Source organism: Zea mays, chromosome 9, assembly GCF_902167145.1.
Source record: "Zea mays cultivar B73 chromosome 9, Zm-B73-REFERENCE-NAM-5.0, whole genome shotgun sequence".
NCBI lineage: Eukaryota > Viridiplantae > Streptophyta > Magnoliopsida > Poales > Poaceae > Zea > Zea mays.
The window spans coordinates 74,114,503-74,258,681 of record NC_050104.1 but is presented as its reverse complement, the minus strand read 5'-3'; the positions used below and the strand labels follow the sequence as shown (position 1 = coordinate 74,258,681).

The 144,179-nt window shown below is 47.9% G+C and overlaps 1 protein-coding gene across 2 annotated transcripts; it reads right to left on the bottom strand.

Annotated features, from left to right (window-relative positions):
• Positions 1-130,590: 130,590 nt before the first annotated feature.
• On the bottom strand, positions 130,591-133,423 carry LOC100501315 (uncharacterized). 2 transcript variants are annotated; one of them, XM_020543800.2, is made up of 11 exons: positions 133,142-133,423; positions 132,983-133,046; positions 132,820-132,878; positions 132,650-132,725; positions 132,456-132,527; positions 132,275-132,362; positions 131,926-132,187; positions 131,513-131,852; positions 131,396-131,430; positions 131,202-131,310; positions 130,591-131,090 (listed from the first exon to the last, which is right to left on the bottom strand). In XM_020543800.2, the coding sequence occupies exons 1-11, from the start codon at positions 133,304-133,306 to the stop codon at positions 130,744-130,746; spliced, it is 1,617 nt and encodes a 538-aa protein (XP_020399389.1). In that variant the 5' UTR covers positions 133,307-133,423; the 3' UTR covers positions 130,591-130,743.
• Between the last annotated feature and the right edge of the window lie 10,756 nt (positions 133,424-144,179).

Genomic DNA, 144,179 nt, shown 5'->3' with positions numbered 1-144,179 from the left:
CCCGAGCTGATAAGGTCGCCAGCAAACCGCCGCCGGTGGCTTTCCACCGTGATTCACGTCGCCGGCGTCACGATTCGCGCTCGGGTGTGTGGATAACTTCGCGGCGTCAAAAGATCTTCACCGCCCATGCGCTGGACGTCACTCCGGTGACTCACCGTCGTCTTCCTCTACTGCTTTGCGGCTTGCACGGATTACCTCGCCGGTGACCGCCGCCTCCCGGCCATGTGCCGCGTGGCTTAGCCTTTCCACCGCACCACCGTGACACCTTAATGCTGTCCCATCGTCGCCGGGGAGGATGCCACGCCGTTTGCCACGAATTTACTTGCGCCAGTGTTCTTCCTTCCCTCCGGCCGCCGCGCGTCCTCCGCAAAATTCACGGCCACCGTCTAAGCCGCCTATAAATTGAGCCCTCCCCTAGCTGTGTAACCTAATCACCCACCCAGCCACCGAATATCGTCCTCAATCGTTCACCTGAGAACGCGAATTTGGGACTTCCCCCAAATCGGGTCGAACACCCCGCAAGAACACCTCACCGCGGCCAGCCCCTCTCCGGTCAGCCCCCGTCCCCTGCTTTCTTGTTTAAGCACTTGCATAGCTTCATGATGCTTATCAAGTCATCAATTTGAACTGTGTGACCACCCATCACCGGGAACGCGTAGTTCTTGAATTCATCCGCACGGTTACCGTGGCCAGACCCAATTAGCTCGTCAATCTTGAAATTAACTTGGGGGAAATGATCAGTGGAGGTTCAATCTGGTGTATGTAGCTCGAAGGCACTGATCATAATGTAAATCCGCCAGTATAACCTCGCCGGAGTTCGTTCCCCGCGCGGTCGCCGTCGCGGACTTGAAACATAGAATAAAGAAAAGTACAGGGGTTTATCTGCAATCTGTCAGTGACTTAGCACAATAGTAAACGGACCTATTCCTGTTTAGCCGTTAAGCCGAGGGCCTCTGCGCAAAGTCGCCTCGCGGGCGCGGGCGCGTGCGCGAATCCGCTCGGGTTTGGGCCGGCTGGACCTGAATCGGCCCAGTACTGCTCCTCTTTTTCCTTTTTCTTTTTCAGCAGAACTTTAAAAATGTGTAGAAAAATGTAGAAAAATGCTAAAATTGTGAAACTAATTTTCCTAGGTTTGTTATTTTCCATAGTATTTAATAAAAATAAGTTGGTGATTTTTAGTGAAAGTAAGAAATGTTAGAGTAATTAAAATAGTTAAAAGTCTTGGTTATAGATTTTTAGAAAATAATTGATAAGTCCTAAAATGCCCAAAATTTTTATATGAGTGTTATATAATATTTAGAAGCCTTGGGTAGAGTTTGAATTGATTTGGACCTTGTTTGATCACCAAACCCCAAAACACCCCCCTGCCCTATGAACTCCTTTACCGACTCCGGAAACCCTAAGTTCCCGGAACTCCGTGAAGGCAAGTTGTATTCAAGACATAAATAATAAGTTTATGTTGTCTTTGCATCCTCATGAGCATCCCATGGCATCCATTCTTATACATACGTATGGTTATGATTAGAACGAGAAGAAGAGGTAGAAGTAACTGAAGAGCAAGTGCAACCACCTTTGGACACTCAGGCCAGGAATAGTTTCTACTTCGACATTTGTGGATCCGAGCCTGAATCACCTGCAAACGAAGGCAAGCCCCGGTGCATTTGCCACCTCCCTTGATGTTTTTAAAATCTTTCTCACTTGCTTGCTGCATTAAGTTATAGGAGTTGATTGTTAAACAATTCCTGTATTACCTTCCTTGATCTTGATTACCCCCCCTTGAAATCCTGTTTTTACAAAAGGTTTTACTTTGCTTAGCTTTGCTTTAGAAAAACAAAAGGTTTTGTTTTTACCAAATATGATATGGCAAAAGTGGGTGGGATGTTTTCAAAAATAAAACTTGATGGTGGATTCATCATGGCCGTGGTGGATTCAACATCGGAAAAGATGTACCTCTGCCAGGTACCAAGTTTTGGGTTAAATGATTAAACTGAGACCGGGCGGGTGACTTGCACGAGAAGAGAGTCTCGGTGTAGTGTCTCCGTCTGAGTCGATTAAGGACCGTCTCGATGTAGGCTTGATGATCGAGGACCCTTTAACTGGTCACATGCCTCGTCATGGGTAAGCCTTGCCTCGGGCAGACTAAGGCCGGAATAAGACAACACGAGATGGGCGTGGAGCGGTGGCGAGAGTAGCGTGTACCCTCCGTGGCAAGAGGCTGGACGGTGGTGTATCTGTGCTCTCGGTCTGCGTGAACCTGATCCGGTCTTAAGAACCCCGGTGGCGGGTTGACATATGCAAGGGCTAAGTGCTACATATGTCGTGTGATTGGAGATCCTCAGCTGAGTATAATCGATTCGGATCGCCGTACCTTCGCGGTTATGAAGACTTGGTCACTGCCCTACACGTAGCATTCCACTAAAGATGATGGATTTTTGTTAAGAAATTGGCTAGTGCAGGACCAGTGATTGAACTAGGGTAGAAAGAACTCTAGTGCAGGTAATTTTACTTAACTTGACAAATTAAAACTGGATTTTTAAGGATCCACTTTAGTAAGCATTTCTGCAAAACAGAGTCTTTAATTATTGAAAAGCCTTACCTTGACTCCCACATAACCAGCATACCCTTGAGAGTCTTTTCTTTAGTCGGGTAAGACTTGCTGAGTATTCCATACTCAGGGTTTATCCCTTCGTTGTTTTTAGGTGAGGAAGTAGCAGACTTTTGCTGCTTCTGTGCCAAGGTGGTTCCAAAAGAAGAAAATCAAGACTGAAGTGCGGGAGGACTCGGTCCTCCACTTAAGAATCTTTTGCTTTTAGCTTCTCGGGAGGAGTTTGTGCCTCCCTGGTTTGTATTATATTACCTCTATGCACTCACTTTTAGACTGGTCTGTAATAACCTAACTCAAGCTGGCTTTTGAAATAAATGTAAGATTATGTAATTCGCTTCCGCATTTCTTCATCTCCGATGTTCTGTAATGTCTACAAGATGGGTGAGACGTTCCTGGTGAGGTAAGGAAAGATACCGAACTTGTCAAGTAGTTCAGGGGCACCTACAGGGTTGTCTGATGTCCGTTGGACAAGGACAACTGTAGGTGGGCCTAATTACTTGGGAGGTTCCGTCACAGCTGGTATCGGAGCGTAGCCCTTCTTGGCAGATATTATGAAGCATCTTCAAAAGAATTTTCAAAAGTCTTACCTAGAAATTCTTTTCTCTTCTTACCTAAGTATTCTGAAGAAGTCTATCTTAAAGACCAGATAGGAAGAGTGCAACGTATAGAAGGTTGAATCGACTAAGGTTGATTCTGTAATTATACATGCATCATGCTAAGCACTATACTAATAGCATTTTCCCCCTTAGAAAAGATGCCGCCACGTACCAGGCTAACGGCACGCAAGTCTACGGGACCAATTGGGGTGCCTCGGCATCAATTGGCTCCCCGACATGAAAGCAGCAGTAGTGGGAGTAACGACCCTATCGGAGACCTTGAAGCTCGTGTGAGTCGACTTCAAGCAGCACTTCAACAAAGGACTGAGGCTTGGGTCGCTGACGGTGATAGAATCAACGAACTGAGAAGGGACATCCGACACTTGCAGGATCAACTCGCTGATCGAGACTTAGCTCTTGACTGGGCCGTGCAGTCTCGTTTGCTAATGTGTGCTAAGGAAGCAAGGGCTCAGGCCCGAATTAAAGAACTTAGCTCGACTGTCGATGACCTGCAAGTTTACTGCAACACGTTGCACGAGGAAGTCCATGTATTATACTCACAACTACACCCAAGTGAGCCTGCACCACCTGCTGAGGCAGAAGCTGGACCATCTCACGTTGCGGGACGTGCGCTGGGTGGGGAGTTAGACCTTTTTGAGCCTCCTCCTTCTTTGAGGTTGGTTGACGTCTGGACTCCCACACCTGACGATGAAGCCGCCAAGATTGATGGCAAGCAGGAATAAGGGTGTAATAGAAGTAGAGTAGTGTATGGTAGGGTGTACTGTTGTATAATGGGTATTGTATCCTGTTAATAGGTTCAACTTTTGTAAAATGGGTAATGTATCCTGCTGTGTAATATTGAGTCTGTATCATTACTCTTCATAGTAATGTAAAACGGAAGGTTTCCTTGGGCATATTATGTTTATTCAAATGTTTTTGCCTCAGATGCCGTCCAGGACTCGTGCACAGGATGCAGCCGGAACGTCCGGGGGTCGGGACGTTACCTCGAATCCGCCTCCCGTTCCACCCACGCTTGCCGAGGCAATTGCTGCCTTGGTAAACGCCACAGCCGACAACACCCGCTTCCTGAGGGAGATGGCGGGTCAGCAACAGCTTCAACAACAAGCAGGAAGAGGATTCCAACAAGGTCCCCGTGAGACCACTTATCTGGATTTCTCTGAGACTCGTCCGCCTCTCTTCATCAAAGCAGAAGACCCGCTCGAGGCCGACGAATGGATACGGGTCATAGAGCAGAAGTTTGGCCTTCTACGCTGTTCGGAAGTACAGAAGCCACTATTTGCAGCACAGCAACTCCGAGGACTTGCCAGTACTTGGTGGGGGAACTTTGTGGCCATCCAGCCGGACAACCATCAAATTACATGGAACGAGTTCAAAGCAGCTTTCCGTGAACATTACATCCCCGAGGGAGTGCTGCACATGAAACAAGAGGAGTTTATGAAGTTACAACAAGGCGGAGATACCGTCACTCAATACCTCAACAAGTTCAATCACCTCTCACAGTACGCAATTGATCAGGTGAATACGGATTTGAAAAAGAAGAATTGTTTTATGAGAGGACTGAACGACCGGATGCAGCGAAAAATGGCTGCATGTATTGATCTTACTTATGGAAAGGCTGTCAGCACAACCTTATCTGTGGAGGCCAAATATGCAAATTCTGGAAAGACTAAGGGATTCGGTGGTGAGCGGCCTAATCAGGGCCAGGCGAAGAAACCACGGTTTGTGATTCGACCCTCAACCCAAAATCGCCCTTTTTCTCGTCCACCTTCATTTCCCTTCAAGCAGCCTATTATTATCCGCCCCAACAATGCCCCCACTACCCCAAAACAGCCGGGTGCCCCAGGCACTCGATTCCCTGCCTTGCCAAGTTCTTCAACTGGATGTTTTAACTGTGGCAAATCTGGGCATTTTATTAAAGATTGTCCCTATCCAAGGCAAAATCAGGCTAATAATCAGCAAGGATCGGGAAATTCAGCTCCAGGCAAGGGAAGTACTTCGGGCAAGAATACCAAGAAAACGGGGCGAGTATATTATACGCAAGTGGCTACCACACCGGAGGGAGAGCCGGTGATGATGGGTACGTTCCCTGTGGCCAGTCACCCTGCAATAATTCTTTTTGATTCTGGTGCTTCACATACATTTATTAGCAAGAAGTTTGTGGAACAACATCATATTGCATACCATGAATCAAAGGAGGGATTTAAAATTTATTCACCTGGGGGACATATTTTTACTAAAGAAGTGGCCTATGGAGTGCCAGTAACTATGGCCGGACGGAACTTTCCTGCTAATATGATCGTTCTGAAAGGCCAGGATATAGATGTAATCTTGGGTATGAACTGGTTAACCCAATACAAGGCAATCCTCAACACTGAATTCAGAACCGTCAGGTTGAGTTATAACCAAGAAGAGATTCTCTTGACTCTCCCCGCAACCAATCCGGCCAAAACTTCTGGTAAAGTCTATGAAGCCATTGTACCGGAGATCAAGAATATTCCGGTAGTATGTGAGTTTCCAGATGTATTTCCGGAAGATTTGCCTGGACTGCCCCCTGAAAGAGATGTAGAATTCGTAATTGAGCTAAAGCCCGGTACGGCTCCCATCTCCCGAAGATCGTACCGTATGCCCCCTAATGAATTGGCGGAACTAAAGATTCAATTGCAAGATTTATTGAATAAGGGATTCATCCGGCCAAGCTCGTCCCCTTGGGGTTGCCCCGCCATTTTTGTTAAGAAGAAGGATCAAACCTTGAGAATGTGCGTGGATTATCGACCCCTAAATGAGGTCACCATCAAGAATAAGTACCCCCTTCCCAGGATCGACATCTTATTTGATCAACTGACTGGGGCGAGGGTATTTTCCAAGATTGATCTCAGGTCGGGCTATCATCAAATCCGTATTCGGCCCGAGGATATACCGAAGACTGCGTTTACTACGCGATATGGATTGTTTGAATACTTGGTAATGTCTTTCGGGCTCACAAATGCTCCTGCCCATTTCACTTATCTAATGAACTCGGTATTCATGCCTGAATTGGACAAGTTCGTGGTAGTCTTCATTGATGATATCTTGATATATTCCAAGAATGAAGAAGACCATGCTCAGCATTTACGGATTGTATTGACGCGCCTAAGGGAACACCAGCTATATGCCAAGTTCAGCAAGTGCGCGTTCTGGCTGGAAGAAATTCAGTTTTTGGGGCACGTATTATCAGCTAAAGGAATTGCGGTAGATCCTAGCAAGGTCAAAGATATTCTGGAATGGAAACCCCCAACAACTGTTCACCAAGTCCGGAGTTTTCTTGGACTAGCTGGGTATTATCGCAGATTCATACCAGATTTCTCTAAGCTTGTGAAGCCTGTTGGGGACTTGTTCTTAAATGCTATGAGTTAAGAACAAGGCAACACAAAAAATGTTAAACATTAAGATCCTTCGTCCTTCGAAGCATTATTTCCCTTAGGATATAACGGTTCCCGGACGAAGGTCATGAAGGATTAACCTTCATCATTATAATATACATTAGTAAAAGACGAAGCGTATGAAACATAAAAGATAGCGTGAGTAATCGTATAACATTATTTATTTAACTTTATTAACTCATCATAAAGGAATAGAAACAATATTGAATTATAAATGTACCTTCGGCTTGAAGGGAAATGAAAATACAAGTGTGACGCAAAAGCAAATGCCAAGTCCGCGTGAACAGTACGGGGGTACTGTTCACCTATTTATAGGCACGGGGTACAACCCATACAAAATTACATACATGCCCTTTACATTTGGTGATAATTCTATAGCATTCTATCGAGGTCTAAATGGCCTTTTCATCTTTAAGTCGGTTCCCCTTTCTGCCAACATGCCGAAGCTTTCCTGCTTCACAGCTTCGGCACTGTGTCAACCTTCGTATCTTTTGAGCTTCTCCCTTTCTGATTCAAGTCCGAAGATACCTGTTCACACATTATACTCCAGAAACATTGTTAAATCATGTTTTTGAGGACCTTCGGAAGCCGAAGGCCCCCAACAGTAGCCCCTCGCAATATTAATTTGTTTGAAATAATAAATTCAGATTGCGATATGAACGAAGGCTTTATGCCGAAGGTCCGAAAAAACACCTTCCCTTTGCTAGAATAGCAACATTCAATGACAAGTGGGGTCTTTCAACTTTCAACGCATCAAGCGTATAAATACGGCCATACCGCAAACTTTTTTTGCACGCTTTCTGGCCAACCACTCCTGCTCACTCATTTTTTAGCTCTTGTGCACTGTGGTCTGCTAAGTTTTTAGCTTTGCAGCTTCGGCTTTTAGAAACAGTTTTTTAGCGCTTCCGAAGATGTCTGAAGCTGCTGAGAAGGCTGCTGCTGAGATGAAGCTGAGTCTTGATGAAGAGAAGAACCTAGGGTTTCTTATAGCGATGTCGAAGTCCAACACAAAAAAGATTACCAAGGAAATTCTGGAGGGGCTGTCTGAAGATACTGGTGACAGTGAAAGTTATGATATGGACAGCGGTGGCGAAGACTCCGAAGATCGCCCCTGGCGACCAAGCCATTCAGTTTATGGTAAATCGACTATCAAAGAGAATCATCTTGTTAATATGAGAGGAAGGTATTTCCGGGATCTGTCTATTGTGAGGGCGGACGAAGGGGAAAAAACTTGTCCACACCCTGAAGAAAATGAAGTTGTGGTGTACCGAAGCTTTTTGAAAGCTGGATTGCGATTCCCCTTGAGCAGCTTCGTCGTGGAGGTGTTGAAAATCTTCGAAGTCTATCTTCATCAACTTACTCCCGAGGCAATTATAAGGCTAAATATCTTCGTGTGGGCCGCGAGGAGTCAAGGTCTGGAGCCTGACGCAAGAAGCTTTTGTAATGTTCATGAATTATTATATGAAACAAAGCCTTGGGGCAAAGAACAGTACCATAACAACTTTGGCTGCTACAGCTTCGTTTCTCGGTCCGGGGCAAGCTGTCCCGTACCAACCTTTCGGAAGAGATGGCCCGGGGATTGGATGACAGAATGGTTTTATGTGAAGAATGACTTATCAGCACGAGAAGACATCAAAGGTATAATTATGCGTCCTATTTGGCAAAGCTTCGGCCTTCGGAGGCCGAAGGTTGAAATGAACGAAGCCGCCGAAGAGTGCCAAAGAGCCTTCGGCGTTGTCTGCTCTTTTATAGGAACAAGGGACTTAGTACAAGAACATATCGCCTTCAGGGTGTGGCCGCTTGCTGAGAAATGGGAAATGCCACAAGAAACCATAAAAGAGGCCGACGAAGGTGAGCTTGTGAGACTGAAGTACACGTTCAAATTTGGAGATAAATTTATTGAGCCAGATGATGAGTGGTTGAAAAGCATTGACAATTTAAGTGATGAGCTACTCGGGACCTACTCGAAGGCTGAAGATAATGCAATGTCAGCAGCCTTCGGAGGCCGAAAAAAGAAGAGACTGAATCGGGTATTTGATGCCATTGGGTTTGTCTACCCTGATTACTGCTATCCCATTCGAAGGCAGAAGAGAAAAAACACAATCTCTGCAAAAGAAGAAGCTGCAGCTGCTCCCAGCGAGCCAGAACCCAAAAGGAAAAAGATAAAGGTTCTTACGCAACGGCCTCGTTATATTGAACCAGCTTCGGTGCCGGAGTTTACCGGGAAGACTTCTTCAGCCACCGAAGCTGAAAAACTAATCGAGCCAGCCTTGTTGCCAGAGACCGCAGAAACGGCCGAAGTGCCACCAAAGATAGAATCAGAACAATCAAACATTTTGTTGTCAGAAACAAAAGAGAAAACCGAAGCGCCGCTCACAGAAAAAATTGAGGAGGTAAGAGAAGCAACTGAGGGCTCCAAAACATTAGAAGTTTTGAGTCCTACAGCAATTATTGGGACAGCAAAAAACCAAAAGGGGCCATCAGTGACCCCAAAAAGGAAAAGAATGGTAAATGTACTAGACGTCTTGGAGACAATTAAGTCTTCAAGCACAATTCCAAAAAAGAGTGTTGAAGTTGCTGAAGCTTCTACTGAAGCTTCGGCTCAACAAGCTGAAGCTGAAGCTGGGCCTTCAGAGCCCTTCAAAGAACATCCTTTTGAAACCGAAGCAGTAAAAATTCCGGAACCAATATTAGTTGAAGAAACGGACACCGTCATCCCCGAAGCACCTGCCGGCATGCATGATTACATCATACGACATGCTTCGGGGAAAAAGCTATCTGAGGAAGAAACTCATGAGGCCAACCATTATGCAAAGGAGCTGAAATATCCGAAGGGGGCAGTAATATTCAATGGAACAAATGAAGATGACTTCTTATACTGCCTGCCTGATAACAAAGAGCTATCCGTCTGCCGAGAGATGGCGAGAAGCATAGGCTTTCCGAAGCTTGAAGCTGGGTTAAGTGCCATGACGAAAGAGGATCTCGCAGACAGCCTTGCGTACAACAGCCTGAAGGTACGGGAATTAAACACTTGAGAAAAAACCCCCTATCTTTTTTTTACGCAACTCATTCCTTTTTTCTTATATAAATTCTTTTTTCATATAGGGCCTGATCCTAAGCAACGCGTTACGAGCGCAAAAGAGCGCCGAAGATGAAAGTTATGAAATTGCGTTTAATAATTTACGCTCCGAAGTTATCAGACTGAGAAACGAAGCTTTGGAAAAAGATAAAATTTTACTTACACTGGTAGATAAAGTGAAAAAAGACGAAGCTGCTTCAAAGGCCCAGGCCGAAGCTCAAAAATGCGAGATTAAAGATCTTCAGAAACAGCTGGCTAGAGCTAAAGAGGAGCGCGCGCTTGAGGAAACGAAACGAGAACTTAGTGATTTTATGGTCAACAAATTGGAATCAAAAGTTAAGGAGCTTCGCACATCTCAGGGGAAATGCTATGTCAAATCTGTAGAATGTGTGAATAAAATTAAATCCAGCTTCGCCAGCGTAGGCGCCTTTTCCAGCGAAGAGAACTTCTCTCGAGGCAATCCCGAAGGTCCGCTGGAATGGATTAGCCACGAAGCAGAGGCCTTCGAAGAGATTCTGAACAGTCGTGGCGACATATGTGCTTTTTCGGGCGCCAGAGGGATTGCTTCCGTCTTAGAGAAGAAAGGTTGCGAACATGTAAAATTTTTAGCTCAATCCGAAGCTACCTTATCTACCGAAGACATCAAGGACCCCTCGGCCGAAGCGAGCGTGGTTGGTGGCAAATTTTTTACTGATATCTGGAACGACGGCGGCCGAGGAATGGCGCGAGAGATCATTGAAAGAAGCGAAAAAGGCATTCATGATGCTAGAAGAGTAGCAGACGCTGCCGAAAGGAGTAGGGAGCCCGAAGGACAGTTAGGTACCAACTAGTCGTTCTTGTTGCGTTGTAATTTTCATTTTAAACTTTGCTCACGATTTGTAAAAATACTGAAGAAGTGTTCTCTACGCTCAGAAACTGTTGGACGATCTGCCGACCCCCACACAAAAGGGGATGAAGAAATTAATCAAATGGCCAAAACTATCATGGACAAGGTTGTTGACCAACTTCTGAATGAAGCCGCCGAAGCAGTGTTGAGGGAAGATTAGGTGCTATTTGGAAAAAACATTTAAAGTGTAATCTATGCAACACTTTGTACATTTGAATGTAATATACAAGTCTCTTTTCATTATTGAATTCTTTACGATGCATGAAACTTTAAATACATACCACTTTTGAGCCTTCGGCGAAAAAACACCTTCCCTTCTTTTCATGCGTCGTGAAGAAGATAGCCTTCGTCAAAATTATTCTGATGAATGACATCGATGCCTCGTGAAAACATTTTCCGAAGCTATGGAACTTTGATATTGATCTGATAAAGTTCGCCCATGTTTCGTAAAAATATTCCCCGAAACTGTATTCCGAAGCTATACAATTTCAATGTCACTTTTTCAAAGCATCCCTTCGAAGGTTGAGAGTGTCCCCTTCTCTTGCCAAATGCGATATGATGTATGATGCTTATGCTATGCAAAATGATGTGATGATGTTATGTTATGCATGTGACATGTGTTCCGAAGATACACATAAAATATATTCGTAAGCTCTGCATTCCCTTAGGAACGTCTTTGGAGCTTCTTCGTCTTTTACTTAGACGGCATCAGCGTTGACTTTTCGCTGTAAGCCTCCCTTAGGAGCTTCTTCGTCTTTTACTTAGACGGTATCAGCGTTGACTTTTCGCTGTAGGCTCTGCATTCCTTTAGGAACGACTTCTGAGCAGAAAACTTACGCTGCGCTCCCTTTGGAACGACTTTTTGTGACTTTATAAACTTACTCTGCGTTCCTTAGAACGACTTTTTGTTACCCCGAAGGATTTTTAGTCCGAAGGTCCTTCTTGGTAACGGAAGAAATTTTAGGCTTCGGCAACTTAGGCCTGTGAATCAAATAAATTTTTCTCGTGGAAACAACGAAATTATTACATGGAAACTATCAATGTTTTTTGCTTCACAGAAAACAAAACTGAATAGAAAAGACTGCTATCAAAGGTAGGATATGTCAATAAATGTGCTTCGACTCTGGCACAGTGCTGTTGACTGTGCGAGCTTCGGACTGTTCTCTGAAGTCCCTCTGCTGTGGAGCGTATTGACTCCCTTCTGGCTGTTGACCTTGCTGCAATGGAGGTGGAGGCGGAAGCTGCTGCCAGGAAGCTTGAGGTTGACTTGCCGAAGCTACAGAAGCCGCAGGGTGGTTGTCTATGTATTGTGGGACATAAGGCGGATGAAACGAAGCAGTATGCATAACCTGCTTCGACTGAGCTTGTTGAGATGCAGCTTCGGCTAGTTCCTTTTGCTTCTGGATTGTAACATGGCACGTCCTAGTGGTGTGGCCCTTGCCCTCTCCACAGAATAGGCAAAACAGTCTCCTTGGCTGATCTCCGAATCTTCCGCCGAAGCCCCTGGCGCCTCTGCCTCTTGGAGCTGGTGGCCGAAAGGAAGTTTGTTGTTGCCCCGAAGCCTGTGAGGAGCACTGCGGCCTGTTTTGCTGACTCCCCTTATCATCATTCTGAGTGCTGTGAATGGAACGGACATGCCTCGGGTAGTATCTCCCTCCGAAGCCCCTGGTCATCTCAGAAAATCTGAAGGCCTCCTCCCTTCTCTGGCGAAAGTCATTGTCGGCACGAATGTACTCATCCATCTTTTGGAGCAATTTCTCCAAGGTCTGAGGAGGCTTCCGAGCAAAGTATTGAGCTGCAGGTCCAGGACGAAGCCCCTTGATCATGGCTTCGATAACGATTTCATTGGGCACCGTTGGTGCCTGCGCCCTCAATCGTAAGAACCTTCGGACATACGCCTGAAGGTATTCTTCGTGATCCTGAATACACTGGAAGAGGGCTTGAGCTGTAACCGGCTTCGTTTGAAATCCTTGAAAGCTGGTCAGTAACATATCCTTCAGCTTCTGCCATGAAGTGATTGTTCCTGGCCGAAGGGAGGAATACCAGGTCTGAGCAACATTCCTGACGGCCATGACGAAAGACTTCGCCATGACTGCAGCGTTGCCCCCGTACGAAGACACTGTTGCTTCGTAGCTCATCAAGAATTGCTTCGGGTCGGAGTGGCCGTCAAACATGGGGAGCTGGGGTGGCTTATAGGATGGAGGCCAAGGAGTAGCCTGCAGCTCAGCAGACAGAGGAGAAGCATCATCAAAAACAAAATTTCCCTGATGGAAATTATCATACCAGTCGTCTTCGTTGACGAAGCCCTCCTGATGAAGGTCTTTCTGATGAGGCCTTCTGTTCTGCTCATCGTGAGTGAGATGGCGAACTTCCTCAGAAGCTTCGTCAATTTGCCTTTGCAACTCAGCTAGGCGGGCCATCTTCTCCTTCTTCCTCTGCACTTGTTGATGTAGCATCTCCATCTCTCTGATTTCTTGGTCTAGCTCTTCTTCCTCAAGCGTCGGGCTAACAGCTTTTCTCTTCTGGCTTCTGGCCTCCCGAAGAGAGACGGTCTCCTGGTTGTGGTCCAGCGGTTGTAATGCTGCAGCCCCAGCCGCTGAAGCTTTCTTCGGCGCCATAGCGAAGGTCTATAGCTTCCGAAGGTGTTCACGAAGACTCGAAGTGGAAGTGAGTTCACCGGAGGTGGGCGCCAATGTTGGGGACTTGTTCTTAAATGCTATGAGTTAAGAACAAGGCAACACAAAAAATGTTAAACATTAAGATCCTTCGTCCTTCGAAGCATTATTTCCCTTAGGATATAACGGTTCCCGGACGAAGGTCATGAAGGATTAACCTTCATCATTATAATATACATTAGTAAAAGACGAAGCGTATGAAACATAAAAGATAGCGTGAGTAATCGTATAACATTATTTATTTAACTTTATTAACTCATCATAAAGGAATAGAAACAATATTGAATTATAAATGTACCTTCGGCTTGAAGGGAAATGAAAATACAAGTGTGACGCAAAAGCAAATGCCAAGTCCGCGTGAACAGTACGGGGGTACTGTTCACCTATTTATAGGCACGGGGTACAACCCATACAAAATTACATACATGCCCTTTACATTTGGTGATAATTCTATAGCATTCTATCGAGGTCTAAATGGCCTTTTCATCTTTAAGTCGGTTCCCCTTTCTGCCAACATGCCGAAGCTTTCCTGCTTCACAGCTTCGGCACTGTGTCAACCTTCGTATCTTTTGAGCTTCTCCCTTTCTGATTCAAGTCCGAAGATACCTGTTCACACATTATACTCCAGAAACATTGTTAAATCATGTTTTTGAGGACCTTCGGAAGCCGAAGGCCCCCAACAAAGCCAATCACAAGTTTGTTGAAAAATGACATCAAGTTCAATTGGTCTTCTAAGTGCAATAAAGCCTTTGAGCAATTGAAGACACTATTGACCACTGCTCCGGTATTAGCTCAACCGGACATCACTAAACCTTTTGACGTATATTGTGATGCATCGGGTAGTGGGCTCGGCTGTGTACTGATGCAAGAGGGCCGAGTGATCGCGTATGCTTCAAGGCAGTTGCGCCGGCATGAGGAGCACTATCCAACTCATGATCTGGAGCTAGCTGCTGTGGTTCATGCCCTAAAGATTTGGCGTCACTATCTGCTGGGAAATATCTGTCATATATATACAGATCATAAAAGTTTGAAGTACATCTTCACCCAGTCAGAGTTAAATATGAGGCAAAGACGATGGCTCGAGCTCATTAAAGACTACGAACTGGAGATCCATTATCACCCGGGCAAGGCCAATGTGGTAGCAGATGCACTGAGCCGTAAGGTTGCCTGCCACTGTCTTATGGCGAAGACTTCCGAGAACACTTTGTGTCAGGAAATGGAAAAGCTAAACCGGGGGATCATTCAACAAGGGACTCTAAATCAGTTAAGGCTTGAGTCAATCATTTTGCAAAGAATAATTGATGCTCAAAAAGATAATCTGGGTATGAAGCACATACGAGAAAAGATAAGGGCTGAAACAGCCAAGTGTTTCAAAGAAGACGATCAAGGTGTGATATGGTTTAAAAACCGCATAGTTGTGCCAAAGAACGAAGAGCTCCGCCAGCAAATTCTGGATGAAGCACATCTTAGTCGCTATTCTATTCATCCCGGAAGCACTAAGATGTACCAAGATTTGAAGCAACATTACTGGTGGACAAAAATGAAGATTGAGATTGCACGCTATGTGGCGAAGTGTGACACTTGCAGACGTGTCAAGGCCATACACATGAAAACTGCTGGTCCATTGCAATCTTTGCCAATCCCAACATGGAAATGGGAAGACATTAGTATGGACTTTGTTGTGGGATTGCCCAGAACCGCAAAAGGGTATGATTCTATATGGGTTATTATTGATCGACTCACAAAGATCACCCATTTCCTCCCTGTCAAAGTTAAATATCCCGTCATTACCCTTGCGGAATTATACATTGCCCGTATTCTCAGTTTGCATGGTGTTCCAAAGACCATAGTGTCGGATCGTGGACCTCAATTCGTATCCAAGTTTTGGGAAGAACTTCATAAATCCCTGGGTACTAAACTGCTCCACAGTTCGGCCTATCATCCTCAAACCAGTGGACAAACTGAGAGAGTGAACCAAGTACTTGAAGATATGCTGCGGGCATGTGTCTTGGATTTCTCACTGAAATGGGATGAATGTCTGCCTTTAGCGGAGTTTTCATACAATAACAGCTACCAAGAAAGTATCAAGATGGCACCCTTTGAAGCTTTATATGGACGTCGGTGTCGAACTCCGTTAAATTGGTCTGAACCTGGAGAAAGATACTTCTTTAGACCTGATATGGTGAAAGAGGTGGAAGAAAAGGTTCAGAGAATTATCCATAATATGAAGAAGGCTCAAGCACGGCAAAAGAGTTATGCAGACAAACGGCGAATGCCCTTATATTTTCTTGAAGGGGACTATGTCTACTTGAAGGTCTCACCAATGAAGGGCGTATCACGTTTCGGAGTTAAAGGAAAACTTGCACCACGATATATTGGTCCTTTTCTTATTCTGGAAAGATATGGGCCAGTGGCGTATCGACTTCAGCTCCCCGAAACATTGTCTGCTGTGCACAATGTGTTCCACGTGTCACAACTGAAGAAGTGTCTTCGGGTTCCTGATCGAACCGTTGAAATAACTGATGTTGTCCTAGAACCAGATTTAACATACTCGGAACATCCTCTTCGAGTTCTGGATCAAAAGGACAGGGTCACCCGAAGAAAGACTCTCAAGTTCTACAAGATACAGTGGAACCAACATTCGGAAGATGAGGCTACATGGGAAACCCAAGACTTCTTAGATAAGAATTTTCCAGGCTTTTTAGCCTCATGTAAATTGTAAAGCCTGTATAGCTGTTGTAATACAGAAGTAACCCCCACATCACCCCTGTCTTGTACCAAAAATAAGGAAATAAAAATGTGATGCGTTTCCTTTACCATTACTTACCCTAGGATTTTTAATCTCGGGACGAGATTCTTTTATGGGGGGAAGGATGTAACACCCCTGGTGTTACTGTAACTAAAACTTGTGCATGGCATCATAGCATTGGCATTGCATATGTTTGACACACCTAGAGTGCATTCACTAGGCAAAAATTTCAAACAAGTTGTATTGTTTTAAGTGTTTGGCAACTAGAACCTTGGTTAAGGAACTTAACACTAAATGGGGATTATAGGGGTAAAACTTTACCCAAGTTAAGAAAGCCTAAATACTTTAGGGTAAAAGTCATAAAATGACCCTAAGGATAAGCTTGAATCACTTTTATACCCCTGAGATACCAGAAACCCTAATTGGAACCCTGGAAAACCCTAAATCAAACCCTAGGGGCTTATATGCAAAATTAGTCCACTTTTGGGCTAAAGTGCAAAAACCAAGCCAAATAGGTTTCTTAAGTCCTTTGGTTCACAAAAATGTGGACTTGAAAGCAAAACCCAAAGTTTTGGACTTAAATGCAAAATGGACCTCATTTGAGTTTTGTTCTAAGTCTGAAAATCAGTGAATGGGCTCAACTTTGGGGCTTTGTAACTTACAAAGCATAGGGTTTTTGCCCTAGGTTACCACATCAAAGTTGAAGACCAATTATAGGAGAACAACTTTGCTAAAGAGTGTGAGCTTAGTTGTTATGAGAAATTTGGAGAAAACCAAGCCTAAAGTTGGGCTGTCAGGCTGTTATGTCTGAATTTTCAGACTAGCAGTGAACTGACCTCGACTTCAAGCCGGGTTTTGAGCATGATCCTGTGTAAATATACCTATGATTGCCATAGCAAGTTTGTAGTGGGTACCATACTCTACAAGTTTGCTGCAGAGCTTAACCTGTGTCACTATGGAAAATTGAGAGAAAAATGGCTCTCAAATCGCTCGGTCAGAAGCCCTGATGAAGCAATGCCATGGTACAGTACCCCGAGCTGATAAGGTCGCCAGCAAACCGCCGCCGGTGGCTTTCCACCGTGATTCACGTCGCCGGCGTCACGATTCGCGCTCGGGTGTGTGGATAACTTCGCGGCGTCAAAAGATCTTCACCGCCCATGCGCTGGACGTCACTCCGGTGACTCACCGTCGTCTTCCTCTACTGCTTTGCGGCTTGCACGGATTACCTCGCCGGTGACCGCCGCCTCCCGGCCATGTGCCGCGTGGCTTAGCCTTTCCACCGCACCACCGTGACACCTTAATGCTGTCCCATCGTCGCCGGGGAGGATGCCACGCCGTTTGCCACGAATTTACTTGCGCCAGTGTTCTTCCTTCCCTCCGGCCGCCGCGCGTCCTCCGCAAAATTCACGGCCACCGTCTAAGCCGCCTATAAATTGAGCCCTCCCCTAGCTGTGTAACCTAATCACCCACCCAGCCACCGAATATCGTCCTCAATCGTTCACCTGAGAACGCGAATTTGGGACTTCCCCCAAATCGGGTCGAACACCCCGCAAGAACACCTCACCGCGGCCAGCCCCTCTCCGGTCAGCCCCCGTCCCCTGCTTTCTTGTTTAAGCACTTGCATAGCTTCGTGATGCTTATCAAGTCATCAATTTGAACTGTGTGACCACCCATCACCGGGAACGCGTAGTTCTTGAATTCATCCGCACGGTTACCGTGGCCAGACCCAATTAGCTCGTCAATCTTGAAATTAACTTGGGGGAAATGATCAGTGGAGGTTCAATCTGGTGTATGTAGCTCGAAGGCACTGATCATAATGTAAATCCGCCAGTATAACCTCACCGGAGTTCGTTCCCCGCGCGGTCGCCGTCGCGGACTTGAAACATAGAATAAAGAAAAGTACAGGGGTTTATCTGCAATCTGTCAGTGACTTAGCACAATAGTAAACGGACCTATTCCTGTTTAGCCGTTAAGCCGAGGGCCTCTGCGCAAAGTCGCCTCGCGGGCGCGGGCGCGTGCGCGAATCCGCTCGGGTTTGGGCCGGCTGGACCTGAATCGGCCCAGTACTGCTCCTCTTTTTCCTTTTTCTTTTTCAGCAGAACTTTAAAAATGTGTAGAAAAATGTAGAAAAATGCTAAAATTGTGAAACTAATTTTCCTAGGTTTGTTATTTTCCATAGTATTTAATAAAAATAAGTTGGTGATTTTTAGTGAAAGTAAGAAATGTTAGAGTAATTAAAATAGTTAAAAGTCTTGGTTATAGATTTTTAGAAAATAATTGATAAGTCCTAAAATGCCCAAAATTTTTATATGAGTGTTATATAATATTTAGAAGCCTTGGGTAGAGTTTGAATTGATTTGGACCTTGTTTGATCACCAAACCCCAAAACACCCCCCCTGCCCTATGAACTCCTTTACCGACTCCGGAAACCCTAAGTTCCCGGAACTCCGTGAAGGCAAGTTGTATTCAAGACATAAATAATAAGTTTATGTTGTCTTTGCATCCTCATGAGCATCCCATGGCATCCATTCTTATACATACGTATGGTTATGATTAGAACGAGAAGAAGAGGTAGAAGTAACTGAAGAGCAAGTGCAACCACCTTTGGACACTCAGGCCAGGAATAGTTTCTACTTCGACATTTGTGGATCCGAGCCTGAATCACCTGCAAACGAAGGCAAGCCCCGGTGCATTTGCCACCTCCCTTGATGTTTTTAAAATCTTTCTCACTTGCTTGCTGCATTAAGTTATAGGAGTTGATTGTTAAACAATTCCTGTATTACCTTCCTTGATCTTGATTACCCCCCCTTGAAATCCTGTTTTTACAAAAGGTTTTACTTTGCTTAGCTTTGCTTTAGAAAAACAAAAGGTTTTGTTTTTACCAAATATGATATGGCAAAAGTGGGTGGGATGTTTTCAAAAATAAAACTTGATGGTGGATTCATCATGGCCGTGGTGGATTCAACATCGGAAAAGATGTACCTCTGCCAGGTACCAAGTTTTGGGTTAAATGATTAAGCTGAGACCGGGCGGGTGACTTGCACGAGAAGAGAGTCTCGGTGTAGTGTCTCCGTCTGAGTCGATTAAGGACCGTCTCGATGTAGGCTTGATGATCGAGGACCCTTTAACTGGTCACATGCCTCGTCATGGGTAAGCCTTGCCTCGGGCAGACTAAGGCCGGAATAAGACAACACGAGATGGGCGTGGAGCGGTGGCGAGAGTAGCGTGTACCCTCCGTGGCAAGAGGCTGGACGGTGGTGTATCTGTGCTCTCGGTCTGCGTGAACCTGATCCGGTCTTAAGAACCCCGGTGGCGGGTTGACATATGCAAGGGTTAAGTGCTACATATGTCGTGTGATTGGAGATCCTCAGCTGAGTATAATCGATTCGGATCGCCGTACCTTCGCGGTTATGAAGACTTGGTCACTGCCCTACACGTAGCATTCCACTAAAGATGATGGATTTTTGTTAAGAAATTGGCTAGTGCAGGACCAGTGATTGAACTAGGGTAGAAAGAACTCTAGTGCAGGTAATTTTACTTAACTTGACAAATTAAAACTGGATTTTTAAGGATCCACTTTAGTAAGCATTTCTGCAAAACAGAGTCTTTGATTATTGAAAAGCCTTACCTTGACTCCCACATAACCAGCATACCCTTGAGAGTCTTTTCTTTAGTCGGGTAAGACTTGCTGAGTATTCCATACTCAGGGTTTATCCCTTCGTTGTTTTTAGGTGAGGAAGTAGCAGACTTTTGCTGCTTCTGTGCCAAGGTGGTTCCAAAAGAAGAAAATCAAGACTGAAGTGCGGGAGGACTCAGTCCTCCACTTAAGAATCTTTTGCTTTTAGCTTCTCGGGAGGAGTTTGTGCCTCCCTGGTTTGTATTATATTACCTCTATGCACTCACTTTTAGACTGGTCTGTAATAACCTAACTCAAGCTGGCTTTTGAAATAAATGTAAAATTATGTAATTCGCTTCCGCATTTCTTCATCTCCGATGTTCTGTAATGTCTATGTGACGGAACCTCCCAAGTAATTAGGCCCACCTACAGTTGTCCTTGTCCAACGGACATCAGACAACCCTGTAGGTGCCCCTGAACTACTTGACAAGTTCGGTATCTTTCCTTACCTGACCAGGAACGTCTCACCCATCTTGTAGACATTACAGAACATCGGAGATGAAGAAATGCGGAAGCGAATTACATAATCTTACATTTATTTCAAAAGCCAGCTTGAGTTAGGTTATTACAGACCAGTCTAAAAGTGAGTGCATAGAGGTAATATAATACAAACCAGGGAGGCACAAACTCCTCCCGAGAAGCTAAAAGCAAAAGATTCTTAAGTGGAGGACCGAGTCCTCCCGCACTTCAGTCTTGATTTTCTTCTTTTGGAACCACCTTGGCACAGAAGCAGCAAAAGTCTGCTACTTCCTCACCTAAAAACAACGAAGGGATAAACCCTGAGTATGGAATACTCAGCAAGTCTTACCCGACTAAAGAAAAGACTCTCAAGGGTATGCTGGTTATGTGGGAGTCAAGGTAAGGCTTTTCAATAATCAAAGACTCTGTTTTGCAGAAATGCTTACTAAAGTGGATCCTTAAAAATCCAGTTTTAATTTGTCAAGTTAAGTAAAATTACCTGCACTAGAGTTCTTTCTACCCTAGTTCAATCACTGGTCCTGCACTAGCCAATTTCTTAACAAAAATCCATCATCTTTAGTGGAATGCTACGTGTAGGGCAGTGACCAAGTCTTCATAACCGCGAAGGTACGGCGATCCGAATCGATTATACTCAGCTGAGGATCTCCAATCACACGACATATGTAGCACTTAACCCTTGCATATGTCAACCCGCCACCGGGGTTCTTAAGACCGGATCAGGTTCACGCAGACCGAGAGCACAGATACACCACCGTCCAGCCTCTTGCCACGGAGGGTACACGCTACTCTCGCCACCGCTCCACGCCCATCTCGTGTTGTCTTATTCCGGCCTTAGTCTGCCCGAGGCAAGGCTTACCCATGACGAGGCATGTGACCAGTTAAAGGGTCCTCGATCATCAAGCCTACATCGAGACGGTCCTTAATCGACTCGGACGGAGACACTACACAGAGACTCTCTTCTCGTGCAAGTCACCCGCCCGGTCTCAGCTTAATCTTTTAACCCAAAACTTGGTACCTGGCAGAGGTACATCTTTTTCGATGTTGAATCCATCACGGCCATGATGAATCCACCATCAAGTTTTATTTTTTGAAAACATCCCACCCACTTTTGCCATATCATATTTGGTAAAAACAAAACCTTTTGTTTTTCTAAAGCAAAGCTAAGCAAAGTAAAACCTTTTGTAAAAACAGGATTTCAAGGGGGGGGTAATCAAAATCAAGGAAGGTAATGCAGGAATTGTTTAACAATCAACTCCTATAACTTAATGCAGCAAGCAAGTGAGAAAGATTTTAAAAACATCAAGGGAGGTGGCAAATGCACCGGGGCTTGCCTTCGTTTACAGGTGATTCAGGCTCGGATCCACAAATGTCGAAGTAGAAACTATTCCCGGCCTGAGTGTCCAAAGGTGGTTGTACTTGCTCTTCAGTTACTTCTACCTCTTCTTCTCGTTCTAATCATAACCATACGTATGTATAAGAATGGATGCCATGGGATGCTCATGAGGATGCAAAGACAACATAAACTTATTATTTATGTCTTGAATACAACTTGCCTTCACGGAGTTCCGGGAACTTAGGGTTTCCGGAGTCGGTAAAGGAGTTCATAGGGCAGGGGGGGTGTTTTGGGGTTTGGTGATCAAACAAGGTCCAAATCAATTCAAACTCTACCCAAGGCTTCTAAATATTATATAACACTCATATAAAAATTTTGGGCATTTTAGGACTTATCAATTATTTTCTAAAAATCTATAACCAAGACTTTTAACTATTTTAATTACTCTAACATTTCTTACTTTCACTAAAAATCACCAACTTATTTTTATTAAATACTATGGAAAATAACAAACCTAGGAAAATTAGTTTCACAATTTTAGCATTTTTCTACATTTTTCTACACATTTTTAAAGTTCTGCTGAAAAAGAAAAAGGAAAAAGAGGAGCAGTACTGGGCCGATTCAGGTCCAGCCGGCCCAAACCCGAGCGGATTCGCGCACGCGCCCGCGCCCGCGAGGCGACTTTGCGCAGAGGCCCTCGGCTTAACGGCTAAACAGGAATAGGTCCGTTTACTATTGTGCTAAGTCACTGACAGATTGCAGATAAACCCCTGTACTTTTCTTTATTCTATGTTTCAAGTCCGCGACGGCGACCGCGCGGGGAACGAACTCCGGCGAGGTTATACTGGCGGATTTACATTATGATCAGTGCCTTCGAGCTACATACACCAGATTGAACCTCCACTGATCATTTCCCCCAAGTTAATTTCAAGATTGACGAGCTAATTGGGTCTGGCCACGGTAACCGTGCGGATGAATTCAAGAACTACGCGTTCCCGGTGATGGGTGGTCACACAATTCAAATTGATGACTTGATAAGCATCACGAAGCTATGCAAGTGCTTAAACAAGAAAGCAGGGGACGGGGGCTGACCGGAGAGGGGCTGGCCGCGGTGAGGTGTTCTTGCGGGGTGTTCGACCCGATTTGGGGGAAGTCCCAAATTCGCGTTCTCAGGTGAACGATTGAGGACGATATTCGGTGGCTGGGTGGGTGATTAGGTTACACAGCTAGGGGATGGCTCAATTTATAGGCGGCTTAGACGGTGGCCGTGAATTTTGCGGAGGACGCGCGGCGGCCGGAGGGAAGGAAGAACACTGGCGCAAGTAAATTCGTGGCAAACGGCGTGGCATCCTCCCCGGCGACGATGGGACAACATTAAGGTGTCACGGTGGTGCGGTGGAAAGGCTAAGCCACGCGGCACATGGCCGGGAGGCGTCGGTCACCGGCGAGGTAATCCGTGCAAGCCGCAAAGCAGTAGAGGAAGACGACGGTGAGTCACCGGAGTGACGTCCAGCGCATGGGCGGTGAAGATCTTTTGACGCCGCGAAGTTATCCACACACCCGAGCGCGAATCGTGACGCCGGCGACGTGAATCACGGTGGAAAGCCACCGGCGGCGGTTTGCTGGCGACCTTATCAGCTCGGGGTACTGTACCATGGCATTGCTTCATCAGGGCTTCTGACCGAGCGATTTGAGAGCCATTTTTCTCTCAATTTTCCATAGTGACACAGGTTAAGCTCTGCAGCAAACTTGTAGAGTATGGTACCCACTACAAACTTGCTATGGCAATCATAGGTATATTTACACAGGATCATGCTCAAAACCCGGCTTGAAGTCGAGGTCAGTTCACTGCTAGTCTGAAAATTCAGACATAACATCCTGACAGCCCAACTTTAGGCTTGGTTTTCTCCAAATTTCTCATAACAACTAAGCTCACACTCTTTAGCAAAGTTGTTCTCCTATAATTGGTCTTCAACTTTGATGTGGTAACCTAGGGCAAAAACCCTATGCTTTGTAAGTTACAAAGCCCCAAAGTTGAGCCCATTCACTGATTTTCAGACTTAGAACAAAACTCAAATGAGGTCCATTTTGCATTTAAGTCCAAAACTTTGGGTTTTGCTTTCAAGTCCACATTTTTGTGAACCAAAGGACTTAAGAAACCTATTTGGCTTGGTTTTTGCACTTTAGCCCAAAAGTGGACTAATTTTGCATATAAGCCCCTAGGGTTTGATTTAGGGTTTTCCAGGGTTCCAATTAGGGTTTCTGGTATCTCAGGGGTATAAAAGTGATTCAAGCTTATCCTTAGGGTCATTTTATGACTTTTACCCTAAAGTATTTAGGCTTTCTTAACTTGGGTAAAGTTTTACCCCTATAATCCCCATTTAGGGTTAAGTTCCTTAACCAAGGTTCTAGTTGCCAAACACTTAAAACAATACAACTTGTTTGAAATTTTTGCCTAGTGAATGCACTCTAGGTGTGTCAAACATATGCAATGCCAATGCTATGATGCCATGCTCAAGTTTTAGTTACAGTAACACCAGGGGTGTAACATCCTTCCCCCCATAAAAGAATCTCGTCCCGAGATTAAAAATCCTAGGGTAAGTAATGGTAAAGGAAACGCATCACATTTTTATTTCCTTATTTTTGGTACAAGACAGGGGTGATGTGGGGGTTACTTCTTTATTACAACAGCTATACAGGCTTTACAATTTACATGAGGCTAAAAAGCCTGGAAAATTCTTATCTAAGAAGTCTTGGGTTTCCCATGTAGCCTCATCTTCCGAATGTTGGTTCCACTGTATCTTGTAGAACTTGAGAGTCTTTCTTCGGGTGACCCTGTCCTTTTGATCCAGAACTCGAAGAGGATGTTCCGACTATGTTAAATCTGGTTCTAGGACAACATCAGTTATTTCAACGGTTCGATCAGGAACCCGAAGACACTTCTTCAGTTGTGACACGTGGAACACATTGTGCACAGCAGACAATGTTTCGGGGAGCTGAAGTCGATACGCCACTGGCCCATATCTTTCCAGAATAAGAAAAGGACCAATATATCGTGGTGCAAGTTTTCCTTTAACTCCGAAACGCGATACGCCCTTCATTGGTGAGACCTTCAAGTAGACATAGTCTCCTTCCAGGAAATATAAGGGCATTCGCCGTTTGTCTGCATAACTCTTTTGCCGTGCTTGAGCTTTCTTCATATTATGGATAATTCTCTGAACCTTTTCTTCAACCCCTTTCACCATATCAGGTCTAAAGAAATATCTTTCTCCAGGTTCAGACCAATTTAGCGGAGTTCGACACCGTCGCCCATACAAAGCTTCAAAAGGTGCCATCTTGATACTTTCTTGGTAGCTGTTATTGTATGAAAACTCCGCTAGGGGTAAACATTCATCCCATTTTGGTGAAAAGTCCAGGACACATGCCCGTAGCATATCTTCAAGTATTTGGTTCACTCTCTCAGTTTGTCCACTGGTTTGAGGATGATAGGCCGAACTGTGGAGCAGTTTAGTACCCAGGGATTTATGAAGTTCTTCCCAAAACTTGGATACGAATTGAGGTCCACGATCCGACACTATGGTCTTTGGAACACCATGCAAACTGAGAATACGGGCAATGTATAACTCCGCAAGGGTAATGACGGGATATTTAACTTTGACAGGGAGGAAATGGGCGATCTTTGTGAGTCGATCAATAATAACCCATATAGAATCATACCCTTTTGCGGTTCTGGGCAATCCCACAACAAAGTCCATACTAATGTCTTCCCATTTCCATGTTGGGATTGGCAAAGATTGCAATGGACCAGCAGTTTTCATGTGTATGGCCTTGACACATCTGCAAGTGTCACACTTCGCCACATAGCGTGCAATCTCAATCTTCATTTTTGTCCACCAGTAATGTTGCTTCAAATCTTGGTACATCTTAGTGCTTCCGGGATGAATAGAATAACGACTAAGATGTGCTTCATCCAGAATTTGCTGGCGGAGCTCTTCGTTCTTTGGCACAACTATGCGGTTTTTAAACCATACCACACCTTGATCGTCTTCTTTGAAACACTTGGCTGTTCCAGCCCTTATCTTTTCTCGTATGTGCTTCATACCCAGATTATCTTTTTGAGCATCAATTATTCTTTGCAAAATGATTGACTCAAGCCTTAACTGATTTAGAGTCCCTTGTTGAATGATCCCCAGGTTTAGCTTTTCCATTTCCTGACACAAAGTGTTCTCGGAGGTCTTCGCCATAAGACAGTGGCAGGAAACCTTACGGCTCAGTGCATCTGCCACCACATTGGCCTTGCCTGGGTGATAATGGATCTCCAGTTCGTAGTCTTTAATAAGCTCAAGCCATCGTCTTTGTCTCATATTCAATTCTGACTGGGTGAAGATGTACTTCAAACTTTTATGATCTGTATATATGTGACAGATATTACCCAGCAGATAGTGACGCCAAATCTTTAGGGCATGAACCACAGCAGCTAGCTCCAGATCATGAGTTGGATAGTGCTCCTCATGCCGGCGCAACTGCCTTGAAGCATACGCAATCACTCGGCCCTCTTGCATCAGTACACAGCCGAGCCCACTGCCCGATGCATCACAATATACGTCAAAAGGTTTAGTGATGTCCGGTTGAGCTAATACCGGAGCAGTGGTCAATAGTGTCTTCAATTGCTCAAAGGCTTCATTGCACTTAGAAGACCAATTGAACTTGATGTCATTTTTCAACAAACTTGTGATTGGCTTCACAAGCTTAGAGAAATCTGGTATGAATCTGCGATAATACCCAGCTAGTCCAAGAAAACTCCGGACTTGGTGAACAGTTGTTGGGGGTTTCCACTCCAGAATATCTTTGACCTTGCTAGGATCTACCGCAATTCCTTTAGCTGATAATACGTGCCCCAAAAATTGAATTTCTTCCAGCCAGAACGCGCACTTGCTGAACTTGGCATATAGCTGATGTTCCCTTAGGCGCGTCAATACAATCCGTAAATGCTGAGCATGGTCCTCTTCATTCTTAGAATATATCAAGATATCATCGATGAAGACCACCACGAACTTGTCCAACTCGGGCATGAACACCGAGTTCATCAAATAGGTGAAATGGGCAGGAGCATTTGTGAGCCCGAACGACATTACCAAGTATTCGAACAACCCATACCGCGTAGTAAACGCGGTCTTCGGTATATCCTCGGGCCGAATACGGATTTGATGATAGCCCGATCTGAGATCAATTTTAGAAAATACCCTCGCCCCAGTTAGTTGATCAAATAAGATGTCGATCCTTGGGAGGGGGTACTTATTCTTGATAGTGACCTCATTTAGGGGTCGATAATCCACGCACATGCGCAAGGTTTGATCCTTCTTCTTAACAAAAATGGCGGGGCAACCCCATGGGGACGAGCTTGGCCGGATGAATCCCTTATTTAGTAGATCTTGCAATTGAGTCTTCAGTTCCGCCAATTCATTAGGGGGCATGCGGTACGATCTTCGGGAGATGGGAGCCGTACCGGGCTTTAGCTCAATTACGAATTCTACATCTCTTTCAGGGGGCAGTCCAGGCAAATCTTCCGGAAATACATCTGGAAACTCACATACTACCGGAATGTTCTTGATCTCCGGTACAATGGCTTTATAGATTCTACCAGAAGCTTTGGCTGGATTGGTTGCGGGGAGAGTCAAGAGAATCTCTTCTTGGTTATAACTCAACCTGACGGTTCTGAATTCAGTGTTGAGGATTGCCTTGTATTGGGTTAACCAGTTCATACCCAAGATTACATCTATATCCTGGCCTTTCAGAACGATCATATTAGCAGGAAAGTTCCGTTCGGCCATTGTTACTGGCACTCCATAGGCCACTTCTTTAGTAAAAATATGTCCCCCAGGTGAATGAATTTTAAATCCCTCTTTTGATTCATGACATGCAATATGATGTTGCTCCACAAATGTCTTGCTAATGAAGGTATGCGAAGCACCAGAATCAAAAAGAATTATTGCAGGGTGACTGGCCACAGGGAACGTACCCATCATCACCGGCTCTCCCTCCAGTGTGGTAGCCACTTGAGTGTAGTATACACGCCCCGTTTTCTTGGTATTCTTGCCCGAAGTACTTCCCTTGCCTGGAGCTGAATTTCCCGATCCTTGCGAAGCATTAGATCGATTTTGCCTAGGATATGGGCAGTCCTTGATGAAGTGTCCCGACTTGCCGCAATTAAAGCACCCAGTTGAAGAACTAGGCAAGGCAGGGAATCGAGTGCCTGGGGCACCCGGCTGCTTTGGGGTAGTGGGGGCATTGTTGGGGCGGATAATGATAGGTTGTTTGAAGGGAAATGAAGGTGGACAAGAAAAAGGGCGATTTTGGTTTGAGGGTCGAATCACAAACCGTGGTTTCTTCGCCTGGCCCTGATTAGGCCGATCACCACTGAATCCCTTATTTTTCCCAGAATTTGCATATTTGGCTTCCACAGATAAGGCTGTGCTGACAGCCTTTCCATAAGTAAGATCAATACATGCAGCCATTTTTCGCTACATCCGGTCGTTCAGTCCTCTCATAAAACAATTCTTCTTTTTCAAATCCGTATTCACCTGATCAATTGCGTACTGTGACAGGTGATTGAACTTGTTGAGATACTGATTAACAGTATCTCCCCCTTGCTTTAGTTTCATGAACTCTTCTTGTTTCATGTGCAGCACTCCCTCAGGAATGTAATGCTCGCGGAATGCTGCTTTGAACTCGTTCCATGTAATTTGATGGTTGTCCGGCTGGATGGCCACAAAGTTCCCCCACCAAGTACTGGCAGGTCCTCGGAGTTGCTGTGCTGCAAACAGTGGCTTCTGTACTTCCGAACAGCGTAGAAGGCCAAACTTCTGCTCTATGACCCGTATCCATTCGTCGGCCTCGAGCGGGTCTTCTGCTTTGATGAAGAGAGGCGGACGAGTCTCAGAGAAATCCAGATAAGTGGTCTCACGGGGACCTTGTTGGAATCCTCTTCCTGCTTGTTGTTGAAGCTGTTGCTGACCCGCCATCTCCCTCAGGAAGCGGGTGTTGTCGGCTGTGGCGTTTACCAAGGCAGCAATTGCCTCGGCAAGCGTGGGTGGAACGGGAGGCGGATTCGGGGTAACGTCCCGACCCCCGGACGTTCCGGCTGCATCCTGTGCACGAGTCCTGGTCGGCATCTGAGGCAAAAACATTTGAATAAACATAATATGCCCAAGGAAACCTTCCGTTTTACATTACTATGAAGAGTAATGATACAGACTCAATATTATACAGCAGGATACATTACCCATTTTACAAAAGTTGAACCTATTATACAACAGTACACCCTACAATACACTACTCTACTTTTATCACAATATGAGTGTTATATAATATTTTGAAGTGTGACACTTGCAGATGTGTCAAGGCCATACACATGAAAACTGCTGGTCCATTGCAATCTTTGCCAATCCCAACATGGAAATGGGAAGACATTAGTATGGACTTTGTTGTGGGATTGCCCAGAATCGCAAAAGGGTATGATTCTATATGGGTTATTATTGATCGACTCACAAAGATCGCCCATTTCCTCCCTGTCAAAGTTAAATATCCCGTCATTACCCTTGCGGAGTTATACATTGCCCGTATTCTCAGTTTGCATGGTGTTCCAAAGACCATAGTGTCGGATCGTGGACCTCAATTCGTATCCAAGTTTTGGGAAGAATTTCATAAATCCCTGGGTACTAAACTGCTCCACAGTTCGGCCTATCATCCTCAAACCAGTGGACAAACTGAGAGAGTGAACCAAATACTTGAAGATATGCTGCGGGCATGTGTCCTGGACTTTTCACCAAAATGGGATGAATGTTTACCCCTAGCGGAGTTTTCATACAATAACAGCTACCAAGAAAGTATCAAGATGGCACCTTTTGAAGCTTTGTATGGGCGACGGTGTCGAACTCCGCTAAATTGGTCTGAACCTGGAGAAAGATATTTCTTTAGACCTGATATGGTGAAAGGGGTTGAAGAAAAGGTTCAGAGAATTATCCATAATATGAAGAAAGCTCAAGCACGGCAAAAGAGTTATGCAGACAAACGGCGAATGCCCTTATATTTCCTGGAAGGAGACTATGTCTACTTGAAGGTCTCACCAATGAAGGGCGTATCGCGTTTCGGAGTTAAAGGAAAACTTGCACCACGATATATTGGTCCTTTTCTTATTCTGGAAAGATATGGGCCAGTGGCGTATCGACTTCAGCTCCCCGAAACATTGTCTGCTGTGCATAATGTGTTCCACGTGTCACAATTGAAGAAGTGTCTTCGGGTTCCTGATCGAACCGTTGAAGTGACTGATGTTGTCCTGGAACCAGATTTAACATACTCGGAACATCCTATTCGAGTTCTGGATCAAAAGGACAGGGTCACCCGAAGAAAGACTCTCAAGTTCTACAAGATACAGTGGAACCAACATTCGGAAGATGAGGCTACATGGGAAACCCAAGACTTCTTAGATAAGAATTTCCCAGGCTTTTTAGCCTCATGTAAATTGTAAAGCTTGTATAGCTGTTGTAATAAAGAAGTAACCCCCACATCACCCCTGTCTTGTACCAAAAATAAGGAAATAAAAATGTGATGCGTTTCCTTTACCATTACTTACCCTAGGATTTTTAATCTCGGGACGAGATTCTTTTATGGGGGGAAGGATGTAACACCCCTGGTGTTACTATAACTAAAACTTGAGCATGGCATCATAGCATTGGCATTGCATATGTTTGACACACCTAGAGTGCATTCACTAGGCAAAAATTTCAAACAAGTTGTATTGTTTTAAGTGTTTTGCAACTAGAACCCTGGTTAAGGAACTTAACCCTAAATGGGGATTATAGGGGTAAAACTTTACCCAAGTTAAGAAAACCTAAATACTTTAGGGTAAAAGTCATAAAATGACTCCAAGAATAAAGTTGAATCCCACTTATACCCCTGGAATACCAGAAACCCTAATCAGAACCCTGGAAAACCCTAAAACCAAACCCTAGGGGCCTATGTGCAAAATTAACCCACTTTTGGGTTAAAGTGCAAAAACCAAGCCAAATAGGTTTCTTAAGTCCCTTGGTTCACAAAAATGTGTACTTGAAAGCAAAACCCAAGGTTTTGGACCTAAATGCAAAATGGACCTCATTTGAGTTATGCTCTAAGTCTGAAAATCAGTGAATGGGCTCAACTTTGGGGCTTTGTAACTTACAAAGTATAGGGTTTTTACCCTAGGTCACCACATCAAAGTTGAAGACCCATTATAGGAGAATAACTTTGCTTAAGGTTGTGAGCTTAGTTGTTAAGAAGAATTTAGAGAAAACCAAGCCTAAAGTTGGGTTGTCAGGCTGTTATGTCTGAATTTTCAGACTAGCAGTGAACTGACCTCGACTTCAAGCTAGGTTTTGAGCATAATCCAGTGCTCAAATATGTTCAAGTCCTATAGTCGAATTGTAGATGGTATATTGCTCTACAATTTTGTTTAAGAAAGGCAATCGAGTTGCTGCACAAAATTGGAAGTTATGGGCTCTGGAAACTGGACTCTCAGTCACTCTGAACCGGTATTCCCATGGTACAGTGACCGCTTAACTGAAGAAGATCGGGTTCGTCCTCACCGCCGGTAGCCGCCGCCGTTGATCGCGACTCGTCACGATTCGTGCTCGGTGGTCTTTGGATAAGCACTGCCGATACGTGTCCTCAACGGCGGTGAGCTGGAAGTCACCCCGCTCGGCCACGACACGTTCTTCCCCCCCTGGCTCACCGCCCGCGGTAAGTACTCGCCGTCGACCGCCGCCTCTCGGCCGGGTGCCGCGTGGCTCTACACTTTCACCGTGTCGCCATGACCTTCTCTGAACCCTCCGTAGCTCACCGGAGTTACTGCCACGCTATGGGACACGTACTCCGTGCGCCAAGCTTCTTCCTCCCATCCGGCCGCCAGCGCAATTTGCTCAAATTGATCGCCGCCGCCCATGAACTCTATAAATTGAAGCCACCACACGCTCCGTATGGTAGTCAAGTACCTCGACGTCCAGTATTGCTCCCAGTGGTTCACCGACGAGCTCTAATTCCAAGTTTCCCCCAATTCCATCCGCCGCACCGTGAAAACTAGCCCTCCCGTGGCCAGCTCGTTCTGGTGAGTCGCCATCCAATTCGTATACTGTTTTCGTGCCTCTGCATGCTTGTGATGCTCTCGGTGGCGTCCGTTTGCTCAGTCCGGCCATGGTTGTACGGGAACGTGAGCTCGACGCCCCAGTTTCCGCCCTGAGCGTGGGCAGAGCAATTTCTTGGAGCCTTGTTCGAAATTGAGGGTCGTTCTTAGGTCGCCTTAGGTCCGTAGAGACTCTCCGACCGTTAGCTTGAGTAGTCCTCGCCGGCCATGTCCAGTACGGGTCACGCCGGGAAGAATCCAGGGCGCGGCGTGGTCAGGGGCTATCGCGGGGAAGAAACAGAAGCTTGAGGGCGTTTCTGCAAATCGTCAGTGACTGCGTACAATAGTAAAAGGACCTTTTTCGGATTAGCTAGAAGCGCGAGGCCCTTTCTGCAAAATCGCCTGGGCGCGGGCGCGCGCGCGCGGGCGCGAGCGCGCTGTTCTCCCTGGACCTGGGCTTGTTGGACCAGAATCGGCCCAGTACTGTTTTATCGTTTTCCTTTTTCTTTTCAGTAGAACTTTAAAAATGTGTAGAAAAATGTAGAAAAATGCTAAAATTGTGAAACTAATTTTCCTAGGTTTGTTATTTTCCATAGTATTTAATAAAAATAAGTTGGTGATTTTTAGTGAAAGTAAGAAATTTTAGGGTATTTAAAGTAGTTAAAAGTCTTGGTTATAGATTTTTAGAAAATAATTGGTAAGTCCTAAAATGCCCAAAATTTTTATATGAGTGTTATTCAATATTGAGAAGCCTTGGGTAAAGTTTGAATTGATTTGGACCTTATTTGATCACCAAACCCCAAAACACCCCCCCTGCCCTATGAACTCCTTTACCGACTCCGGAAACCCTAAGTTCCCGGAACTCCGTGAAGGCAAGTTGTATTCAAGACATAAATAATAAGTTTATGTTGTCTTTGCATCCTCATGAGCATCCCATGGCATCCATTCTTATACATACGTATGGTTATGATTAGAACGAGAAGAAGAGGTAGAAGTAACTGAAGAGCAAGTACAACCACCTTTGGACACTCAGGCCGGGAATAGTTTCTACTTCGACATTTGTGGATCCGAGCCTGAATCACCTGTAAACGAAGGCAAGCCCCGGTGCATTTGCCACCTCCCTTGATGTTTTTAAAATCTTTCTCACTTGCTTGCTGCATTAAGTTATAGGAGTTGATTGTTAAACAATTCCTGCATTACCTTCCTTGATCTTGATTACCCCCCCTTGAAATCCTGTTTTTACAAAAGGTTTTACTTTGCTTAGCTTTGCTTTAGAAAAACAAAAGGTTTTGTTTTTACCAAATATGATATGGCAAAAGTGGGTGGGATGTTTTCAAAAATAAAACTTGATGGTGGATTCATCATGGCCGTGGTGGATTCAACATCGGAAAAGATGTACCTCTGCCAGGTACCAAGTTTTGGGTTAAATGATTAAGCTGAGACCGGGCGGGTGACTTGCACGAGAAGAGAGTCTCGGTGTAGTGTCTCCGTCTGAGTCGATTAAGGACCGTCTCGATGTAGGCTTGATGATCGAGGACCCTTTAACTGGTCACATGCCTCGTCATGGGTAAGCCTTGCCTCGGGCAGACTAAGGCCGGAATAAGACAACACGAGATGGGCGTGGAGCGGTGGCGAGAGTAGCGTGTACCCTCCGTGGCAAGAGGCTGGACGGTGGTGTATCTGTGCTCTCGGTCTGCGTGAACCTGATCCGGTCTTAAGAACCCCGGTGGCGGGTTGACATATGCAAGGGTTAAGTGCTACATATGTCGTGTGATTGGAGATCCTCAGCTGAGTATAATCGATTCGGATCGTCGTACCTTCGCGGTTATGAAGACTTGGTCACTGCCCTACACGTAGCATTCCACTAAAGATGATGGATTTTTGTTAAGAAATTGGCTAGTGCAGGACCAGTGATTGAACTAGGGTAGAAAGAACTCTAGTGCAGGTAATTTTACTTAACTTGACAAATTAAAACTGGATTTTTAAGGATCCACTTTAGTAAGCATTTCTGCAAAACAGAGTCTTTGATTATTGAAAAGCCTTACCTTGACTCCCACATAACCAGCATACCCTTGAGAGTCTTTTCTTTAGTCGGGTAAGACTTGCTGAGTATTCCATACTCAGGGTTTATCCCTTCGTTGTTTTTAGGTGAGGAAGTAGCAGACTTTTGCTGCTTCTGTGCCAAGGTGGTTCCAAAAGAAGAAAATCAAGACTGAAGTGCGGGAGGACACGGTCCTCCACTTAAGAATCTTTTGCTTTTAGCTTCTCGGGAGGAGTTTGTGCCTCCCTGGTTTGTATTATATTACCTCTATGCACTCACTTTTAGACTGGTCTGTAATAACCTAACTCAAGCTGGCTTTTGAAATAAATGTAAGATTATGTAATTCGCTTCCGCATTTCTTCATCTCCGATGTTCTGTAATGTCTACAAGATGGGTGAGACGTTCCTGGTGAGGTAAGGAAAGATACCGAACTTGTCAAGTAGTTCAGGGGCACCTACAGGGTTGTCTGATGTCCGTTGGACAAGGACAACTGTAGGTGGGCCTAATTACTTGGGAGGTTCCGTCACACAGGGCTCGGACTCGGGCTCAGCCCCTGAAGACGGCGAACTCCGCTCCGCCCGACCCAGGGCTCGGACTCGGGCTCAGCCCCTGAAGACGACGAACTCCGCTTAGCCCGATCCTAGGGCTCGGACTCAGCCCTGGCCTCAGTTGACGGTCTCCGCCTCGCCCGACCCAGGGGCTCAGACTCGACCTCGGCCACGGAAGACAGACTCGACCTCGACCTCGGAGGAGCCTCCACATCGCCCAACCTAGGGCGTGGACCGGCCACGTCAACAGGAGGCGCCATCATTACCCTACCCCAAGCTGACTCAGGCTACGTGAAACAAGACCGGCGTCACATCTGGCTCGCTCCGCCAGACAAAGTAATGATGGCGCCCCGCACGCTCTATGACGATGGCGGCACTCAGCCCTCTAACGGAAGCAAGAGGACGTCAGCAAGGACTCGACAGCCCCGACAGCTGTCCTTCCGCCAGGCTCCAGCGCTCCTCCGACGGCCACGACACCACACGAACCGGGTGCCAAAACCTCTCCGGCTGCCACGATGGCATGTACTTAGGGCGCTAGCTCTCCTCCGCTAGACACGTTAGCACTCTGCTACACCCCCATTGTACACCTGGATCCTCTCCTTACGCCTATAAAAGGAAGGACCAGGGCCCTCTTACAGAGGGTTGGCCGCGCGGGGACGAGGACGAGACAGGCGCTCGCGTGAGGCCGCTCGCTCCCTCCCCCGCGTGGACGCTTGTAACCCCCTACTGCAAGCGCACCCGACCTGGGCGCGGGACGAACACAAAGGCCGCGAGATTTCCACCTCTCTCACGCCCGTCTCCGGCCGCCTTTTCCCCCCTTCGCGCTCGGCCTCGCGCCGACCCATCTGGGCTGGGGCACGCGGCGACATTTCACTCGTCGGCCCAGGGACCCCCCGGTCTCGAAACGCCGGCAGTTGGCGCGCCAGGTAGGGGCCTGCTGCGTGTTGACGAACAGCTTCCCGTCAAGCTCCAGATGGGCAGTCTCCAGCAACCTCTCCAGCCCAGGACGGTGCTCCGTTTCGGGAGTCTTGAGTTCATGTCCCTTGACGGCAGCTACGACATGATACTCCTTCCCCCGCCGTGCGACAGCGACAGTGGCGGCCAACAGCCCGCCCGCCGGCGGCGGAATCGACGACATCTTCCCCGCGTGGTGGAAGAACAACATTCGAGCTCACCCCGCCCTCTCCCCCGCCGACGGAGGAGGAGGCGGGGCAACCAAGGCCAAGCAGGAGGCGGCCCCTCGTCGGCTATCGAGCAAGTCGGCGACGCCGACGCCCCAACGGGGGGCGCGTCGGGCATCGACCTCGCGTTTGAGACGAAGACAAGCGCCGTCTCCCCGCAACACGCCAATTCCAAGCAAACAGACGACGCCAGCACGCTCGCGAAAGGCTTGCTGGGTGTCACCCTCGTACCTGAGACAACGGTGCAGTCAGTCCCTGACGTGACTTCATCACCGCCCGTCTACCAAGAGGTACCGATCGATTCCCATCTCACGCCCCTTGGACTCAGCCTCGACCCACCAAGCGGCTTTGCTTTGGCGGGCGCCCTCATAGAGGCGAGTCCAAACCCTCTGGGGTTTCGTATGCGGTCACCCTGGGACCGGCTGACGGATGTCTCGACCTACGGGCCCTTTGGGTCCGAGGAAGACGACGCGCCCGACTTCTGTTGGGATTTCTCCGGACTTGGTAACCCCAGTGCCATGCGGGACTTCATGACCGCATGCGACTACTGCCTCTCCGACTGTTCCGACGGTAGCCGCAGCCTCGGCGACGAGGACTGCGGCCCGAGTCGCGAATGTTTCCACGTCGATCTAGGGGGTCCCTCCGAAGGCAACCATCTTGGTATGCCAAAGAACGGTGATCTCCCTAGGCCTATGCCTCGCGTTGACATCCTACGGGAGCTAGCAGTGGTCCCCGTTCAGGCGGGGGGTCATGACCCACAGCTCGAGCAAATCCGCGGGGTGCCGACCAGGCTCGACGAGGGAGCAGGAGCACTTGAGCCGATCCGCTAGGACGTCGGGCAGGAATGGGCGGGCCAACCTCCGGCCAGAGAAATGCGTCATCTACCCCAGGGCTTCCAGCACCGCATCGCCGACGATGTCAGGATGAGGCCGCCACCCGCTTCTAGTGGAGTCGGCCAGAACCTGGCTGCAGCGGCAATGCTTCTCCGCGCGATGCCGGAGCCATCAACCACCGAGGGGCGGCGAATCCAGGGAGAGCTCAAGAATCTCCTGGAGGGCGCCGCGGTCCGACGGCCCGAGAGCTCCGCCTCCCGAAGGCAGGGGTACCCCTCAGAACATCACGCCGCGACTTCCCGATTCATGCGGGAAGCCTCAGTCCACACCGGGCGCACGCGCAACACAGCGCCTGCGGCCCCGGGTCGCCTCGGCAACGAGCACCATCACCGCGACCGTCGGGCCCACCTCGACGAGAGGGTGCGCCGAGGCTACCACCCCAGGCGTGGGGGACGCTACGACAGTGGGGAGGATCGGAGTCCCTCGCCCGAACCACCCGGTCCGCAGGCTTTTAGCCGCGCCATACGACGAGCGCCGTTCCCGACCCGGTTCCGACCCCCAACTACTATCACGAAGTACTCGGGGGAGACGAGACCAGAAATGCGGCTCGCGGACTACCGGCTGGCTTGCCAACTGAGTGGAACGGACGATGACAACCTCATCATCCGCAACCTCCCCCTGTTCCTCTCCGACACCGCTCGCGCCTGGCTGGAGCACCTGCCCCCGGGGTAGATCTCCAACTGGGATGACCTGGTCCAAGCCTTCGCCGACAATTTCCAGGGCACGTATGTACGCCCTGGAAACTCCTGGGACCTCCGAAGCTGCCGGCAGCGGCCGGGAGAGTCTCTCCGGGACTACATCCGGCGATTCTCGAAGCAGCGCACCGAGCTGCCAAACATCACCGATTTGGATGTCATCGGCGCGTTCCTCGCCGGCACCACCTGCCGCGACCTGGTGAGCAAGCTGGGTCGCAAGACCCCCACCAGGGCGAGCGAGCTGATCGACATCGCCACCAAGTTCGCCTCTGGCCAGGAGGCGGTTGAGGCTATCTTCCGGAAGGACAAGCAGCCCCAGGGCCACCCACTGGAAGATGCCCCCAAGGCGTCAACTCAGCGCGGCACCAAGAAGAAGGGCAAGAAGAAGTCGCAAGCGAAACGCGACGCCACCGACGCGGACCTTGTCGCCGCCGGTGAGTACAAGAACCCTCGGAAACCCCCCGAAGGTGCCAACCTCTTCAACAAGATGCTCAAGGAGCTGTGCCCCTACCATCAGGGGCCCGTCAAGCACACCCTTGAGGAGTGCGCTATGCTTCGGCGTCACTTCCATAGGGCCGGGCCACCCGCGGAGGGTGGCAGGGCTCGCGACGACGACAAGAAGGAAGATCACCAGGCAGGAGACTTCCTCGAGGTCCGCGACTGCTTCATGATCTACGATGGGCAAGCAGCGAACGCCTCGGCTCGGCACCGCAAGCAAGAGCGTCGGGAGGTCTGTTCGGTGAAGGTGGCGGCGCCAGTCTACCTAGACTGGTCCGACAAGCCCATCACCTTCGACCAAGCCGACCACCCCGACCACGTGCCGAGCCCGGGGAAATACCCGCTCGTCGTCGACCCCGTCATCGGCGACGTCAGGCTCACCAAGGTCCTCATGGACGGAGGCAGCAGCCTCAACATCATCTACGCCGAGACCCTCGGGCTCCTGCGTGTCGATCTGTCCTCGGTCCGGGCAGGCGCTGCCCCTTTCCACGGGATCATCCCCGGGAAGCGCGTTCAGCCCCTCGGACAACTCGACCTTCCCGTCAGCTTCGGAACGCCCTCCAACTTCCGAAGGGAGACCCTCACGTTCGAGGTGGTCGGGTTCCGAGGAACCTACCACGCGGTACTGGGGAGGCCATGCTACGCGAAGTTCATGGCCGTCCCCAACTACACCTACCTCAAGCTCAAGATGCCAGGCCCCAACGGGGTCATCACCGTCGGCCCCACGTACAAACACGCGTTCGAGTGCGACGTGGAGTGCGTGGAGTACGGTGAGGCCCTCGCCGAATCCGAGGCCCTCATCGCCGACCTGGAGAGCCTCTCTAAGGAGGTGCCAGACGTGAAGCGTCACGCCGGCAACTTCGAGCCAGCGGAGACGGTTAAGTCTGTCCCCCTCGACCCCAGCAGCGACGCCTCCAAGCAGATCCGGATCGGCTCCGAGCTTGATCCCAAATAGGAAGCAGTGCTCGTCGACTTTCTCCGCGCGAATGCCGACGTCTTCGCGTGGAGTCCCTCGGACATGCCCGGCATACCGAGGGATGTTGCCGAGCACTCGCTGGACATCCGAGCCGGAGCCCGACCCGTCAAGCAGCCTCTGCGCCGATTCGACGAAGAAAAGCGCAGAGCCATAGGCGAGGAGATCCACAAGCTAATGGCGGCAGGGTTCATCAAAGAGGTATTCCATCCCGAATGGCTTGCCAACCCTGTGCTTGTGAGAAAGAAAGGAGGGAAATGGCGGATGTGTGTAGACTACACTGGTCTAAACAAAGCATGTCCGAAGGTTCCCTACCCTCTGCCTCGCATCGATCAAATCGTGGATTCCACTGCTAGGTGCGAAACCCTGTCTTTCCTCGATGCCTACTTAGGGTATCACCAAATCAGGATGAAGGAGTCCGACCAGCTCGCGACTTCTTTCATCACGCCCTTCGGCATGTACTGCTATGTCACCATGCCGTTCGGCTTGAGGAATGCGGGCGCGACGTACCAGTGGTGCATGAACCATGTGTTCGGCCAACACATTGGCCGGACGGTCGAGGCCTACCTCGATGACATCGTACTCAAGACGAGGAAAGCCTTCGACCTCCTTTCCGACCTTGAAGTGACATTCCGATGTCTCAAGGCGAAAGGCGTGAAGCTCAATCCCGAAAAGTGTGTCTTCGGGGTGCCCCGAGGCATGCTCTTGGGGTTCATCGTCTCCGAGCGGGGCATCGAAGCCAACTTGGAGAAGATCGCAGCCATCACCAGCATGGGGCCCATAAAAGACTTAAAAGGCGTACAGGGAGTCATGGGATGTCTTGCGGCTCTGAGCTGCTTCATCACACGCCTCGGCGAAAGAGGCCTGCCTCTGTACCGCCTCTTAAGGAAGGCCGAGTGCTTCACTTGGACCCCTGAGGCTGAGGAAGCCCTCGGAAACCTGAAGGCGCTCCTCACGAATGCGCCCATCTTGGTGCCCCCCGCTGCCGGAGAAGCCCTCTTGATCTACGTCGCCGCGACCACCCTAGTGGTTAGCGCCGCGATTGTGGTTGATAGACGAGAAGAGGGGCATACATTGCCTGTCCAGAGGCCAGTATACTTCGTCAGCGAGGTACTGTCCGAGACCAAGATCCGCTACCCACAAGTTCAGAAGCTGCTGTACGCGGTGATCCTGATGCGGCGGAAGTTGCGACACTACTTCGAGTCTCATCTGGTAACTGTGGTGCCATCCTTCCCCCTGGGGGAGATCATCCAGTGCCGAGAGGCCTCGAGTAGAATCGCAAAGTGGGCGGTGGAAATCATGGGCGAAACAATCTCGTTCGCCCCTCGGAAGGCCATCAAGTCCCAGGTCTTGGCGGACTTCATGGCTGAATGGGTCGACACCCAGCTCCCAACAGCTCCGATCCAACCGGAGCTCTGGACCATGTTCTTCGACGGGTCGCTGATGAAGACAGGAGCCGGCACAGGCCTATTCTTCATCTCGCCCCTCGGGAAGCACCTACGCTACGTGCTACTCCTCCATTTCCCGGCGTCCAACAATGTGGCTGAGTACGAGGCTCTGGTCAACGGGTTGCGGATCGCCATCGAGCTAGGGGTCCGACGCCTCGACGCTCGCGGTGACTCGCAGCTCGTCATCGACCAAGTCATGAAGAACTCCCACTGCCGCGACCCGAAGATGGAGGCCTACTGCGATGAGGTTCAGCGCCTGGAAGACAAGTTCTACGGGCTCGAGCTCAACCACATCGCCCGGCGCTACAACGAGACTGCGGACGAGCTGGCTAAAATAGCCTCGGGGCGAACAACGGTTCCCCCGGACATCTTCTCCCGAGACCTGCATCAACCCTCCGTCAAAATCGACGACACGCCTGAGCCCGAGGCACCCTCGGCCCAGCCCGAGGTACCCTCGGCTCAGTCCGTGGCACCCTCAGCTCGGCCTGAGGCACCCTCGGTTCAGCCCGAGGCACCCTCGGCCCCCGAGGGTGAGGCACTGCGCGTCGAGGAGGAGCGAAGCGGGGTCACGCCTAATCAAAACTGGCAGTCCCCGTACCTGCAATATCTCCACCGAGGAGAGCTACCCCTCGACCGAGCCGAAGCTCGGCGGTTGGCGCGGCACGCCAAGTCATTCGTCTTGCTGGGAGATGGGAAGGAGCTCTACCACCGCAGCCCCTCAGGCATCCTCCAGCGATGCATCTCCATCGCCGAAGGCCAGGAGCTCCTATAAGAGATACACTCGGGGGCTTGCGGCCATCACGCAGCACCTCGAGCTCTTGTTGGAAACGCCTTCCGACAAGGTTTCTACTGGCCGACGGCGGTGGCCGACGCCACTAGAATTGTCCGCACCTGCGAAGGGTGTCAGTTCTACGCAAGGCAGACCCACCTGCCTGCTCGGGCTCTGCGGACGAAACCCATCACCTGGCCTTTTGCTGTGTGGGGTCTGGACCTCGTCGGCCCCTTGCAGAAGGCACCCGGGGGCTACACACACCCCTGGAAAGGGCTGTTCGCCATCGCCAAAGTTCTGAAGCCCGGAACGAACAAGCTGGCCAACAGTCAGGGCGAGGTCTACACCAACACTTGGAACATCCAACAGCTACGTTGCTTCTACCCTTAAGACGTTTTCAAGTTGTTCGTATACCTCGTTCCCACGCAAAATTTAGTCATCAAGGAAGGGTGAGCCTTGCCTCGGCAAAGCCCGACCCTCCCTCGGGGGCTAAAAAGGGGGGAACCCCCTCCACGTCAAAATTTTCAATCAAAAAAAGGCTTCCGCGTTCCCCCCGGCTATGTCGGTAGTAGGACCCCAAGAAGCGAACGCGGGTGCATGTAAGTGGCAAGGTTGACTGAGCCGAGGGACTCCTACGCCTCTGGGTTACAGATACCTCACTCGTCACCTACCACGAAAAATGACTCCTACTTGGGCAAGCCACCCTGCTACCGACGAGCGGAGCCGGACACGCAAAATGAAAAGGAAAAGGGGCACGACTTTATACTACGATAATAAAGTGTTCTAGCCTCAGCGGCTGCAGAAGACACACGTGCATTCAAAGGAAACTGCCCCGACAGAGTTAGGCGCCGCCCGGAGAAGGAGCCGCGCCTTCGGCTTCGTCCCCACCCTCGGCAAAGTCCACCCCGGCTTCGGACGACGACGCAGGCGGGAGGATCTCTGCCTCGAAGGTGGTCGCCAGCACCGCGCTCGGGCCCGCGGCGGCCGCGTCGAGCCTCTGGACTTCAGTCAGGGCAGCTTCATCTTCGTCAGGAAGACAATATCCCTCGCTGACCCGCTCCAGATCCACGACGTAGTGGGAAGCAAGCACGGCGAAGGCCCGCCTGACGCCGTGGTGTAGCGCCTCGCGGAGTCTGCCGCGCACGTGATCGCCCAAGGCCTGCAGGCGACTTTGAGGGGAGCTCCCTGAGGGGACGTCACCGAAGCCAAAGACCCGGCAGAAATCCGAGACGGCCTCGGACATGGCCGCATGGTCGGCCTCCCTCTGCTCGGCCGCCCCGGCAAGCGCCCTGGTGGACTCATCAAGGGCGGACTCGAGCTCTGCGAACACCCAGAACGCGAGGCCTCAAACACAAGCGGAGGAAACAAGCTGAAACGAAAACCGAAAATGGTCGGGACATACCTCCGGCTCGGGCACGCTGCTCCGAGGCTGCGGCCTGGGCTACGGCTAGGTCTGCTACAAGGGCTCCAGCCCGGCTTTCGGCCTCGGCAACCCGGCCCCGAGATTGGTCTCGCTCATTGGCGACCTGGTCAAACTCCAACTGCTGTCGTTGCACCTCTGCGCGTGCCGCTGCAGCCTCTGCGCGTGCCGCTGCCGCCTCGACTCTCAGATCGGCGCAGAGCAACCGAAGGTCCGCCACCTCGGCGCCCTGCTGAGAGAGACGCGCAGTAGCCCCGGCGAGCGAGGTCCTCAGGGATCGCAGCGAGCCCCAGATGTCGACCTCGTGGCGGATGAACGACGACTTGGCGGCGCTCAGATCCGTCAGATCCTGAGGGAAGGAAGCGGGGCGTCACAAAAGATGCCTTGGTCACAAAAAAAGGTATGCCTGAAACCATTACCTGGAGGATTTTGGGGACGTCCCTGCAGAAAACCTCGAGCGACGACCGGAGCGACCCAACCGTTGCTTCGGCACACTTGCGGAGCTCGTCCCAAGACTGCTCCTCCCGCTCATCGTCAAGAACGAAGAAGGGATCCGAGGCCTCACGGGTCCGGAACCGGAGCAACTGGCGCCGACCCTCGGAGCTCCGCCGTGCAGGGACAAGGCTGCCGCTCGGCGGGACGGATCGCGTTTCCGTGCCCCCCTCCTCCGAGGCACCGAGCGCCGATGCCTCGGCCATCTCAGCGTCGGCAGCAACAGGTCGCTCCCCGACTGGGACGGCAGCGGCTTCAGTAGCAACAGGTGCCAGCACCGGCGGCATGTCCGGTGGGGTCGAGGTCGCGTCCGCGCCAGCCGCCTCCTCCAGCACGATGGCCGCCTCGGCAGAAGAGCCGGCCTCGGGAACTCGCTCCACGGCGACTGGTGCCGCCTGAGCCCCCTGCTGTGGAGCACCTTGCGAGAAGGTCAGCTAAACAGCGAGGCTCGGAGCGGCACCGGCTGCGGAAGCCGACGTCGTCTTAAGGGCCTTTCGGGGAGCCAGATCGGTCAGGCCATGGCTTCGCTTGCTGAGAAGGAAAGAAAAGTCGCGGTCGGGACATACGAATGAGAAGCCAGGACGAATACGTTCCAAGATACTTACCCGCTCCGGGCCATGATCAACCGTGCCTGAGGGGAGGTCTCTCGGATCTCGACCCCCGAAGGCGTCGCCGAGGTCCGCCTCGCCGCCAGCTTCGTCACCACCCTCGCCTTGGGCACCTTGGACGCCCGGGAGACGGACTGCCCAGGCGCTGCCACGGCGACCCGAGGGTCGCTCTCCTGCGCTGCCGGCGTGGGCGACGGCTCTCGGGGAACAGACGCCTCGGCCTGACTCCCCGGGGTCACCTCAACTTCCCCGGCCGAGGGGTCAAGTACCCTCTCGGTCTGCCCCCGCTCTTTGGGCCGGGACCTCGGCGTCCCGACTCCGGGGACTGACGACGCCAACCCACTCGGGGGCTGGCTTGACGGCTCCTGGCCTAGCCTCAAGCCCGGGCTGAAGCCGAGGCGGGCAGCCATGTCGTCATCCTCGTCATTATCTTCATCATCGTCATCGTCGTCTGGCGTTTCCGGCGACGGCTCCCTCGGGAGCCCCTCCCTCTCCTGCCGACGACAGAGCTTTTCCAATGCGTCTCGGGCCCGCATCCGCTCGCGGGCCCGGGCCTTCTCCGCGTCCTTCTTTTTCTTCTTCTCCTCCGCGGCAACCCGCCGCGCTGCTCGGTCCACCGCATCCTCCGAGACCCATGGCCGGGAAGGCTTGTGCCACCCTACCTCCTGGAGACGAATGGGAATCCCGACCGTAAGAACCAGGGGCAACCCGACACAAGGAGAAGGAAGGAGCGGACACTCACCAGGGTCACGCACCCTTGGTCGGGGCGCATCAAGGGCTGGGAAAAGGTGCTAGCGTCCGGTTTTCCCAACGCGACGGCCACCCGCCCGTGGAGAACGTCGATGGGAAGAGGATCCGAGGACATCCGCGAGCCCTCCAAGTCAGCCTCCGGTGTCATCTCCCAAAGCGGCAACCGCCGCTCCGCCAAGGGAAGCACCCTCTGGCGGTGGATGGCGGCAATCACTCCCGCGGCGGTGAGTCCCCCTTTCCGCAGCGCCTCCAGGGCCTTGAGAAGGGGCTCGAGGTTCTTCTGTCTGTCGTGCGGGGTCCCGTGGCGCCAAGCATCGGCGGCGACGGTGACCACTCGCTGGGAAAACGGCGGGAGCATCTCGCTGTCGTCCCGGAGGTAGAACCACCGGCGCTGCCACCCTTTATTCGAGGATGCAAGGATGGCAGGATTGTACAGCGACGCCCGTGACTGCCTCAGCTGGAGGATGCAGCCGCCGGCCCACACTGCCGCTCGGACCCTTCTCTCCCCCGTCGGCGAAGCAAAAAGCTCCGCGGAAAAGAGATGAGTCCACAAGTCCCAGTGGGGGGCGATCCCCAAATACCCTTCGCACACCACTACGAAGATGGCGGCTTGCGAGTTGGAGTTGGGGCTGAGGTTGTGCAACTCCACCCCATAGTTGTGCAGGATCGCCCGCATAAAGTGGCTCGCCGGCACACCGAATCCCCGCTCGTGGAAGGAGACGAAGCTCACGACGTACCCCGGCGGCAGGGACGGAGCGGCTCCGCTCGCAGGGGGAATCCACTCCGGCCGCCTCTCATCAGAGAGAGGGCGAAGTAAACCCTCAGCAACAAGATCCTCCAGATCACCCGCCGTGACCGTGGAGAAAGGCCATGGATCGCGCGGCGAGATGATGGTCACCCGGTCGGCCATCACCGAGCAAAAGGGGTGGCGGCGGAAAGGACTGGGTAAGCGGTTTCCTTTTCTCTGGCTAAACCTCTCGGGTTGCGAAAACCTAAGGGGGAGGCGAGAAGCGGAGCAAAGAACCATCGCCAGACCCTCCTCCGAGTATATAAAGACCAAGACGAGACCCGTTCAACGTTTTGTCCGGACCCGCCGCGGGATTCAAAAACCCAAAGCGAAACGGCCGTTCCTCGAACGGCTCGCGCACGCGCAACGGCTGCCCCGCGAACCGCACGCCCCGTCGCATTAACTCCGCGGCGGGAAAGGCGGCGCCTCTGGCAGGGGAAGCGAGCGACGCTTCGCCTTCGCCATAATGACCGCGTCAAAAAAGGTACGCCACGTCATTCGATTTCGTATCCTTTTCCTTTTTCCTCTTTCTCTCTCTTACAACAGGGACCGGGAAAGGGGGATACCCCGAAAAGGATCCTTCTCCGTGAAGGAAACAGGCTCCGAGCCTCCCTACTGATCAGAGGTTCGAAGGCTGGCCCCTCGGAGGGGTTTAACAGCCACCTCAGAGCGCGTGGGCTCCACACCCACTACTGGTCAGAGGTTCGAAGGCCGGCCCCTCGGAAGGGTTCAACGGCCGCCTCAGGCCACTCGGGCTCCGTGCCCACTACTAATCAGGGGTTCGAAGGCTGGCCCTCGAAGGGTTCACAGCCGCCTCAGACACAGAGCGAGGGATGACCATGGGTACGTTTGATACATAACCAAGGCTCGGGCTGCGCTCCTGAGGTACCCTAGGACATTTCCGAGACCAGCGGGAACGATCTTGTAACGGAATCCCATCAGAGGGAGGCATCGAGCCCTTGGACCCCATCGACAGGGGACCGGGTCCGGCAGATCACCCACAGGTACTTTTGGGCGCGCCTCTGGGCCTCTAGCCGACCCCTAGCAAATGGGGCACGGACGTCCGCTCGGATTACCCGCCAGCAGCTCACCGGAGACACCATGTTCGGCGCCCTCCGAGGGCAACATGGCGCTTTCCCCCTCTCCTCCTTGCGAAAAGGCGACGCAGGGGCGTATGTAAAAAAGTCGAGTCTGTCCCTGACCGTCCTCTCGCCCTGTGCGGAGGCTCGGGGGCTGCTCTCGCAAACCCGGCTCCGGCCAAACCGTTGACAGCGTCAACATACCAGCCCGAGAACTTGGGACCCGACCTTGCACCCGGGCTACGACCAACTCGCATGAGGGAATAACCAGGCCAGCCGAAGCATTGCGCGAGGCATTAAGACCTCGGAGGAGTCAAACCACTCCTTCGAGGCCTCGGGGGCTACACCCGGCGGGTGCGCTCGCGCGCACCCACCGGAACAAAACGCAACCGAGAAAGGCTGGTCCCCTTGCAAAAAAGTGCGACAAAAGCCTCCAAGCGAGTGTTAACACTCCCTTCGAGGCTCGGGGGCTATAGTTGGGGACCATAATTAGGGGTACCCTCAAGACTCCTAATTCTCAGCTGGTAACCCCCATCAGCACAAAGCTGCAAAGGCCTGATGGGTGCGATTAAGTCAGGGATCGGTCCATTCGAGGGACTCGATTACGCCTCACCCGAGCCTAGCCTCGAGCAAGGGCAGCCAACCCCGGAGGATCTCCGTCTCGCCCGAGGCCCCCCTCCAGCGACGAACATACTTCCGGCTCGCCCGAGGCCCTGTCTTCGCCAAGAAGCAACCCTGACCAAATCGCCGCGCCAACCGACCAAATCGCCGGAGCATTTAATGCAAAGGTGGCCTGACACCTTTATCCTGACGCGCGCCCTTCAGTCAGCAGAGCCGAAGTGACCGCAGTCACTTCGCCGCTCCACTGACCGGCCTGGCAGAAGGACAGCGCCGCCTGCGCCGCTCCGACTGTTGTGCCACTCGACAGAGCGAGGCTGACAGGCAGCTAGGCCCGGCCTCAGGCACCATAGGAAACTCCGCTTCGCCCGACCTAGGGCTCGGACTCGGGTTAAACCCCGGAAGACGGCAAACTCCGCTTCGCCCGACCTGGGGCTCGGACTCGGGCTAAGCCCCGGAAGACGGCGAACTCCGCACCGCCCGACCTAGGGCTCGGACTCGGGCTAAGCCCCGGAAGACGGCGAACTCCGCTCCGCCCGACCTAGGGCTCAGACTCGGGCTCAGCCCCTGAAGACAGCGAACTCCACTCCGCCCGACCCAGGGATCGGACTCGGGCTCAGCCCCTGAAGACGACGAACTCCGCTTCGCCCGATCCCAGGGCTCGGACTCAGCCCTGGCCTCAGCCGACGGTCTCCGCCTCGCCCGACCCAGGGGCTCGGACTCGACCTCGGCCACGGAAGACAGACTCGACCTCGACCTCGGAGGAGCCTCCACATCGCCCAACCTAGGGCGTGGACCGGCCACGTCAACAGGAGGCGCCATCATTACCCTACCCCAAGATGACTCAGGCTACGGGAAACAAGACCGACGTCCCATCTGGCTCGCTCCGCCAGACAAAGTAATGATGGCGCCCCGCACACTCTATGACGATGGCGGCACTCAGCCCTCTTACGGAAGCAAGAGGACGTCAGCAAGGACTCGACAGCCCCGACAGCTGTCCTTCCGCCAGGCTCCAGCGCTCCTCCGACGGCCACGGCACCACACGAACCGGGTGCCAAAACCTCTCCGGCTGCCACGATGACATGTACTTAGGGCGCTAGCTCTCCTCCGCTAGACACGTTAGCACTCTGCTACACCCCCATTGTACACCTGGATCCTCTCCTTACGCCTATAAAAGGAAGGACCAGGGCCCTCTTACAGAGGGTTGGCCGCGCGGGGACGAGGACGAGACAGGCGCTCGCGTGAGGCCGCTCGCTCCCTCCCCCGCGTGGACGCTTGTAACCCCCTACTGCAAGCGCACCCGACCTGGGCGCGGGACGAACACGAAGGCCGCGGGACGAACACGAAGGCCGCGGGATTTCCCCCTTCGCGCTCGGCCTCGCGCCGACCCATCTGGGCTGGGCACGCGGCGACATTTCACTCGTCGGCCTAGGGACCCCCCGGTCTCGAAACGCCGACAAGATTGTAACATTAAATTAAGCAAACAATTCAATCTCTGAAATCTGTACAGAAATGGGACAGATTCAGTTACTGAATTTGTAAAAAGCATAACTTCTAAACGATCAGATTTATGGCTGTCAGATTTTAACACAAGTAAGACAATAAAGTTATCTACAACTTTCTTGTGACCACCAATAACTGATTTCAAACGTAACTTAAGCAACCATTGCAATATCTCAAATCTGTTCAGATTTCGACAGATTCAGGTGCTGGACTTGTGAAAACCATAACTCCTAAACGATCAGATTTATGGTTGTCAAATTTTCGTACAAGCAAGCTAATAAGGTCATCTACAACTCTTCTATATGACTTTTCTACAGAAAACATACTTTAGTTCATCAAACAAACAGCACAACGAAAACAGTACGTGCAGCCCAAAACAGCAATTTTTAAATTTCAGCTCTCATTTACTTCAAGAATTGCCACGTTCTAGAGACTTGAATTATTTTAACACTTTACCATTTGTTGGAGTTGAAACAATCAAATTGGGACCAATAAGTAGACTTACTAACTTTTTATCCAAGTTATTTCGTGCGCTAGAATTACCACACAATTAACAAACGCATTCACCAAAATAAAACACTTCGGCACACATGTCCGACATCACTCATGATGAAACACTATTAATATTTATCTTTAGAACACCGTGACATAACCATTAAATCTCTAATTATTTTTAAGGTGTAACTCAAGCATTCCATAAAACATGCATGATTTTGTTTACTCCTATTTTTTCACTAACTATTGTAATTATAAAATGGGTGTTATTTTAGCACCATATGAAACTATCTAATTTGGGGCTAGAAATTTTATGCGGCATAGTTAATAATAAATTATGACTAATGTATAAATTTCACATGCTCAAGTTTTATATTTTATTTACTACAAAAATAACAAATTGTTGATGCAATAAAGCATGTGAGAGCAAGTTAAATCTAAAACTAATTATTTTATGTAAAAGCATGACCATATTAAGTTTCCTCAGGCTACTATAATATCATGCAAGGACAGTGAAACACCATTTTCCATTTTTGCATCTATACATTAATTTTAAACCATTTAAAACTACTTAATGTGCATTAAACAAGTTAAATTACTAACTTAATCATACATGCACCATAATTCATGAAATTGTTACCAGTCACCAAGCATCAGACCAAGAGTCTATTGTAAAAATGTCAACCCATTTGGAGCACTAGAGCTACAGATCCAAAAATAACAAGCAAATAAATCTTCTTTTTCCTATTTAACTTGATTTAATTTTCACACCAAGAAAACAATGAACAACATATAAGTTTTATATTTTTCTTAGCTAGAGTATGAAAACATCTAACTAACAAAACATGTTTCATCATTTTTGGATTTTTATAAATAACATTATGGAGAGAAGCAAGTTCGTTTATTTTCTAAACCAGTTTTAAATACGAATTTCTACAGAAACACTTTTCCACTAAAACATACCTACATATAGATCCAATAGTTAGAGCATTTCATAAGGAAGCCAACAAAACAAATTTCACGATTTTAGAAGCTCTAAAACTCGAGATATGAATATTTGAAGGAAGAGCAAAAATCTGCAACTTTGTGCACCTTTCATTTGGCCTTGGGCCCACTTGTCATACTCACACATTGCTTCTTCTTCCTTGCCTCCAGCACGCACACAGATCTTTGACGTAAACAGCAAGGAAGAGGTGGAGAGCTGGAGATGGATGAGCTCCAAAGAAGGTGTGGCAATGGGAGAGGCTAAGGGAGGGCTTGTCCGAGCATCACTGCGAGGCCGGCACCAAGCAAAGGAAGAGCGCCTGCCATAGGGAACCAGCAGGGGAAGCAAGCAGTCGGTGGCCGGCCATTGGCGGCTAGCTAGAGCAGGGCGCGACATTTGCGATGGGAGCAGAGGGTTTGGCTTGGGGCTGGCGCAAGGAGGCCTGGCTGGAGAATGAAATGGATTGGGGTGAAGGGAGAGGGCAGGCTGCTTGATTTAAAGAGGCGTCGCTGGCAGCCATTGGTGGGCGAGGCCGGCATGCTGCAGAGCTCAGTCTGCACAGAGATAGAAAGGAGCACGCATTGGACAGATATTTTTGGTATTTTCTGTTCGGATTTGGATCTCGGTCAGTGCACGAAATATCTTCCTTGGTTTATACTCTACAATTGTTGTACAGAACTTGAGGTGATTCGGGCACTGATTAGAGAGTTATAGACCCACGAAAATTGGTTAGTCAGTGGGTTAGAAATTAGTGGAAACTTGTGAAAACTGAATGTCAAAGCATGTCAAACGGAATCGGATGAATGCCATCTTTTAATATGATGTGCCTCCATTAATTATTAACAACTTTTATATTTGGGAAAACTTGAGTTGTTTAACAAAAATTTGGGAACGCGAGACGTCGACCCGAACGATGCAGATTTTAGATAGAAGAATTCAAATCCTAAAATCAGATTTTTATTATGTATTGATGGCACTGTTTGAGATACTTAGAGATTGAATCAAGGCTTGGTTTAAATATAAAATTTGTTGTATGACACAGGTTCTACAACTTTTATTAAAGGTCAAACCTTATATCTTGAATATAAATTAAAGTTTCACTTTGGTCAAGATAACATCATTATAAAGCTTCAAATTATATTTTTAAGGCAATCAGGGTATTTCTCGACATTTTCATGGCATTTTCTCTACATGAACCCTTAATAATTTTTTTGTGGTAGAGTTGATATAGAGTTGTTTGAGCAAGATGACAAGGTTTTGATGAATTTCGAAATTCGCATTTGTACGGACGAGCAGTTTCAAGCATGTATAGGATTTATCTTTTCATGTGTGTATTTGGTTCGAACTTCTAGAAATCTTTAGATACACTTGATAGATAGAGATGAATGACGATATAGAGAAAACAAGTCAATTTGCATAAGAATTAATTAGAGGTTCACACAAAGAGATCCTGCGGGAGAATGAGGATTTAGATTAAGTATTTGGACGTAGACCGACTATCGAGACAACAGATTCAGACATAGATCGGATAATATCACAATTATTAAGAGTCCGAATAAATTAGTCTAGAAAGGAGTTGCGAGACGATATTGACTTTTGAATTTGCATTTGCTCCGAGGAATAAAAGTTTTAATAGGCTCCAAATTTGGCTGTTCTTGAGATCGAATAATTCCAAATTTGGTGAAACATTCATGAGTAACTTGATAAATGGAGATATATGCGATCGAGAAATAGAAATTTTTCACTGAGCATCCGAGATTAGGATAAATCTCCCGATATAATGCGAAATAGACATCTGGGGTGTCCCAGGACGTGGAACCAAATGCCATACCTCATTCCTCGTGAAGTTGTTGAGCTCCTCTTGCATAGCCACCACCCAATCCGGATCTCTTAATGTATCCTCTATCCTGTATGGCTCAATAGAAGACACAAAAGAGTAATGTTCACAGAAATGTGCAACTCGAGATATAGTGGTTACCCCCTTATGAATGTCACCAATAATGGAGTTGACGGGGTGATCTCGTTGAATTGCTTGGTGGACTCTTGGATGTGGCGGTCTTTGGTCCCTAATTTCTTGATCATCTTCCTTGTCTTGATCATCTTCATCTCCCCCTTGATCCATGTCCTCCTCTTGAGGTGGCTCATCCTCTTGATCTTCATCCTCATTATCTTGAGCCTGATCCTCGTCTTGAGTTGGTGGAGATGCTTGCATGGAAGATGACAGTTGATCTTGTGTTTGTGGAGACTCTTCGGATTCTTTAGGACACACATCCCCTATTGACATGTTCCTTAGCGGGACGCATGGAGCCTCTTCATCATCTAATTCATCAACATCAACTTGCTCCACTTGGGAGCCATTAGTCTTATCAAACACAATGTCACAAGAAACTTCAACCAATCCAGTGGATTTGTTAAAGACTCTATATGCCCTTGTGTTTGAGTCATATCCTAGTAAAAAGCCTTCTACAGCCATAGGAGTAAATTTAGAACTTCTACCTCTTTTAATAAGAATAAATCATTTACTCCCAAAGACTCTAAAATATGAAACATTGGGCTTTTTACCAGTGAGGAGTTCATAAGATGTCTTCTTGAGAATTTGGTGAAGGTAGAGCCGGTTGATGGAGTAGCAAGCGGTGTTGATTGCTTCCACCCAAAACCGGTCCGGAGTCTTGTATTCATCAAGCATGGTCCTTGCCATGTCCAGTAGAGTTCTATTCTTCCTCTCCACTACACCATTTTGTTGGGATATGTAGGGAGAAGAGAACTCATGCTTGATGCCTCCTCCTCAAGATATCCTTCAATTTGAGAGTTCTTAAACTCCGTCCCATTGTCTCTTCTTATCTTTTTGATCCTTAATCCGAACTCATTTTGAGCCCGTCTTAAGAATCTCTTTAAGGTTTCTTGGGTTTGAGATTTTTCCTATAAAAAGAATACCCAAGTGAAGAGAGAATAATCATCCACAATAACTAGATAGTACTTACTCCCACCGATGCTTATGTAAGCGATCAGGGCGAATAGGTCCATGTGGAGTAGTTCAAGTGGCATGGCCGTTGTCATGTTGTTTTTGTGTGGATGATGGACTCCAACTTGCTTTCCTGCTTGGCATGCGCTACAAATCCTGTCTTTCTCAAAATGAACATTGGTTAGTCCTAAAATGTGTTCTCCCTTTAGAAGTTTGTGGAGATTCTTCATCCCAACATGGGCAAGTCGGCGATGCCAGAGCCAACCCATGTTATTCTTAGCAATTAAGCAAGTGTCTAGTTCAGCTTGATTATCATTAAAATCAACTAAGTATAGCTGACCATCTAGCACTCCCTTGAATGCTACTGAATCATCACTTCTTCTAAAGACAGTAACACCTACATCAATAAATAGACAATTGTAGCCCATTTTGCATAATTGAGAAATAGAAAGCAAGATGTAATCTAAAGAATCAACGAGAAAAACATTGGAAATAGAATGGTCAGGAGATATAGCTATTTTACCCAAACCTTTGACCAAACCTTGATTTTCATCCCCGAATGTGATGGCTCGTTGGGGATCTTCATTTTTCTCATAGGAGGAGAACATCCTTTTCTCCCCTGTCATGTGGTTTGTGCACCCGCTATCGATTATCCAACTTGAACCACCGGATGCATAAACCTACAAAACAATTTAGGCCTTGTTCTTAGGTACCCAAACAGTCTTGGGTCCTTTGACGTTAGAAACAAGCACCTTGGGTACCCAAACACAAGTCTTGGGACTCTTGTGTTTGCCCCCAACATATTTGGCAACTATTTTGCCTGATTTGTTAGTTAAAACATATGAAGCATCAAAAGTCTTAAATGAAATATTATGTTCATTTGATGCATTAGGAATTTTCTTTTTAGGCATTTTAACATGAGTGGAATGCCTAGAACTAGAAGCCTTATTTTTGTACATAAAAGCATGGCGAGAAATAGTATGAGGTTTTCTAGCATGAATTTTCCTAATTTTGTGCTCATGATAGTTTACAGGATATAAAATATAGCCCTCACTATCCTGAACCATGGGATCATTACCCTTGACAAAATTAGACAATCTTTTGGGGGCATTAATGTAAGGAAAATGGACCCCGGTCCATTTGGCTAATTGAGTTTTGGTGTTTGATGATCAACACAATCCGTGAACTAATAAGTTTTCTAGTGTTTATATTTGTAGTTCACAGGATGCAAGATTTACTTGGACTAAGGAATTGGGGAAAGCAACACCTCAAAAGAAGACATTAAAAAGATCCAAGAAAAGTCCAAGTGTGCTGCCTGTGGACTGTCCGGTGCCCACACGTCGGACTGTCCGGTGCACCAGGGAACCGCAGCCCAACGGCTAGTTCCAGGTGGCACCCGGAGAGAAGACCACCGGACTGTCCGGTGTGAGGACCAGACTGTCCGGAGTGGAAAGCCTGTGGCGCCAACGGTCACCTCCTCTGACAGGGCAACGGCTAGGCGCACCGGACAGGCTACAGTGCGCTGTACGGTGCACAACCGGACTGTCCGGTGTGCCGCAGAGAAGCAGCAGCTTTTCTCCAACGGCTCTATTTGTGTTGGAGGCTATAAATACACCCCCAACCGGCCATTTCCAAGTGTGGGAGCCCAAGAGACATACCAAGGCATATAGTAGACATTCCCAAGTGCTCTTACACCCAAGTGCTTAATAGAATCACTCGGTGATTAGCGTAGATGCTTTGCGAAGTGCTTAGGTTAGTTAGACCGCTTTAGCGCTTGCTCTAGGTGAACCCTAGATTGTTGAGTGAGTTTAGATAAACCTCACAACCCCTCGGCTCTTCCGTGAGCCGTTGTAATTGTACCGAGTGGGGCGAGTGTCTTGCGAGACCGTGACAACCGCGTTTGTGTCACGGCCGCCACCGTGTACCGGAGGGAACGAGGCCCTTGGCGTTTCGGCCGGAAGCTCGATAGTGGAGACGGCGGGGAGCGTCCGAGAGCAGCCGGAAGCGGAGCACCACTTGCACGTGGAGAAGGCCCGCAGCTCTCTACGGAGTTACTCGACTGAGGTGCTTGGCCCTCGTGTGGGCTTCCCTTTGCGTAGGGGCACCAACGAGGATTAGTCGGGACCTTGCGCGGTTCCGGATACCTCGGTAAAAATACCGACGTCATCCACGAGAGTTTGCTTCTCTACTTTACTCTTTAAGTTTCCGCATTTATATTAGACATTTAAGTTTCAATCTTGTATACATACTTATTTAGTGTAGATTGAAACTTAGCCATTGCAGTAGAGATAGCAACACTTAGACAAAACCTAGTTTGCACATTCTAGTTTGACTATTTGCATAGATTTTGCTCTAGGGATTTAGAAGTCCTAATTCACCCCCCCCCCTCTTAGGCATCACCCGTTTCCTACAAGTGGTATCAGAGTCTGGTTTAGCTCATTTGAAATGCTTTAGCTTCACCGCTAAAAGAGCCGACGCTTTTTAGAGGAATGGATGGATACTCATAGGCCACCACACTTCGACGGCACTAACTTCGTCGGCCGGCCCACGAAAATAGAAGGTTATTTTCGTCGGCCTTTGGGACCGACGAAAATGCGGCCTATTTTCGTGGGTCAGGCTGTATTTTCGTCAGCTTGCCGACGAAAATACGAAAGTTATTTTCGTCGGCCTCTAAACCGACGAAAATAATCTGTATTTTCGTCGGTCTCCGCTCGGCCGACGCATATACGGTGTTTATTTTCGTCGGTCTCGCTCGGCCGACGAAAATACGGTGTTTATTTTCGTCGGTCTCCGCTCGGCCGACGAAAATAAACTTTGAACGGACCACTATTTTCGTCGGCCCCAATGAGGCCGACGAAAATAAAGGCCGTTATCTTCCATCCCGGCCTTCTCTCTCGTCTCTCACGCGACCTCACTCTCTCATGAATCCGCCGCCGCCGCCGCCGCCGCAACCGCGCCGCGCGCCCGCAGCGTTGCCGTCGCGCGCCCGCCCGCCCGCGCGCATGCAGCCGCGCGCCCGCCCGCCCGCCCGCCCGCAGCCGCGCCGCCGCGCAACCGTCGCCGCGCACCCGCCCGCCGTGCAACCGCCGCCGCGCGCCCGTCCGCCCGCCCGCTGCGCCGCGCGCCCGCCGCCGCGCCGCGTGCCGCACCCTCACCGCGCCGAGCCGCCTACCCACGCCGAGCAACCGCACCATCGCCGTGCCGAGCAGCCGAGCAGCCGCACCCTCGCCACGCCGCCTACCCACGCTGAGCAGCCGCACCCTCGCCGCGCCGCGCGCCCTCGACGATTGCCCTCGCCGCGTTGCGTGCTCTCGCTGCACGCACTCGCCGCGCCGCGCCACGCCAAGCCGCCTCCCCACGCCGCGCCCACTCCGAACAGCCGTCCCACGCCGCGGCCCCCTCCACCTTGCCACGGTAATGGTTTTACTTAATTTATAGTAATTAGTTAGCTAATTTACTTTATATAATGTATAGATTGATATCTATTTACTTGTTAGTATAAATAGTTAGCTAGGTATTGATAGCTGTTCATTATGTAGCTATCGTGCAGTATTCTGTGTTGGCAACCATCGTGTTGTTGTTTTTTGCAGGTTTTAGAAACATCACTTTATAGTGGAGGTGCTGCCGATTTTTTTATTGACAATTACATTGTTTTCGTAATTTCGGTTAATGTGTCATTTATTATTTACTATATAGTTATTAGTCACCCGTTCGGAGGGTGATGTCTTTTGTTTAATCTCCGAGATATTTTTTAATGTTTAGAGTTTAGTTTTAATCGTTAACCGTAGCGAACCTTATGCGTCACCCGTTCGGGAACGGCGAACGTCACATTGGCTTGTGAGGTTCGCCGTTCCGGAATTGTCCACGTATTTTGGACAGCCTGAGAGTGTAAGCCGATGCTTGTGATTTGTGACATGTGCCTTACGATTGACACGGAATTTCGGTTGTGTAACCCAGTTGTTCTCCAACACACCATGTTCAGGCGTGTGCTTGGAGAGCAGCGGGGTTATGCTGCCGAAATTTCGCGGCAATCGTAGGCTACACGTCATAAATCACAAGCATCGGCCTACACTCTTGGGTGGGTTTAGGGCCTTTACCTAATAGGGAGTTCACCTAATTAAGCCACGGACGATCGTTGATGTTTTTTACTTTTGTTTAGCCTTTGAAATGGACGGTGATCGGAGGGTGATGTATGACGGGTGGAGAAAGGATGGGGCACATTCGAATGCATGGATGGGTGTAACAAAGGCTTTTCTTGAGCACGCTTTCAAAGATGCAACTGGTCGTCTAGTGAAGTGTCCTTGCAATCGCTGCGAGAACAAGTGGCCTCAGAAGAAGGAAGAAATGGAGAAACACCTTTGCAAAAGTGGGTTTATGCCGAACTACCTTGTATGGTACCAGTATGGAGAGTCTATTAGACACGTTGACGCGGAGGTGGAGCTTGATGACGATCATGATAGGATGGACGATATGTTGCATGATCTTGGTAGGGAGGTTGAAATGAACGCTGAGGAGCCGGGGCAGCTTCCACGCGATGCTCAAGAATTCTTCCGGCTACTCGCCGCAGGAGAAGAGAGACTGCACGAGCACACTCCGATGTCAGTTCTTGGGACTCTCACAAGACTAATGGTGATAAAGTCGAAGCACAACATTTCAAACAGTGCTTACAACGACATCGTCCAACTTATGGGCGAGGTTCTCCCGGAGAATCATAAGTTGCCAAAGAATATGTACTTCGCAAAGAAGATGTTGGCTGGTCTTGGGATGACATATGAGAAGATCGACGTGTGTCCCAACAGTTGCATGCTATTCTTTGAGGAGGATGACAAGCTGGACCGTTGTAAGCATTGTGAAGCTTCTAGATATGTCGAGGTGACAAATGATGAGGGTGAATTGGTAGTTACGAAGGTCGCAGCTAAGCAACTTCGTCGGTTGCCCATCATTCCTCGGCTTTCAAGGTTGTTCCTCAAAAAGGAAATAGCTCTGCATATGACGTGGCCAAAGAATGGTGTACGTCTCGTCACTGATCCAGACATAATGGTCCATCCGTCGGACGGTGATGCGTGGAAGGCATTTGACGAGTTTGATCCCGAATTTGCAAACGACCCTAGGAGTGTACGGCTTGGTCTATCAACGGACGAATTCACACCTTTCAATACCAGTGCAAGCCCTTACTCGTGTTGGCATGTCTTCATTGTGCCATATAATCTTCCTCCTGAGTTGGTCAATAAAGAAGAGTTCATGTTCTTTGCACTAGTGATCCCAGGCCCCGAGCATCTAGGGCCAAAGCTGAATATGTTTGTTCGCCCTTTAATTGAAGAGCTGAAACAATTGTGGAGAGGTGTGAAGGCTTATGACAGCCATACTGAAAATGAGTTTACCATGCGCGCTGCTTATTTGTGGTTAGTGCATGATCTGCTGGCGTATGGAGATTGGTCTGGATGGTGTGTCCATGGTCGGTTGTGCTGTCCCATATGTATGAATGATACGGATGCATTCAGATTGAAGCATGGTGGGAAAGTGTCATTCTTTGATGCTCATCGACGTTGGACTCCATTCAAGCATGATTTCAGGAATTCGCTTACTGCATTCAGAGGTGGAGCCAAAATCAGAAATGGGCCACCAAAGAGGCAAACTACACCGCAGATAATGGCATGGCATGCTTGTCTGAAGCAAGGAGAAAATGATAGGTTCCAAGGCTACGGGGAGGACCATAACTGGACCCATATTTCATCAATATGGGAGCTTCCGTATGCAAAAGCCTTGATCATGCCGCACAACATAGACTTGATGCACCAAGAGCGTAACGTTGCTGAAAGCATCATAAGCACATGTTTCGATGTGACTGATAAAACGAAAGATAATATGAAGGCAAGAAAAGACATGGCTGAAATTTGTAAGAGGCCGATGCTCGAGTTGAAAGTAAACGATAAAGGGCATGAAAGTAGGCCGCGAGCTGATTACTGCCTCAAGCCGGATGAAAGGAAAGAAATATTTAAGTGGTTGAAGAATCTGAAATTTCCAGATCGGTATGCGGCAAATCTGAAATGGGCAGTCAATCTGAAGACCGGTAAATTGATCGGTTTGAAAAGCCATGACTACCATATTATTATGGAGAGGCTGATGCCCGTGATGTTTCGAGGCTATTTTAAGGATGAGCTTTGGAGCATATTTGCAGAGTTGAGTTACTTCTATAGGGAAGTATGCGCAAAGACGGTATCGAAGAGGTTGATGCAGAAATTTGAGAAAGAAATTCCAATTCTTATTTGTAAATTTGAAATGGTTTTCCCGCCAGGATTCTTCAATGTGATGCAACATCTAATTGTGCATTTGTCTTGGGAAGCTTTGGTAGGCGGACCAGTGCAATTCAGGTGGATGAATCCTATAGAAAGGGCGTTGAAAAAGCTCAGGGCGTCTGTTCGAAACAAGGCTAGAGTCGAAGGGTGTATTGCGGAGGCTTTTGCCCTTAAGGAGATATCTCAATTCTCAACCAGGTATTTCGCTCGAGCCAACAATGTGTTTGCGCCTTCAGTGCGACTTCATGTCGAAAATGAATCACCCCAAAGCACCCTTCAAATTTTTGCGAATCCGGGTAAAGCAGTTGGAAAAGGGAGTGTACGTCACATTGAAGCATCAGATTTGAACACGCTAATGCTATATATGTATAGCAATATTGACAGCACACAGGAGGCGTTCGAGTAAGTTTTCCTCATAGTTACGTCCATTTTCTCATCTCATAATTTCTATAGTGTGTAATCTCCATGTTTGTAATATGTCCAGCATGTTTGATGAAGAATGTTGGAAATCTACTAGTAAACCTACGGCCATCCAATTAGAAAATCTTCGACGTGATGGGTTGAAAGGTGGACCAAACTTCGTGCAGTGGTTTCGTAATTATGTTAGTAATTGTCGTTCTCTCATTGTCCATACTTAATCTTTGAAATTTGGACTTGGAAGATATAATGCATATACTAATTACTTGTATAGGTTTCCAAAAACTCTGTGCACCCGGACTTGCAGCAAATGGCACATACCTCTGTGTCCATCCGAAACTATACTCGCTATGATGTAAATGGATATCGCTTCCGAACCGCGAATTTGGAGAAGAGTCGACCATTGGCAGCCACCACCAATAGTGGTGTGTTGGCAAGTTCATATGTTGACGATGACAAAGTAGTGGACTATTACGGTGTTCTTCAAAACATTGTAGAGTTGATTTTCGATGGCCCCAAAGAACTTAAAGTCGTGTTTTTCGAGTGCGACTGGTTTGATGCTCATAGTGGGACTCGTGTCGACAAGTATGGTAATGTCGAGGTGAAGCATAGCTCTAGGATTCCGAGCAGTATGAGCGATGTTGTCCTTGCAAATCAGGCAAAACAGGTGTACTACCTGCCATATCCTCACCCAAGCCTTAGGGCTTGGTGGGTTGCAATCAAAGTCAACCCACAAGTCGTCGCTCCAGAGAGTGCTGACTACGTGAGTACGAGCAGGGACAACGATGATGCTGTTTTTCAACCAGAAGCGGCGTCGAATCAAGACATAGCTCACCGATTCCATGTGACCAATGGAGAAGGACTTGAAAATCTCTGTTGCAATTCAAGCGACTTAATTGAAGAACCTAGGTCAAAGCGCAAACGACCTGTCGTCGTTAGAAGATCAGTAAGGATCCAACGAAATCAAGAGCGTAGGAATAAACAACGAGCCGACGAAGCATCATCGGATGCGGATGACTTTTGATTAGTATGTTTCTTTTAGTTAATCAATTAAGCTATGTATTCCAATTTCCACATTATTAATTTTCATATTATTTGTTTTATATACTGTGGTTTGACATTAATTTATCTACAGTTGAACATGTTCAAGCATAGGAGATCGAGGAGGAGTGGGGGCAGCGCGGCCAGCGAGGACAGCTCGGGCAGTGGGCTTTTTCAGGGCACCTCACAGAGCCGACAAAGGCAGCAGCAACTTCTCGACTGTCTAGACGAAGTGAAGGGTGAGGAGGGTGAGCAGGAGACTCCTCAGCAGGATGCTCATGTGCAGGGTGAGGAGGGTGAGCAGGATGAGGAGGGTGAGCAGGATGAGGAGGTTGACCCAATGGGGGCAAGCAGTGCGGGCGACGCGTCAGATGGTTCTACGTCCTTCAGGTATTATTATGCATATTAGTTTAATTGATATTAGTTTCTAATCATTTCATCATATTGAATTTACTTGTATACTTAGGTATAAGAAGAGCAATGCGCTTGGTCCGAGACCTGCCGAGAGGAGGCTCATCCGGCCGCATGGAGAATGGTGGGGCTTATTTCTGTTGTGTTAATTTTTTAATGTGAACGTGATTGCACTAGTTTACTTGTTTTATTAAATTTTGTAGGTCATGGGAAGACTTGACTTGGGACGGTACAGGCAGACGTCCCAAGGTGAACACGGTGTTGGGTAGCCTCTGTCGCTTCTACTACCCTGGCATGGTGGAGCTGAATGGCGAGAGGTTCGCGGCTATGCAGTGGGCTGACTGGGGTCTAAAGGACTATGTCAAGCCAGGGGAGTCAGGGGAAAGCAGTAGCGGAGGGGGAAGTTTGGAAAAAAACGAAGGACTTGTCAGGTGGCTGTGTGGGACGAGTTCTTGGGTGAGTTTACTTTCGTATATAAGCAATTCATTGAATTATTGCTTCTCCTAATCTTACTTTAACTTAACTTCTACATTGATATGTAGGGGAGGTTCCAATTGCCGGATGACATCGAGGAGGATCAGGCTCAGTGGACACGTGTGAAGAGGCACTTTCGGAAGTGCGCTGATAAGATAATCAAGGATGCCATGTACAATGCTCGCATCGCGGCCGTCAACTACTACTACAAGAAGATAAAGGGGCAGAAAATGAGCAAAGCATTAGGGGCCAATGAGATCTACCTCACAGAGGAGCAGTACCTGGAGAGCGTTGTGGATTGGCTGGCGAAGGACATGGAAGCCTGGAGGTGGTTGGCTAAGAGATGGGCGTCGCCTGAGTGGATTGCAGAGTCCAACAAGCACCGTGCCAACCGTGGCACTGAAGGACCGGGGCACAGGTACGGCGCCGATGGACACCTTGGTACCGCACGCCGCATGGTAAGTATATAAATCAAACTTGTATGTTACATCTATGAAAATTATATGGTTTAACTCTTCTTTTTCATGCAGGAAGCTGAAAGTGGAGTTGCTCCAAGTTTTATGGAGGTTTACGTCCGTGGTCACCGTGGCCCTGATCCGGCGAACCCTGATGTGCTATGCAGCGAGGCGGCAAGGGAGAAAATGGTAAACAAGTTTGTATTTACGAATTAAATTGCATGTTTTGTGTCTAACTCCAACTTTCTTTGCAGAATGCATATGGGGAGGAAATGACTCAACGCCATGGGCCGGACTTCGACTGGATGCATTCAGACTTAGATGCCTCGGCGTTGTACCATAGTGGTGGGGGTAGAAAGCATGGCAGGTGAGGTGTTTGTGTTTGATTCGACGATTTCATTAACAAGAATGTGTCCACTTAATGGCTCAACTATGTGTATCATGCAGGTTTGCCTTTGGCACCGGCGTTGTGGAGTACAACAGGACATTAGGTCAAGGGAAGGCATCATCTTCGGGAGGGAGTTCTCGCTCCTCCAGGTCTGCTCGAGAGGCTCAGCTGGAGGAGGAGACTCGGGCAGCACAGGAGCAGGCTCGAGCAGCACAGGAGCAGGCTCGAGCAGCGCAGGAGCAGGTTGGGCAGCTGACGCAATATATGGCTTCTTATTTTCAGGTAATTCGTCTATCTCATCACGTGTCGTCATTGAATTCAAAGTATAATGTTGCGATTCTAACGTTGCATCCATTTGCAGGAAATGACTACTAGACTCGGCCCTGATATGAACTTGCCCGCTTTTCGCCCTCCCCAGGTAACACTATCTGAACACTTCAATTCCATAGCAACTCTTTCTTTATTATCAAAAATGGCTCGGAGGCACAAGGATGGGGACAGTGGCCAGGACAAGCTCCAGCGTCGCAGCCACAGTGGACCGGTGTTGGGTGGACGCAGGCACCTCCAGGCACTTGGACGCCTCCACCCCAAGGATCGCGGCCAGTCCCGGGATGGGTGCCACCGATCTCCCAGCCACAGGCGGGCTCTCAGCCATTTCAAGCGTGGATGGCACCGCCACCGACGGGGTGGGTGCCACCACCTCTGGGGTGGCCACCACAACAGTACCCGTGGATGCATGCACAACCTCCTCCTCACCATGGATCACAGGTGACGTTCCATGTTTAGTTTTATGCAAATATTGACCAAACACAACAATGTATATGTATAGTGATAGCAAAATACAGCCTTATTTGAATGATTGATGAATTGCAGGGTTCAGCGTCACATGCTCATAGATCGGAGGGTGGTGTCAACGTCCAAGACTTCCTCGTCCATGGTGCTGGAGGGAGTGGCCACCTTCCTGGTGGCGGAGGAGGGAGTGGCCAAAACTCCCACAGCCCGCCGGAGTGATCAGTGAGGAGTGAGTAGTGAGTAGTGAGTAGCTTATGGACTTATGGACTCTAGACTTATGGACTAGAGTTTTGTGAATTGTGTATTTGAATGGACAATGGACTTATAGACTCTAGACTTATTTGAATGGACTATGGACTATTTATGTATATGTGAATGTGTTTTGTGGATTATGTATTAGGCTTGTGAATCTATATATGTGAATTGTGATATATTGTGTATATTGCTGTGAATTATTAATAGGTGCAGAAAAATCTGTTTTGGGGGGGGGGGACCATCAATTTTCGTCGGCCTCGGTGGTGGCCGACGAAAATATGTTCCCAGGCTATTTTCGTCGGCCTCCACCTAGGCCGACGAAAATAGCCTGCACGTATTTTCGTCGGCCACCACCGGCCGACGAAAATAAATGGTCGACTTCCTATTTTCGTCGGCCTTGGGAAAGCCAACGAAAATAAGTTATTTTCGTCGGTACCAACGAAACTAGCCGCCTATTTTCGTCGAACTTATTTTTGGCGGCTATTTTCGTCGGTTTAGGCTTATTTTCGTGGGTTTTTGGCCCACGAAAATTTAGGCGTTTCCTGTAGTGTTCCCATATTATATGCTAGAATGGCTTGTTACCTAGAGGTCATTGATCTAGGTGTTTGGCGAGTCACTCGTGACGGGATGAAACCCCCCAAGAATCTCGAGAAACCCACCGTGAGTGAGGAAAAAGAAATTCATTTAAATGCTAGAGCCAAACATTGCTTGTATGAATCTCTTAGCATGGATATTATTAATCAAGTATTTACCTTGAAAACTGCTAATGAGATTTGGCTTAAGTTTCATGAGCTCCATGACGGCACATCAAATGTCCGTGAGCAAAAACATTGAATAGTCTTAAATGAGTATAATTCTTTTGCTATGAAAGACGATGAGCTTGTTAGAGACATGTATTCTCGTTTGAATCTAATTATCAATGAGCTCAATTCTATTGGCATTAATAAGCTAGGTGATGCAGACATTGTGAGGAAGATTATCTCCCTGCTACCACAACGAAGATATGGGAGAATCATCACCATCCTTCACAACATGGAGGACTTGAGTAATATGACCCCGACCATTGTGATTGGAAAAATTGCGGCTTTTGAGATGTCGCGAAAAATGTGTCGGGGAGAGGAGCCAACTTCCTCAAGGCCATATGCTTTTGCATGTGATGAAAGGAAGGGGAAAAAGAAGGCTCCTGTCGGGGACCATAATTAGGGGTACCCCCAAGACTCCTAATCTCAGCTGGTAACCCCCATCAGCACAAAGCTGCAAAGGCCTGATGGGTGCGATTAAGGTCAAGGCTTAGTCCACTCAAGGGACACGATCTCGCCTCGCCCGAGCCCAGCCTCGGGCAAAGGCAGCCGACCCCGGAGGATTCACGTCTCGCCCGAGGGCCCCCTCAAGCAACGGACACACCTTCGGCTCGCCCGAGGCCCAGTCTTCGCAGATAAGCAACCTTGGCCAGATCGCCACGCCAACCGACCGTATCGCAGGAGCATTTAATGCAAGGATTGCCTGACACCTTATCCTGACGCGCGCTCTTCATTTGACAGAGCCGAAGTGACCGCAGTCACTTCGCCGCTCCACTGGCCGACCCGACAAGAAAGCAGCGCCGCCTGCGTCGCTCCGACTGCTGTGCCACTCGACAGAGTGAGGCTGACAGCAGCTAAGTCCAGCCTCGAGTGCCATAGGAAGCTCCGCCTCGCCCGACCCCAGGGCTCGGCCCCCGTCTCGGCCTCGGAAGATGGACTTCGCCTCGCCCGACCCCAGGGCTCGGACTCAACCACGACTCAGAAGACGACAGACTCCGCCTCGCCCGACCCCAGGGCTCGGACATAGCCTCGGTTCGGAAGACGGTCTCCGCCTCGCCCGACCCCAGGGCTCGGGCTCAACCTCGACACTGGACGACGAACTCCGCCTCGCCCGACCCCAGGGCTCGGACACAGCCTCGGCCTCAGAAGACGGTCTCCGCCTCGCCCGACCCGGGGCTCGGACTCGACCTCAACCTCGGAAGACAGACTCGACCTCGACCTCGGAGGAGCCTCTGCCTCGCCCGACCTAGGGCTCGGACCGACCACGTCATAGGGGGGGCCCATCATTACCCTACCCCTAGCTGGCTCAGGCTACGGGGAACAAGACCGGCGTCCCATCTGGCTCGCCCCGGTAAACAAATAATGATGGCGCCCCGCGTGCTCCATGACGACGGTGGCTCTCAGCCCCTTACGGAAGCAAGGAGACGTCAGCAAGGATTCGACAGCCCCGACAGCTGTCCTTCTGTAGGGCTCCAGCTCTCCTCCGACGGCCACGACATCACATGAACAGGTGCCAAAACCTCTCCGACTGCCACGACGGCATGTACTTAGGGCTCTAGCTCCTCTCTGCTAGACACATTAGCACACTGCTACACCCCCCATTGTACACCTGGACCCTCTCCTTACGCCTATAAAAGGAAGGTCCAGGGGTCTCGTACGGGAAGGTTGGCCGCGCGGGAGAACGGGCCGGCGCGTAAGCCTCTCTCTCCCACATGAACGCTTGTAACCCCCTACTGCAAGCGCACCCGACCTGGGCGCAGGGCAACACGAAGGCCGCGGGTTTCCCCTTTTGCCTGTTCCTTTCCCCCCTTCGTGCTCCGCCTCGCGCCGACCCATCTGGGCTGGGGCACGCGGCGACAATTCACTCGTCGGTCCAGGGACCCCCCGGGGTCGAAATGCTGACAGTTGGAGCGCCAGGTAGGGGCCTGCTGCGTGTTGACGAACAGCTTCCCGTCAAGCTCCAGATGGGTAGTCTCCAGCAACCTTTCCAACCTGGGATGATGCTCCGTTTCAGGAGTCTTGAGTTCATGTCCCTCGACGGCAGCTACGACATGATACTCCTTCCTCCGCCGCGCGACAGCGACAATGGCGGCCGTCAGCCCGTCCGCCGGCGGCGGAATCGACGACGTCTTCCCCACGTGGCGGAAGAACAACATCCGGGTTTGTCCCGTCACCTCCCCCGCTGACGGAGGAGGAGGCGGGGCAACCATGGCCAAGCAGGAGGCGGCACCTCATCGGCTGTCGAGCAAGTCGACGACGCCGGCGCCCCAGCGGGGGACACCTCGGGCTTCGACCTTGCATCTGAGACGAAGACGAGCGTCGTTTCCCTGCAACACGCCAACTCCAAGCAGACGGACGATGCCAGCACGCTCGCAAAGGACTTGCTGGGCGTTGCCCTCGTACCTGAGACAACGGTACAGTCCGCCCCTGACGCGACTTCGTCACCGCCCGTCGACCAAGAGGTACCAACCGATTCCCATCTCGTGCCTTTTGGATTTAGCTTCGACCCACCAAGCGACCTCGCTTCGGTGGAAGCCTTCATAGAGGCATGTACCAACCCTCCGGGGTACCATATGCGGTCGCCCTGGGATAGACTGATGGCCGTCTCGACCTACGGGCCCTCGGGTTCCGAGGAAGATGACGAGCCCGACTTTTGTTGTGATTTCTCCGGGCTCGGTAACCCCAGTGCCATGCGGGACTTCATGACCACATGCGACTACTGCCTCTCCGATTGTTCCGATGGTAGCCGCAGCTTCGGCGACGAGGACTGCGGCCCAAGTCGTGAATGTTTCCACGTCGATCTAGGGAGTCCCGGCGAAGGCAACCATCTTGGTATGCCGGAAAACGGCGATCCCCCTAGGCCTGCGCCTCGCGTTGACATCCTTCGGGAGCTAGTTGTGGTCCCATTCCCTGCGGGGGGTCAGGACGCACAGCTTGAGCAAATCCGCGAGATGCAGGCCAGGCTCGACGAGGGAGCAGGAACACTTGAGCCGTTCCGGCGGAACATTGGGCAGGAATGGGCAGACCAAGCTCCGGCCGGAGAAGTGCGCCATCTACCCCAGGGCATCCAGTACCGCATTGCCGACGACGTCAGGGCAAGGCCGCCACCGGCTTCCAGTGGGGTCGGCCAGAACCTAGCTGTAGCAGCAATACTACTCCGCGCAATGCCGGAACCATCGACCACCGAAGGGCGGCGTATCCAGGGAGAGCTCAAGAATCTCCTGGAGGATGCCGCGGTCCGACGGGCTGAAAGCTCTGCCTCCCGAAGGCAGGGGTACCCCTCGGAGCATCGTGCCGTGACTTCCCGATTTATGTGGGAAGCCTCGGTCCACACCGGGCGCACGCGCAACACGGCGCCTGCGGCCCCGGGTCACCTCGGCAACGAGCACCACCACCGCAACCGTCGAGCCCACCTCGACGAGAGGGTGCGCCGAGGCTACCACCCCAGGAGTGGGGGACGCTACGACCGCGGGGAGGATCGGAGCCCCTCGCCCGAACCACCCGGTCCGCAGGCTTTCAGCGGGGCCATACGACGGGCGTCGTTCCCGACCTGGTTCCGAACCCCGACTACCATCACAAAGTACTCGGGGGAGACGAGGCCGGAACTGTGGCTCGCGGACTACCGACTGGCCTGCCAGCTGGGTGGAACGGACGATGATAACCTCATCATCCGCAACCTCCCCCTGTTCCTCTCCGACACCGCTCGAGCCTGGCTGGAGCACCTGCCTCCGGGGCAGATCTCCAACTGGGACGACCTAGTCCAAGCCTTCGCCGGCAACTTCCAGGGCACGTACGTGCGCCCTGGGAACTCCTGGGATCTCCGAAGCTGCCGCCAGCAGCCGGGAGAGTCTCTCCGGGACTACATCCGGCGATTCTCGAAGCATCGCACCGAGCTGCCCAACATCACTGACTCGAACGTCATCGGCGCGTTCCGCGCCGGCACCACCTGCCGCGACCTGGTGAGCAAGCTGGGTCGTAAGACCCCCACTAGGGCGGGCGAGCTGATGGACATCGCCACCAAGTTTGCCTCTGGCTAGGAGGCGGTTGAGGCCATCTTCCGGAAGAACAAGCAGCCCCAGGGCCGCCAGCCGGAAGACGTCCCCGAGGCGTCCACTCCGCTCGTTGTCGACCCCGTCATCGGCAACGTCAGGCTCACCAAGGTCCTCATGAACGAAGGCAACAGCCTCAACATCATCTACGCCGAGACCCTCGGGCTCCTGCAGATCGATCTGTCCTCGATCCGGGCCGGCGCGGTGCCTTTTCATGGGATCATCCCCGGGAAACGCGTTCAACCCCTCGGACAACTCGATCTGCCCGTCTGCTTCGGGACTCCCTCCAACTTCCGAAGGGAAACCCTCACGTTCGAGGTGGTCGGGTTCCGAGGAACCTACCACGCAGTACTGGGGAGGCCATGCTACGCCAAGTTCATGGCCGTCCCCAACTACACCTACCTCAAGCTCAAGATGTCGGGCCCCAACGGGGTCATCACCGTCGGCCCCACGTACCGACACGCGTACGAATGCGACGTGGAGTGCGTGGAGTACGCCGAGGCCCTCGCTGAATCCGAGGCCCTCATCGCCGACCTGGAGAGCCTCTCCAAGGAGGCACCAGACGTGAAGCGCCACGCCGGCAACTTCGAGCCAGCAGAGACGGTTAAGTCCGTCCCTCTCGACCCCAGCAACGACACCTCCAAGCAGATCCGGATCGGCTCCGAGCTTGACCCCAAATAGGAAGCAGTGCTCGTCGACTTTCTCCGCGCGAACGCCGAAGTCTTTGCGTGGAGTCCCTCGGACATGCCTGGCATACCGAGGGATGTCGCCGAGCACTCGCTGGATATCCGAGCTGGATCCCGACCCGTGAAGCAGCCTCTGCGCCGATTCGACGAAGAAAAGCATAGAGCCATAGGCGAGGAGATCCACAAGCTGATGGCCGCAGGGTTCATCAAGGAGGTATTCCATCCCGAATGGCTTGCCAACCCTGTGCTTGTGAAAAAGAAAGGAGGGAAATGGCGGATGTGTGTAGACTACACTGGTCTAAACAAAGCATGTCCGAAGGTTCCCTACCCTCTGCCTCGCATCGATCAAATCGTGGATTCCACTGCTGGGTGCGAAACCCAGTCTTTCCTCGATGCCTACTCAGGGTATCACCAAATCAGGATGAAAGAGTCCGACCAGCTCGCGACTTCTTTCATCACACCTTTTGGCATGTACTGCTACGTTACTATGCCATTTGGTTTGAGGAATGCGGGTGCGACGTACCAAAGGTGCATGAACCACGTGTTCGGAGAGCACATTGGTCGAACGGTCGAGGCTTACATTGATGACATCGTAGTCAAGACGAGGAAAGCTTCCGACCTTGAAACGACATTCCGGTGTCTCAAGGCGAAAGGCGTAAAACTCAATCCCGAGAAGTGCGTCTTCGGAGTCCCCCGAGGCATGCTCTTGGGGTTCATCGTCTCCGAGCGGGGCATCGAGGCCAACCCGGAGAAAATCGCGGCCATCACCAATATGGGGCCCATCAAGGACTTGAAAAGCGTATAGAGGGTCATGGGATGCCTTGCGGCTCTGAGCCGCTTCATCTCGCGCCTCGGCGAAAGAGGCCTACCTCTGTACCGCCTCTTAAGAAAGATCGAGTGCTTCACTTGGACCGCCGAGGCCGAGGAAGCCCTCGGGAACATGAAGGCGCTCCTTACGAACGCACCCATCCTGGTGCCCCCCGCTGCCGGAGAAGCCCTCTTGATCTACGTTGCCGCTACAACTCAGGTGGTCAGCGCCGCGATCGTGGTTGAGAGACGAGAAGAGGGGCATGCATTGCCCGTCCAGAGGTCGGTCTACTTCATTAGTGAGGTACTGTCTGAGACCAAGATCCGCTACCCACAAATTCAGAAGCTGCTGTATGCAGTGATTCTGATGCGGCGGAAGTTGCGACACTACTTCGAGTCTCATCCGGTGACTGTGGTGTCATCCTTCCCCCTGGGGGAGATCATCCAGTGCCGAGAGGCCTCGGGTAGGATTGCAAAGTGGGCGGTGGAAATCATGGGCGAGACAATCTCGTTCGCCCCTCGGAAGGCCATCAAGTCCCAAGTCTTGGCGGACTTTGTGGCTGAATGGGTCGACACCCAGCTTCCAGCAGCTCCGATCCAACCGGAACTCTAGACCATGTTTTTCGACGGGTCGCTGATGAAAACAGGGGCAGGCGCGGGCCTGCTCTTCATCTCGCCCCTCGGGAAGCACCTCCGCTACGTGCTGCGCCTCCATTTCCCGGCGTCCAACAACGTGGCTGAGTACGAGGCTCTGGTCAACGGGTTGCGCATCGCCATCGAGCTAGGGGTCCGACGCCTCGACGCTTGCGGTGACTCGCAGCTTGTCATCGACCAAGTCATGAAGAACTCCCACTGCCGCGACCCGAAGATGGAAGCCTACTGCGACGAGGTTCGGCGCCTGGAAGACAACTTCTACGGGCTCGAGGTCAACCACGTCGCCTGACGATACAACGAGACTACGAACGAGCTGGCTAAGATAGCCTCGGGGCGGACAACGGTTCCCTCGGACGTCTTCTACCGAGACCTACATCACCCCTCAGTCAAGACAAACGACACGCCCGAGCCCGAGAAGGTCTCGGCCCTGCCCGAGGTGCCCTCGGCTTAGCCCGAGGCACCCTCGGCTCAGCCAGAGGCACCCTCGGCCCCCGATGGTGAGGCACTGCGCATCGAGGAAGAGCGGAATGGGGTCACGCCTAATCGAAACTGGCAGACCCCGTACCTGCAATATCTCCACCGAGGAGAGCTACCCCTCGACAGAGATGAGGCTCGGCGACTGGCGCGGCGCGCCAAGTCATTCGTCTTGCTGGGTGACGGGAAGGAGCTCTACCACCGCAGCCCCTCCGGCATCCTCCAGCGATGCATATCCATCGCCGAATGTCAGGAGCTCTTACAAGAAATACACTTGGGGGCTTGCGGTCATCACGCAGCGCCTCAAGCCCTTGTTGGAAACGCTTTCCGACAAGGTTTCTACTGGCCGACCGCGGTGGCCGACGCCACTAGAATTGTCCGCACCTGCCGAGGGTGTCAATTCTACGCAAGGCAGACGCACTTATCGGCTCAGGCTCTGCAGACAATACCCATCACCTGGTCGTTTGCTGTGTGGGGTGTGGACCTCATCGGTCCCTTGCAGAAGGGACCCGAGGGCTACACGCACCTGCTGGTCGCCATCGACAAATTCTCCAAGTGGATCGAGGTCTGACCCCTAAACAGCATCAGGTCCGAACAGGCGGTGGCATTCTTCACCAACATCATCCATCGCTTCGGGGTCCTGAACTCCATCATCACCGACAACGGCACCCAGTTCACCGGCAGAAAGTTCCTGGATTTCTGCGAGGATCACCACATCCGGGTGGACTGGGCCACCGTGGCTCACCCCATGACGAATGGGCAAGTAGAGCGTGCCAACGGCATGATTCTGCAAGGACTCAAGCCGAGGATCTACAACGACCTCCACAAGTTCGGCAGGCGATGGATGAAGGAACTCCCCTCGGCTGTCTGGAGTCTGAGGACAACGCCGAGCCGGGCCACGGGCTTCACACCGTTCTTTCTAGTCTATGGGGCCGAGGCCATCTTGCCCACAGACTTAGAATACGGTTCCCCGAGGACGAGGGCGTACGACGACCAAAGCAATCGAACCAACCGAGAAGACTCACTGGACCAGCTAGAAGAGGCTCGGGACATGGCCTTACTACACTCGGCGCGGTACCAGCGTCCCTGCGATGCTACCACGCCCGAGGGGTTCGGTCCCGAGACCTCCAGGTGGGCGACTTGGTGCTTCGACTACGACAAGACGCCAGAGGGCGACACAAGCTCACGCCTCCCTGGGAAGGGCCATTTGTCATCGCCAAGGTTTTGAAGCCCGGGACGTACAAGCTGGCCAACAGTCAAGGCGAGGTCTACAGCAACGCTTGGAACATCCGACAGCTACGTCGCTTCTACCCTTAAGATGTTTTCAAGTCGTTCATATACCTCGTTTACATATGAAGTCTAACCATCAAGGAAGGGTCAGCCTTGCCTCGGCAAAGCCCGACCCTCCCTCGGGGGCTAGAAGGGGGCAACTCCCTCTGCGTCAAAATTTTCCTCGGAAAAGGTCTTTCTGCCAGAACGTCTTTCGTGCTTTTCGACTACTTCGAAAGTGGGATCCTAAAAACGACGGAGTACACGTAAGCAGCCAAGGCCGACCGAGCCGAGGGACTCCTACGCCTCCGGGATACGGATACCTCACTCATCACCTTATGCGATAAGTAACTCACGCTCGGATAAGCGATTCCGCTGACCGAACAAGTCGTAATGCTCGGAAACTTTTCTGCCGAAACGATTTTTCGTGCCCTCTCGACTATATCGATAGCAGAATCCTACGGACGAGTAAGAGTACACGTAAGCGGCAAGGTCGACCAAGCCGAGGGATTCCTACGCCTCCGGGATACGGATACCTCACTCATCACCTTCCGTGAGAAGTAACTCTCGCTTGGACAGACAATTCTATTACCGACAAATACTCGAAACAAGAGGAAAAGAAACGCAACTTTACAACGCGACGACAGTATGTTTGGGCCTCAGCGGCCGCAAAAAACATATGCATACTACAGGCGAACCGATCCTGCAGGCTCAGACATCGATGGAGGGGGAGCAGCAGCACCATCGGCGTCAACTCCACCTTCGGCGAAGTCCGACCGAGCCTCGGACGGCAACGCGGTCGGAGGATCTCCGCTCCGAAGGACGACATCAGCACCACGCCCGGGCCATCGCCGCCAGGGTCTCCTCCAGGAACCCGACCCGAGCAGTCGGCTCGGCCAGCCGCCCCGAAGCCTCAGCCAGTTGTCCTCCGAGGACACCAGACCGGCTCGTGGCCTCGGCAACTCAACTCCGGCGCTGGTCCCGCCAGTGGACGGCCCGGCCAGGCTTCGGCCGACGAAGTCATCTTTTCGTGCCAACTCTGCCTCTGTTCATGCTGACACCGCTGCCTTCAGCCCCGGCTCACCGCAGAGCGGTCGAGGGTTCCTTTAACTAAGCAAGAGAAGCCTCGGGCGGCAAGGCCGACCGAGCCGAGGGACTGCTATGCCTCCGGGATACGGATACCTCACTCGTCACCTTCGCACGAGGCAACTCACACTTGGTTAAGCGGTTCAGTTAGCCGATAGGCGAGTCCTAGTGCTCGAAATGAGGAAAAACACGGCTTCATGCCAAAAATACATACATGTTCAGGCCCTGACAGCCGCAATGAATAGACACCGGCACTCAAGGTGCCATTACAAACGGAACTCCGATTCCGCCCCCGCGGGTATGAACAACCTCCACACCGGAGAGCCTGCGGGATGACAAACTCCTGGTGGCTCGCCAGCGATCTCTGCAGCAGCAGCAACGGTCCCAGGACGGACGCTGCCGCCAGAAGGCTCTCGTTCGCATCCCCACTCAAGGGGCGCGAACCAGACATTAAAGCCAAAGAGTCGGAGGTCGGTCCGCGGGTAGCGCTGACGGGCTTGTCGGCGGAGAAGCATTCTCCAGCTGCCACCACGTTAGCACCGACGGCGGCGTCCACCAACACCGCACCAGCGAGCGCCGGCCGCCCCAAAGCGCACCGGCAAGTCCTCACTCCCGTCCTCGCCACGAAAGCGAGGACAGAGGACGAAATGTTGCATCCTAGCTGGGCAGCAACAGTCCGCCTTCCCCGGCATGGCTGGGGGACGCCTCCTCCGCAGAGCTGGAGGATGGTTTCCACCCCCAGAAGCTGGAAGAGGCAGGACGCCAGCCCACGCGAAGGCAGGCCCCGGCTCGCCTCGCTCTCCGCCCCAGCAAGGATGATGAAGATCCTTGAAGCTGAGGGCGGGACTGAGGTCGCAGCCCGACTCGCTTCTCCCCACCATCAAACTAGTGGTCACCGTCTTGGGTGACCACCAGCGAGGGGATGCGGCCGGGCTGCCTGATGAAAATCCTTGAAGCCGAACGATGGCTGAAAGGTACCAACTTCCGCGAAGTTGCGTTCCTCCAACGACAGCAAGACAAAAGCGACGCGAGCGCTCCCCATCCAGGGGCTCGGAAGGAGGAAGGACGCGATGCATGGAGGGAGTGTGAAGACATGGTTGCCATCTAAGGGAGTCACCCTCCTTTTAAAGGCGACTCTCCCCACTTGCGTTCTCAGCCGTCGCGGACTGAGTCTTCACCAACACGCTCCAAGGTCCTCCCCCTACGACACGGGGGATGGGTCCCACGCGTCATGCAAGCTGGCCCAAGACAGAAGGAGCTAAAACCGCCGCACGCGGTGCGCACAACAGCCCAGCGGTTACAAGCCTTCCTCCACTATCGCCCGGACTAGCGGGTGAAAGGGCGGACCGCCATGCAGGCGGCATGCAACCACACCAGGGGGGCGCACCCTTTCGACTTCGACGCGTCCAGCATGGAGGCCCAGGCCCACACGTCATGTAACCGGCGCGCCGGTTACTACGTGCAAGAAACTGCACCGCCACTCGCGCCAGTACTGCGCCTTCTCGACTGCAGAACCGGTGCCACGACTCGAGGTGACCTTGCGCATGACCTGACAGTGCCAACCGAGCACATCGGTCACGGGTCAATCAGCCGTGGGAGAAGGCGCGACGGTCGATACGGCCAGAAATGGGCCGGCAGTAATAGCGGTGGCAGGCGGGCGGAAGCAACAGTCAAGTCGTCAGCAAGCTCACACCCCCTCCTGGGACAGCGAGAGAACCCTCTCCCACGGCGTGAATACGACGCGCCCGAGTTCCGTTCCTCGAACGGCTCGCGCACGCACAACGGCTGCCCCGCGAACCACTCATCCTGTCGCATTAACTCTGCGGCAGGACATGCGACACCTTTGGCAGGCGAAGCAGGCGACGCTTCACCTCCGCCATAATGACCGCGTCAAAAAAGGTGCGCCACGTCGTTTCGATTTCGTATCCTTTTCCACTTCCTCTTTCTCTCTCTTGCAACAGGGACCGGGAAAGGGGATACTCCGAAAGGGATCCTTCTCCACGAAGGAAGCGGGCCCCGAGCCCCCCTACTGATCAGAGGTTCGAAGGCTGGCCCCTCGGAAGGGTTCAACAGCCGCCTCAGAGCACTTGGGCTCCGCGCCCACTACTGGTCAGAGGTTCGAAGGCTGGCCCCTCGGAAGGGTTCAACAGCCGCCTCAGGCCACTCGGGCTCCACGCCCACTACTGATCAGGGGTTCGTAGGCTGGCCCCCGAAGGGTTCTGACAGCCGCCTCAGAGCACGCAGAGCGAGGGATGACCCTGGGTACGTTCGATACATAACCAAGGCTCGGGCTACGCTCCCGAGGTACCCTAGGACATTTCCGAGACCCACGGGAAACATTTTTTAACGAAATCCCACCAGAGGGAGGCATCGAACCCTCGGACCCCGTCAAAAGGGGACCAGGTCCGGTGAATCACCCGCAGGTACTTTTGGAGCACGCCTCCGGGCCACTAGCCGACCCCTAACGAATGGGGCACGGGCGTCCACTCGGATCACCCATTAGCAACTCACTGGCGACACCATGTTTGACGCCCTCCGAGGGCAACATAGCGCTTTCCCCCCTCCTCCTTGCGGAAAGGCGACGCAGGGGCGTAAGAAAAAAGCCGAGTCTGTCCTTGACCGTCCTCTCGCTCTGTGCGGAGGCTCGGGGACTGCTCTCGCAAACCCGGCTCCGACCAAACCGTTGACAGCGTCAACATACCAGCCCGAGAACTTGGGACTCGACTATGCACCCGGGCTACAGCCAGTTCGCATGAGGGAACAACCAGACCGGCCGAAGCATCACGAAACGCGCTAAGACCTCGAAGGAGTCAAACCACTCCTCCGAGGCCTCGGGGGCTACACCCGGCGGGTGCGCTCGCGCGCACCCACCAGAACGAAACGCAACCGAGAAAGGCCGGTCCCCTTGCAAAAAAGTGCGACAAAAGCCTCCAAGCGAGTATCAACACTCACTTTGAGGCTCGGTGGCTACTGTCAGGGACCATAATTAGGGGTACCCCCAAGACTCCTAATCTCAGCTGGTAACCCCCATCAGCACAAAGCTGTAAAGGCCTGATGGGCGCGATTAAGGTCAAGGCTTAGTCCACTCAAGGGACACGATCTCGCCTCGCCCGAGGCCAGTCTCGGGCAAAGGCAGCCGACCCCGGAGGATTCACGTCTCGCCTGAGGGCCCCCTCAAGCAACGGACACACCTTCGGCTCGCCCGAGGCCCAGTCTTCGCGGAGAAGCAACCTTGGCCAGATCACCACGCCAACCGACCGTATCACAGGAGCATTTAATGCAAGGATCGCCTGACACCTTATCCTGACGCGTTGTGCCACTCGACAGAGCCAAAGTGACCGCAGTCACTTCGCCGCTCCACTAGCCGACCCGACAAGAAAGCAGCGCCGCCTGTGTCGCTCCGACTGCTGTGCCACTCGACATTGTGAGGCTGACAGCAGCTAAGTCCAGCCTCGAGCGCCATAGGAAGCTCCGCCTCGCCCGACCCCAGGGCTCGGACTCAACCACGACTCAGAAGACGACGGACTCCGCCTCGCCTGACCCCAGGGCTCGGACATAGCCTCAGCTTTGGAAGACGGTCTCCGCCTCGCCTGACCCCAGGGCTCGGGCTCAACCTCGACGCTGGACGACGAACTCCGCCTCGCCCGACCCCAAGGCTCGGACACAGCCTCGGCCTCGGAAGACGGTCTCCGCCTCGCCCGACCCGGGGCTCGGACTCGACCTCGAACTCGGAGGAGCCTCCGCCTCGCCCGACCTAGGGCTCGGACCGACCACGTCACAGGGGGGGGGGCATCATTACCCTACCCCTAGCTAGCTCAGGCTACGGGGAACAAGACCGGCGTCCCATCTGGCTCGCCCCGGTAAACAAATAATGATGGCGCCCTGCGTGCTCCATGACGACGGCGGCTCTCAGCCCCTTACGGAAGCAAGGAGACGTCAGCAAGGATTCGACAGCCCTGACAGCTGTCCTTCCGCAGGGCTCCAGCTCTCCTCCGACGGCCACGACATCACATGAACAGGGTGCCAAAACCTCTTCGACTGCCACGACGGCATGTACTTAGGGCTCTAGCTCCTCTCTGCTAGACACGTTAGCACACTGCTACACCCCCCATTGTACACCTGGACCCTCTCCTTACGCCTATAAAAGGAAGGTCCAGGGGTCTCGTACGGGAAGGTTGGCCGCGCGGGAGAACGGGCCGGCGCATAAGGCTCTCTCTCCCACGTGAACGCTTGTAACCCCCTACTGCAAGCGCACCCGATCTGGGCGCAAGGCAACACGAAGGCCGCGGGTTTCCCCTTTTGCCTGTTCCTTCCCCCCTTCGTGCTCCGCCTCGCGCCGACCCATCTGGGCTAGGGCACGCGGCGACAATTCACTCGTCGGTCCAGGGACCCCCCGGGGTCGAAACGCCGACAGCTCCCACTCCAAGTTCCTCAAGTGAAGAAGAGGAAGAAGAAGAAAGTGATGATGATGAAGATAATCAACCATGCACATCATCCTCCAAGGATGAAGAAACAATCTGACGTGTCGGATAGGTAATGCGGATGATCCGCAAGATTAATCTAATGGGTGTGCCCCTGCAGGTCGAAGATCTTCTCTTTAACATTGATAGGAAAAAGCAAAGGAAGAGAGGATGCTTCGCATGTGGGGAGAAGGGCCACTTCAGGGACAATTGTCCAAATATGGCCGAACCCAAAAAGGGGAGGAGCAAAGGCAAGGCGGTAACAAGTGTCAGAACATGGGATGATTCTTCAAGTGAAGATGAACCTCCAAGGATGCGCAGCCACCGGTCCTCATCACGCCCATCACGGTCATCACACAAATGCCTTATGGCAAGAGGTAAAATGAGCATTCCATCTTCTAGTGATGATAGTAGTAGTGATGATGATGGTGAGGGAAAGCCCTCTTTAGATGAACTTGCGGAAGCCGTTAAATTTTTCCAGGATGTTTGCACTAAGCAAAAAGCTCAACTTAAAACTTTGACAAATAAGTTGATTAGCTCCCAAAATGATTATAAAGGTTTGCTAGAAAAATTTGAAACTTTTGCAAACTTAAATTGTGAGCTGTCAACTAAAATTGAGCAATTAGAGTCTAGTGCTACATCCACAGCTACCGATGATGGCCTTATTAAAAAGAATGAAAAACTTAAGGCTAAGTTAGCTAGCTCTGAAGAAGCTATTGAAAATTTGCTAGAGAAAATGGAAATTCTTATCATACACAACAATGAGCTAACTACTAAGCTAGAAAACATTGGTAGCACCCCAGGAGCATCTTTAGTTGAAATTCCTGAAATTATTAAAAAGGATGCTTCTACGTCTTGCTTTGATTTAATTGATGATTCTAACTCCTGCAACCAAGTTCTTGTTGAGAATATTGTTGTAGAAACATGTTCAGATGAGGTTGCAAAGGAAAATGAGCAATTAAGGCAAGAAGTGGCTCGCCTTGGCAAGGCGTTGTATGACAAGAAAGGCAAAGCCAAACAAATCCGACCTCCACAGGATAACACCACTGCGGGAGTGAACAAGCCTATCGAGGGAGAAACTGTGATTTGTAGGCTATGCCACAAGGAAGGCCACAAGTCTTTCCAATGCAAGGCGATGACCGGGGATAAACAAAGGCAAAAGCTCAAGCAAAAGCCATCAAGCAAAGTCTCCAACACCTACATCAAAAAGGTGGACAAAAAGGCTGCTACACCATATTTGATCAAGAAGAAAAAGAATGGAAAGGTGATAGCAATCAAGGCCAACAAGCAAGCCAACAAAGGAAAGGGGGCCAAACGCATCTGGGTGCCAAAGGAAATAATTTCAACCATGAAAAGCACCAAGAAGGTTTGGATCCCGAAAGGGAAGTGAGTGGACCGAAGGTCATACGGGAAATTTGGAGACATGGCAAATTAGGGATGTATAACATGGGATACATCATATTGGACCAAGTTTATTGCCAAGTGGGTTAGTAAATATTTTGGACCCAAATTTCCCCACCCATGACTAAGGTAACTAGATTTATTGTATTTATTGTTTTTTAGATATGCGTATTTATTTACCTTGTATCTAGTTTACCTTTCATGCCTAGTATTACATTTGGTATTTACTTTTGTTTAAAATTATGCATACTAGGTAAATCACATGGTAGGATTGCTTGCTTTCAATTCATATACTTAAGCAAACCTACATGGCTTAAAAACGTTTATTTAAGCACGGCACATAGCTTCTATATCACTCCATAGTAAATGATACATCTTTTGATAACTGTGAATTCTTCAAGTGGTAAAACAGTCATATTCTACAATCTGTATCATTTAACTTATATGTGCCAAAGTTTGGATTATAGATAATTTGTCCCTCTTGATATCAAATCAAAATGCATGTCTCCTGCAAGTATTCAAAACTTGTATGCACACCTTCAGGGGGAGGTTACTCTATAATCTAATACTTTGAGACTAACATCTTTTTCAAGTCTGTTTCATGTGATAGTCTCATTGTAAGGAAAATAAGGTCCCCGAAGAAAGACAACAATCTTCCACTGCAAAATCTCCAAGAATTCTCATGTCTCTCAAGCTCGCCATTGAATTTCAATAGGTAACTTTTGAGACTACATCTAGTATCATTTACATGTCTTCTCCAATATTTGATTAGACTATATTTCATATCATATACTTCCATGTTGCTAAAAATGCATAAGTGGTTAACTCATATTCTGTTACCTATGCATAAGGGAAGTTAGTCTTTTCAAATCATGTCTTGCACCTCTAATTTTCACATGCTTTTTCCTAAAGGAAGAAGATCTCTGTCAGGGGGAGTATTTCTTCGTCTCTAAAAAGGGGAGAAATTTTCTCTCTAAAAGAGAACACTCATTTAGGGGGAGTAACCATTTGAGGGCAAATTTTTTATTTACTTCCTACATGCTTTTAATGTCTTCCTTTTCGGTGGTTGATGCCAAAGGAGGAGAAGTTTAGGGACCAAAGCAATGAAAACTATATCAAACACCAAACACCACCAAATTAAAATTTTAAAATCTACAATGGTTTTTCAAGTGGTTTTGGTTATTTGGTCCAAAAATAGGAAGTAAGTGAATTATGGAGTTAGGGGGAGGCTTAAGTCCATAATATCACATTGTGGCGACAAACATGCATCCTAGCAAGTAGATTGTATAATGTCATTCAAATAACTGTATTATTTACTTGCTTTGGTTGTGTTGTCATCAATCACCAAAAAGGGGGAGATTGTAAGGAAAATGGACCCGGGCCATTTGGCTAATTGAGTTTTGGTGTTTGATGATCAACACAATCCGTGAACTAATAGGTTTTCTAGTGTTTATGTTTGTAGTTCATAGGATGCAAGATTTACTTGGATTAAGGAATTGGGGAAAGCAACACCTCAAAAGAAGACATTAAAAAGATCCAAGAAAAGTCCAAGTGTGTTGCCTGCGGACTGTCCGGTGCCCACACGCCGGACTGTCCGGTGAACCAGGGAACCGCAGCCCAACGGCTAGTTCTAGGTGGCACCCGGAGAGAAGACCACCGGACTGTCTGGTGTGAGGACCGGACTATCCGGAGTGGAAAGCCTGCGGCGCCAACGGTCACCTGCTCTATTAGGCAACGGCTAGGCGCACCGGACAGGCTACAGTGCGCTGTCCGGTGCACCACCGGACTATCCGGTGTGCCGCAGAGAAGCAGCAACTTTTCTCCAACGGCTCTATTTGTGTTGGGGGCTATAAGTACATCCCCAACCAGCCATTTCCAAGTGTGGGAGCCCAAGAGACATACCAAGGCATATAGTAGACATTCCCAAGTGCTCTTACACCCAAGTGCTTAATAGAATCACTCGGTGATTAGCGTAGGTGCTTTGCGAAGTGCTTAGGTTAGTTAGACCGCTTTAGCGCTTGCTCTAGGTGAACCCTAGATTGTTGAGTGAGTTTAGATAAACCTCACAACCCCTCGGCTCTTGTGTGAGCCGTTGTAATTGTACCGAGTGGGGCGAGTGTCTTGCGAGACCGTGACAACCGTGTTTGTGTCACGGCCGCCACCGTGTACCGGAGGGAATGAGGCCCGTGGCGTTTCAGCCGGAAGCTCGATAGTGGAGACGGCGGGGAGCGTCCGAGAGGAGCTGGAAGCGGAGCACCACTTGCGCGTGGAGAAGGCCCGCGACTCTCTACGAAGTTACTCGACCGAGGTGCTTGGCCCTCGCGTGGGCTTCCCTTTGCGTAGGGGCACCAACGAGGATTAGTCGGTACCTTGCGCGGTTCCGGATACCTCGGTAAAAATACCGGCGTCATCCACGAGAGTTTGCTTCTCTACTTTGCTCTTTAAGTTTCCGCATTTATATTAAGCATTTAAGTTTCAATCTTGTATACATACTTATTTAGTGTAGATTGAAACTTAGCCATTGCGGTAGAGATAGCAACACTTAGACAAAACCTAGTTTGCACATTCTAGTTTGACTATTTGCATAGGTTTTGCTCTAGGGATTTATTTGTGGCCTAGTTTAGTGAAAGTTTTAGAAGTCCTAATTCACCCCCCTCTTAGGTGTCACCCGTTTCCTACAATTAAGCTTGACATTGCTTTGGCTCCCTTGTTGGAACCCAATGCCATCCTTAATGCCAAGCGTCTCCCATTATAGAGCATGCTTCTAGCAAATTTAAAATTTTCATTTTCTAACTCATGCTTGACAATTTTAGCAGTTAATTTAGCTATGTGATCATTTTGTTGTTTAATCATGGCAAGGTGATCATCCATAGCTTCAACATTAATGTCTTTACATCTAGCACAAATTGTAATATTTTCAATAGTAGATGTAGAGGGTTTGCAAGCATTCAATTCTTCTATCTTAGCATTTAATTTAACATTCTCATCTCTAAGACAGGAAATCGAGTCATTGCAAATATTCAATTTTTCAACCTTAGAAACTAAACTAGCATTCTCAGTTCTAAGACTTGAAATTGAATCATGACAAATGCTAAGCTCCTTAGATAAGTTTTCACATTTTTCTACTTCCTCAGCATAAGCATTTTTCAATTTAACAAATTTTTTATTTTCCTTAACGAGCAAGTCCTCTTGGCATTCCAAGATATCATCCTTCTCGTTAATGGTCTCAATTAGTTCATTTAATTTTTTATTTTGTTCCATGTTAAGGTTGGCAAAAAGAGCAAGTAAATCATCTTCATTATCACTAGAGCTACCCTCATCAATAGATGTTGTATATTTGGGGGTGACTCTAGAGCGTACCTTCTTCTTCTTGCCATCCTTAGCCATGAGACATGTGTGGCTGATGTTGGAAAAGAGGAGGCCTTTGTTGACGGCGATGTTGGTGTCGTCCTTGTCGGAGGAGGAGTCGGTGGAGCTCTCGTCGGAGTCCCATTCCCGACACACGTGTGCATCGCCGCCCTTCTTCTTGTAGTATCTCTTCTTTTCCTTCTTCTTCCCTTTCTTGTCTTCGTCCCTGTCACTTCCACTAGAAATTGAGCATTTAGCAATAAAGTGACCGGACATACCACATCGGTAACACACCCTTTTGGAGTGGGGCTTGTAGTCTTTCCCCCTCCTTTGCTTGAGGATTTGGCGGAAGCTCTTGATGATGAGCGTCATTTCCTCGTTGTCGAGCTTGGAGGCGTCGATTGGAAGCCTACTTGATGTAGATTCCGTCTTCTCTTCTTCCGTTGCTTTGAATGCAACGGGTTCCACCTCAGGTGTGGAGGTGGAGCTTTGCTCCAAGTTGACAATGTGTTTGGAGTCTTTGATCATTAGTTCAAAGCTCACAAATTTGCCAATAACCTCCTCGGGAGACATTAGTTTATATCTAGGATCCCCACGTATTAATTGAACTTGAGTAGGATTGCGAAATACGAGGGATTTAAGAATAACCTTGACCATCTCATGGTCATCCCATTTGGTGCTTTCGAGGTTGCGCACTTGGTTTACCATGGTCTTGAGCCGGTTGTACATGGCTTGCGGCTCCTCTCCTTTATTGAGGACGAATCGACCAAGTTCTCCCTCGATCGTTTTGCGCTTGGTGATTTTGGTCACCTCGTCCCCTTCGTGCGTGGTTTTAAGGACGTCCCAAATTTTTTTGGCGTTCTTTAACCCTTGCACCTTGTTATACTCCTCTCGACATAAGGAGGCGAAAAGTATAGACATGGCTTGTGAGTTAAAGTGTCTAATTTGGACGGCCTCGTCCGAGTCATAGTCCTTGTCCCTCGCCTTCGGTGCCTGCGCTCCAAACTCAACAATATCCCAAATACTTTCGTGGAGTGAGGTTAGATGGTGCCTCATTTTATCACTCCACATACATTAATCTTCACCATCAAAATATGGTGGTTTGCCTAGGGGTACGGAAAGTAATGGAGCGCGCTTTGAAATGTGGAAATAGCGTAGGGGCATCTTACTATACTTCTTGCGCTCATGGCGCTTAGAAGTAGTGGACGACTCAGAGCTTGATGTGGAGGGTGACGAAGAGTCGGTCTCGTAGTACACCACCTTCTTCATCTTCTTCTTGTCACCTCTCCGATGCGACTTGATGGAGGAAGAGGATTCCTCCTTGTGTTTGTTGCCAAACTCCCTTGAGAGAGTCCTCCCCGAGCTTGCGGCCTTTTCGCCGGTCATGATCTCCCTCTTGGCGTGATCTCCAGACATCACTTCAAGTTGGTTAGGCTCTTATTGAAGCACTGGCTCTGATACTAATTGAAAGTCGCCTAGAGGGGGGTGAATAGGCGAAACCTAAAATTTATAAACTTAAACACACACAAAGGTCGGGGTTAGCGTTAGAATTAAATTTAAATCCAAAAGAATATCTCTCTTGCTAGTAGTTGCTCAAAGATTGCAGATGACGTATGGGAGCCAACTCAAATTCACACTAGCAAGGAAGCGTTAGAGAGGGGAAAACAAATCAAACAAGAGTCAAGGCAAGTGAACACGATGATTTGTTTTACTGAGGTTCGGTTCCAAAAAAAACCTAGTCCCCATTGAGGAGGTCACAAAGACCGGGTCTATTTCAACACTTTCCCTCTCCCAAACGGTCACTTAGACCGAGTGAGCCTTTTCCTTAATCTCTCGGGTCACTTAGACCCAGCAAGGACCACCACACACTTAGGTGTCTCTTGCTTTGATTACAAGTCACTTGAGAAATAGAAGGGAAAAGAAAAAGGCCAAACCAAGCGACAATAGCAACAAAGAACACAAATGATCCTCTCACAAGCCCTAATGCACTAGAGTTGATTTTGGGGCTTTGAGTGAATTGATTGCTTTGATTGTGTCTTGGAGTGTTGGGCTTTTGCTCTTGCAATGAATGAAGAATTTAGAATGCTTGGATGGGAGTGAATGAGGTGGTTGGGGGTATTTATAGCCTCCTAACCACTTCTAGCCGTTGGCTGATTTCTGCAGGCGATGGGCGCACCGGACAGTCCGGTGCGCCACAGACAGTCACTATGCACTGTCCGATGCGCGCCATGTCAGTGCAACCGTTAGGGTTCGGAGCAGTTGACCGTTGGGGACGTTTGTCTTCTAGCTGCACCGGACAGTCCGGTGCCACACCGGACAGTCTGGTGCCCTCTGACTTCTGCGCTTCTGTCTATGTTGCGGCACTGTTGCGCACTGTTCCTTTTGCAGAGTCGACCGTTGGCGCAGGGAGCCGTTGCTCCACTGGCTCACCGGACAACTAGCTCGCCCTGGAGTTTCCTGAGAGTGGCTGGTTCGAGGGGGCGTTGGCTGGCGCATCGGACAGTGTCTGGTGCACCATTTTTCAGCAATCTAAAGTCCTTTTGCTCCAATTTAATAGTGTCCCTAACTTGATTTCTTTCTTGGTTTGTTTTGAACCTTATGCACCTGTAATAGATGAATTCTAGACAAGACTAGTTAGTCCATGTGTTTGTGTTGGTCATCAACCACTAAAATTAATTATAGGAAATGGTTAACCCTAGTTCCCTTTCACTAACCCAATTGGCAATACACTTGATCCAATATGATGCATCCCATGATATAGATCCTAAATTTGCCAAGTCTCCAAATTCCCCGAAGTCCTTTGGACTTTTCACTTCCCAATTGGAAACCAAACCTTCTTCGTGCTTTTTGTTGGGGCGAAGGCGAAGACGCTACCCTTCGCTCGATGCCTTCGCCAATCTCGCTGCACCAACGGAGGCGGAACGACCGACAGTTTCCACCCTTCGTCCAACACGCTGCAAGACGAAGGCCTACGACGAGGTCGCCCCGTCCCACGTCCTCGTCCAACACGAAGGCCCACGTAGAATTTGGCCCATTGTAACAGGCCCCGCGTGGCTGAGTGTATTACGGGCCCGATTTGTAAAGGCTTTTCTGTAATGACAGTCTGTAACCCTGCTTTATGGGAATATTCCGGGGATGACCTAGGCGCCTGAGGGCACATGCGTCCTTAATCCAAGACGCTGGGCACTCAGGCACCTATAAAAACCCCCGCACGGTGCCCTTGAGAGGCTAGATTAACAGAGAAATCGCCATCTCGAGCTAAAACCTTGTTTGTACTCCACTTACTCCCCTGTTGGATCATCTTGCCCAGGAGAGCAAGTTCCAACATTTGGCGCCCACTGTTCGTGCTACGAAAAAACCACCCGCGATGGCACCCAAGAGAGCTAGCTCGAAGGCAGCCCCATCCGTTGACGAAGCAGCGAAGGCAGCGCTGCTGGCCGAGAAAAAGGGCAAGGCCCTTGTCGACACCACCCACCAAGAAGCCTGAGAAGACGACGCACTCAGCAAGAGACAGCGCAATGAACAACCTACACCCGAAGGCACCCTCCGCACCTGCAACTCCAGAGGACAACCGCAACCTCCCCCAGGCTTCGCTCAACTAGAGGGCGAGGACGCCACTGAGGATGGCGAAGTCATCGGCGTTTCAGCAGAGGAACAGCTACAGCTGCGGGCCCTGCACATCAAGAACCGCAACCTCCAGAAGCAGAAAGAGATCCTCGAGGCCAAGCACCAATGTGTCTCTACGCAGGCCATGGTGCGCTAGATGATACGCGACGAGGAGCAGAGGGCTCAGGAGCTTGAGCAAAAGATTGCACTCATGCAGCGCGAAGGCCAACTTGATCTGCAACACAGCCCACCCCTCCAACAGCACGCGCCAATCGAAGACATGTTCTTTCCTCAGCGCGGATCCGCCATCCCGCATGCCACAGCATTCCAAGGTGTCAACTACATTGACAAGCGGAGTCCTTTGGCGCCGCACCTGCAAGTGTCACCATGGCCCGCCAACTTCAGGGCAGGGACCTACCCCAAGTACAACGGCAGCACTGACCCAGCACAGTATATCATGAGCTATCAAGTCGTCGTTGCATCATCCGGAGGGGACGACGCCACGATGGCCAAATCATTCATCATCGCCCTCGAAGGCCCGGCTCTCACCTGGTACACCAGGTTGCCCCTGTTGTCCATCGACTCCTAGAGAAGTCTCCGGGACAAATTTCTGCTCAACTTCTAAGGGTACCGCCCAGACACCGTCGCCTTGGCTAAACTGTCACTCTGCAAGCAGCTGGAAAGAGAAACCTCCTGGAGCTGTATCAGCTGTTTGAAAAATATGCCAGATCAGAAGAGCTCCACCAGCGAAAAGGTCGAGTCCCTGAGGAAACCCAAAGACCCTCTGCAGTCCAGCCAAACGTGGATGAGACCTTCGCAGTCAGACTCCGGTCGGGACGGCCGCAGTCAGCAGCAGGTACACAACATCGCCAACCAGCACCCCGCTGGTGAGGCCCCTCGTCGCCAAGATTATCCCCCAGGGCCGCGGCAAAGGAACTCGTGGTCGGGGCCGAGGACGGGCGCAGCAGCCGCGTAGATTTTACTGCTTGTTCCACGACGAAGACTGCGCGCACCCAACAAGGGACTGCCCGGAAACGAAGGCCACCAGAGACAGAATGTCTCGGGCGCAATCAGCCGACAACCCAAGAGTTGTCGCGCACACATATCAACAACTCCCACAACCATACAACCACGGCCCCGCTCAGCATCCACCTAACCACGCATACCAACACCACCAGGAGGTACAAATCGTACCTCCCCCACTCCCACCTCCACACCCGCAACATCCAAACATCCACCACCCCAACCACCCCCAAGCACCAAAACAAGAAGACTTCGCTGATCAGCCGTATCGCGAAGTCATTCACATGATCACTGGGGTTCCAGCGTCGACTTCGACACGAAGCGATAGAAGAGGGACCACTACCGCAGCATCAACCACATCGCCGTCACCGGTCCAGTCGTGTAAACAAAGTGGTCCCATGTGCCATTGACCTTCGACGCCAGAGACGTCGACCTGCGCAGCGCACCCCACATCGACGCCATGGTTATCAACTGCAGCGTGGCAGGCTGGGACCTGCACAAAGTCTTAGTTGACAACGGCAGCCAGGCGAATATCATTTCCCTCTATGCCTTCGACCGCATGGGCATCAGCCACAGCTTGCTTAAACCTTCGGATAACCCATTGTATGGCTTCGGCGGCAAGGGCACCTTTCCTGTCGGCAAAATAGAGCTACCCCTCTCCTTCGGTGTAGCACCCAATGCACGAAGTGAGCAAGTCACTTTCGACATCGTCGACATGGTGTACCCATACAACACCATAATGGGTCGGGGCTCCATCAACAAGTTCGAGGCAGCCATTCACGGACTTTACCTGTGCATGAAGATCCCGGGTCTGCAAGGCGCGATCACAGTCTACGGCAACCAGCAGGCCGCACGCAACATAGAAAGAGACTTCGTTCCAGGGAAAGGAACGTACACTGCCTCACGGCGCAGCGCGAGGTCCCCGAGGCTACCAGCCCAACCGCCAAAGAGCATGAAAAGGCACAGCTGTAGAGCAACGATGGGACCAAGACTGTTCCCCTTGACCAAGCAACGCCCAAGCAAACGGTCATCATAAGCGAACACCTTACTTCACATGACGAGGAGAGACTCCTCTCTTGTCTGTCCAAAAATAAGGACGTCTTCGCCTAGTCCGCCCTCGACCTGGTCGGAGTCAGTCGCTCTATCATCGAGCACAGCTTGGGAATCGACCCTTCGGTGAGGCCGAAGAAGCAGCGGCTGCGCAAGATGTCTGATGAGAAGACAGAAGCCGCCAAGGCCGAGGTACACCGCCTGCTTGAGGCCAACTTCATCAAGCCAGTCGCCTACCCTACGTGGCTCGCCAACGTAGTCATGGTGCAAAAGAAGAGCGGCAAGTGGCGGATGTGCATTGATTTCACCAGCCTCAACAAGGCCTGCCCCAAGGATAATTTCCCGCTGTCTCGGATCGACAAGATCATCGATAGTGCGGCCGGGTGCAAAGTCATGTCACTCCTTGATTGCTTCTCCGGCTACCACCAAATATATATGAAGGAGGAAGACAAGGCCAGCACTAGTTTCATAACACCCTTCGACACGTATTGCTTCATCAGAATGCCGGAGGGACTTAAGAACGCGGGGTCTACATTCTCTCGCCTCACCAAAACGGTGCTCGAGAGCCAAGTCAGCAGAAACATATTTACGTATGTGGACAACATCGTCGTCGTCAGCAAAAGCAAAGAAGACCATCTGGCTGACCTCGTAGAAATGTTCGCAAACATGCGGGACGCACGACTTTGCCTAAACCCCGAAAAGTGCGTCTTCGGCGTTCGCCAGGGGAAGATACTGGGCTACCTGGTGTCGCACCGCGGGATTGAAGCTAACCCGACCAAAATCCAGGCCATCATCAACATGACGCCCCCGCAGTCAGCCAGAGACGTCCAACGACTGACAGGCAGATTGGCCGCCCTCAACAGATTCATTTCCAAATCTGCAGAGCGAAGCCTACCTTTCCTCAAAATGCTACACGGCGCAAAAGACTTCGCATGGGGACCAGAGCAAGCGGCGACCTTCACTTCACTAAAGCAGCATCTGTCAGAGCTGGCGATTCTTACAAGCCCCAACCCCTCGCTACCCCTATTGCTCTACGTCGCAGCTTCGCCGCACGCGGTCAGCGTAGCGCTGGTTCAAGAGCAGGACAGAGAGGGCACGACCAGACAGTGTCCAGTTTATTACGTCTCCGAAGTGCTCACGACATCCAAATGCAACATGACAGAACTGGAAAAAATCGCCTACGCAGTTGTTATGACTTCACGCAAGTTGCGCCATTATTTTGAAGCGTTCAAGGTACGGGTCACCTCGGACAGGGGACTCGGCGAATTGTTCAGAAATCCAGAGGCATCTGTCCGGATTGCCAAATGGGCAGCCGGGCTTTCCGGCTACCATATCACCTTCGAGCCTAGGACAACCATCAAGTCACAAGTCCTGGCAGACTTCATCGTCGATTGGACCGGGCCAATAACGCAGCAGGACACATCTGCAGAGAAGGTGTGGACCATCCACTGTGACGGTGCATGGTGCCATGCGGGGGCAGGCGCAGCTGCAGTCATTACTTCACCCACAGGGGTCAAGCACAGATATGCAGCTCGACTCAGCTTTGCTTTGGAGTCCAACAAATGCACCAACAATGTAGCAGAGTACGAAGCTGTCATCCTCGGCCTTCGCAAGCTACGGGCACTTGGTGTCACCACCTGCATAATCAGAACAGACTCCAAAGTGGTTGCCAGCCAAGTCGAAAAAGATTACGCAGCAAAGGACCCCACACTTATGCAGTATCTCGTCGCTGTCCGCAGTCTCGAGAGACAATTCAAGGGCTTTACCTTGCAGCACGTGGACCGAGCCAAGAATGAGGAGGCCGACGCATTGGCCAAGGCAGCCGCCAGAGGCGAGGCCCTGCCCTCCGACGTGTTCTACCATGTCATCAGCACGCCAGCCGTCCGCAACCCAGAGGGCCTCCAAATCACCAACGACACCGAGGGCCACCGCATAGTCAACCTCATCATGACCGAAGACTGGCGGGCACCAATAACCCTGTTCCTGCAGGGATACTACCATCCAAGCGATATCAATGAGGCCAAGCGCCTCAAACACCGAAGCCGGGACTTCGCACTCATCGAGGGACAGCTTTACAAAAAGGGGGTCAGTCAACCAATGCTTAAATGCGTCATCCAGACTGAAGGCGTCCAGATCCTGCGCGAAGTCCACAACGGAACTTGCGGCTCTCACGCAAGGCCTAGGGCCCTAGCCGCCAAGGTGATCCGTCAAGGCTTCTACTGGCCTGCTATGATTTGCGCCGCGAATCGGGTGACGAGGTCCTGCGAAGCCTACCAGAAATTTTTTCCACGCTCGGGAAACCCTTCGCAGTTCACAAAGCTAATCGCCCACACGTGGCCTCTTCAGCGCAGTTCCAACACTTTTCATGGTTGAGATAATCTCCTTTGGCACCCTGATGCGTTTGGCCCCCTTTCCTTTGTTGGCTTGCTTGTTGGCCTTGATTGCTATCACCTTTCCATTCTTTTTCTTCTTGATTAAATATGGTGTAGCAGCCTTTTTGTCCACCTTGTTGATGTAGGTGCTGGAGATTTTGCTTGTTGGATTTTGCTTGAGCATTTGCTTTTGCTTATCCCCGGTCTTTGCCTTGCATTGGTAAGACTTGTGGCATAGCCTACAAATCACAGTTTCTCTCTCGACAGGCTTGTTCACTTCCGCAATGGTGTTATCGTTAGGATGTTGGATTTGTTTGGCTCTGCCTTTCTTGTCATACAAAACATTGCCAAGGCGAGCCACCTCTTGCTTTAATTGCTCATTCTCTATTGCAATCTCATACGAACATGTTTCTATAACAACATTCTTAACAAGACCTTGATTGCAGGGGTTAGAATCATCAATTAAATCAAAGCAAGAAGTAGAAGCATGTTTCTTAATAATTTCAGGCATTTCAACCAAAGATGCTCCTGGGGTGCTATCAATGTTTTCTAGCTTAGTAGTTAGCTCATTATTATGTATGTTAAGAATTTCCATTTTTCCTAGCATGTTTTCAATGGCTTCTTAAGAGCTAGCTAACTTAGCTTTAAGTTTTTCATTCTTTTTAATAAAGCCATCATCGGTAGCTGAGGATGGACCATTTGACTCTAATTGCTCAATTTTAGTTGATAACTCACAGTATAAATTTGCAAAATTTTCAAAATTTTCTAGCAAACATTTATAATCATCTTGAGAGCTAATCGACTTATTTTTCATTGTTTTAAGTTGAGCCTTTTGTTTAGTGCATACATCCTCAAAAAATTTAATGGCTTCTGCAAGCTCATCTAAGGAGGGCTTTCCCTCACCTTCATCATCACTACTGCTATCATCACTAGAGGATGGAATACTTATTTTACCTCTTGCCATAAGGCACTTGCTTGATGACCGTGATGAGCGTGATGAGGATCGGTGGATGCGTGTCCTTGGAGGTTCATCTTCGCTTGAAGAGTCTCCCAAGTTTTGACACTCCCCTTCTCCCTGCATGTGAAGCATCCTCTCTTTATTTGCTTTTTCCTGTCAATGTTAAAGAGAAGATCCTCGACATACAGAGGCACACCCATTAGATTAATCTTGCGGATCATCCCCATTACCTTTCCGACGCATCAGATTGTTTTTTCGTCCTAGGAGGATGATGTTGATGGTTGATTATCTTCTTCATCATCACTTTCTTCTTCTTCCTCTTCTTCACGTGAGGAACTTGGAGTGGGAGCCTTCTTCTTTCCTTTGATCTTTTCTTCACATGCAAAAGCATATAGACTTGAAGAAGTTGGCTCCTCTTGTCGACCCATTTTTCGTGACAACTCAAATGCCGCAATTTTCCCAATCACAATGGTCGGGGTCATTTGACTCAAGTCCTCCATGTTGTGAAGAATGGTGATGATGCTCCCATATCTTTGTTGTGGTAGTAGGGAGATAATCTTCCTCACAATGTCCGCATCACCTAGCTTAGTAATGCTAATAGAATTGAGCTCATCGATGATTAGATTTAAACCAGAATACATATCTCTAACAAGCTCATTATCCTTCATAGCAAAAGAATTAAAATCATTTAAGACTAGGCAATGTTTTTGCTCACGGAGATTGGATGTGCCATCATGGAGCTCATGGAATTTTAGCCAAATCTCATTAGCATTTTTTAATGTAAAAACTTGATTAAAAATATCCATGCTAAGTGATTCATACAAGCAATTTTTGGCTCTAGCATTCAAATGAATTTCTTTTTCCTCACTCGTGGTGTGTTTCTTGGGATTCTTGGGTGGTTTCATCCCATCACGAGTGACTCTCCAAACACCTAGATCAACGACCTCTACGTAACAAGCCATTCTAGCACTATAATCTGGGAAGTTAGTGCTATCAAAGTGTGGTGGCCTATGGGTATCCATCCCCTTCCTCTAAAAAGCGTCAGCTCGATTAGCGGTGAAGCTAAAATGTTCCAAATGAGCTAAATTAGGCTCTGATACTAATTGAAGGAAACAGTGACGTCTAAGAGGGGGAAATTAGGACTTCTAAAAACTTTTTCTAAACTAGGCCATAAATAAATCCCTAGAGCAAAACCTACGCAAATAAACAATCTAGAATGTGCAAACTAGGTTTTGTTTAAGCATTGCTATCTCTACCGCAAAAGGCTAAGTTCCAATCTAGGTAATATATCACTAAGACAAAATTGAAACTTAAATACTTAATGTAAATGCGGAAGCTAAAGAGCAAGGTAGAGATGCAAACTCTCATGGATCACGCCGGAATTTTACCAAGGTATCTGGAACCACGCAATTCCGACTAACCTCGTTGGTGCCCCTACGCAAAGGGTAGCTCACAAGAGGGCCAAGCACCTCGGTCGAGTAACTCCGTAGAGAGTCGTGGGCCTTCTCCACGCGCAAGTGGTGCTCTACTTCCGGCTCCTCTCGGACGCTCCCCGCCGTCTCCACAATCGAGCTTTCGGCCAAACATCGCGAGCCTCGTTCCCTCCGGTACACGGTGTTGGCCGTGACACAAACTCGGTTATCATGGTCTCGCAAGACTCTCGCACCACTCGGTACAATTACAACGGCTCGCACAAGAGCCGAGGGGTTGTGTGGTTTTTCTAAACTCACTCAACTAACTAGGATTCATCTAGAGCAAGCGCTAATGCGGTCTAACTAATCTAAGCACTTCGCAAAGCACCCATGCTAATCACCGAGTGATTCTATTAAGCACTTGGGTGTTTGAGCACTTGGAAATTTCTACAATATGCCTTGGAATGTTGCTTGGGCTCCCACCCCTTGAAATGGTCGGTTCGGGCATTTATAGCCTCCCCCCACAATTATAGTCGTTGGACAGAAGCAACAGCTTTCTGTCGACGGGCGCACTCGACAGTCCGGTGTACACTGGACATGCACTGTTCACTGTCCAGTGCCCTGGCCATGTCAGCCGACCGTTGAGGTCTACAGCAGTCGACCGTTGGATCCGACCGTTACCAAACTGTCCGGTGCTGCAGCCCGAGGACGCCTGTCTGCGGGCCCCTCTGCGTAGACTGTCTGGTGCGCCACTAGGGCGTTGGCTGACTGCCCACTTCTTGGATTACTTCGTTGTTTCCTTGGGCTTCTTTTGTTCTTGAGACTTGGACTTCTAAGCTCTTTTTATGTCTTCTTTTGAGGTGTTGCATCCTCACTGGCTTAGTCTAACCCTCTTTGCATCCTGTGAACTACAAATACAAACACTAGCAAACTCATTAGTCCACAGGTTATGTTGACCATCAAACACCAAAACCTTTTGATCCAAATGGCATGAGGTCCATTTTCCTTACACATGACAACTTTCTCTTCTGCCTCTTTGAAAAAGATAGGTCCTACCAAGGTCTTTTCTGCCACATTAGCCCACATCAGTGGGGTTTGACATCTCCTTCCGTACAAGGCTTCAAAAGGTGACATCTTGATGCTGGATTGGTAGATGTTGTTGTACGAGAACTCTGTATACGGTAAACTAGATTCCCAATCCTTACCGAAGGTTAGAGCACAAGCTCTCAACAAATCTTTGAGAACCTTATTCACTCTCTCGGACTATCCATGTGACTGAGGGTGGTAAGCAGTGCTTAAATCTAGCTCGGTGCCCATTGCCTGTTGCAAACTAATCTAGAACTTTGAGGTGAATTATGTCCCTCTATCTGACACTATTTTTGAGAGCACCTAGAGGGGGTGAATAGGCGACCATGTAAAACCAGCTCAATAAAATAAACATGGACTAATGTTGGATTAGTGAAAGCAAGAGCCAAGTTGGAATGAAGAGTATGAGAGGAGTAAACTTCTTCACTTAATTACTCTTCACTAAGTGAGTATTAAACTTAGAGCAATTATGTAAGTGAAGTGAATAGAGAGAAAATCGCAATAAGATAAAAATAAGTGACACGACGCTTTTTATCCTGTGGTTCGGTCAAGTAGAATACTTGCCTACTCCATGTTGTGGCGTCCCAACGGACGAGGATTGCACTCAACCCCTTTCAAGTGATCCAAAGATCAACCTGAATACCTCAATTCTCTTTATCTCAATAATATCCCATTGTAAGGAATCTCCACAATTTGGAGTCTCTCACGCCTTACACAAATGATCTCAAATGAACACAAGAGTAAGGGGGGATAGAAATTCACACAAGAACTAGAGTGGCAGCAACAACACGCACATGAGTCAAAAAAGAGCACACGAAACAGCAAAGTCATAGCTCAAAGAAGTGCTCAAATCTCTATCTTGCATGCTTGGGAAGCCTCGACGTTGTAGGATATTCAATGGGTGCTTGGTGTGGAGCTCCATGCGCTAAGGGGTCCCTTTTATAGCCCCAAGGGACCTAGAAGCCATTGGAGTTCCATTTGGAAGGCCCTGGTTGCCTTCTATCCACGGGTGCATCAGACTGTCTGGTGCACACCGAACAATGAACAGTGCACGGGGACAGAATCCCCTGATTGGCCACTTTCTGCTTCTGGGGGCACCAGACCGTCCGGTGGGGGGCACCGGACTGTCGATCCACTTGACCGTTGCTCCTCAGCCAACGTGGTAGCTAGCGGTTGGCGGCTGGCACACCGGACTGTCGAACACTCTGCACAGATGGTCTGCTGAATTATAACCAACGCAGACTAAAATTCCTGAGAGCAGGCCGTTGGCCAGACCGTGCAACAAACTGTCCGGTGGGTGGCACTGGACCGGTGCTCTGCAGTCAAGCACCTTTTCTCTTTTTTCTTTCTTCATTTTCTTTTGCTCCCTTTTGGACTTGACTTTATAAAGTCCCTGACACTTAGACAAATATGATTAGCACACAAAACAATTGACTAAGTGTCCAGAGCTTACCTTTTCACTTGGTCCATCTAGATTTGCATTATGTCCTGTTTGGAGCTCAATTTACTTCATATATCTTTGCTCATACATCATGTTAGTCCAAACATAATGTGTTGTGCATCTAATCACCAAAACAATATACAAATGGCCCAAGGGCGCATTTCCCTTTCAATCTCCGTCTTTTTGGTGATTTATGCCGACACATCAAAAAGCAACTCATATCCAAAAGAGCTAAAAAGTGCAAATTGATGTTAAATTGAAGACCACTAACATTATAATAGGATTTGGCATATTTGGATCATTTTTGCCACCACTTGGTTTTTTCGCAAAACAAATTCATTTTCCTATCTTTTATCAAAAACACTTTGCTTTGGCAAATCAAAATAACTTTCAAGACTAGTTTTGATTAAGAGTCAGATCACTCCCCCTTTTTCCCATAATCAAATTTCTCCCCTATAAGAGAGCAGTTTTTTGAAATAGAAGGGTTTTGATCAAAAAACAAGTATACTTACACTAAAATTTTGAAATTCACAAGTGGTAGATGATCCAGTTGCTTTGGCCTTAATTTCTCCCCCTTTGGCATTAAGCACCAAACAGAAGAACTATTTGGCCTTTTAATCCCATTGCCTCACAAAATTGCATGTAAAACCAAGGGCAATGAGAAAAATATAGATAGTTACTTGGAACAAGATACATTGATATTGGAATGCAGTGGAAGCCTCTTCTTTGTCCAAGTCCACCTTTTCCCTTTCAATCCAGCTTTGAGACTACATCAAAATCACTCAAGTAAACACATTAGTCTCAAAGGGTCAAGTTGTAGTACATCCTCCCTAAACATGTGCATCATTTGCATAAGGACTTGTGAGGTCCGGGCATGACTTGTACAACTTGAGCACCAAAATAAGTAAAGACAGAAATGCTTAAAGAACGTGATCAAAGGCATAAAACACATGTATGCTATAGATCAATTTCAGTTCTGTGAATCTAAGACATTTAGCTCACAACGCAACCTGCAAAACCTTTTCTCATCTAAAGGCTTGGTGAAGATATCGGCTAACTGGTTCTCGGTGCTAATATGGCAAACATCAATATTTCCCCTTTGCTGGTAGTCTCTCAAAAAGTGTCGGATGTCTATGTGCTTAGTGCGGCTGTGTTCAACAGGATTATCCGCCAAGCGAATTGTACTCTCATTATCGCATAGGAGTGGGACTTTGCTCAGATTGTAGCCAAAGTCCTGGAGGGTTTGCCTCATCCAAAGTAGTTGCGTGCAACACTGGCCTACGGTAACATACTCGGCCTCAACGGTGGATAGGGCAACAGATGTTTGTTTCTTAGAGCTCCAAGACACCAGGGATCTTCCTAGAAACTGACAAGTCTCTGATGTGCTCTTCCTATCTACCGTGCACCCGACATAGTCGGAATTTGGATATCCGATTAAGTCAATGGTATACCCCTTTGGATACCAGATCCCGAAGCAAGGCGTATGAACTAAATATCTAAGAATTCGCTTCACGGCCACAAGATGACATTCCTTTGGGTCAGATTGAAATCTAGCACACATGCATACGCTGAGCATTATATCTGATCTACTAGCACAAAGATAAAGGAATGAACCTGTCATAGACCGGTATGTCTTTTGATCAACGGACTTACCTCCCTTGTCGAGGTCCAAGTGTCCGTCGGTTCCCATTGGCGTTTTGGCGAGCTTTGCGTCCTTCATCCCAAACCTTTTGAGTAGGTCTTCAGTGTACTTCGTTTGGAAGATGAAGGTTCCTTCCTTGAGTTGCTTCACTTGAAATCCAAGGCAGTGGTTTAGCTCTCTCATCATTGACATTTCAAGTTTCTGCATCATTACCCCGCTAAACTCTTCACAAGACTTTTGATTAGTAATACCAAATATTATGTCATCGACATATATTTGGCACACAAACAAATCACTATTACAAGTCTAAGTAAAAAGAGTGGAATCTGCTTTCCTTACCTTGAAAGCATTAGATATGAGAAAATCTCTAAAGCATTCATACCATGCTCTTGGAGCTTGCTTAAGTCCATAATTATCTGTTTGGTTTGAGGTCAAAGTGGGATGAGTCGGGGGCGACCCCGTCCCCTCAATTTTTTGGGATCACGCCACCACCAAAAACTACTCCGGGGTTTACCTTGCCCCTACGTGACTCTCATCCAAACACTATTGAAACTGTGGCCGCCCCATTCCATCCCTCCATATACATCCAATCAAACACACCTTAAAGAGCTTGTAAACATGGTCGGGATACCTGTCATCCTCGATGCCAGGGGGTCGTTCCACGTACACCTCCTCCTTGATTGGTCCGTTGAGGAAATCGCTCTTAACGTCCATTTGAAACAACTTAAAAAAGTGATGAGCAGCATAGGCCAATAATATACGAATTGACTCGATCCTAGCTACAGGAGCAAAAGTCTCCTCAAAATCTAAACCTTTTGCCACAAGTCGAGCCTTGTTTCTTGTCACCACCCTGTGCTCATATTTCTTGTTGCGCAACACCCACTTGGTTCCCACAACATTTTACTTCAGACGTGGCACCAGACTCCACACTTCATTTCTCTTGAAGTTATTGAGTTCCTCCTACATGGCCAATGCCCAATCCGGCTCCTGCAAGGTTTCTTCTACCCTGAAAGGCTCAGATGTTCACAAAAATTAGCTAAGCGTGAACGAGTGGTTACTCCCTTGCTGATGTCACCCAAAATTTGATATACTGGATGATTCCTTTGGATGGTGTCCTGGACTTGAGTTGAAGGTGCATGTGGTACTTCTTCCTCTTTATCCTTTTCTTCATGTGCTCCCCCATTGATTCACGCCTTCATTGTGAGGTACATGTTCCTCGTTTTGAATTGGGGGTTGCACCAGTGTTGAGGAAGATGGTTGATCCTGTTCTTGGTGTTCCTGAGGTCGCACATCACCTATTGCCATAGTTCTCATTATTGTCGTTGGAACTTCATCTTCATCTATATCATCAAGATCAACTTGCTCTCTTGGAGAGCCATTAGTTTCATCAAATACAACGTCACTAATGACTTCAACCAAACCCAAAGATTTGTTGAAGACCCTATATGCCTTTGTATTTGAATCATAACCTAGTAAAAACCCATCTACAGCTTTGGGAGCAAACTTTGAATGTCAACCTCTTTTAACTAAGATGTAGCATTTGCTTCTAAAGACACGAAAGTATGACACATTGAGTTTGTTACCGGTTAGAAGCTCGTAAGACGTCTTCTTGAGGAGGCGATCAAGATAGAGACGGTTTATTGCATGGCAAGCTATAATTACAGCTTCCGACCAAAACCGCTCATGCATCTTTTACTCTCCAAGCATTATCCTTGTCATGTCGATGAGCGTCGTATTCTTCCTCCCTACTACACCATTTTGTTGTGGCATATAGGGAGCGGAGAACTCATGCTTACTGTCTTCCTCTTCAAGATACTTTTCCACTTGAAGATTCTTGAACTTAGATCCATTGTCGCTCATGATCTTCTTCACCTTGAGCTCAAACTCATTTTGGGCTCTCCTTAGGAAGCGCTTTAGTGAACTTTGGGTTTCTGATTTATCCTGCAAAAAGAATACCCAAGTGAAGCGGGAAAAATCATCAACAATTAGAAGACCATACTTACTTCTCTTGATGCTAAGATAAGCAACAGGCCCAAAGAGATCCATATGGAGGAGTTCCAATGGTCTTGACGTTGTCATCACGTTCTTGCTTGGATGAGTAGTCCTCACCTACTTCCCTGCCTGGCACACTGCACAAGGTATGTCTTTCTCAAAACAGACATCGATTAGTCCTAACATATGTTCTCCCTTTAGAATCTTATGAAGATTCTTCATTCCAACATGTGCTAGACGGCGGTGCCAGAGCTAGCCATATTAATCTTAGCGATTAAACATGCATATAGATCGGCATTCTCTTTAGTGAAATCAACTAAATAAAGCTTGTCGTCTAATACACCTTTAAAAGCTAATGAACCATCACTTCTTCTAAAGATAGATACATCAATATTTGTAAACAAACAATTATAGCCCATATGACATAATTTACTTACAAAAAGCAAATTGTAACCAAGCGATTCTACTAAGAATACATTGGAAATTGAATGCTCAATAGAGATGGCTATTTTACCCAAACCTTTGATCTTGCCATGATTTCCATCTCCAAAGATGATCCTGTCTTGGGAATCCTTGTCCTTGACGTAGGAGGTGAACATTTTCTTCTCCCCTGTCATGTGGTTTGTGCATCCGCTATCAATAATACAGCTTGTGCCCCCGGATGCATAAACCTGCAAGGTGATTTAAGCTTGGAATTTAGGTAACCAACTCTTGTTGGATACTACAAGGTTAGTCACATAAGACTTTGGAACCCAAATGCAAGTTTTGCCTCCCTTGCACTTAGGCCCCACATTTCTAGCAAAAACTTTATCATTTTTACACATTAGCACAAATGAAGCATCATAAGTATGATAAAGCATAGTTGGGCCATTAGTTGCATTTCTAGGTGCATGATGAACATAACGCCTATGTCTATTCCTGCCATGGGCATGTGTAGAGCTAGATGATGCATACATGGCACGAGAATCAAAAACAACATCATGACGAGTAGGTAAAACTACATGATCATAATAACTATCATGATGAGCAACACTAGAAGCATTATTAACATGAGCATACACATAAGCATGATTCTTTTTGTCATGAAAAGAATGCAGACTACTAGCCATAGGTGTCTTCCCTTTCTCCTTGATGAGATTGGAGGCCCTTTGGCTTGTTAAGTTCTTGGTTCCCTTTTGGAAACCAAGTCCATCCTTAATGGAGGGATGTCTACCAATGGTGTAGGCATCCCTTTCAAGCTTTATTTTTTTCACACTCAGTTTTGCAAGTTTTAAGTTTAGCATTAAGGTTTGCAATTTCATCATTGAACCTAGAGATGGTGGAAACATGATTATTGCAAGCATCAACATCAAAATCTTTACATCTATTGCAAATAGAGACATGTTCCACAGATGAACTAGCAATATCTAATTTCTCTATTCTAGCATTTAAATTAGCATTTGATCTCTTTTAACTAGAAATAGACTAATGGCAAGAAGATAATTCAGAAGACAATGTTTCATTTTTCTTAGTCTCTAAAGCAAGAGATTTTTCAACATTAACAAGTTTATCATGTTCTTCATAAAGAATATCTTCTTGTTTTTCTAACAACCTATCCTTCTCATTAAGGGCATCAATTAATTCATTGATTTTATCTACTTTAGATCTATCTAAACCCTTAAAGAGATCACTATAGTCTACATCATCATCATCAGATTCCTCGTCAATAGAAGAAGTGTACTTAGGGGTATCTCGTGTACGTGCCTTCTTCTCCTTAGCCATGAGGCATGTGTGATGCTCGTTGGGGGAAGAGGGAGGACTTGTCGAAGGTTGAGGCAGCAAGTCCCTCATCATCGGAGTCGGATGAAGAGCAGTCCGAGTCCCACTCCTTGTCGATGTGAGCCTTGCCCTTTGCCTTTTGGTAGTTCTTTTTCTTCTCCTTCCATTTTTTTCTTGTCCCTGGTCATTTTCATTATCGAGACATTGTGTAATAAAATGACCGGACTTATCGCACTTGAAGCAGAAATGCATTCCCATTGATTTGCTCTTGTTGGGGTAATCCTTGTGTCCCTTCAATGCAGTCTTAAAAAGCTTGATCACAAGTGCCAATTCATCCTCGTTTAGCCCTGCAGCCTCCACTTGTGCCACCATGTTAGGTAGTGCCTCCTTGTTGTTTGTTGCTTTGAGAGTAATGCGCTGCGGCTCGTACAGAGGAAGCGATCCGTTGGCAATGTCATCAACGTACCTATCCTTCTTTACCATCATGCGCCCGCTTACAAATTTTCCTAGAATTTACTCAGGCATCATCTTGGTGTACCTGAGATTCTCATGAATAGAATTTAGAAGATGAGGATCAATAACGGTAAATGACCTTAGCAAGAGTCGAACGACATCACGATCTGTCCATCTTGTACTTCCATAGTTTCGGATCTTGTTCACCTGGGTCTTGAGCCTGTTGTAAGTTTCGGTTGGCACCTCTCCTCTTTTCATGGAAAATCTCCCAAGTTCGCCTTCTACTAGTTCCATCTTTGTAATCATGGTGGTGTCATTTCCTAAATTTGTTTGGCATTGTCCAAGCAGCTGACTTTATTGTACTCATCCCTGCATAGAGATGCTAACAACACAGTAGTAGCCTGGGCATTCTTATGAATTTGCTTGTTAATAAATACGGGATTATTGCTACTATCAAAATGCATTCCATTTTCCACTATCTCCAAAATACTAGGATGGAGAGAAAACAAGTGACAACACATTTGATGACTCCAGAATGAATAATCTTCACCATTGAAGTGAGGGGGTTTTCCAAGTGGAATAGACAATAAATGTGCATTCGAATTATAAGGGATACGAGAATAATAAAAGAATAGTTTTGATTAACCATTTTCATTTTCGACGAGGAGTCTTCATCGTCATCATCCCTTGGTGAAGAAGAGGAGGCATCGCTGTTGTAGTAGATGATCTTCTCGATGCGCCTCTTCTTCTTTCTATCCTTGTTGTTTGAGCCTGAATCAGTGGGCTTGTCAACTTTTGGCTCATCAACATAGAGAGTCTCCTTTTCGTTGATCACCATTCCCTTGCCTTAAGGTTCCATCTCTTCGGGCGGTTAGTCCCTTGATGAAGAGAACCTGGCTCCGATACCAATTGAGAGCACCTAGAGGGGGGTAAATAGGTGACCCTATAAAACCAACTCAGTAAAACAAACTTGGACTACTATTGGGTTAGTGATAGCAAGAGCCAAGTGACCCTGTATGAGAGGACTAAACTTCTTCACTTAATTGCTATTCACTAAGTGAGTATTAAACTTAGAGAAATTATGTAAGTGAGGTGAATAGAGAGAAAATCGCAGTAAGATAAAAATAAGTGACACGGTGATTTTTATCCTGTGGTTCGGTCAAGTAGAATACTTGCCTACTCCACGTTTTGGCGTCCCAATGGACGAGGGTTGCACTCAACCCCTTTCAAGTCATCCAAAGATCAACTTTAATACCACAGTTCTCTTTATCTCAACAATATCCCATTGTGAGGAATCTCCACAATTTAGAGTCTCTCACACCTTACACAATAGATGAACACAAGAGTAAGGAGGGAATAGAAACACACACAAGAACTAGAGTGGCAGCAACAACACGCACATGAGTCAAGAAAGAACACACAAAACAGCAAAGTCACAGCTCAAAGAAGTGCTCAAATCTCTATCACAACGAACCAATTGCATGCTTGGGAAGTCTCGACGTTTTAGGATGTTCAATAGGTGCTTGGTGTGGAGCTACATGCGCCAAGGGGTCCCTTTTATAGCCCCAAGAGACCTAGGAGCCGTTGGAGCTCCATTTGAAAGACCCTGGTTGCCTTCTGTTCGCGGGTGCACCGGACAGTGAATAGTGCGCGGGCACAGAATCCCCCGATTGGCTACTTTCTGCTTCTAGGGGCACCGAACTGTCCGGTGCGCCACTTGATCGTTGCTCCTTGGCCAACATAGCAGCTAGCTATTGGTGGCTGGCACATCAGACTGTCCAGCGCTCTTCGTGGACGGTCTGGTGAATTATAGCCAATGTCGGGCTAAATTCCCGAGAGCAGGTGTCACACCCGGTTTTAGGGGCAAAACCGAATGCATAGCATATGTGTGCCAGGATCTATTTCCACACATATGTTGACTTCACAAGTGTAATATATCAAAAGAACAATACATAAAAGCATAAATAAAGATTATATTAACATATTACACTTCGAATACACATAAAGTCTTAACCTTTATTTATCATAGTACAGCGAAACATGGACATCCTTCCATAGGAAGATGACCGGGGGTATCACTAGACTAGCATCCATGAAACTCAGCATCATTTCTTCATCTGGAAACTTCTGATCAAAATTTAAGAAAGGGTGAGCTCACTTATGGTCGAGGCTCAGCAAGTGGGTGAAAATGCAAGGTAGCAAGGTAAGGCTAAAGTTTAATGCGATCATCATTTTAATTGGTCAACATTTTATTATCAACACCTGATTACTAAGTGTAAGTATATACCAAACCCAATTAAGCATAATTCATAATCAGCATAAACTTAAACCACTTGAGCAAATACCATCAACATGAAGCTCAACCTCTTGAGCGAAACACTTAAGCATACCGCTTAAACAAAACCGATCACGATTTATTTCCATCTTCAAGTTCAATTATCATGTGAGGGTTTAGGGTGCTCGTGAGCACACTTGATATATCAGTTTTACACTCTGCAGAGGTGGCACATCTTTACCCATGAGTCATGATTCCCTTCTAGCCTAGGTTGATCAGACCCATATTCACTTTCGAGGTGAATGGCTAGGGTTATGAGGCTTTTCCCTAGAGTCCTCAATATATAAATGTTGGAAATGGTCAAACTGCATAGAGCACATCTGACGTAACCCAACTTATAGTCCAGTCTGCAGGATAAAACATGGGAACTATGCCCGTATCCAATCTGCCTGAGCCGGAAATATAAGCGCTTTGCAGATGCCCCCATTCCGGTCGACCAAGACCAGCACCCAACATAAGACTTCCCTAGTTATTTAGCCAAGGGCGTCCCATACCACCCTCATGGTAGCACTGTTTTCCTGGGTGGTCACTCCATGTTCCAATTAAATCATATGATCTTGCTTAATCATCGGATTAACAACAATAAAGTAAACTTACCATTTGGAACATTAATATCATCAGCAGGAGTACCGGCATAGAGTTAAAGTTGTAGCAATAGCATAGCTATTAAAGTAATGTACAGTACCCAGGTTTGATCAAGGAATAAGGTTGGAAAGGTTAGATGTATCTGAATAGGTAACTCATCAAATTATGCACATATCCAAAAGTAAACTTTATTAAATGTATTGTATGAGATCAGACATAATATGCAGGGGGGAAGTCCACTTGCCTTGCTTATAGAAAACTTGAGGTTCTTGAATCTTGATTCTCAAATATGGGATCAATCACTGAACATCACATAAACAAATAAGAAGAAACAAACACCACTCAATAACATACAACATTCACCATTGACAAAGTTAAAAGAAAGCATAACGAAAACAACATTTGCTTTTCAAAAACATCACAAGCAATAGTTATAACAAAAAGGCATTCTTTTTGAAAAGATATGATCTCTACTTTATAAAACAAAACATAACCTCAAAAATATCTTAATTATAAATATACAAATATTAGGTTTACCAATTTAGTATTTTATAAAAGTCATATGTGATATGTCTAAGATTAAGGGTTCATACTAATACACATTAAAACATTATTAAACCTTTTTAATCTTTTAGAAGAGATATATGTCATATATCTAAGGTTATGGGTTCACAAGATTATAAACACAATAATGAATGTTATTAGTCATTTATTTTTGAAAAACAAATGTTACAGCTTAGATAGATTTTATGTGAAAAGATATTTAAACAAATGACTATCTTTATTTTTATTAATAAAACACAAGGCCTATATAGATTTTTATGCAATAGATACTTAAATAATTAATCATATTCACTTTTGTTTAAAAAACACATAACCTCTATTTTTATTAAGCTATATACAAAACAATATGTAAACTAGCACTTTAATTATAAAAAGAACATGAATAATTTCATTATTTTATTTTTTAGGAAAAACTAAGTGATATATAATAATATGGACTCAATTTAATGGACAGATTAAGCATGCCTAGACAACTAATTAAGTCATTTTAAATTAAGAACAAATGATCTAATTCATTAATAAAAAACTATGTTAGACAATATTTACTATGTTATTACTATGATTATGAAGATGTGAGCACTTAACTAAGCCATTTTAACTTTATTAGAAAACTCTATTTCCCTTAGTGTGATTAAACAATATAATTATGCATGCAACATATAAAGCTTGAATATAGATCTAATTTAAATTTTAGGATGCAGTGTAAATGTCTTTCTACTAATTAACTAAGAAAATTGTGTTCTACTTTTCTTTTTAATTTCCAAAAGACCTAAAACAATTATAATAACCATAATTCAAACTTATTTTTCAAAAAACATGTAAGTTATCGCAATCACTGATTTTAAATATGTATCACAAATTTCACGAAGTTAACAAATTAATATTTAATTTATTTGAGTCTCACATGTGCATTTTAAAATGGGAAAATTATTATAGTGGTTAGCTTAAAATTAAACATAGACGATAGGGGGTATTACATAATTTTAGCCTCGCCGTGCTCCTCAACGACAATTTTTTTTCTTTCCTTGTTTTCTTTTGCTCCCTTTTGGACTTGACTTTATAAAGTCCCTGACACTTAAACAAATATGATTAGCACACAAAAACAATTGACTAAGTGTCCAGAGCTTACCTTTTCACTTGGTCCACCTAGATTTGCATTATTTCCTCTTCGGAGCTCAATTTACTTCATATATATTTGCTCATACACCACATGTTAGTCTAAACATGATGTGTCGTACATCTAATCACCAAAACAATATAGAAATGGACCAAGGGCACATTTCCCTTCCAATTTTCGCGGAATGCCATGCACTCTGGCTACTTCCTTGAGATACAATTGAGCGAGGGTGGCTCCTCCGTAGCTGGCTTTTACAGGAATAAAGTGAGCCACTTTGGTAAGACGGTCAATTATGACCCATATGGAGTCATTTTCTTTGGAGATCGAGGTAGTATGAACACAAAATCCATGCCTATTTCTTCTCCTTTCCATTTGGATACCGGTAAGGGTTGCAACAATCCCACAGATTTCTGATGCTCTGCCTTGGTTCACTGGCATGTGTCACATTGCGCCACATGCTAAGCTATGTCTTTCTTCATTCCTTTCCACCAGTATCTGGTTTTGAGATCCATGTACATCTTGGTGGATCCTGGGTGGATGGAGTAAGCCGAACCATGGGCTTCATCTAGCAAGATTTCTCAAGCTTCTTCGTTTGTTACACATAGGCGATCCTTAAACCAGAGTGTTCCTTTTTTGTCTACTCTGAAGTCCGAAGGCTATTCCTTACTGGCCTTTCCCACGAACCTCTTTGTTTCTATATCTAGAATTTTTGAGCTTTGCGGATGTGGTCTTCTAGCGAGGGTTGGACTTCTATCTCGCAGACTTTTCTCAAGCATGAGTTAAGCTGAGCAGAACCCTGCTTCCAGTCCTCAAGAGAACATGTTGTTTTCTTCCCAAAAATCTTTCTACCGAGAGCGTCGGCCACTACATTTTCTTTCCTTGGATGGTAGTGCACTTCAAGGTTATAGTCTTTGATTAGCTACAACCATCTTTGCTAACGGATATTAAGGTCTGGATGGGTGAAGATGTACTTGAGACTCTTATGGTCTATATACACATCATAATTGTTTCCAATTAGGTAGTGCCTCCATATCTTTAGAGCGTGCACTATAGCTCCAAGTCATGTGTTGGGTAATTCTGCTCATGTGGCTTGAGTAGCCGAGATGCATAACCGATGAATTTCTGGTCTTGCATAAGCACACATCCCAAACCTTTCCTAGATGCATCGCAGAAAATGACGAAACTTTGGTGGATATCTGGCAAGGTCAGCACAAGGGAGGTTGTGAGCCTTTTCTTTATCTCTTGGAAGCTCTCTTCACATTCCTTGGTCCAGATAAACTTGTTGTCTTTCTTAAGGAGCTTTGTCATTGGCTTGGTAATACTGGAAAAATCCTTTGATGAAGCGGCGGTAATATCCTATCATTCCCAGAAAGCTTCTGATTTCGCTGACATTGGTAGGTTGCTTCCATTTGGATACAGCTTCCACCTTAGAAGGATCTACTTCTATCCCTTTTGCGGTCAAGATATGCCTGAGGAAGGCGATCTTCTCTAGCCAAAACTCACACTTAGCTTGGCATAGAGTTGGTGTGCTCTAAGTCTTCTAAGGACAACTCGGAGGTGGTGCTCATGTTCTTATTGACTCTTGGAGTAGATCAGAATGTCGTCGATGTTGCCTATGACAAACTTATCCAACTCTTCCATGAATACCTTGTCCATGAGGTTCATGAAGAAACTAGGTGTGTTGGTCAGGCTGAAGGGCATCACCGTGAACTTGTACTGACCATACCGGGTAACGAAGGCCATTTTCTAGATGTCTCCTTCTTTGATTCTCAAATGATGGTACCCGGATCTCAGATCAATCTTCAAGAAGTATTGTGCCACTTGGAGTTGGTCGAACAGGTCATTGATCCAAGGCAGCAAATACTTATTCTTAATTATGACTTCATTCAAAGTCGATAATTGATACACATCCTCATGCTACCATCCTTCTTAGTGACAAACAAGACTGTGGCTCCCATAGGGTGATGAGCTAGGGTGAATGAAGCCTTTTTGTTGAAGTTTTGCAATCTATGTCTTCAATTCTACCAACTTCGTAGGTGCCATATATTATGGTCTCTTTGCAATCGGTGCAGTCCCTAGAATGAGGTCAATGTAAAATTCCACCTCTCTTTAGGGGTGTCGGTGTTTCGAACCTCACTCTGAGAAGTAGATTTATTATGCACGTTCAGGGATCTAGAGAGTGTGTGTGGTGGGCGCAAGGTTTATACTGGTTCGAGCAAAACGTCCCTACTTCTAGTCATCTGTGGCTTGCGCTACCAGCACTATTGATGATAAAAATTGTAGTAAGAGTTACAAGCGGGTGAGAGAGGGAGGAGAAGCTCCTAAGTCTCTTTTTTGGAGTCGAAGTGGAGCTTAGAAGCTACAGGGTGGAGTCCTAACTAAGTCTTGGCTCATCGACAGGGCTCCGTCCTCCTAGTCCTCGTCGGCGCTCCTCTTCCTCCTGTTCGTCCTTATGGGTGCGTGTCTGAGTGAGCTTGGCTCCGTCTTAAGGCGTTTGGGATCGTCTTGTTGCCTTTTGAAGCGTCCTGTAAGCGGCTCCTTGCTTGGAGCAAACCCCTCCCCTTAATAGGCCGGGAGAGGGGTTGGCTAGCGGTGGCTTCCTTGGGAAGGAGCCGTAAGGCGAGGCTAAACCAGCATTTTACCCGGGGTAAAGCCACGTGTACTCATGGGGCCCGGGGTCGCCTGGCTATCTCGTATTTATTGTGGCGGACGACGCAGGGCTACGAGGGCCCTAGGCGCCGCCATTTTTTTTGTTATGCCAACCCCTATCCTCTGTAGCCTAAGGGTCGGGACGGTCCGTCTTGTAGCATCCTACCAGAGGCCCATGCACTTAGGCCTAGTCCGATAGGCCATGAGTGCGCCGCATGCCAAGTGATGCGTGTGCCATTTATGTGCCGCAGTCTAGTGTGCTCGTAGGTCATGAGTGCTATGCGACCCAAGGGGTTCGTAGGTCATGAGTAGGAAGCAGATTGGTGTTCGTTCTGTGGCTTGGTGCCCGCCGTGGTTAAATGCAGTCGGTTATTTATGACAGGTCAGTCTGGGGCCGGGCGTGTGATCCACTCGAGTGGTTCCCTTCTGACACGCTCGACCTCCCCTATCAGGTTTCGCCCGCCCGACCCCGGGCTCGGTGCTGGCGGGGTTCGACGGGGGCATGTTCTTTTAGGGTTGACGCATCCGCTTCTCCCAACTAACTTACGAGCCCCAATGACCAGGGGCTCTTTCCTCTGTGCACTCTTTGACTGGCGGGACCTTGGGACCGGGGATCATTTCCCCGACAGGGGACATCCCTGTAATTCCTCTAGAAATACATCCATAAATTCTTCAACCACAAACATGCTTTCTGCTGCCAGACTGAACACCATCGGATCTTTAGCTGTTGGACGAGCTTGACAACAAACTGATTTCCCTTGATGGTTGGTGAGAAGGACGGTCTTATCTGCACATCCTATGATGCCATTGCGCTGGGACAACCAATCCATTCCTAAGATTACATAGCATCTCTGCAAGGCCGACGAGAAGATAAATTATGCAAAATTATACAAACAGTTCACCAAGTTTCCGGATCAGAAGATCAACCACATAAATGAAGACATGGAAATGATCCACATGTTGGTTATAAAAAAATTGCCAAACAATTCAAAATAGAAGACGACAAAAAACTAAGAAAAAAAGTTGAGGACGACATGGAGTAGTTTTATTTTTTATGAATTATATAATCTTATTTTTTCACATTTTATATACTTTGTATAATTTATGTAGTTTTATTTTTTATGAGCTTTGTATTTTTTATCTATTTCGTATTTTACATACTTTGTTTAAATTATTATTTGTCCTCTTAATTATGTGCTCTATGAATTTTTTCTAGGCAAAACTTCGTATTTCATTCTAAATACGAATCTGTAAAAAAGTCGATACGATATTGAAATGGGTTGTGGGCTGATGATAAGTGCTCTACATTTCTATATATACAAAGCTGGTTCGAAACGACATCGAATAAGGTATCCACGTCGTCCTTTTTTCCTTCGTCCATCTGATCGCAATCCAACGGCTGAAAAACATTTCCAACAACTTTGCCCGTGAAGTCTCAGTCTGGCGCTGCGAAGATTCCAGATCCCTCTCACCCATGGCTTGGTGGCCGTCTTCGTCCCATGCCAACGGATAAGGTCGGCCTCTCACCTACTCACGGCGATTCCAGAGAAATCCGAAGGTCGGTGCTACTCCGCCGTCGTCCATGGTAGGGAAGGGTCGCCCCACTGCTCCCTCTTCGATGAAAGCAACTCTGAGAACAGATCCCCCTCCGGCCCTGTCCCAACGACTACGCGACCCAACACACCGATGTTGCGAAGTCCCAAGATCCAGCCCCTTCAATCTCCGTTGCAAGCCATCACCAAGAGCCTTGTATCCCTCCCTCTAAAATGCCGAATCCGGTGGCGGAGCTCAGAGCGGTCGTGCGGTGGCTCTGAATCAGGGCGTGGGGCCAAGCTTTCGCCTAGCGCCATGCCGCCCCTGTGCCTCCACCCTTCCCTCTTCGCATTGCCGCCCCCGGTAACTCTACCTCCCTCTCCCCGCCTCAGATCCGTCACACCCACCCGCCTCGCTTCCTTGGCTCACGGACGGAGTGGCGGCTGCTTCTCTGCCTCCTTCCTGGCCGCCGGGGTCCAAGACCGCGACAGTGAGCGGTCCGCCTCCACTGCGAGAGGAAGGCGCGGGCCTCCAACTCGCCTTCTTGGCGGTGCCGCCCAGGATGGCACACAGAGCAGAGCGACAGCGACGACGCCTCCTGGCAATCGACACGGGCCCACAGCTCCACCCCGAAGTGCTTCTCTGTGCGCTAGCGCTTCTTCGTCCTTGGATGGGGCTAGGCCGCAGCAGAGCGCCGAACACAGGCCAACAACAGCGCCATTGCTGCTCCCTAGGTCATCGGGTTGCCATTGCTCTGCTTTACTATGTGCTAATGCAGCTCACTTCTAAAATGTCTTTTGCCTTGCAAGTTGCTTGGAGATGGAAGCGAGATTTTGAAGTTTTAAGGTCTGCAGTCCCGTGCTCTCGCTCCTGGCAGCCTCGCTTATTTCCTGGATCCTGAATTTCTCCTCTCCAACTCTCTAACCGAGCTACATACATTGTTAATTGATATTTCTCATTTCAGCTAGGTATTATTTTGTCTCAGATTTCTATGGTTGTTTTTTTCATACGATGTCTGGCCATTCCCTGCACAACTGGCCATTCTCATATTTCTATGGCATGTTCTATAGAGCTTGCTAGACTTTTCCTAAAGTGCAGATATATATTTTTCTCAGTATGTTGTGCGGTGACTATGCATAATAGTTTTTCAAAGGAGCTAACCAAGTATAGTAGTTGTACCATCAATAATCATTGCCATAGTCCAAGCTTCACTTTTGTTTGATTTGAGGAGAATAGAGGTGGTGCTAAGCCATAAGGGTAAAACAGTGTGATGTTATCCTGATTGTTGAATGACCTTTGATCATATATGGTGCAAGGTTTCACACTTTTGCTTGGCTATACTTGAATAAGCTGAATTACATTTTTCACGTTCATACTTAAATCTATATAGAATATACAGTCAACCAAGAGTACTGCTAAATTAGAATTGTTCTAATGTTTGGGTTTGAAGTTCTGACGAAAGAGTTTCCAAGAGACATGGATATCATATATGGTTCTGTAGATGGAGAAAATTTGGTGTGTGTTTGAATGCCCTGGAAGTACTTCAACAATTCAACAATGATCAAAGAAGTCTCCATCAAAGATATGAGATACAAAGTTCTCCCTTATGTATTATTAATGCCATCTTGCCACATAAAGAATGTGACAAGTACTAAGACATTTTCTCAGCACTAATTCTTCCAACAACCTGTCTATTTATACTAACATAGTTGAACACGCGCGCATGGGCGCGCGTCAAACACTAGTTAAAATATTAAGATAGATAAAAACTGGTCACAGAGTCGATATGACCTAAATTCTCTCGTGGGCTCATGGTTGATGCGATGTACCACACTCACCAACTGACTGTGACGCTGCACTTTACGTCTTAGCCGTCGCTACTCTTATATAGGGACGGAGCTTGAAAATAAATTAGAATGAGCTGAATTAAACTACTACAATGTCAAAATCTCTTATATAGGGACGGAGTTTGAAAAAATAGAATGAGCTGATTTAAACTACTACAATGTCATAATCTCACTAACAGTAGATATATAATAGTTTGTACATTTAAAATTTTAGGAGGAGTTTCACTAGAACTACATAGGTTTTAGGAGCGGTAAAGTGGCTAGAGCCCCACCCATCCTACCGCTAGATCCGTCCTGCTCTTATAAATTTACCTACTCATTTGATTCCAACATAATTATCGTTCTTACATTTTAATATATATTTATCATCCCTTAATTTATTCTTTTTGTTTTCTAATATACCTCTATCTTTGTTTCTCTCTCTCCTTCTTTTTTCTTTTTTATGTATATCATACCTTTTTATTTTTCCTATTTTTTTAATCTAAATCTACAATGTCAACTATTTTAGAACGAGTAGAGTACACCTAGTAGATATTTATAACTAGAATATCCAATTTAAAATGGACTCGCCAATTCAACAATCGACCAAACTAAAAGTGCAAAAACCAAACTAAAAGTGCAAAAAGGCCTAGTTTACTAGTTTAATGTGTTGGAAATTTTTAGTTTAAATAAATAAGGACCATCCATAAGACACAATCTATCAATCTAAAGATGAGAGTAACCAACCTAAAAGTACTTAGATGAACTAAAAAGATAGAAATGGTACTAATAGGTTGGCCTGGTACCAAAATAGGTCAGACAATATAAAGTTTTATTATTTATTCTTTTAGTTAAGGTTCTAAATGCAGTTGCAGTATATTCGAATTGCTTTCAGTACATTCAAAGTGCTCGACTCGACTCGTTTCCAGCCTTATTGCATACCTCACGCATCGACAACAAGATATTTCTAGTGACTTCGACAACACTTTAAATATTTATATTCAAAGTGTATGTCTTGCGCATCAACAGCAAAATATTTCTAATGACGAAAATGTATCAGATGTAATCATACTAACTAATTGCACATCAACAACAAGACAATTTTAATGACAGAAACGTATCGATTGTAACCATATTCATTGATACAATCATACAACCAAGACACATGAATAAGCATAGAAGGGTTATTTTCATTTTTTTTTCAAAAACAATCTTTCACCTCTTCCATATTTTTTAAAATGTCATCGCATCTTAGTTGCACGGTTGTATCCATTAGTATGGTTACACTCTTTAGGCTTTGTTTGAGTATTTTAGTATTAGTCTCAATCCACATGTATTGAGGTGTAAATTAGTTTAAGTTACACCCTAATCCACCTCAATACAAGTGGATTGAGTACACTATTAGAGTAGCCAAACTAAGCCTTAATAACTTCATCAACACTTTAAAATCTATGGATTCATGCACTAAGATAACAAGACGCCATTAACGACTTCATCAGCACATTAAAATCTGTGGGCGCATACACTTCGACAATAAAACGTTTCTAGTGATTCCATTGACACTACTCACTTTTTTAAAGGTGTTTGTTTTTTGCGGTCGCATCAACATCATGGTGTCTTTATCAACTTTAAGATGTCCTTCAATGACATGTCGTAGGATTTGCTTGCGTATGTTTATAGAACAAGTGCGCTTACGTGCTTATGAAGCGTATGTGTCTAGATTGTATAATTTGAAAAAAATATATCTCATTCGACTAAAAATAAGAATCTCAGTGAGCAGCTGATAAAAACATATACAATTGCACAATGGTAAAAAGAAGAATACCGTCATAGAATTAACTGTATTTCTAATAAAAAGAAAACATGAAGATAAATTTGAATTGAAGGTAATTCATTAAGAACAAATATACACCTATATTTGAATTTAAATTGGGGAGAAGTCGAACCTACAGCGTATTCGACTGCCTTGTATTCGGTGCAGCTGTAATCCATAGAGACAAATAATTATAGAAGCCATAGCCGCAGTCGGATTAAAGTCGTAGCAAATCGCAGCCGGATTCAAGCCGCAGCTGCTGCAGCTGTTCAGACTGCTGTAGCTGATTGATTACGTGAATATACTGAACAATGAAACTTAGCTGATCGAGTTCGAGTACATTTCTCACACTATCAGTTAACATATATACTGTCTAAAAACATTACTAGGAAAAAGAATTGTGTATTGTCACATGTAAAATCTAGCAGGTTCGTTTATAGTTTTACACTTATATTTATCACCTAAGAGTATCTATACGCTTGGAATGTCTCCACCATCTCCTCTGTCTTATCTCTAATTTTAAATTTTATTCTGTAAAAAGTATTATCTACAGTGTCGTATTCCTTTGTTAGTGGTGGATAACGAGCCAGCTCGGCTCGGCTCGTCCGAGTTCGAGCTGGCTCGTTAAGCTAACGAGCCAGCTCAGCTCGGTTCGTTAAGGTAACGAGCCACAGAGTCAGCTCGACTCGGCTCGTTTACGAGCTCGAGCTGGCTCATTTAGCTCGCGAGCTAGAGCAGAAAAAAATAATATGTACATAATAATTATTTTTAGTTAATTTTAAACTAATTTAACAATAGAAAATAGTAATTATACTCGTAGTTTTATAAACCACGTCAATGTAACACCAAATTAACACAATTCATCACTCATTAATTTCATAATTCACATACATGTTCATCAGTTTAACCCATAATTATATTTGCATAGACCAAATTAACACATAGACATAGTTCATTAATCATTAGTTTAATTCATAGGCCATATACACCTCACATATATATAACATGTTTATCAATTATTCTGTAAATGATATGCATATAGTTTCGTTTTGCTGGAATATGGTAGCTCGTTTAGCTCGCGAGCTGGCTCGTTAACGAACCGAGCTAGGATGTCAGCTCAGCTCGTGAAAAAATTCAAACGAGCCGATCCGAGCCGAGCTGACCATGAACCGAGCGAGCCAGCGAGCCACGAGCATTTCGTCCAGCCCTACCCTCTGTCACACCCAGTTTTAAAAGGCAAACTGAATGCGAACCATGTACGTGTCAGGATCAGAAATTCACGTACACCGCGATTACATAACTGGACATCATCACACATGCTCAAATAATAACGTAAAGATGTATTAATTTGATTACATCATGATTTTCAAGACATCCACATAGTTTTAAACATAGATCAAAGTGCAAATACGAAACATAGTAGTATAAGGCCTTCACATGCAGTTGACTAGGGGTTTACCGCTAACCCACACCTAGAACTCATCATAATTTTGAAACTCCTGAAAATCCTCCGCTACACCTTGAACTTCTCCTGAGGAGGGGTTGCAATGCGGACAACATGGTGTTTTGGTGTTTAAAAGCAAGGGTGAGTACACATCAACGTACTCAACAATTGTTCCGTCTAGTTAAAGTGGACTAGTTGTATATGGGGTGAAGCTCAAAGCAGTTGCTTTTAGTTGGTCAGATAATTATTACTAGTAAATAGCCAAGTTTTAGCAATAAACACAAAGTTATTAACGCAAAAGGTACTCCCTCCAAGAGAAAATACTAGAAACTACAATTATCATCATGGTTAACATTATCAGCCTCATCCGTAGCCATATAATCTCTAATCAAAGGAGCTCCCAAGGTCGCTCATAACCGTGAGCACGGCTGATATATCAGTTTCTAACCCTCTGCAGAGGTCGCACACTTTACCCATGAGTCGTGATTCCTTCTCTACCCTGAGTTTGCAAGACCCTTGTTCACTCCCGAGGTGAGTGGCTAGGGATTCACTACGAAGCCTTTACAAAGATTCCCCGAAGATGTAGCCGCCTATTAGGTTTCCTAAATGCATCGTACTCCTCCCCAAAGGGCAAACCACCCTCGGCAGAGCGAGCCGCATAAACCAAGCCCCATTAACGACACGACGGCGAAGCAAACTATACCTCAGTCCCTCTAAATAATTAGCTAAGGGTGTCTCATTCCACCCTCATGGTTGTACCATTATCCCGGGTGGTCATCCAACGAACAAGTCCTTACGAAGAGGTACTCGAGAAATAGCTCGAGCCCCCTTTAATATCACAATGCCATAATCATATCTAGAAGTAAACATCGTATCATAAATAGTCTCATCATGTTCATTAATTAGAGTAGAGCGCTAGCATAAAGCTAATCTAGAAATAATTCATCCCAAATAGGTGATCAAGGAAAGGATAAATAAAAGACTAGTAAATCCTTATGTATTAATGTGTAAATGCGGGTAGATAAATTATAAAGTGAGTAGGACATAGATAGGTCAGCAGACACTTGCCTTCACCAACCAGTTGCTGCTCAGGATCTTCTCCTGCAACTCCCCCAGACTCCGCAAATGAACCGTTATCTATACGAGTACATATAAACATTCACATCTTTAAATCCAAAAGAACAGTACACCATACAAGGAAACAATTCAATTAGACACGCACGTGACACGTAGTTTGCATTTACGACTACTCGCGAGGGAAAGGAAATGCAACGACTGAGGCTACGGTCGAGAGGTATTACATGTACGCTACACGAATATTAACTATAGTGTTCTATTCAGCCTAGCCATATTAACAAGTATTCATCACATGCACCGATAGAATTAACACATGGTTTCGATTGGTTTGCTACTCGGATAATCATCATTTAATTATGTAATTAATTAACGTGAGTGACTCTAGGTGAAGTGTATTATTGACACGTAATTAACGCATATGACGACATGCATAACACGCGCCGATGGCACGTGACGATTCTAGCGCACAATGCGAAGGCAAATGCGAGGCAAGCGGCGAGAACGCGTGCACGTGCAGGGGGTAGACAGACATCGTCTATGGGTAGACGAACGGGGGTAGATGGACATCGTCTATGGGTAGACGAACGTCGTCGAAACCCCAACGACATGCTGCACATCCGCGAAGGCGAGCAAATGCTACTAGAGTGTGGGTCTGGGGTTCCTCGCGTACACGCAGGTCGGTCAGCACGTCGCGTGGCCATGGAACAACACTATACGCCGTGCCGGGGCACTAACAGTCGCGCTGGGACGCGCGAGGTCGCACTGTTGGCACACGCCAGCCACTGGCCGCGCCGGGGGCCAGGCCGGGTTGCCGCGCCGGAGGCGGCCAAGGCAGGGAGGGGGAAGGGCCATGTGGGAAGAGGAGAGGGAGCAGGGGGAGCTTACCTCTGCGGACGCGACGAACGGCGGCGACCGCAGCTCTGCGGTAGTCCGGGCGAGGAACGAGGCAGGGAGGGAGTGGGAGAGGAGGGAGAGGGAGGGTGTTTCCTCTTCTCTCGGGATTGTGGGCGCGCGCGGGACCAGGGGAGGGCGGTTGGGTGCAACGGCTAGGTGGTGGGGGAGGGGGCTGACGCGGGGGCCTCACTGCTAGACGACAGCGCGGCGCGGGGGGGGCGAGGCTGCGGCTGGGCCGCACTAGGCCGCCCAAGCGGGCCGCGCTGGAGGGGACGCGAGGCAGGCGCTGGGTGGGGAGAAAGAATGTAATGCTAAGTCTTTTTCCTTTTCCTTTTCTTTTTCTATCACTTGAGTTTAGTGCCAAGCACAAATTATCAATTAGATGAATGCTGAATCAAATCACTCATCAAATAAAATACACATGAGTGTCGGTATGATGAATCAACTTCCTTTAGGGTTTTATATGACATCAAGATAACCCCTACCACTTAGAAAGAGACAGGACAAAGCGAAAAGGAAAAGAGAAAAACGATAACATCTGAATTTGTTGGATACCTAAATCAAAGGTGTTACACCCTCTATTTTAACTTAAATCAGTATACTATCTTGAAATATAGAGCCTAACTCATACCTGTTGGAGACTTGTTCTCAAATGCTATGAATTAAGAACAAGGCAACACAAAATGTTAAAGGTTAAAGTCCTTCGTCCTTCGAAGCACTATTTCCCTTAGGATATAATGATCTTCAGACGAAGGTCGAGAAGGACGAACCTTCATCATTGCAGTATATGTTGATGAAAGACGAAGCATGTAAAACATGATAAATAGCATGAATAATCATATAACATTATAATATATTTATTATTATATAATCATGAACGAATAAAAACAACATAAGATTACATCGTACCTTCGGCTTGACAGAAGGTATGAAAACAAACGTGACACATGAGCGAGTACAAATCAGCGTGAACAGTACAGGGGTACTGTTCATCTATTTATAGGCACAGGGCGCATCCTGTGTGAAATTACATTTATACCCTTTACAATTGATTACATTCGTGATACAAACTATCATGGGTCAATCTGTCTTTTCATCTTTAAGTCGGTGCAACCCTTCGTCTTAGGCATGTCGTTATGCCGAAGTTCCCTGTAAGGTAGCTTCGGCTTTATTTCCATGCTGATCTTCCGAAGGTGTTTCTTCTTACAGGACCTTCGGCTGCGAAGCTGACCCCCAACAGTAGCCCCTTTGCGGTGTTAGATCGTTTTTCGTCACAAGCTTGATCCGTGAAAAATTGTCCTAGGCTTCGGAATGCCGAAGGTCCAAAAAACATCATCCATGAGCTCGTTGCCGAGAAACGATTAAAATAATCCGAGCGCGGGGTGGTCCCACCATGCAACGGGTATGCACGATCTGCCGATTCATCTCGCACGCACCGTGGTCCACCGTTCCGTGAGTGCGGGTAACTGTTGAGCGGGTACGGGCGACTTGATGATTCACCTTCACACCTGCAGCACTATATAAACAGATGGGTAGGTGTGAAGTTACCACATCATTCATTGCCATTGCACTGTTGTGCTGCTGAAAAATTTAACCACAGTCGAACCTTTCCCATCGCATTCTCGAACAAAGCATCGTTTTGAACTAGCTTCGTCATAAGAGAGAGCTTTGTCACAACCATAAAAATCATCAACATTCGTAAAAACTGCAAGGAATTCAACACCTGATGGCCAGAGTACGCTCAACCGCTAGGGTGACCCACGACGGAGAAGAGGCCAAAACTACAGAGACTGCTCTGATCTCTGAAGTGATGAAACAATCGGGAATGGTTGTGACAAAGGTAGCTGTTGAGGAAGGTGCACCTGCTGCCGAAGCTGAATATGCTGACATTGAAGAAGATGTTGTTGATGAAGAAGAGGAAGATTATAATACTCTCATGCCAGCCAAACCCAGTCACTTGGACTTTGGAAAATCTACCGTTTCTGAGGCTGATATGCCTATGATGATAAAGCTAGGCTACTTCGGAGAAGCTGATTCGTTTTAGCGGAGAAGAAACCACTCCGACACCGGAAAAAGATGAGGTGGTAGTTTTCAGGAGCTTCTTTAGAGCGGGATTGAGGTTTCCTTTGAACGAAATGATTGGAGAAGTTTTGGAAAACTACGAGATCTATCTTCATCAGCTGACTCCTAACGCTATCGTTAGGCTCAGCATCTTCATCTGGGCTCTCCGAAGCCAAGGAACAAACCCGAATGCCGAAGCCTTTAGCCGAGTGCACGAGCTTCATTATCAGGTGAAGGCCAGAGAAGATGGTCTTCATGAGAACTTTGATTGTTACAATTTCGCCTACCGCAAAGATATGAAGACTCCGGTGGTTAGCTATCGCCCCAAGTGGACAACTGGTTGGAAAATGAGTGGTTTTATGTGAAGGCTGATGAGAAGAAGAGGGAGAAGCTCAAGACGCTAGTACTGAGCCCTCTGAGCTTAAGCTTCGGGCTGACTAGGCCGCTGTGCCATATGGAGCCGGGGTCACCATGCCAACAAGCTGTGGCAGAATTCCGGGTGGTAGCCGAGCAGATCAGCACAAGAGATCTAGTCCAAGAATATCTGGCCTATAGGGTGTTCCCGACGCTGAGTGAATGGAACATGCTAAAGCTAAAGGGGACAAAGGAGAAGAAAGAACTTGTGCGACTACCTTATAAATTCAAATTTGAGAAACAGTTCAAAGGGCCATGTCAAGAATGGTTAGAAATGATAGAAACCATGTCCAACGAAAATTTGGGGAATTACACTAAAAAAGAAGATCAGTTGATGACTGCAGCCTTTGGCACCCGACCGAAGCGAAGGTTGAATCGGGTGATGGATGCCCTGAACTTCGAATATCCTGATTATGAGCGATTGAACAAGGGTGTCGAAGGGCAAAAAAGAAAAAGTATTGTTAGTGTTCTGAGCAGACAAGCTGCCAGAATGGTAAAAGAAGATGAAGAAATTCTAAGGAGGAAAAAATCGAGCCCTGAGCCGAAGGTAGCTGCTCCGAAGAAGAGGAAAGCTGCGGCTCCGAAGCCAAAAACAACTGAAATAGAAGAAGAGACTCCTTCAACACCTTTAGCTACCGACGTGGAAGAAATTTTAAAGGTAATGACTGAATCCCTGCCTATCACGCTAAGTCCACTAGGGCCACATCTGACGAAGCTTTTACAGAAGAAGGGGGAGCTCTTGGCAGCGAAGAAGTCTGCTGGGCCAAAAAGGCAGAGGATTATTACTGTGATTGAAGCCATTGAAGAAACACCACCGCCGGCCTCGGCGTCAAAAACACGAGCTGTCGACGCTACAGCTACCGAAGCTCCCCCCGCCGAAGCTGCAACTGCCGAAGCTGCAACGGCCGAAGATACAAATCTGGAGGGCACGTTTTCTGATATGGATAAAATGCTTTTGAATATGGCCGCGGAAGAAGCTGCTATAGCTGCCGAAGAGACCCTGGCCACAGTGTCTGGAAAAGATACTTCGGAGGAAAAGGATTTCAATTTTCAAAACATAATTGGTCAAAAGTTGTCTAAGGCTGAGAAAGAAGAGTTGAGAGATTATGCAATATCATGCGGCTATCAACCAGGAGCATTGCTCTTCGGCGGTATTGACGATGAAAGCTTAGGATGCCTCCGAGTCCGAACTGGAGCGAAGGTTATCAGTACTCTGTCGAAGAGTATTAGTTTCTCGAAGCTTGAGGCCGACATCAGCCACTACCGACAACAGCATATCGTCGGTACTTTATTATATTCTAATTTCAAGGTAAAAATATTACTTCAGCTTTTCATTTTTTTAACGACGAAGGTGTTTTCTGACGAAGGTTGTTTTTGCATAGAGCATGCTATTAAGTAAAGCCTTGAGAATGCAACAGGACCTTGAAGATAAAATACATGAGGTTATAATTGAAGGCTTAGAGAGCAAAATAAAAGATCACGAAGCTGCTCTTGAGAAGAAGGATTTTGAACTTCAATCAATGGAAGGCTTACTGGCAGAAGCCCAAGCTAAAATTGCCATATTGAATAGTGAGCTCCTCGCAAAGACAGAAAGCTTCGATCGAGAAAAGCAGAAATTCGATGCGAAGTTTGAGGCTGAAGTTGAAAAAAGTTTAAATTTACAGAAATCATTGAAGGAGCTTCAAGATAAATGTCTAGACTTTGGCAACCGATGCGTGCAGCAGCTAAAGCAGGTCTTCAACTCAATTGGAGCCAGTTCTGAGAAGTTTGAACCTTCAGTTGAAGACCTGCCATGGACCTTCGAACACATTGAGGGCGAAGTTGATGCTCTTGACGAAGTTATAGCTGGGCACGGCGATTTCTATGCCCTGCTAGCTTCTCGGGGCACAACTGTTGCCTTCATAAAAACTGGTTGCACGCATGGACACATCGTTAATAGACCAAATTTTAGTTTATCACCAGCAGATTTAATTGATATCCCCAGCCTAGCTCGAAGCATAGGCAATAGATTCATAACACAAATCTGGACGAAGGGTGGGCGAAGCTTAGCTGGTGACGAAGCTCAAAGTCACCTCAAGCTGGTAATAAAGTCATACCTGATGCTTACCTTCTCCTTGAAACTTGAGTTTACCTTATAACGCTTTGTTATGTACAGGATGACGAAGCCAAAGGGCAATGATCCGAAGCTTGGCGGATGATCCGAAGCTTGGCGGATGGTGATGAAGCTGTAGACGTTGCTATGAAAAAACTCTAGAGATATTCTTGAATTATCCTTGTAAAGAATATTGTAATTTAAGAATCAGATACTACTGTGTAAATTTGTCCATACCTTGTAATATATTTTTACTTTTCCGTCCATGTGTGAACTGCTTTGATGTGGACGAAACTTGTATTTTTTGAGCCGAAGGCGAAAAACACCTTCCCTTCTTTTTGTACACAGCGAAGCATAAATCTGCTTCTTTTTCCTCTCGCCGAAGCCTTGTCATTAGAGCCGAAGCAACTGTCTGTACTTGTATGATATGATGATGATGATCCTACGTATGTCTAAATGAATGCATATGAATGCAATGAATGATGTGATGTATTGTGCAAATGAATGTCCAGACACACGCTTACGAAGCCACATCCAAACTCTGCATTCCCTTGGGAATGACTAAAATCTCTTTGTCGTTTATTTTTCGGTGTAAGTTCCGCATCCCCTTAGGAACGTCTTTTGAACTTCTTCGCCTTCTATTTCGGCGGTATAGGTTCTGCATCCCCTTAGGAACGTCTTTTGAACTTCTTTGCCTTATATTTCGGTGGTATTTGGCTCTGCATTCCCTTAGAAACGACTTTTGAGCAGAAAACTTACGTTGCGCTCCCTTAGGAACGACTTTTTGTAGCTTCGTCGTGATCTGCATCCCCTTAGGGACGACTTTTGAGCTTCTCCCTAGTTTTTTTTCTTTTTCTGCACTCGATGGTGCCTGCTCAGATGTTACATTTTACATTCTTTTGGGGGATTTTGCTCTCGTAGCGCTAAATAAGAAAAGAAAAAGTACAAGCTACGGCCCCATTAAAAACCTTTCTCCCCCTTTGGAAAGGAAAAGGGTGCCATAGGAAAAAAATGAAAAAAGATTACATCAAATTACACATAAAATCGTCGAAGCTCATCCGCGTTCCAAGATCTAGGAATGTCGTTGCCGTCCATATCCTTCAACCTGTAAGAACCTGGCATTGACGAAGATACCACCAGAAAAGGTCCTTCCCATTCCAGCTGTAGTTTGCCTACTGTGTCCGGATTAGCCACTCTCCGAAGCACCAAATGCCCTGGCTTGATATTTTTCAACCGGACTTTTCTGTCGCGCCATTTTATTGTTTCGGATTGATATTTATTGATATTTTCCATAGCCTAAAGTCTGGTGCCTTCTATAGTATCTTTTGCCACGTGATAATCAGCTTCGTCTTCTACCGAAGCTGCTGTTCTTATTGGCCCCGCTTTAGCTTCTTCTGGGGTTATAGCTTCGTCACCAAATAATAACTTGAATGGCGTGAAACCTGTTGATCTTGATACGGTTGTATTGTGGCTCCACACCACTTTAATCAACGCATCTGGCCACTTTCCTCTGGGCTGATTAAAGATTAGCTTCATTATTCCTGTCATTATAATACCATTTGCTCTTTCGACAAGTCCATTTGACTCTGGATGTCTGACTGACGCAAAATGAATCTTCGTGCCAATTTGATCACAGAATTGCTTGAAAGCTTCAGCATCAAACTGTGTTATGTTGTCCATAGTTATAGCCTTCGGCACGCCGAAGCGACAAACAATGTTTTGCCAGAAGAATTTCTGGACTGTGACCGAAGTTATTGTGGCCAAAGGCTTCGCTTCAATCCACTTAGAAAAATATTCTATAGCCACCACAACATATCTTAAATTGCCTTGTGCTGGTGGAAGTGGTCCTAACAAATCTAGGCCCCATCTTTGCAATGGCCAGGTTGGCTATATTAACTGGGTTAGCGACGAAGGTTGTTTCTGGTCTCTTGCACATTTTTGACAATTTTCGCACTTTTGAACCAGATCTGCTGCATCCGAAGCTGCCTTCGGCCAATAAAATCCTTGTCTGAAAACCTTCCCCAGCAAAGGCCTAGACCCAATGTGAGATCCACACAAACCTGCATGTATTTCCTTCATCAGCTCTATACCTTCGGTTCTGGATAAACACTTGATAAGTGGAGAGCAGACTCCATGTTTGTATAACTCCCTTTCTATTACCACATATGGTCTTGTTCTTGCCTCCATTCTCTTATTATAAGCTTCGTCATCTGAAAGACAATTACCTTGGAGGAAAGATATAATTTCAGTCCTCAAATCTTCACTATGTACCGGAGAAATAGTAAGCACTGCTCTCTCATAAGTTCAACCGAAGGTGCCTTTATTGTTTCAAAAAATACTTCCGAAGGTAGAGGGAGCCCCTGGGCCGCCGTTTTGGCTAGTAAATATGCGTGCTCATTTTCACCTCTTGGAATATTCTTAATAGAAAAACCTTCGAAAGAAGCCTCCAACCTTCGAACTGTATCCAGATATCTTTCAAGCTTCGGATCTCTTGCCTTGCTACTTTTGTCCACATGGCCAGAAATAACTTGAGAGTCAGTTCTCAGGATGGCCCTTCTTATCCCCATTGCCCTTAACTTCCGAAGCCCCAACATAAGTGCTTCGTACTCAGCAATATTATTTGTGCAACTGAACTCAAGCCTGGCTGCATAACATGTTTTGACTTTTGAAGGTGCCACTAGGACCGCAGTCGCTCCTGCACCGAAGGTTCCCCAAGAACCATCGCAGAACACTATACAAGCTTCGGCATCTTTGTTTACTTCTTCTTCGTGAGCTCCTGGCGTCCAATCAGCGATGAAGTCTGCTAACGCTTGGGACTAGATTGAGGATCTATGCACATAGTCAATGGTGAATTCGTTAAGTTCTGCAGCCCATTTCCCAATCCTTCCAGTAGCTTCTCTATTCCTCATAATATCCTTCAGTGGTTGTGACGAAGGAATTATTATGTGATATGCTTGAAAATAATGCCGAAGCTTTCTGGAGGCCATTAACACAGCATATTACACCTTTTCCAATTCTGTGTAATTTTTCTTTGACGGACTCAAAACTTCGGAGACGAAGTATATTGGAGCTTGCTTTTTGACTTGACCATCTAGCTTCTCCTATACAAGTGCCGCACTCACTGCAGAATGTGAAGCTGCAACATATAAGAGCAATGGAGCCCCTGGCGAAGTTGGAGTTAACGATGTTAAATCAATCAAATATTGCTTCAACCCTTCAAAGGCCTTTTGCTGAGCCGGACCCCATTGAAAGACTTCGGCTGACTTTAGTATTTCAAAGAATGGCAGATTTCTTTCTGCTGATCTGGATATAAATCTGTTCAATGATGGTAATCTACCTGCTAGCCGTTGAGCTCCTTTCTTTGTGCTTGGCGGTTCCATACGAAGGATAGCTTCAATCTTGCTTGGATTAGCTTCAATTCCCTTCGTTGATACTAGATAGCCAAGGAACTTGCCCTTCTTTACCCTAAAAACACATTTTTCTGGATTTAACTTCAAACCAGCTTGCCTAAAGTTGGCAAATGTCTCTTGCAAATCAGCAATGTGATTTTCTTGCTTCGTGCTTTTGACTATGATGTCATCGACATAAGTCAGTACATTCCTGCCTATTTGAGAATGAAGGACTCTGGCTGTCATTCTGCTGAAGCTTACTCCAGCATTTTTAAGCCCCTCAGGCATCCAAAGATAGCAATATGTGCCACTGGGGGTTATGAAGCTAGTCTTCAGCTCATCTTCCTTCTTCATTCAGATTTGGTGGTAGCCTGAGTAACAATCTAGTAGACTCATGAGCTCTGACGAAGCAGCTGCATCTACTAGAGAATCTATTCTTGGCAATTGGAACTCATCCTTTGGACAAGCCTTGTTAAGATCTGTAAAATCAATGCACATTCTCCATTTACCATTGGCCTTCTTCACCATAACAGTATTAGCTAGCCACTCTGTGTACTTGACCTCTCTGATAACTCCAGCGCTAAGAAGCCTCTTCACTTCGTTCTGAGCACCTTCAGCTTTGTCATCAGACATTTTCCAAAGCCTTTGTTTTCTTGGCCTGAAAGATGGATCCACATTGAGTGAATGCTCAATGACATCTCTCTTGACGCAGTAAAGATCATTGGCTGGCCAAGCAAAGACATCTTTGTTGTTGAATAGAAATCTTAGCAAATTCTTTTCCTGCTCTTCGGATAACTGAGACCCCAGCAGTACTTTTTGTTCTGCTATGTCTTCACATAGGAGCATAGGTTTCGGCTGATCCGCCGAAGCAGCCTTCTCTCGCTTGTATCGATACTGCTCACAAACTTCGGCTCCATCTATGTTATGGATTGCCTTTGAACCTGTCCAGTTTCCTTTGACCTTCCTGGCTGCTTCTTGACTGCCATGAATAGCAATGGGCCCTTGTTCCGAAGGTATCTTCATGCATAGATATGTTGGATGAAGTATCGCTTCGAAAGCATTAAGTGTTCCACGACCAATGATTGCATTATAGGGATACTCCATGTCAACAATGTCAAACACAACCTGTTCAGTCCTTGTATTATGAACAAAGCCGAAGGTTACTGGCATTGTGATTTTACTAAGTGCCACAATTTGCCTTCCTCCGAAGCCACATAGAGGATGTGTAGCATCATGAATCTTATCCTCTGGTTCTTGCATTTGTCTGAAGGCTTTAGGAAATATGATATCCGCTGCACTGCCTGTATCAACCAGAACATTATGTACCAGAAATCCCTTAATGACACAAGATATGACCATAGCATCATTATGAGGGTAATCTTTGAGCTGAAGGTCCTCCTGGGAGAAGGTGATTGGGATGTGGGACCATTTTGACTTGATGAAGGGTCTCTGCACCCTAACATGCTGCACCCTTCTCTGTGCTTCCTTCTTCTGCTTCTTGTTAGCCGGCTCTGAACCTGAACCGCCTGTTATTGGAAACACCAGCTTCGTAGCCGAAGAAGCTTCAGCTTGGTTGTTGAACGAAGATATCAGCTTAAAAGTGGAAGTGAGTTCACCGGAGGTGGGCACTAATGTTGGAGACTTGTTCTCAAATGTTATGAATTAAGAACAAGGCAACACAAAATGTTAAAGATTAAAGTTCTTCGTCCTTCGAAGCATTATTTCCCTTAGAATATAATGATCTTCAGACGAAGGTCGAACCTTTATCATTGCAGTATATGTTGATGAAAGACGAAGCATGTAAAACATGATAAATAGCATGAATAATCATATAACATTATAATATATTTATTATTATATAATCATGAACGAATAAAAACAACATAAGATTACATCGTACCTTCGGCTTGACAGAAGGTATGAAAACAAACGTGACGCATGAGCGAGTACAAATCAGTGTAAACAGTACAGAGGTATTGTTCATCTATTTATAGGCACAGGGCGCAGCCTGTGTGAAATTATATTTATACCCTTTATAATTGATTACATTTATGATACAAACTATCATAGATCAATCTGTCTTTTCATCTTTAAATCGGTGCAACCCTTCGTCTTAGGCATGTCGTTATGCCAAAGTTCCCTTGGTGGGCCCAGGATTTCAAGGATGGGTATTCAAAATTGATAGAAGTAAAAAAAATGGTATATATAATACCATATAAAGTCTAACTATTCGATATATATAATACCGTAATATATTACATAGGAACAACCAACAAGTTTATATCATACATATAATATCTAACAAACAAATCAAGTTTTAGATGGGCATAAAATTGATCAAAAAATAAAATTCTTCAATGCTAGTGATAAGAGCCAATATTTGAAATATATAAAGGATAATAAATATCTAAATGATAAGGAAGCTTACATTATAAGACAAGTTTTCGATCCTTCATATTTTGAAAACGAGCGATGATGTCTTTATCCTTGGCTTGCAAGAAGAATTCTCTTTCAATAAATGTAACCAAACAACCATTCAAGAATTCTTGTCCCATCTTATTTCTTAGCTTGCTTTTGATGTGGTTCATTGAAGAAAAGACCCTCTCAACACCAGCAGTTGCAACAGGAAGAACTAATACCAACTTCAGAAGCTTGTAAACAATATCATACCGTTGAGTCATTTGTGTTTTCACAAACATCATAGACAACTCTGCTAGACTTCTCAAATTTTTGAAATTGTCATCTCTCTTCATATTTTCAATGTATCGATTCAATTGAAAAGGAAGTTGGTTCATTTCTTCAAACTCAAAGTCATGAGGATAAAACCCAGCAAGTCTTACCAACTTCTCTTGATTAAATGCAGCAAAAGAATTGATAGGATTGAAACATGCCATACATCTAAGCAACTCTGTGTTTACCTCATCAAATCTGCTATTAAGTTCCATAAGTTTCCTATCAATGACACCCAAAAACATATCAGCATGAAACCGGTGGTAATTAATGGCATTTTTATAGAACTTCTTATCTCTTTGTATAGGCTTGTACTTCCCATCCATATCAACCACTTTAACTTTGTGTTTCTCACAAAAAGAATTGACCTTTCCATTAAATTCATTCCATCCATCATCTTCTCTCAAAACACTCAATTCCACCTTAGTGAATTCAAGAAGATCCATTGCATTCACAATATCTTGCTCTCTTCTTTGCAAAGCAATGCATAAGTCATTTGTGTATCCAAATATTTCATTCATCAAGTGCATCATGAAAACAAACTCAAATGATTGAAATACTTGTAGCATAGTTTGAGCTCCTAAAGATTCACCTCCTTTATGTTCTTTCCCAATCTTGGAGAGAACTTTCTTGATGGAAGGATATAAAGCCATAACATGCATCACAGTTCTATAGTGAGATCCCCAACGTGTATCTCCTGGTCTTGCTAGACCCATCTCTTGATTCAAACCTTGCCCAGTTTCTATTTCACCCAATTTCAATGCTTCAATCATATATTCAGCTTGAGCAACACGAAGCATAGAGATCTTTTTACAAGACATTCCAAGCACATTCAACAAATAAGCAAGTTGTCCAAAGAACCACTAGCAATCAATATTGTCCTTACCAACAGCCACAAGGGTGAGTTGAAGTTGATGTGCAAAGCAATGAACATAATAAGCAGAAGGAGACTCTTCCATGATTAATTTTTTCAAACCATTAACATGACCCTTCATATTACTAGCTCCATCATACCCTTGACCACGTACCTTAGATAATGGCAATTGATACTTAATAAGCATAGACTGAATTGCTTCTTTAAGTGTTAATGATGTAGTATCTTCAACTTTGACAAGACCAAGAAATCGTTCAACTGGCTCTCCCATTCTATTGACATACCGCAAACAAATAGCTAATTGTTCCTGCTGATATGCATCACTAGATTCATCAGCAAGAATTGCAAAGCACTCATCCCCAAGTTCCTCTATAATAAATTGGGTTGTTTCATCAGCACAACAAGTAATGAGTTGTTTCTGAATCTTGTGATCTATCAACTGACAATTCTTGGGTGCATTTCCTAGAACCACTTTATTAACTTCTTCAAAGTTTCCCGCAAGCCATTCCAAAAGTTCTCAAAAATTCCCTTTATTATGTGAATCCTTTCCCTCATCATGACCACGAAAAGCCAACCCCTGATGCAACAAAAATCTAATGCACTTAAGTGACCATGTCAAACGAGCCAGATATTGAGCCTTGAATTCAACAGTGTTTGATGCAACTGACTCACGGATTGATGTTTTAGGTTTGATAAACAAATTATATTTCTCTTCAGCTTCACAATGAGCACTATTGATAGCACCAGCATGCTTACGAAATCTGTCTTTCATGTTCCAATTCCGAAACCCCCCGCTAATAAAACCATCACCTCCATGATCACTATCTTTAAATAAATAGCAAACAAAACAATATGCAGCATCTTTATGCACACTATACTCAAGCCAGTTGAACTCACCAAACCACTTTGGTTGAAAACGACGCATTCCTCCGCAATTGTGTTGTGGAAAATCATCTTTCTTCATCTTAGGACGACATGGTCCCAATGCAATGTAAGCCCTTCTCACAGAATCGTGGTCATTGATATGATACCCTGAGATAGGAGATCTCAATCCTGGATCATGCTCTATGTTATATGTGCTCTCATCATTTCCTTCATCACTAGATTTAGATTCAGAATCTGAAATTGCAAAATCACCAATCTCACTCTCTGGCTCAAGTGGTACTGAAGTAGCCCCACTTCCGCTTGCATATTTAGGCCGACCTTCATAGACCACCAACTGCATTTGACTCTCTTTGGTTGTGGACATAGGATCCGTATTGCCCTGAGTCTGCTCTTGGGTTTTCTTTTTGTTAGCAGCTCTTTGCAAAAAATCTTTCAAATCAACGATAGGTCCTTTCTTCCTCTTCATATTTTCTTTCTTTCTTTCCGTTTTCTCCCACAGTTACAATACCAATCACTGCATATAAAAACAACAGTTTCAGTCACTAGTTTAGTCAATTAGATAAACCAAGCAGCAGCTGTGGCGCTCTGGCAGTGGCAAATCAAACAGCAGCACATCAATTAGATAAAAATATGGCAGCACATCAGTAGCACAACAAGATTAAAAATATGGCAGTATCACAATATGCCAATATGGCGTATACCAGTACGAGATTCGGAGATTACCAGATGACAGAAGTCCAGAACTCCAGAACAGAAGATGGACATCAGGACGTGCTGGCGCTTGGCGAGTGGCGGGCTACGGGCGTCGCGTCGAGCGAGAGGCGCCGGCGTGCGGTTGCGCGCAGCGGCCAGCGGCGGCAGGCCGCAGGCAAAGGCGAGTCGTGAGTCCGTCAGCCCGTCAGGGGCGTTGTGGCGTGCGGCTAGAAACGTGGTGTCGTGGTGGGCTCAGCCTCCCCTCAACGTTCCAGCAGGAGCTAGCCAGCTAGCAGCTAGGGCGTGGTGGGCTGGTGGCCGCAAGCCGCATGGGCTGTCTGCTGTCGGGGCGCACGCACGGCTGGGCCAAAATGCCTTCCACCGGCCCAAACAAGTGAATATTGTTTTGTTTTTTGTTTTTCATAAATACACATGTATTGTACACTATATATACTGATTTTTTTTTTGCAAAAAACTTGGGTATTCATTTGAATACCCATGAATAAGTGTGGGCCCGCCCCTGGTTCCCTATAAGGTAGCTTCGGCGTTATTTCTGTGCTGATCTTTCGAAGGTGTTTTTTCTTACAGGACCTTCGATTGCGAAACAGACCCCAACAATACCTAACTCACAAAAATAGCTAACATTGTTATATTTTACAATTTTTCATTAAAAATATATAGCACATCATTAAGTGACCTAAATATAGTGTATCCAGACTAGTACATATCTTTATTTTTCTACATCGTTCTCAATGTTTTATTATGTAGTGTTTTAAATTTTGGGGCACTTTTAAATCACTTTTGTTAGAGATACTTTTAATCGCCAAGATCTGCCGACAGCCTACTACAGAACTGAATTTATTCCTCAAATGCAAACAAATACACAACTGACGGGAAAATGCCGCATACGACAGACATGGATGAGGGTGAAGAACATCCATCATGTACTTGTTCACTCGCGATGAATCTATAACACAGACACGTGCGGCTGATTTTCACTCCGAATAGGTGGAGCCGTGTGTCCGCGTTGAAACAGAGGCGGCGGCGGCGGGCGTGAGGTCGCCGCCGCCGCCGCGGAGGAAGCCGGCGTACCATCGCGCGGAGCGCCGAGCGTACCTCGTCCGGTTGTCGGCGGCGAAGTCCACGCCGTAGAGACCGAAGCGGAACCTGTAGGAGAAGAGAAACTCGAACACGTCCATGAAGGACCAGACGAAGTAGCCGCGCAGGTCGGAGCCGTTCCGGACGGAAGCGAGCGCCGCCTCGACGTAGACCCGCAGGAAATGGGCCCTGAACTCGTCGTCGTACAGGAACCCGCCGGACGGGTCGGGCTCGTGCCCAGCTCCTGGTGGTGGTGGTGGTGGTGGAACCATCAGCTCAGGGGATGAAAGGAACCGTGCATGTGCGCGGCAGCTGAAACGAGAGAGAGAGAGCGCGCGCGCTTGGCCGGCCTCACCGTTCTCGTGGATCATCACCGGAGGGTTCCCGTAGTGCGTCTGCAGGTGTTCCAGCAATTTGCTCAGAGCCCACGGCGCCTCATGGTTCCGCAGCCCAAGTCGAGGCACCTTGCACGTGCACCACAAGAGATTGTTCGTCTGGGCAGAGGAGTTCTAGCTAGCTAGCTAGTGGGGTTTTGTCATGTGGACTCACCTGCTGGTTCCTCGTTACTGTGCTCTCAAACGGTACTGCAGAAAATGGTAGCAGTAGCTGTGGTTACAACAAGAATGGAGGAGGAAAAAACGCTTGAGTAGCTAGTTAACTAATTACCCGTGACGAAGTTGGTAGCCATGTCGCCGTAGTAGTCTCTGAGGTCCCGATCGAGCTGGCCCAGGTCTGCTTCGACCAGGATCGCGCCGTACTGGTTGATCCCAACGAAATCGAGCGAGCCGCGCACCATGGCCGAGTCTCGGGCCGTCAGCGACGGCAGCCTTGCCCCCACGTTCCTCTTCATCACGGGCGGATAGTCGCCGTACACCAGGGGATGCATGAACCATCCAAGCGAGAAGTCATTTGCTCTGGCAGCTGCTTCTACATCCTCGGGCTTCTGCGTCGCTGGCTCATACCACCAGGCCAGCAACGTCAGTCCAATCCGTCCTCCTTGCTCGCCCTGCTAGTACACAGTTGATGTAATGCAGTTGCAGTGCATGGATATCGATCGATCGATCGACCGACCGACCGACCTGGTACTTGCGTCTGTAGAGGGACACAGCCGACGCATGCGCGAGCAGGAGGTGGTGGGCGACGGCGTACGGCTCCGTCGTGGAGTTGCCGTGGGTGCAGGTGACGCCCAGTCCAAACGGGTAGGAGCAGCGGCGCGGCGGGAGGTAGCCTTGGTCGTAGCCGCCGATGGGCTCGATGTTGGGCTCGTTCACCGTGATCCAGTGCTTCACCCTGTCGCCGAAGCTCCGGAAGCACACGTCTGCGTAAGCGGTAAAATCATCGCTGCGTACGGTACGCACGGCGGTCAGGGGGATCCATTCATGCCATGGCCATCTGCACATGCATGTGTGTGTACACTACACTACATACATGATTCTCGGACTGAGCAGGCCGTTGTATTCATCCTGGAGAGCCTGGGGAAGGTCGAAGTGATAGATGGTCACGTGCGGCTGTATTCCTGCCACACGTTAATTACACGCGCGGAAATAAAACCATTCGGAATCAGGCGCCGTTAATTAACGTTGCAATTAATGAAGTACCAAATGACGACCATATCTGAGGAGCTCATCTATGAGGCTGTTGTAGTACTCCAACCCCTTTGGGTTCACAGCTCCACGCCCATCTACAAACACGTGGCATATCATCAGACATGCGAAAACAATACGATAGGATGGCTAAGTACACTGATAAACAGAGGGAAAAAAAGATCCTCTCCTCTGTGTCTAGGACTCTACTAGCTAGCACCTGGAATAAGCCTTGACCAGGCAATCGAGAACCTGTACGCGTCCAAGCCCATGTCATGCATTAGCTTCACATCTTCCTGAAAATCGTCAGTCCAGCTAGCACATGACTGACTACGGATTCGTAAGCAATCAGTATATATAATCGAACTTAAAAGGAAATGCTGGCCATGCCTTGTAATGGTGATACTGGTCCGCAGCCACATCTCCAGTATCACGGTCAATCGAATATCCTACACAACGCAAGCACAAAAACCAGACGATACAGGACTTGGATTTCCAAACCATATGGAGCTGAGCGAGAGAAATGGGAGGAGCTACTAGCTCGCTCGCTGACCACTGTGCGTGTATGTGTCCCAGATGCTGGGCTTCTTCCCGTCCTCTGCCCATGCGCCTTCGATCTGCACAAACCAGACGATTCATCTCAACACCACCTACCTGCCTCTCTGCCTCGCGCGCCACTCACTGCCCGTAGCCCACACTGCTCCTATCCTACCTGGTAAGCCGATGCGCCGGCGCCGAAGACGAACCCCTCCGGGAAATCACCCCTGGTAATCGCCGCCGCAGAGACGTGCTTCCACAGCAGGGCGGCGAGGAGCAGCAGAGAAACCGAGAGCACGCGCGGGCAACAACCATCGCCGCGTGGTCGCAGCAGCTCCATTACAAAAGAATTCTCCCCTGATCGGCTAGCAGCTTCGTCTCCCCAGCGAAGTGTGAGGCTACGGTGGGTGTACTGACCAGGCTAATATAAGTGCGCTGCCGCAACGCACGTCACACGTACGGCGTACCGACCGACACGTCTCGCTTTCAAGCTGCCGCATTGGTCTCTTTCTCTTTCTTGGACGCTCGTCACCGCATACGCGCGGCGCGCGCGCATCGACGACATGTGAGTATGTGACTCAGCGTCACCGTGCCTCTTCCAGACGCAATGAGTGCGCTGACGCCATACCGTCTAGAAAAAAGCGCTCCCACCTTCGCATCGATCGACACGGGTTCCAGTAGGACCACGCATGGATTCTGTAGGCTGCCCTGCTCTACCACGAACGGCAAACTGACAAATTTTTATCCTATCGAATCATCAATATATCTATATGTAATATAATATTCTCTCTGTCATGATTTATAATTTATTTAATTTTTATTAAATTTAACCTACTCATCTTATTCAACCTTTTTTAGAAATATAGGAAATTCAAAATCATACTTACGCCCTGTTTCAATCTCACGGGATAAACTTTAGCTTTTGCTAAACTTTAGCAATATAAATTAAAGTGCTAAAGTTTAGCTTTTTTAGTGTTTAGACTACTCTAATAAAGTTTAGCACATTGGAATAAAAAGACATCCATACCCCTAATGCGGAGAGAGAGAGAATAGGGTTGGAGGGTATGGGTGGAAAATGAGGTTCCATGGCCCACGTTTAACTCCTTTTAGCACTCCTTGAACATTTTATGAGATAATATATACTAAATTTTATCGCACCACAGTTAGCTCTCTTGTTTAGATCATCAAATAGCTAAAAGTAGCTAAAAACTGCTAAAGTTTATCTCGTGAGTTTCAAACAGGGCCTTATATATTATATACAAAATGATTACAAAGTAAAAATTAATAACAGCAGTAAAGTTTTCGAATAATACGAGTCGGTTACTTAAAGAAAAAAATTAAACCAATTACAAGTGAACGTTTGATAGAGCTCCTACAACTCCATTCGTTACGAGAATGACTCCTAGCTAAACGATAAAAAACTGAACTACAAGTAAATCTAGTCTCCATTTTATATTAGAAAGTAGGAGCCAAAAAATCTGCTTCCCACCACTCTTAACCTACTCCCCACTCTTTAACCCCTCAGAAATCACTTCACAGCCTATTTGCCAAACGATTTTCGGCAAATAGATTCATTTCCAGTAGAGAATCACTCAGAATCACCCTATTCTCTACTACTTATTAAGGTTGTAAGGGTAGCATACCTCTATCTGGTTCTGCCTACTCTCAATCTGCACCGTTCGTTTTGCCCACGCCTCCATTTTCGTGTATCATCCGTCCATCTCGCGTCCTCTTGCCAGTGGGAGCAGGTAGCTCTCGCTCGTCCGTCTGCAGCCGCTGCCTCCCCACATCCCCCACGCGAGCTACCCCCGCGTTCACTCCGTGCGTCGGCCTCCCCATGCGCAACCGTCCCGCCCACACTCCCCGTGCGCAACCGCCCCACCTCCGTGTGTTCCCTCCCCATGCGGGATCACCCTCCATCACCGACGTGACCTATCTCCGCCTCACCTCCTCCCCCTGCCTCCACCGCCCCTCCCCCGACGTCGTCATCACTACCGCGCCACTCGCTCCCGCAGGATCTAGATCCGGTGGACGTAGCTCTGGGGCCTCGGCGCAGGCAGCCTGGGAACGCGTAGCGCAGCATGGTCGGCCTCGGCGCACGGCGGTTGTGGAGGCGTGTGACCCCATAAGGATCATCCACCCACGCGATCTCGGTCCAGTGCGCACTCTACGACGACTGCCAAGAAGTGTGACATCTTGCTCCTCTGCTCCCCTCCATCGCGCCTTTCTCGAGCCTCCCCACAACCCGCATCTGAGCCGCACAGCCTACGGCAGTGGTGAAATGTCGAAGCTAGACTGCATCTTCTTCAAGTCGAACCCACCCCTTACCTCTCGCCCCTTTCTTATAGTTCCTTGCGAGAGTGAGATTTATCATTATTTAGTTCTTCATGTCTTGCACGAGCTAGACATGGGGGAGCTCTAGATCGAGGAAGTCGATGACGCTGGACATGGATGAGGCTAGGAGAGATCGGGACAAGACAACAACATCGGAGGATCTTGGGGTCGCCACTAAGGTCAGGTGAACAGTACCTCTGTCCCTGCCAATCTACTGTCTCCTTTCTGTTATTGTTTTGTGATTAGGTCACTGTTTGGGGATAGGGGGAGTAATTACTATGCCCTGGCCTTTGATTATGTTTCAGCGTTCTCAATTTCTCTAGCAATACCAAACACTACCATCAGCGCTAGCATCCTGCTAATTGCTCTAACGAGATGTGTGAAAGGATCTATGGGATTCCGTCATCAATTACTCTACAAATGTATCTATTATGAAAATCAGTACATAAACTTTAGAACAATAGTACATAGAACTATAAATATTATGTTTGAAAACCAGGTCTTTAATTAATTAGTACATGTGTTATTGTTCTGAGAATTTGAACTAGCTTGGGAAGGTCTCTTATTCGACGTTCAACAATCTGGGATTTTTGTTCATTATCTCTTTGGACCATAGATAAATGTTTATCGAGTACTTCTGCACTACAAGAAAGCAATATGGTAGCATAATACTGAAGAGAATAAAAAAATGTCAATAAATTAAAAGTTGCGATATACAACAAAATTCATCTGATTGCTTTTATAACCCATCTTTTAGAAACAATAGACATGGTTGAATTTCCTGTCAATTTTTCCTACTGAATTACCTATCTATGGTCCAAAGGGGTCATGAACAAAAATTACATACCTAGAAGTTTGTAGATTACAGATTCCACTTCTTTACCAGAATATCCAGCCTGAAAAAATAGTATATGTGTCATACCAGGAAGAAGAAAGTAGCAACAACAATCAACACGGTTCTTTGCCTAACTCCTATATAAATGGCAGCGAAAATAGCATAACGGATCAACGGGGCTACGTATATCAAGGAAAAGCACAAAACATGTGTGATGGCAGCCAACATTATCTGTGTAATTGTTGTTGCATTAGCAATCACGAATGGCACATTCACATACTGAGCTAACGTTTTCGCTAACAATGTTTTACCTATTCTATATAGAAATGGCTAAGGCATCAACATCAAACATTATAATTATTTAGCCATAGATTACATGACCATAGTAATTATGCTGCATTTGGTCATAGATCTTTTACCAATTAATTCGTGATATCATATATCACCAATATCTTTTGGAGTTAGAGAACCATGCTGCATTTGGTCAAAGAATTAACTCTAGGAATTAGAGAATCATGGATCAGAACTCTATCAAACGAGCCCTAAATTGTAACGGAGAGGTAACTCCGTATAATATATCAACGTCGACAGCAAAGGTCCACAGAAGATGCTAGCACAAGTAGCACAACCTGCGCCTTCTCGTCCCTTCCTTTGAAATATGTTATCAGCTCAACTTAAAAAACTACTTTCTTTGTTCAAAATCATAAAACATTTTATTTTTATACATACATGACTTATTATATACTTAAATATATAGTAAAAAATAAGATATTTTTTTAAAAAAAATCTATAACTAAAAACAGAAAAATAATTAATATGAACTATCATACATGAGATTTATATGAAATATTTTTGGTCGTCTGTTAAAACTCCTGCAAGAAACTATAAAAGGACAAGATGGTTAAGAAAGATGGGCCCGTCTCTCTTTGTCCCCGATGGTTTGAAGATCCGGGGAAAAATGTGATGAGGAAACTGGAATATTAAAATTGTACTTGTGAAGATATAAGAGCGATTGAGCGACCTTCTTCTCCTTCTTTCTTTTTATCATGCTTTTTTTTGAATATAAGTACATATATGCTAGATTACAAGATGTCGAATACATGTACCGTAAGAAGTCCCTTAATACACTAGAGGGAGCTAAAAGCAATCACTCTTCGTAATATACAGACTCGAAGGTACAAGAAAATGCCAATCCGCATAACACCAGTAATGTTCACCTAATTATTGGGTCACATTGGTACATATCTTCGTACAATGTTACATAGATACCCCATTTTCTACACATAAAGCCTATACAATCGTTGGAAGGTATATACATCTTTTTGCATTCATGACGTGTCGTGTCACACCCGGTTTTAGAAGGCAAACCGAATGCGAACCATGTACGTGCCAGGATCAGCAATTCACGTACACAGTAGTTACATAACTGGACATCATCACACAGTGCTCAAATAATAACATAAAGAAGGTATAATAGTCGATTACATCATGATGTCCGAGACATCCACATAGTCTTTAACAATTATCAAAGTGCGGAAAAGAAACGTAGATACACACGGCCTTCACAGGAAGCCGACTGGGGGTTTGCCGCTAACCCACGTCTAGAACTCATCGTACTCTTGGAACTCCTGGAAGTCCTCCTCCACAACTTCATCTTCACCTGAGCAGTGGTTGCAACGCGGACAACCTAGGGGGGTTTGGTGTGTAAAGCAAGGGTGAGCACACATCAACATACTCATCAATGTGTCCCGTTTGGCTGTAGTGGACTAGCTTTATGTGGAGCTTAGTCAAGCAGTTGCTTTTAGTTGGTCAAGTTATTATTACTAGTAGAAAGCCAGGTTTTAGCATTAACCCAATGTACCCTTTCCAAACGGAAAGAATACCACTTGTCATTACCATAGTCATAACTAAAACCATCATCCTCATCACCACCTGTAAACCAAACATCTCCGATCAAAGTATCTCTAATCAATGGAGCTCCCTTGGCTGCTCATAACCGCGAGCACGACAGATATATCAGTTTCATAACACTCTGCAGAGGTTGCGCACTTTACCCACAAGTCGTGATTCCCTCTTGCCTCGGGCCGATCAAACCCTTAAACACTACCAAGGTGAACATGCAGGGTTTCACTACGTAGCCTTTACAAAGATTCCCTGAGGTTGTAGCCGCCCGTTAGGTTTCCTAAATGCACCGCACTCCTCCCCAAGGGGCGAACCAACCTTGGCAGAGCGAGCCGCATACACCGAGCCCCATTAATGGCACGACGTAGAAGCGAACTACACCCTAGTTCCTCTAATTATTCAGCTAACGGCGTCCCATTCCACCCTCATGGTTGCACTGTTTTTGTCACACCCGGTTTAGAAGGCAAACCGAATGCGAACCATGTACGTGCCAGGATCAGCAATTCACGTACACAGCAGTTACATAACATGGACATCATCACACAGTGCTCAAATAGTATTAAAATGGGAAATAATACTCGATTACATCATATGTCTGAGACATCCACATAGTCTTTATAATAATCAAAGTGCGGAAAAGAAACGTAGATAAACGCGGCCTTCACAGGCAGCCGACTGGGGGTTGCCGCTAACCCACGCCTAGAACTCGTCGTAATCTTGGAATTCCTGAAAGTCTCCTTCCACAGCTTCATCTTCTCCTCAGCAGTGGTTGCAATGCGGACAACCTGGGGGGGGGGGTTGGTGTGTAGAGCAAGGGTGAGTACACATCAACATACACAGCAAGTATCCTGTTTGGCTGTAGTGGACTAGCTTTATGTGGGGGTAAGTCAAGCAGTTGGTTTTAGTTGGTCAGATTATTATTGTTACTAGTAGAGAAAGCCATGTTTTAGATTTAGCCCACGTTATTAACCCAAACGTACTCCTTTCCAAACGGAAAGAGTACCACTTAACATTACCAGAGTCAAAACCAAGAACCATCATCCTCATCACCACCTGTAAACCATACATCTCTGATCAAGTATCACTAATCACTGGAGCTCCCTTGGCCGCTCATAACCGCGAGCACGACTGATATATCAGTTTTTCAAACACTCTGCAGAGGTTGTGCACTTTACCCACAAGCCGTGATCCCCTTTCTACCTGGAGAGAGCTACTCCCCATTGACCACTGCCTAGGTGGTCCAGCAGGGCATCACTACGTAGCATTTACAAAGATTCCCCGAGGCTGTAGCCGCCCGTTAGGTTTCCTAAATGCACCGCACTCCTCCCCAAGGGGCGAACCCAAGCTTGGCAGAGCGAGCCGCATACACCGAGCCCCATTGACGGCACGACGGCTAAGCGAACTACACCCTGGATCCTCTAATTATTCAGCTAAGGGCACCCCATTCCACCCTCATGGTTGCACTATTTTCCCGGGCGGTCATCCAACAAACAGGTCCTTACGGAGAGGCACTCGAGAAACCGCTCGAGCCCCCTTGAAGGACACAAGTATAACATCATAATAAAAGAGGGGAAAACAACGTATCGTTGATAATTCTCATCATGTTCATTGATTAGAGTTGAGCATTAGCATAAAGCTAAACAATAATAATCCAACCCAAATAGGTAAACAAGGACATGGATAACAAAAGCTAGTCAATCCTTAGGTATAAATGTGTAATGCGGGAGGTGAATTAAAGAATGTATAGGACAGAGATAGGTCAAGGGACACTTGCCTCCACCAACCGACTGCTGCCCAGGGGATTCTCCTGCGAGTTCTTCGGGCTCCTCAACCGGATCGTTCTCTATGCGAGCGCAAACATACATACATCCACACATTTAATACAAAAGAACAGTACACCATACAATAGGAGGCAATAAATAAACAGACGTTCCACGCGGGCTCGCAATTACGGTTAAGAGAGAAAGAGGAAAAGACAATCGAGAAACGATCGCGTTACAGTATTATAAATTAAACCACTCGCTCAATTGAAGGGAATTAATTTGGACACTACGTTTAGCATAAAGTAAAGTCATGTTTCAAGTCTAATCATTATAAGCAGATGAAGATAAATTAAAAGGATTGTCGTGCGGCGAGACGCGCGACATAGCACTCTAAATCGAATTAAGAAATCAACGACTCGTCGTGCGACAGAGCGCACAACGAGACACTTGCATTAATTATAAAGAGACGTTGAGCATCGTGCGGTGAAACGCACGATGACATACGTCAACAGAACTGAGTTTAAAGTGGAACGTCGCGTGACTGGACGCGCGACGTCACACATTAAACAACCTAAAATTAAAATGGATCGTCGCGCGACGAAGCGCACGACGCAGCACATTAATAGAATATGAAATTAGATAAATTCGTCGCGCTAACTAACAGGGTTTGAAATTAATTAAAAACCAATAATAATCACCGCGTGTGTGGGGTTGCGCACGCGGGAACGCGTTAGGGGTAAACGGGGGAGCGCGAGGCCGCGCCGAGGCCACGCGAGCCACGCCGAGGGCCGGGACGCCGCGCGCAGGGGCCGGGGACCGCGCTGGGGGCAAGACCGCCACGCCGGGGGGCCGGGCCACCGTGCCGGGGGGCCGGGCCACCGCGCCGGGGGGCCGAAGCAGGGGGCGGGCGGGCCACGCCGGGGCCGGGGAGCGCCACCGCGGGGAGGGGCGAGGACGGGCGGGCCACGCCGGGGCCGGGGAGGGGCAGGGGCGGGCGCCGCGCCGGGGCCGTGGCGGGGGCGAGCGCCGCCGCGCCGGGGAGGGGCAGGGATGGGCGCCGCGCCGGGGCCGAGGCGGGGACGAGCGCCGCCGCGCAGGGGTCGGGGCGGGGACGCGCCGCGCCGCCGCGGGGAGGGAGGGGCGGGGGCGAGCGCCGCCGGGGTAGGCCGCCGCGTGCAGGGGAGCGAGTAGGGGCGAGCGTCGCCACGGGCGGGGGCGAGCGCCACCACGGGCAGGGGCGAGCGCGCAGGGGAGAGAGGGAGGGCGCACACGGGGAAGGGAAGGGGAGGGAGAGGGAGAGAGAGGAGAAGGGAAGGGGAGGGGAAAAACTCACCTCCGGGGATCCAACTCCGGCGATCACCGTCTCCAAAACCTAGGGCACCACGGGAGAGAGAGAGATGAGAGAGAGAGAGGTTGCTGCGCGGGAAGAATCAAATGAGCCAAACGGATCTGGGGAGGGGGCGCGCAGGGGGAGGGCAGGGGCACCAGGGGCGTGCGGGCCGGGCCGGGCTGGGCTGGGCTGGGTCACATCACGGATCGAAACCCATGACACGCATGACCATTAAACGGAATCCAATCGCGAACCGAAATCCGAAACAGGACGAGACGAACACGCGACATCAGACAAAGAAATGCGCTTCGGCATGATGCAACACTCATGACATTTAGGTTTTGGTTTATACATGACACGGACACCTGTCACTATACTGGTTTGAAACTGGGAAGAAGGAGCGAAACAGGAAGAGAAAAGGGAGTAACGCCCGAATTTGGTGAGAGAAAAGAAGAAAAAATTCTACCCCCAAATTCAGGGCGTTACAAACCTATCCCCCTTAAAAGAATCTCGCCCTCGAGATTCAGGGTTGGCTAGCAAAGAGCTCAGGGTACTTAGCCATCAGATCATCTTCACGCTCCCAGGTTGCTTCTTCCTTAGAGTGGTGATTCCATCTGACTTTGCACATTCTAATGGTCTTCCTTCGGGTGACTCTGTCTGCAATCTCAAGGATTTGTGCTGGTTTCTCCGTGTAGGTCAAGTCCTCCTGGACTTCCAGACCTTCAACTGGCAACTGCTCCTCTGGCACTCGCAGACACTTCTTCAACTGAGACACATGAAAGACATCATGCACAGCAGACAAATTTTCTGGCCGGCTGAGCTGATAGGCCACTTCTCCACGCCTTGCAAGAATCTGATACGAACCAATGTAGCGGGGTGCTAGCTTGCCTTTGACCCTGAATCTTCTGACTCCTCTGATCGGTGACACTTTCAGAAAGACGAAATCTCCAACCTTGAAACTCTGCTCTCTTCTTCTTGTGTTTGCATAGCTTCGTTGCCTTGATTGCGCTATCTTCAGATTCTCTCGAACCATCCTGATGTTCTCTTCGGCTTCAAGCAGAATGTCTGCCCCAAACACTTGCTTCTCTCCGGGTTGATCCCATTGCAACAGAGTTCTACAACTCCTCCCATAAAGCGCCTGAAATGGTGACATCTTCAAGCTGGCCTGGTAACTGTTGTTATAGGAAAACTCTGCATAAGGCAATCTCTTATCCCATCCGGACTGATCTTGCAACGCACAGGCTCTCAACATGTCTTCAAGGATTTGATTGGTCCTTTCGGTCTGACCATCTGTCTGCGGATGATAGGCTGAACTGAAATTCAGATGTGTACCCAAGGCTTCATACAACTGCTGCCAGAAATGAGAGGTGAACTGAGTTCCTCTGTCTAACACTATCTTCTTTGGCACATCATGAAGACAAACGATCCGAGACATGTACAACTCTGCCAATACTGCACTGCTGTAGTTGGTCTTGACAGGTATGAAGTGGGCTGACTTGGTCAAGCGGTCCACTACTACCCAAAATGGAGTCGTAGCCGACTCGAGTGCGAGGCAATCCGACTATGAAATCCATACCGATTTCATCCCATTTCCACTGAGGGATTTGCAATGGTTGCAACAATCCAGCGGGTCTCTGGTGCTCTGCCTTGATCCGCCGACAACTATCACACATAGCCACATGCTTTGCGATTTCTCTCTTCATTCCGTACCACCAGAATTTCTTCTTCAGATCTTGATACATCTTCTCACTACCAGGGTGAATCGAATAAGCTGTCTCATGAGCTTCCTTGAGAATCAATTCCCGAATAGACTAGACATTGGGAACATACAAGCGGTCTTTGAACCATATCACACCTTCTCCATCTTTCCGAAAATCTTTGCCTCTGCCATCTAGAATCATTCGCTGGATTTCGCTGATCTTCTCATCATTCTTCTGCGCTTCTTTGATTTCCCTCTCCAGGGTAGGTTCCAACTCAATTGTGACTCCTCGCGTGTTGTTCAGAAATCCGAGACTCAACCTGTCAAACTTTTTGGCCAACTCATAAGGCATTGGACGAGCGACCATCAGATTGACTTGACTCTTCCTGCTCAAAGCATCTGGTACTACGTTCGCTTTGCCTGGATGATAATGAATCTCTAATTCATAGTCTTTGATCAGCTCTAACCATCTTCGTTGCCTCATATTCAACTCTGACTGAGTAAATATGTACTTCAGACTCTTGTGGTCTGTGTAAACATCACATTTCTGTCCATACAGATAGTGCCTCCATGTCTTCAGCGCGTGAACCACTGCTGCCAACTCTAGGTCATGGATTGGGTAATTCTTCTCATGAACCTTCAGCTGTCGGGACGAGTAAGCCACAACTCTTCCCTCTTGCATCAACACGCATCCCAAGCCAGTGTAACAAGCATCGAAATACACCGAAAAAGGCTTGTGCACATCAGGCAAGACTAAGACAGGCGCTGTAGTCAACTTCTCTTTCAGCGCTTCAAAGGCCTCTTGACATTTCTAGGTCTACTTGAACTCAACTTTGTTGCCTAGCAAAGCTGTCATTGGTTTTGCAATCTTCGAAAACCCTTCAATGAATCGCCGATAATATCCGACCATTCCAATAAAGCTCTTGATTCCTCGAGCATCTGTTGGCGCTTCCCAGTTCAGAATGTCCGTCACTTTCTTCGGATCCACAGCCAATCCTTCTTTGTTGATTATGTGACCCAAGAACAAGACTTCGCTGATCCAGAACTCGCACTTGCTTAACTTTGCATACAACTGGTGCTCTCGCAATCTCTGCAATACCATCCTCAAATGATCTGCATGCTCTTCTTCGCTTTGAGAGTATATCAGAATGTCATCAATAAATACCACCACAAACTTATCAAGATAATCCATGAATACACTGTTCATCAAGTTCATGAAGAAGGCCGGTGCATTGGTTAGACCGAAAGACATCACGGTGAACTCATACAACCCATACTTGGTAATGAATGCCGTCTTCGGAATGTCTGAAGGTCGGATCCTGAGTTGATGATAACCTGACCTCAGATCTA

Coding starts and splice junctions, on each gene's coding strand:
- LOC100501315 (XM_020543800.2), bottom strand. CDS start 133,306: ATGGAGCTGCTGCGACCACGCGGCGATGGTTGTTGCCCGCGCGTGCTC. Junction 132,188..132,274: donor CTGCTCAGTCCGAGAATCAT/GTATGTAGTGTA, acceptor TACCGTACGCAG/CGATGATTTTACCGCTTACG. Junction 131,431..131,512: donor GGCTACCAACTTCGTCACGG/GTAATTAGTTAA, acceptor CATTTTCTGCAG/TACCGTTTGAGAGCACAGTA.